The sequence below is a fragment of the Stegostoma tigrinum genome, chromosome 20 (assembly GCF_030684315.1).
Source record: "Stegostoma tigrinum isolate sSteTig4 chromosome 20, sSteTig4.hap1, whole genome shotgun sequence".
NCBI lineage: Eukaryota > Metazoa > Chordata > Chondrichthyes > Orectolobiformes > Stegostomatidae > Stegostoma > Stegostoma tigrinum.
The window spans coordinates 44586514-44730692 of record NC_081373.1 but is presented as its reverse complement, the minus strand read 5'-3'; the positions used below and the strand labels follow the sequence as shown (position 1 = coordinate 44730692).

At 42.7% G+C, this 144179-nt stretch overlaps 1 protein-coding gene and 1 long non-coding RNA gene across 2 annotated transcripts; one reads left to right on the top strand and one right to left on the bottom strand.

The window, feature by feature from the left end:
• Positions 1–24888: 24888 nt before the first annotated feature.
• LOC125461874 (uncharacterized) lies at positions 24889–51544 on the bottom strand. Its single transcript, XR_007249564.2, has 3 exons — positions 51405–51544; positions 29965–30284; positions 24889–28061 (listed from the first exon to the last, which is right to left on the bottom strand). It is a non-coding gene; the product is annotated as an uncharacterized LOC125461874 (long non-coding RNA).
• Positions 50414–98744, top strand: LOC125461873 (5-hydroxytryptamine receptor 7). The gene is made up of 2 exons (XM_048551170.2): positions 50414–51517; positions 97397–98744. Exons 1-2 carry the CDS (start codon positions 50991–50993, stop codon positions 98148–98150), a joined length of 1281 nt encoding a protein of 426 aa, XP_048407127.1. The 5' UTR covers positions 50414–50990; the 3' UTR covers positions 98151–98744.
• Positions 98745–144179: the final 45435 nt, after the last annotated feature.

The window sequence follows — 144179 nt, the reverse complement described above, 5'->3', positions numbered from 1 at the left end:
ATAAATAGGAGTCAACTTGGTTTGAACCAGACCAGTGTTTAAACTCTAGTCCAGGGGCATAAGCACATTATGTAGACAGGCATTGCATGAAATAAGGGAGCGGTGCACCGTCAGATCAGAGGGGAACCTAAGATCCTGCCTCCCTGCTAAATGTAAAACATTCTGTGACATTTTTTTGAAAAAAAAGGGTGGGAGTTCCTCAGGTGTGCTGACAACATTTATCTCTCAACTAACTTCCTAAAAGTCATTTTGCTCTTTATGGAACTTAGCTTCACATCCATTTATGTTACCAAGTCAGAAGTCACATGACACCAGATTCTAGCCCAACCGGTTTATTTGAAATCACAAGCTTTCAGAGCGCAGGCCTTCATCAATTGAAGTGTCACTTCACCTAACAAAGGGGCTGCACTCCAAAAGCTTGTGATTTCAAATAAGCCTGTTGGACTAAACTTGTGTCATGTGGCTTCTGACTTTGACCACCCAAGTCTAACAGCAGCACCTCCACATATGTTTATGTTACGACAGTGAATGCATTTCAGATAAATAGTTCATTTGCTGACTTGTTTTTAGGGGTGCTCTCATGCCATGAAACTGAATTCTTTCTTTTCCTTTAATTTGATTAAAACCCATAGGACCAGGAATGGGTTTGTGATATCCTCTGAGTGTATTAGATCCTCAGACTGCCTGAACTCACTGACATGGAGAGAGACAGAATGCAAACTTTGTGTTGCCTCTTTATTTAATCAATTGGAGAGTGCAACCTAGCATAATTTATATTGTTGGCTCAATGGGTGCTTGAGGGGCTAAGAGCGTGTGAGGCTTGCACATGTTCCTACTAGTCTCCAGCTCTTAAAGGCTGTCTATCCCTCTTGGAGGGAGGCCTTCCTAGATATCAGAGGGCTGCAGTTCATTCTCAGTATGTCAGCATCCCTGTTTCAACATTGCCATTCCACCAGCGCTGTTGCCTCTGTCCATGTCAAGACAGTGCAATTCAAAATCATGCCTGCAAGGTATAGAGCTACTAAAAGGTGTTCTGTAACGCCAGCTGCAGCCATCCCAAACATCCAGTGGCCACAGGACAGCATGTCTCATTCAGGAAAAGGCACTGGTAAGACAGACACTGAGATGGTTTCTGTTGTTGAAAGTAGTTGTGTCTTCGATAAAGATGTTAATGAGAGAGGTTTTGCACATCACCTTTATCGTTGCTATGATGGGCCATCTTAAATGGCTGTGACTGTAAGGGATGGTGAGTCCCTGCTGGTCTAGGTGAGTAATTACAATAGAAATAAAGACTGATAATGCGCTTTCTGCACTGTCCATCCCTGTCTCTTCCCACTGTCTAAATATTAGCGCCTGCTCAACTAAATCGCAGCGTCATTTAAGCTAGGGACTGCAACATCCACGCCACAACAGAAACCTAAAACTGCTGTACTTATCTGCCTTCTCCAATCCACAAACTGACTTAGCTCAACCTGGAAACAGCATAGACAACAAAACCAATTCCATAAGAAATTGACACTGTAAGCCAAGAATGTCCAACCAAAAGACCCTTCCCAGTCAGTGTCTCATTGTCACCCTCTCAGACTCTGGTCACTGGGAGCTACAGGGTGCTGTAGTTCCTGGTCGACCTTGAAGCCCAGACTAATAAGAATCTGAAAAGAGGTCCTTGGTCTCTCTGTAGGAAACATTGTGACTAGTTTCACAGAAATAACAAAACAATATAGACCTAACTGAACTTCAGCACAAAGCTTTCACAGACCAGAAACCTCACTGCTATCCTACAAGGTAGTAGTATGACATAAATACCCACAATGACAAAAATAAACAATGACAAGTAGGAGCGCAAGAGATAAACAATTCTGATACCAGCAACCTATTCAGTTTCTTCCATGGTGTCAAGATTACCTTTGGTCCAAACACTCATGACTCCATTCCTTGAGAGCCAAGCATGGACAGTAGATCATAAAGAATAGAAAGCCAGCCAGTTTCCACTCTAGAGAGTATTTTGATGAGTTCCTCAAACAGGACTCTATCCTTGATTTGAATATCCTCAACTCTTTCCTCCATATCTTGTTCAATTGCATCCTGGCATCACCTTGGACCAGAGCAAATTTAAAAAAACCAATGGACAGGTGAAAAACAGCATGACCCCAGAAGGGTCCCGACCCAAAACGTCCAGCTTTCCTGCTCCTCTGATGCTGCTTGGCCCGCTGTGTTCATCCAACTTCACATCATGTTATCTCCACGGTAATAATTCTGGAAGCATGGTGGAGGTATACCTTCACATCCCTCATTTGGGAAAGGAGTGCATTCCAGTGGATCCCAAGGGCATTGTGATCAGGTTATATTCAAGAAGGCAGCCAAAACTGATTGTGGTAATGGCAGAGGGGTCTCTTGTGCTAAAGCGTAGGGAAGATCATCAAACGGGTCCTCTTCAGCCACTCCCCCTGGTGGTGGAGCAACACCTTCAGAGTAAAGAGCACAGTTTTTACCCATTGAGAAGTACCACAGACAGGATAGTTACCACAAGGCATGGTCAAAAAAGCGAACAGAACAGCTTCAACTGCTTTGCAATGTCCTTTTGTGCTTACGAAAGGTTTTGATTCGATCAATCACAAATGCCTATGGAGTATCTTCCGCAAATTTGTCTGTGTTTACAAATTTGTTGCTATCCCCGAGCTACTCCACAATGAAATGCAAGCGATGAACCTCACAAAAAGAATCATAGTAGAACCTACTGCAATGGGTATGGGCTCAAACATAGAGCCCATATTGAGCCCAACTCTTGTCTCCATTATGTCCCCTGCAATACGGTGCCTCAGCTCCAGGAAATTACCTAAGACAAGGAGACAATCTATGGAATAGAAAGGAAACTGGTCAATCTAGGTTACTTTCAATTCAAAATCAAAATTGCCACATGTAGGGCTTCAGTACACAGATGTGCGATCCAAATATATTCACTCAGAATCTGAACTCCAGGACATTATCAACTCCTTGTCAGAAGCATGAGAAGATGAACGTTAAGATTCCGTGATCAAAGCTCCTCTTCCAACCATCTCCCACAGCACAACACTTAGCCCTCACCATTGCCCCCTCCCCCCAACCTTGATTAAGTTCGATGGTGAGATCTTGGATACTGTACACTATTCACCATAGCCTGGAAGTTTCAATCTGGCTAGCGCAGATACAGTCAATGACATTCATTATTGCCTCTGATGTGCCAACACAGCCTTTAGCTGAAAAAGATACTTGAGGACCAGGATCTCAAAACTCAGGTCATGATATAGCAGGTGATAATGATCCCCGCACTCCAACACATTTTGGAGACTTGAATAACCTCCAGAAGATACCTCGAGGCACTGAGGATATACGACTAACAAACCTTCTAAATTCAGTGGCAGCAAAGATGGTCCACCAACAGCTTCCTTAAGAGTCAACATACCCAGCACCAAAGCTTTATTTATGCAAAGCAACTTTGTTGACAGGGGCCTGTTGTCAAGATTACTTTCATTGTTTGGACTGCAGACTTAAAAACGAGAAACGATGCTGCGTTAAACCAAGGGAATCCAGCTGAAGATATGGCAATTTATTGAAAAAGAAAGACTGACTGGAATTCAATATGTGTAGCATTTGTAAAGGTCCTTTATTCAAACAGTGAAGGGAGAAGGCAAGGTACCTTAGCTCTATGGGGTTATGTGAAGGGATAGTTTTGCTCAGTAACAGAGTTTTGATTCATTTTTTTACCCAGTGCCCAGCTGTGTGTGCTCAGGAGTATCCAGAGTAGAATCAACTTCTCGATTTGCTCCTGGGCAAGTGTCTATGGCCTTGTGTGTGGATAATACAGCAGAAATTTCCAATCCATGAAGGAAAATGTGCCTCTCTCTCTCTCTTATGTTAGCTGAGAGGTAAAAGGAAATCCCAAACCGCTGGCTGTCCTGAGTCTCGCAAGTTCCTTTTTTGAAAGGAAAATGGGTAAAAAATACCTTCAGGGACACTGAAAGGGTAAATAATGAACTGGTGAATGAGAGAGAGATCAGAATGCCCCTAGTCTTATGTCTTCATCAAATAGTCAAAAGGAACCAGAACAGAACTGAAAGAAAATTTCTTATCAACACCTGGAATTCACCTGGCACCAGAGCTGTGCTTCACTGACTTATTTTTGTTCACTCACTAGCTGTAATATTTCTGCCTTTTCTTGTCTCTATGTGCCTGTTTCTATGTGTATGGGAGTTTTATTTTATTCGGGGACAGCATGTAAGTTACAGAGAGTTCTATTCTGCCATCAATTAATAATAATGAGTTTTCTTGTTAAGTACAAAAACTCGGTGAACATTTTATTCTAATCTGGATTGAGCAGTCAGGTAGATTGGAGACTTTGAATAGTTTCATTAAATATGTTCACATTTGTGACAATCCCAGCAATATTAGAGTTTGATGTCCAGTGCACTATTGCAGTGAGTTATGACAACGTCCAATGCAGCTTTTCCACCTTTTAAAATTGCACAGAAGATGTTGGTGTAGCTGGCTGGACCAACATTTATTGTCCATCCCGAGTTGCCCTTGAGAAGGTGGGAGTGAGCTGTCTTCGTTAACAACGGAAGTTCATGTGCCCTTACAAGAGGAATTCCTTGATTTTTGATCCAGAAAGAGTGAAGGAACAGCAGTATGTTTCCACGTCAGGATGGTGAGTGGCTTGAAGCGGAGCTTGCAGGTGGTGGTGTGTCCATGTATCTGCTGCCTTTGTCCTTCTAGGTGAACATAGCTGTGCGTATGGAAGGAGCCTTGGTGAATTTCTGCAATGCAGCTTTTAAATGGTACATACTGCTGCTACAACAGGTAATTAAGAAGGCAAATGGAATTTTGTGCTTCGTTGCTAGAGGAATTGAGTTTAAAAGCAGGGAGGTTATGTTGCACCTATATAAGGTGTTAGTGAGGCCACACCTGGAATACTGCATGCAGTTTTGTTCTCTTTACTTTAGAAAGGATGTGCTGGCACTGGAGAGGTGTAGAGGAGATTCACGAGGTTGATTCCAGAGTTGACAGTGCTGGCTTATGAGGAGAAGCTGAATATACTGGGATTATATTCATTGGAATTCAGAAGAATCGGGGGGATCTTATGGGAACATATAAAATCAAGAAGTGAATAGACAAGATAGAAGCGGGGAGGTTGTTTCCATTGGCAGATGAAACTGAAACAAGAGGGCATTGCTCCAAAATTGGGGGGAGCAGGTGTAGGATTGAAATAAGGAGGAACTTCTTCACCCAAAAGTTTGTGAATCTGTGGAATTTGCTGCCCAGTGAAGTAGTTGAGGCTTCCTCATTGAGCGTTCTTAAAGCTAAGATAGATAACTTTTTGAGTAGTAAAGGAATTAAGGGCTAAGGTGAGGGGGGGCTAAATGGAACTGAGGCCATGAAAAAGTCAGCAATGATCTTATTGAATGTCGGAGCAGGCTCGAAGGACCAGGATGGCCTACTCCTGCTCCTGGTTCTTATGTTCTTATGTCCCGAGTGTCAGTGGAAGGAGGGGGTGGATGTTTGTGGATGTGGTGCCGATCAAGCAGGACGGTTTGTCCTGGGTGGTGTAAAGCCTCTTGAGTGTTGTTGGAGCTACACCTATCCAGGCAAGCGGGGAGTATTCTATCACATTCCTGACTTGTGCTTAATAGATGATGGATAATTTTTGGGGAGCCAGGAGGTGAGTTACTCATATGATTCCTAGCCTTAGACCTACTCTTGTAACCATTGTATTTATGTTTTTAGTCCAGTTCAATTTCTAGTCAATGGTAAACTCCAGAAATTTAGCAGTAGGGGTCTCAGCAGTGGCAATGCCATTGAATGTTAAAGGACAATGGTGTTATTCCTACAACCTCCCCTCACCTCCATCCAAGGCACCAAACAAACCTTCCACAACAGACAGAGATTCACCTGCACATCCGTCAATGTGGTCTATTGCATCCGCTGCTCCCAATGTGGCCTTCTTTACATTGGTGAGACCAAGCGGGGGCTCGGAGGCTGCTTTGTAGAGCCCTGCACACTGTTCACAACAAAAAACAACACCTTTCAGTCGCAAGCCATTTCAACTCTCCCTCCCACTCCCTGGGTGACATGTCCATCCTGGGCCTCCTCCAGTGTCACAACGATGCCACCCAGAAACTGGAAGACCAGCACTTCATTTTCTGCCTTGGCAGCCTACAGTCCAATGGCCTAAATGTGGACTTTACCAGTTTCAAAATCTCCCTACCCCTGGCCTCATCCCGTGTCCAACCCTTCCCCTCATTCCCGCCTCTTTGACCTGACACAACCTGTCCATCTTCTCTCCCACCTATCCGCTCCTCCCACCTCACTGACCAAACCCCACCACTGCCTACCTGCACTCACCCAGCAACATTCCAACTACCTTCCCCCACCCCAACCCTCGTCTCTCTATTTATTTCGGAGTACCCTTCACGCACTCCCATTTCTGAAGAAGCGTCCAGACCCGAAGCGTCAACTTGCCTGCTCCTCTGATGCTGCCTGACCTGCTATGTTCCTCCAGCTCCAGACTGTGTTATCTCTGACTCCAGCATCAGCAATTCTTGCTATCTCATGGTGTGATTCTCTCTTGTTAGATATGGTCACTGCCTGTCACTAGGTTGGCGGGAACATTACTCCCTACTCATCAGTACCAACTTTGATGTTGTCCAGGTCTCACAGCACTTGGACAGGGAATGCTCCAGTATCTGATCATTTGTAAATGCTACTGAACATTGTGCAACTTCCAGCAAACATTTCCATTTCTGACCTTAAGTCTTGTATCACTGAGATCAAACATTCTTGTTAATTCATGTCATTCCCAGCCTGGTCACCAACCAAAATAGAAACATTTTATGTACAAAGGCACCATACATATTGAAAGACTTTGTTGAGAGAATGCAGAGGTGACATTGGAGTGGAACAAGCAGACAAATCTACACCCCCTTCCCACACCACCTGACCTGCAAGTGACAGAGTCTAAAGATTGTGCATTGACCCTCCCAGCCATCTCAAACTCCATTGTACCAGCTTGGGTGCAAGTCATCCTCAATCCTGAGAAATAGCCTAAAGGAACGAGCTAGAGGTACATCCCAACGCGTGGAGAGTCTCTGACAGGTGTGACACACTCTCCAATGTCCCTGTGAAACCAAACTTCACATCCATGTTTCCAGCTCTGGATTTCTTCATAAGAATTACAAATTGTATGTATTCTTGTTGTTTAACAAAATGCATGAGATCAAGAAAATAATTCTATGCCTGCACATCATCAACAACAGTTCCTCAGACTTATTTTAACATTCTCGAAGAAAAGGCATTTTCCCTGTAAAACATAAGTAATTTCTTATCTTTAATTTTTTCTCAGGATTCTCAATCTCCATAGAATTCACCTGTCTTCATGCTGCTGCCAACTTCCTCCCTTTGTTGTCTTTCACATTGGTTCAATTGATCTGAAATTCACAATGTTTGTTGCTCGTTCTAACTTTGGTTCCAATTTTATTGTTGTGGAGTAAAGGGTTAACAATATCTCTACAGCTACTCTACTAATAGCTGCTGAGTTGTATACAAGGGGCTATTTCATGGACACATTGAATCAAGACCTGAGAATGTATGGTTTCAGAAATGTTCTCACTTATCCACCCTTGTATTCAATTATACTTTATCATCACTGAATCCCTACAGCGTGGGAGCAGGCCATTTGGCTCATTAAGTCCACGCCGACCCTCTGAAGAGCAGCCCACACAGACCCACCCAATTCCTGTAACCCTTCATTTCCCACGGCTAATCCACCTAGACTGCACATCCCTGGACACTATGGGAAATTTAGCATGGCCAATCTACTAACCTGCACATTTTTGGACTGTGGGAGGAAGCCAGAGCACCCAGAGGAAACCCACCCAGACATGGACAAATGTGCAAACTCCACATAGACAGAACCTGTGTTCCCGGCGATGTGAAGACAACAGTGTTAACCACTGAACCACCATGCTAATTAAAAGTTTTTGACTTTCTTTAACCAGAACATGGCCTACCTTCTGTCCAAACCTCAGATATGACCTCACTGCGACTGCTATTGATCCCATCTGCCTTGAGACTTTTATTGGGCCAACTACCTCTTTCAGATAAAACCTCTTTCAGATCCATTATCTGAAAACATCTTAATGCCATTTTCTCAGTTAGAATGCGAAACTGGGATGTTCAGGAAGACGTATAGCACTTCTCTCCAGCGCTTGTGCTCTAAAACTTTCTATTAGAACATGCTACTTCTATCTGGTTCCTATTGTTATGCAGCGTTTTTCAGGCTTATTTTCCCAATATCTGGCTGTTAATTTTGGCTTAGATGTGGAGATGCCAGTGTTGGACTGGGTGGACAAAGTCAGATGTCAGACAAAAACAGGTTGTAATCCAACAGAGTTATTTGAAGTCACAGCTTTCAGAGCATTGCACCTTTGTCAGGGGAAGTGACTTTATAAGGCTGCAATGTTCTTAAAGCTTGTGATTTCAAATTTTAGCTAAGATTACAGCATGTGGGATCAGTCTGAGTATGAATTAGTTAACATTGTTTGGACCAGTTGCACAAGCCAGTTGAAGATGACAGAGGAAAATGCCAATCCTGAGCTGAGGATGCAAACAACATCCCATTAGTGGGTCTCTTGAGCTCTTCACGACCAATCTGTGCACTTTAGTTCACGTTAGTCTTTTAGTTTAGAAATATTGTTAAATAGACAGAGTATTATCTTTCAAGTCACTTTTTTTGTAAATAATTAGAATTGCACCTCACAAACTTACAAATTGAAATGCTGCGAAATCTTTGGAATAAATGAAGTCATGCATACATCCTGTCCATGTGAAGGAGCCACAAGTAAATAAGTGCAGAGATGGTAATTAGAGAAGTTATAAAACAAAAGAGAAGCAGAAAGAGACAAGGAATTTTTTTAAAATGATACGTTGGCCAAGCAAACAGACATTTATGCAAAGAGAGTTTTAAAAAATGTTGTAGTTTGGAAACATCGCTAGAAATTAATGTTCATGAAATGAATGAAAACAGATTTTACCTTAATATCTAGGTGTTATAGTTTCTTCAAGCAACACATAAAAATAACAATTTAGCTAACTGGGGCTACAATTATAATGCAAGTAATAATCTCAAATTGGTACAAAAAATCAGGTTGGTACTTGTTTTCAGTATGTTGACTGGCGTTATGCAGCTGATTCCACCATGTTGCAATGGGTAGTATTTTATCCCAATGGTTAGCATTGCTGCTTCACAGCACCAGGGACCTAGATTCAATACTAGCCTGGTGTGGCTGGCTGTGTGGATCCCTGTGTCTGTGTGAGTTTCCTCAAGACCCTGGGGTTTCTTGCCACAGTCCAAGGATGAGCAGGTTAGGTGGATTGGCCATGCTAAATTGCCCTAGTGTCCAGGGTGTGAAGGTTGTCTTGATCAGGCCTCACAAGCCTTACTGAATTCTTTGAGGATGTGACAAAACACATCAATGGAGGTAGAGCAGTGGATGTGGTGTATGTGGATTTTAGCAAGGCATTCAACAAGGTTTCACATGGTAGGCTCATTCAGAAAGTAAGGAGGCATAGGGTTCAGGGAAATTTGGCTGTCTGGATACAAAACTGGCTGTCTAGTCGAAGACAGAGGGTGGTAGTAGATGGAAAGTATTCAGCCTGGAGCACAGTGACCTGTGGTGTTCCACAGGGGTCTGTTGTGGGACCTCTGCTCTTTGTGATCTTTATAAATGACTTGGATGAGGAAGTGGAGGGGTGGATTATTCAGTTTGTCAATGACACAAAGGTTGGTGGAGTTGTGGACAGCATGGAGAGCTGTTGCGGGTTGCAATGGGACACGGATAGGGTGCAGAGCTGGGCAAAGAAGTGGCAGACGGACTTCAACCCAGAAAAGTGTGAAGAGATTCATTTTGGAAGGTTGAATTTGAATGCAGAATACAGGATTGATGGCAGGATTCTCAGCAGTGTGGAGGAAAAGAGGGATCTTGAGGTCCACGTCCATAGATCCCTCAAAGTTGCTACCCAAGTTGATAGGGTTATAATGAAGGCATAAGGAGTGTTGGCTTTCATTGGTGCAGGAATTGAGTTTAAAAGCCGTGAGGTTATGCTGCAACTCTATAAAACTCTGGTTAGACCGCACTTGGAATATTGTGTTCAGTTCTGGTTGCCTCATTATAGGAAGGATTTGGAAGCTTTCGAGAGGGTGTAGAGGAGATTTACCAGGATGCTGCCTGGACTGAAGAGCAGATCTTATGAGGAAAGATTTTGGGAGCTTAGGCTATTTTCATTGGAGTGAAGAAAGATGAGAGGTGACTTGATAGAAATTTCCAAGATGATGAGGCATAGATAGAGTGGATAGTGGGAGGCTTTTTCCCAGGACGGAAATGACTATTATGTGGGGACATAATTTTAAGGTGACTGGAGGAAGGTGGAGGGGAGATGTCAGAGGTAGGTTCTTCGCACAGAGAGTGGTGGGTGTGTGCAATGCACTGCTGGCAGTGGTAGTGGAGTCAGATACTTTAAAGATATTTAAGCCACACTTGGATAGGCACATGGAGGATAGTAGAATGTAGGTTATGCAGGGTAGATTGATCTTAGTAGGCTAATAGGTCAGCACAACATTGTGGGCCGAAGGGCCTTACTGTGCTGTACTGCTCTATGTTCTATTAGTCCTAGGAAATGTTGGGTTAGAGGGGTACATCTGGGTGTGATGCTCTCCAGAGGATTGGTGTTGAGTTCATGAGCCAAATGACCTGCTTCCAGACTGTAGAGCTTCTATGATTTATCATGCGGAGTGTGAGGGCACTGAGTTCAGGAATGTGCAGCCTAGGTAAATGCAGGGTTATGGTGGTAGGGTAACAAGCTGGGGCTGGAACTGGGTGGGATGCTCTGCAGACAGTCAAATAGCTTCTTTCCATATTGTAGGAATTCTGTATTGTACTTAAGCTCATTGCTCAAAAGCACAGTCGATGGACATTCTTCCTGAACCATAAGAAAACCAGGTGAAAGCATTTGCTTTCTCTCAACTCTTAATCCTATCCATAACATCCTGGTATGGAAGGGCCTCTTCTTAGGTGCCTGCAGTTAGACTGATAATGTAATGTTGAGACAGCCACTCCAGGGAACCTTGGCATGATTTGAATTTAATAAACTTGAAAATCACATCTTGAACCAAGTCACTGCTCTGTCTGAGTGCACTTTTGCATGATGTCTGATTTATGGATCAAAAGTGATACTGTATGAATAGCAGGCTGAGTGGCATGGTGGTAGTCATATCATATTTATATTTCATGTTTAGACATATTTAGTGGCTGCCAGATGTGTGAACATATTCCCTATAGAGGAACCACTTATCCATTTTAATACAAAGCCTTACTCCTTTACAATTTATTTTTTTCTAAATCCTTGGTCATCCTACACAACAAGCTGTTTTCCTGCTTTTGTAAAGAATGACCTATTCACCTGCCGTCAGGATTTGAGGATAGTTTTGCTTGGAGCAGTGTTTGTTCGCTGCTTCTCGGTGGGGAATATGTTTGTGCACTTGGCAGTCGTATCAAGTGTCTCCCATCATGGAAATCCAAATTGCGAAGCTGTACAGAAGTTTAATGATATTGGTTAACCTTTTGCAAATCTACATAAGTTTTCCTAATTTTCTTCTTTCCTTGTGATGATTTAGCAGTAACAAATCTCTGTTATGGGTTTTCTTGCAAAATGTTACCATTAACTTTAATTTGAAGATGTGCTACTATCAAGAATCTGTGCAATGGCGGTCATCTCCGTGTTACAGCTTCATAAGTCAGCCCTTGATAGTAATCAAAATGCAGACATTTGTCTTAATTATATGTTTATACTGTGCATAGAAAACCACCTAGTAATCAAGCCATGGACGGGAATCCCCTTGGATCTTTCCTTCCATCTACACCATTATTACTTCATCAGATGTTCATGCAGATAAACAAGTTACTCTGCACATCTGGTGATGTGAAACAGACAGAGAGAGAACAGCTCCAAGGAATCGCCACTCTTTAAATCAAAGAAGATGATAGCATGGGAGGGTGAAGGTTGTGTCTGTTCCAGAGAAATTCATGCCTAATCTCCCTACCATGCTGCTTTCCAATAGCCTATGTATTCCTCAACTTCAAATGGTTATCTATTCATTCCTTGGAAGCTGCAATAATCTCATCCTAATGAGATAGATCATATTTGTGTTTTTGCACTCATAATCTGCAACAAGTGGAATTGCCACTTACCCAGCAAAGTACCATGTTGTTAGGATTTAACTTATCAGTTTTAAATAGAACATATTTCAGATACATTGAAATTGATATAATTTCTACTGTTTAACAATGCCTTAAAGATCTGTGCTTGCCTTTCGCAACTAGTTGTAGAAGGTCTGTCTTAAAAAAGTGTGAATTTGTTAAGGCCATCTAAATGTCAGGTTCTTAAGTTCTGCATTTTCCTTAAATTGATTTCTAATTCTTACTTCAAAGGGTTAACGTCCTCCTGCAATTGATCTCTGTTATTAATATGGCCTTGCTGTTTCATCAAAATCTTCTGCGCACTTAAACAAAGATTTTTGTTTTCTGTCTCATGAAGTTTTATTTTTCAAATGTAAGATTTGACGTAGCAAAATGTTTTCGTCAGCTTCTGCATATTTCAGTAAAAGGGAAACACTTTACAACAGCAACATGTCTCTTGCTGTATCAATTGCATAAGCAAATTGGCTGTCTGCAGAGGAGTTGTGGAGACAATTTTGTAATATTTCCTTTCTCAGTTTCTGAACCTTTTGCTAGTGTAGTGTAATTAAAACTAACGGGGTGGAGTTTTTCAGGCAGTTAGACTACTCCAAATTTTGTTTAGTTTTAATATGTTTAAGCTCCTTTTGATGTTCAACTTAAAGCTTCTCCAAGGTATTCCTTGTCTCTAGTTACTTTATAATTTGAACTTCTATTTATTAACTAAAAAGGCCCTTCAGAATTTGCTTGGCTTGCTGATGGAACATCATTACAGACTTTTTTTACACAAAATTAATAATTTCTTGGCATTAAATATTGACATGATCCAATTTGGATTTAAGTATATCATTTTCCTGTAACAGCTTGTTATTAGTTGCTCATAGTTAATTGACTACCAAATGATAGGTTGTTTCCAAGCTTTGAACATTTTCTCTGAATATGTCAAATGCTCGTTGATTCTCCTTGCACACGGTGGTGAAGATATGTCACATACAGCTGATTGCTGCTCTTGCAGTAGAGTACCATCTACTCTGCTCGAAGCTTTACTTTCCACAAACCTATTTCAAAGTTCTAAGACATCTTCCATGCATAATTGAAGATCCCTTTCTCATCTGAGATTTCTCAGATGAAATGGTCACTTTGCTGCTTGTGGAAAGTTTAGAAGCTTCATTTGTGTCCATTCGTGATTGAACAAATAGAAATTCTTCTCAGTTGCCAGACCTTTAAGTGCTCTGGCATCGACTATTTGCTCCTGTACATTGAACTTATCCTGTAACACTAGCAGCTCTTTGAACTGCAGGCCTGCAATATTTCCAAGGCTTTGAACATGTCTGCTGGGTGTGGAGGTACAGCTGACACAAGCTGAAAGACTGAATATGAAGTGACATTGGCATGACCTTATTTGCATTGAGAAAAGAAACGAGAGATCTGTGATTTTGATGTTAGTTCTCATCCCCATCACATAAACCCAAAACATCTCACACACCACGTTGCTATTAGGGTGTCCTTTTCAATTTCTGTTAGTGACCTTGTAGTGTAATGCATTGGTGTTCTTTTGCTGGATCCATAGTAGTCCTGTACCTAATGCTGTGAATGATGAATCTGCTGCTATCATTGTGAATAACTGTGGACTGTAAAGTGATAATAACTCCAAAGGAATTAATACCTTCTTAAATTTTTCAGAAGAATTACTTTGATCTGTACCTCTGTATCTTATCTCGAGCCAAAACGATCATGTTGGGATGGCAATGCAAACATTTTATCCAATACTCCAGGATGAGGTCTAACAAAAGATTTATATAAACTTATCATTATGGTCTTATTTCGTACTGAATAGTCTCAGTTAATGCTCTGCCTCTGAATTATTTGCTTTCATGTTTATAACTGGACACTCACTTATCTAGAAAATCACTGTCTAATCTGGCGTTCACATCTCTAATCTCATCCCTTTGCAATCTAGATCTAATCCTGACACTCCCATACATTTCATTATTATCTATGGGTCAAAGTTACTGTATTGCCTCAGCCCCCAGTGATGTCCATGACACTGTGTGGTGGTGTCTTGGTATGCAACAATAATATGAGAAGTAAAACGTTGAATTTGAAGTACTGGTGATATAGTGACCAAAACATACATGGCATTTTGTCATGTCAGAGCTTCTCAAAATATGTCATATACAATGGTTAATGACTTTAGATTTCCAGAAAAAACACAGTAACCGTTATGTTTTAGCAATATCCTAGATACACCACTAAATACAGTTAACTCTGAATTGTATCAGAGATAATGGGAACTGCAGATGCTGGAGAATCCAAGATAACAAAGTGTGAAGCTGGATGAACACAGCAGGCCAAGCAGCATCTCAGGAGCACAAAAGCTGATGTTTCGGGCCCAGACCCTTCATCAGAGAGCTCTCTGATGAAGGGTCTAGGCTCGAAACGTCAGCTTTTGTGCTCCTGAGATGCTGTTTGGCCTGCTGTGTTCATCCAGCCTCACATTTTATTATCTTAACTCTGAATTGTATTGGTTTTATACTTCAGCATTTTATTGGCCTTGTTGAGCACTGTTCTGCTTTGATTAGATCCATGAAATCTGCTAGTTCTCTTTTTGGAGGCTGCAATGTTTTCAGAACCATTCATGGTGTATGATTGTACTTTTACTTGTATTTATGCTTGTCTCACCATTGTGGTATTTTAATTTTCTGTTTCTGCTGCTGAAATACTTCTTTTTGAGAGGACATAAGTGAGCTTGCACAATTTGAGGACAGGAGAGATGGAGTGTTGCATTTCTAAACAATAACAGTAGATGGCGCATTTTCCCCTTTTTTTTCTCTCTCTGGCTCAGTTTCTGAAGAGTGGGTTCAGAAATTTAAAATGCACAGATGTAATTTCAGGAGCCTTGCACTCTCAGTGGAAAAGCCTCGCTTGAAAATACTTTAGACCAGAAGTAGATGGCAACACTGTCATTTGAATTGTCTAACACAGCAGGTGTCTGAGCATGTTTCTCTACAGAAAGCATTGAAATATCTCTACACTGATGTACTTTGAATCATTCAAAATCTTTCTAGGTCAAAAGTAACAACTGATACTTAAATTTCTATTTATGCCTTTGATGTAATGAAATATCCCAAAGCGCTTCACTGGAGTATTATAAAACAAATTAAGACTGAAGCCACGTAAGGCAATATCAGCCAACAACTTGATCATAGTGGGAAAGTAAGCAGGGGAGATGGAGAGGTGTAGGGAGGGAGTTCCAGTGGAGCCTAAGTGACTGGGTGGGGGGGGGGGGGGGGAACCAACAGTGGTGAGATTTAGGTGAGAGATGCTCAACAGGCCAGAATTGGACAAGCACAGGTATCCTGAAGCACAGAGCATTACGAAATAGAAGAGATTCAATAGGGAGGGGTGAAACCACAGTACGTTTTGACAACAAGGATGAGAACTTTAAGATCATGATGTTGCTTGGTGAGAGCCAAAGCAGGTCTAGGAAGACACTGCTGATAGGAGAATGGGACTTGGTGCAAGGTCAGAAACAGCAGCAAGGTTTTGAAGCTTGTGGAGAGTAGGATATGTTAGGTCAAACAGGAGTGCATTAGATACATCAACAAATTAAAAAAGGCATGAATGAGGGTTTCAGCAGCCGATGAGATGAGGTGTTGGGTGTCGGAATGCAGTGTGGATGGGTGGAGTGTGGTGTTAGTGAATGAAGTGTAATGTGGGTGGGTGGGGTGTGGTGTGGATGGGCAAGTTAGGAAATGTAGCTGATATTGTGAAGTTAGGTGGTCTTAATAGCAGCATGACTCTGAGTTTGGAAGCCCATCCCAGGCTCAAATTTGACACCAGTGTATGAATAGCTAAATCTCAGCCCTTTACTAGGAAACATAATGGTGTCAGTAGCTAGGAATAGAGTTTGGAACTCAAATCAAAAATTATGGCTTCTAGTCTCCCAAACACTGATTAAAATATATAATTTGAATTTAATGGAACAGATATTTGAATAATTTATTTGATTATACATTTTATGGTACTTTATATGTGCTCAGCTATAGTGTATCATTATCACCCTACTGGTGATATACAGACATTTCAGGGCTGTCCATAGAAAGCCTGACATTTACACAACTGATGTAGGATAAGATTCTGTTTCCGAGTTTAAAGATTTTAGTTTGCAGCTTCTAATACTTCCTTTGCTTCAGCATCAATTTTTGCCAAGTTTCATTCCTGCAGAGTGCTTTGGGGCGTTCTCCCATATTGATGGTGCTATATAATGCAATTTGTTACAATATGCTTCAATGCTGCTATCTCATACATTTCCCTGAGATTTTCTTCAATCAGACTGTTCCAAGTGTGCTGTTAATAAGTATTTTCCTTCTCTGGAAGTAAGTGAGCATTCACCATGAAACATTGCGGGAACGGACCATTTAGCTCTTTGAGTCTGTTCTGTCATTCAACACGATCAAGGCTGATCCGATTCTGGTCTCAGAAGCACTCTCCTGCCTGCAGTACACCATCTTGAGTCACTTGCCAATCAAAGGTTTGCTTAACTCAGCCTTGAATAATTTCCATGTGCCAGCCTCCACATTGTGGCGAAGAGAGTTCTACAAACATTCCAGGAGGAAACAATTTCTCCTCATTTCTGTCTTAAAAGAGAAGCTGAAATGGAGGGAATACATGGAAGAGGAAACTTTAGCATAAAGGTAGCTCTTATGAGCTGTTTTCAAGCTTCAGTTAAATACTTTTTTAAAGCAGCTGGTCATGACCGTAGGAGAGGAGCATTTTTACAGGATGCCAACTGGGTGAACGTATACACAGGAAGGCAGACACTACCTGCATGCACCTAAATCGTCCCGACCTGTGGTGCAGGCAATTGCAGGCAGACGGGAAGCTTACAGTCAACTTACTTTGAGTGAAGTGAACCAGGCTCCTTTATTGGCTTCATCATGCGGGCGTGTATTCCTGCCAGCCCCAAACCTGCCTCCTGGGAACGGGTTAGGCAAACTGGCACACTTAACTAACTCAGGTACTTTCAAGGCCAGTCTGCTATCTTTATCAGGGGCCAAATCTCCAACCCAAACTGCTCAGGAAATCAGAAACCTAAAGAATGCAAGTTTGAAATGAAATCATAAACTGGGAATTCAAGCAACAAAAACCTTCAGACCAATGTACATTAGTGTAAATTACAAGGAAATTGTTGTAACAATAAAAACTAATCCAAGAAACAATTAGTGATAATGGGAACTGCAGATGCTGGAGAATCTGAGATTACTAAGTGTGGAGCTGGATGAACACAGCAGGCCAAGCAGCATCTCAGGAGCACAAAAGCTGACATTTCGGGCTGATGAAGGGTCTAGGCCCGAAACGCCAGCTTTTGCGCTCCTGAGATGCTGCTTGGCCTGCTGTGTTCATCCAGCTCCACACTTTGTTATCCAAGAAACAATTAGTTGTTTAATGATTTTTGAGAGAGGATTCAGTGCGGCAGAGATCAAACATACTGGATGTAAGTGTTGGACCCAAAAGCCAAATTTGTTCTTAAAATATCCCTTGTATTTAGGGCAATATCTTCGCACTGATAGGTTCTAATGATGGGGCAATCAGTTACAAACCCAGAGAATTTAGTTGAAGGAGTGCCAGGCAATGGTAGGCTGTTGTAAATCAAAGTTACATGCATCCCCTGGAGATCCAAGAATGATATATTAGTAATTTCAGGAATCTTTTAAAGTTAGCCTGAACAGACAAGTCAACTGAATTATCAACTCATTAAAATCTGATTTGCATTTAACTGCCAGTGAGGTAAGCTCTGTTCATGTGCGTAAGCATATGTGTGCTGAGCTGTTTTCCCAGATACAATACAATGCAGGGATCAATGGTCCAATTCATGTCTGCCTCAGACCAGGGGAGGGGACATCTTGCTGTACAGCACACCAAGAAATCAATCTAACACCCACCACCAACGCCAACATCGCTCTGCCCACAGCCTCCACAGCCAGCAGCTGCAGAGGAGACAGCAACACTGAGCCCTGCCGAGTCTTCACAGTCCCCCCAGACTTCCCCCTTACTGAGGATGAACGGTCAGTCCTCAGCAAGGGGCTCACCTTTGTCCCCCTTCACCCACACATCAACGAATACCAGTCACGTTTGGACATCGAGCAGTTTTTCCGCCACGTCCGCCTCCACACTTACTTCTTAAACTGTAAGCCTAACCCTCTACCTACTGACACCTTCTCCCACCTCCAACGGACCCCCTCCTCCTGGGCACCGCCCCAAGGCCTCCTACCCTCCCTCAACCTCTTCATCTCCAACTGCTGCCGAGACATTAACCGCCTCAACCTCTCCACACCTCTCATTCACTCCAACCTCTCCCCCGCAGAACGGGCAGCCCTCCGCTCCAATCCCAACCTCACCATCAAACCCGCGGACAAGGGAGGCGCAGTTGTAGTATGGCGCACTGACCTCTACGTCGCTAAGGCCAGACGCCAACTCTCCGACACCTCCTCCTACCACCTCCTTGATCATGACTGCAGCCCCGAGCACCAAACCATCATCTCCCAAACCATTCACAACCTCATCACTTCAGGTGACCTCCCACCCACAGCCTCCAACCTCATCGTTCCCCAACCCCGCACGGCTCGTTTCTATCTCCTTCCCAAAATCCACAAACCTGCCTGCCCTGGTCGACCCATCGTCTCAGCCTGCTGCTGCCCCATCGAACTCATCTCCACCTATCTGGACTCCATTTTCTCCCCTTTGGTCCAGGAACTCCCTACTTACATCCGTGATACCACCCACGCCCTCCACTTCCTCCAGAACTTCCAATTCCCTGGCCCCCAACACCTCATTTTCACCATGGACGTCCAGTCCCTATACACCTGTATTCCCCATGCAGATGGCCTCAAGGCCCTCCGCTTCTTCATGTCCCGCAGGCCCGACCAGTCCCCCTCCACCGACACCGTCATCTGCCTAGCTGAACTCATCCTCACCCTCAACAACTTCTCTTTCAATTCCTCCCACTTCCTACAGACAAAGGGGGTGGCCATGGGTACCCGCATGGGCCCAAGCTCTGCCTGCCTCTTTGTAGGTTACGTGGAACAGTCCCTCTTCCGCACCTACACAGGCCCCAAACCCCACCTCTTCCTCCGTTACATTGATGACTGTATCGGCGTTGCCTCATGCTCCCACAAGGAGCTCGAACAGTTCATCCACTTCACCAACACCTTCCACCCAAACCTCATGTTCACCTGGACTATCTCTAATACCTCCCTCACCTTCTTGGACCTCTCTACCTCCATCTCAGGCAACCACCTAGAAACCGATATCAATTTCAAGCCTACCGCCTCTCACGGCTACCGAGAATACATCTCCTCCCATCCACCCTCCTGCAAAAATGCCATCCCCTATTCCCAATTCCTTCACCTCCGCTGCATCTGCTCCCAGGATGGGGCATTCCACTCCCGTACATCTTAGATGTTCTCATTTTTCAAGCACCGCAACATCCCCCCCGCAGTGATCGAGAACGCCTGCATTTCCTGCATCTCATCCATCACATCCCATCCCCTTAATAACAAAAAAAATCCCCCTCCTCCTCACGCAACACCCCACCAACCTCCGGATCCAATGCATCATCCTCCAACACTTCCGCCATCTGCAATCCGACCCTACCACCAAAGACATTTTTCCCTCCCCACCTTTGTCTGCTTTCCAGAGGGACCACTATCTCCGTGACTCCCTTGTCCGCTCCACTCTCCCCTCCAACCCCACCACACCCGGCACCTTCCCCTGCAACCGCAGAAAATGCTACACTTGCCCCCGCACCTCCTCCCTCACCCCCATCCCAGGCCCCAGAAGACTTTCCACATCAAGCAGATGTTCACCTGCACATCTGCCAATGTAGTACACTACATCCATTGTACCCGGTGTGGCTTCCTCTACACTGGGGAAACCAAGCGGAGGCTTGGGGACCGCTTTGCAGAACACCTATGCTCAGTTCGCAATAAGCAGCTCCACCTCCCAGCCGCGAACCATTTTAACTTCCCCTCCCATTCTTCAGACGACATGTCCATCCTGGGCCTCCTGCAGTGCCATAATGATGCCACCTGCAGGTTGCAGGAACAGCAACTCATATTCCGCTTGGGAACCCTGCCCCCCAATAGTATCAACATGGATTTCACAAGCTTCAACATCTCCCCTCCCCCCACCGCATCCCAAAATCCAGCCCAGCTCATCCCCACCTCCCTAACCTGTTCTTCCTCTCACCTATCCCCTCCTCCCACCTCAAGCTGCATCTCCATTTCCTAACTACTAACCTCATCCCGCCCCCTTGAACTGTCTGTCCTCCCCGGACTGACCTATCTCCTCCCTACCTCCCCACCTACACCCACCTTTACTGGGTCCATCCCCACCTCTTTAACTTGTTGGTCAACTCTCCACCTATCTTCTCCTCTATCCATCTTCGATCTGCCTCCCCCTCTCTCCCTATTTATTTCAGAACCCTCTTCCCCTCCCCCATTTCTGAAGAAGCGTCTAGTCTCGAAAGGTCAGCTTTCCTGCTCTTAGATGCTGCTTGGCCTGCTGTGTTCATCCAGCTCCACACCTTGTTGCCCACAGCATGCGTCAGCTACCCATGTGGCAGGAACACTGCATGTTCAGCCAGATGGCAATGTCTGAAAGTAGTCCTCTGTCCAATTGGGGTGGAGCTGGGGGCACCACCAGTCAGGGTCAGAACCCACACACAGTCCAGGGGCTCAGCCATGGTAATGGAACACTCACAGTCAGGAGATCTGTCTCCGTACAGACCGTGCAAGGGGCAGTTCTCTAGGGCCAGCAGCAGCACTTGGGAAATTGTGTATCGTCGGTCAGGGAGCTGAAAGCTCAGTGGGCAGAGGTTTGGTCAGGCATGTCTAGGGGCTGTTTGTCGCAGCTGGTCCAAGGTCTGGGGTGAATTCTGTCATGGGATTCCATTCATTGTTTATTAAAAAGGTACACGGGTACTGAGGGGCTGTAGTGGGAGTCATTGGCAAACGGGTTGGGGGCAGTCAAGGCTGGGGGAAAGCAGAGTCATTTATAGAATTGGGATAGGGATGGTGATGGGCGGTGGGTGGTCTTAAGTTGAATCTTGGTAGTGGGAACAGCATCGGAGAGCATGGTAGGCTACTGGAGGGAGGTTATTGGCAGTGACCATCACTGTGGCCTCCACAGGGGTTTCATAGAGGAGCAGGGTGGACATCATTAAGTGTTGGAGCAATGGAGAAAGTTGGAGGCAAAGTTCAACAGGATGTGTCTCCACTGGGGGGTGTACAGACGGAAATGGGTGATGAGGGTAGTTCACAGTAGGAGGGGTTTGGAGGCTCTGGGGGGATCCCTGGTGACAAGGTGGGGCCTGTTGCTTATGGTGTCTACCGTGAGCTGTGTGTTCCCTGCCATCACTTGTTGGACTCGAGATACAAAATTCAACAGAAAAATAGCTCCAATAATGCTGTGAGTGAGTGGAATCAATGTCAGTTTCATGCATGAAAGTGTGGGATCATGTTTGCTGGATGTTAGGATGTTGAAAAGGCAAATATATGAAGACCTGACTGGCCACCAGCACCCTCCCCCGCCCCCACTCCAGTAGATGAGAGCTGGGTGCAACGGACCATCATGGACTGTCAAATAGTTATTGGTAAAGACACCAACATTTGGTTTGCATTGTGGGGACAAATTGCAAGCTCTGCTCATTTTGTTTGTGTTTACATTTGGTATCTACCAATAAAAACACATGTTTGGGCTTGTGACAAGATGCGGATTGTTCACTGGGCACTGGGGAAGGGGCAGCGGGGACTTAGAGAGGGCGCTTAGGTAACCAATGTTAATAAGTTGTGTGGGGCAGTGGTTAAATAGGGCGAGAGAATGAGGTTATGTGTGACAGGGAATGCCAACATTCCCCACAATGTGCCATGAGCCATGTGGCTTTGTGACTGGTCTATCATGACATTGCCAGTGACAGCCAATGCTGGATTATCAATGCTGGTACAGGTGCACAGTGGTTTTTTAAAGACGGCAAAAATCCCTCCACAAAAATTCAACGCAACTCGAACTTAATCAAAAAGATGTACGATTCAGACCATGGTCTCTGGCCAAACTATCTTTGATGGTGTTTGCTAGCACTGTCAGTAATTCACTGAGTTCATATCAAATGCAATTTTGAGGTGCAGCTTCAGAAACAAAGCATGAAAAAGACACAGAAAGATGTCATAAGACAGTCAAAAATCAATTGCTAGAAAAATGCTCGGGTATTAAAGGTAGTGAATCACAGCTTGACAGGTTTTAGATTCCAACATTAGTCAGTTGAATTAATACACTGAACACTCATTCATTGCTGAGTGATACTGTGACTGCATCAGGCAACACAAGCTGCTGGTGGTCTACCTTTGTTTCAAGAAAATGCAAGGCCTTTTGGTCTGATTTTTGGTCAGTTCTTTTCACATTCTTGCAGTGTTGTTGAAGTTATTTTGTGACCCTGCTAGCTGCCTCAAGCCCAATGAATTTTCTTTGCTTTCTGTCCCTCACTGTCTTTTAAGTCAGATCATCTTGGTTTTCTGTTGCATCAATTACAGGGGCTATGAGTCATAATGCAGGAAAAACACATTTTCTCTTGCGATGCAAGTTTAATGATCATGCCAAGCACAGCTCAAAAGCTTTGTGCTATCGCAACAAGAGCCTTAATTCCTATCCTCCCTCTAAGAAAAAAGAATGATAGCTCCTTCCATCAGATTGATGAGCTGAATGTGCATTACCATTGCAGATGACAGTCTAAAGCCATCCTATGAATATTAAAACTGCTCCTAGCCTACAAGCCTTGGAGACAAAATGAGCTTTTCAAAAGTCAAAAATGTCATTGAAACATCAGATGGTAAGAATTGTCATAATTAAAATGTAATTAATGAAATATACGTTTATTTTGAAATATTTATCTTGTCACCAGACATTTTGCTAAATTTTGCATGACATGTGCAGTATTGAGAGGCATTGTGTCGTGGTAGCATCAGTAGACTAGTCATCCAGAAATTTACTAATGTTCTGGAGACATGGGTTAAAATCTCACCAATGGCAGACGGTGGATTTTACATTGGATTAATATATTCTGGAACTGAAAGCTGCTCTTAGTGGTGACGGACATAAGATTATTATTTGTCATCATTAAAACAAAAATCTGGTCTATTAATATCCTCTGGAGAAGGAAATTTGCTGTCCTTATTTGGTCTGGTCAACATGTGACTCCAGACCCACCGATTGACTCTTACCTGCTCTCTGAAATCGCAATCCATTCAATTCAGAGGCCATTAGGAAGGCAACAAATGCTAGCCTAGCTAGCAACATTCACATCTCATGAAAGGATAAACTAAAACAGTTACTCATGTCGGTGACAAGGTAGCCTTCACTCGAAAATGTCCTTTCCTTTCTTGCTAGATATAGCAAACAAATCAATGTAAAAGTAACAGGTGTATGTAACTTTTCTTTCATTCACTGAATGTGGGCATCATTGATAAGATCAGTACTCTTCCCTCTCACTTGCTGATAGCTCCTGGCAGTTCCAGAATTTTGACCTATCAACTAAGATGGAGTAACTATATAGCTCTAAGTCAGAAATGTTTGTGACTGAGACAGGATCATCCAGGTGGCACTGTTTCCATTCCTCATCCTCTCCCCACATCCTGCTAAGCATGCGGGTTTGGAAGACACAGTCTAAGGAACCTTGGCAAGTTGCTACAGTGCCTCTTTAGAGGTACAAACTGCTAACACAGTATCAGCAGTGGAGGTAATGGTGTTTAAAGTAATGGATGGGGTCTTTATCAAATGGGCTGCAATGTCTTAGGCATCTTGATCATTATTGAAACTGCACTCGTCCAGTCAACTGGAGAGTATTGCATCACAATCTTGATTTGTGACTCTTCATTTGTGGACAGGGTTTATAGGATGGCAATCACTGCTGAATTCCAAGTTTTGACCTAGTTGTGAAGCCATAGTGTTTATCTGTAAATTGGAGCAAGAAAAGTTCTATTGGAATCAACAAGAAGGGGATGGTTTTGGATATGATTGAGGCAAAGTTACAAACCACAGGATGATAGAATGCAAATTAGAGTCAAAGAGGTCTGCAGCACAGTAAAAGGCTGTTCAGCCTATCAAGTCTGCCTTGGTCAAACATAGGCACCAAAGTGTTCTAGTCCCATTTTCCAACACTAAGCACATAGCCTTGTATGCCTAGATATTTGCAAGTACACACCTAAAGACTTATTAAATGTCATGATTCCAAATGCTTTCAGTTACTTTTCTTTATACTGATAAAACCTTTAGTTTTCTCAGGACCATGACGCGAAAGGAATTCAGGTATTTACTCGTACATATTAATCAATTAAAACCTTCTAAATGATTAAAGATTTAACAGCATCTTAGGGTTTGTTTAATACATCCTCATCAGTGGTACGACCCTTTGATCTTTTATTTATAAATTCTGTGTCTGATACCACCTTATTAATACCTGAAGAAGGAGCGAGGCTCCAAAAGCTTGTGTTTTCAAGTAAACCTGTTGGACTATAACCTGGTGTCGTGTGATTTCTCACCTTAGTTTCCGGTCTTAGCTGTGTCACAAATGGGAAGTATAAATTGGCAGGCGATACTTCCTTGGTCAGGCATTCTCAACCAATTTAAAGTAAAAGATGGTGGGCAATTTTGAGATTTCTCATGGCTCAAGGATAGTGTTGACCTGAAAATGGTCCAATACGATTAAGGGGAACTTTGCCCAGGCAACAGACGGTCAGTTTGCAAGGCTCGTGAGGATTAAATTGTTTAAAAGTAACATCATCCTGGTATCACCCAGCTGAGTTCTGAGCATAGTTGGGAAACCACTTTGGATTTGTGTGTAACAAACTAAGGTTCTTTAAAAGCCAATCAAGTCATACTTTAATGACACATTCTGGTAGAAATTGAACTGTTAGCAACTGTTGGAAGGCAATCACGGATATCAGCAAACCAGCAGTTAGCCACAGTGAGAGGTGAACACTACAAGCAGTAATTCTCTCAAATTCAATTCACCACTTTCTTTGGATATCGTAATTCTGTCCATGTTAACAAGCCCTGCATGGATCCATAAAAAAAGAAAACTAAATTTACCATAGATCGCAAAGAAAGAAATTACCAAACAAGATAATACTTCTTGTAAGTTTTACATTAACATGGGTCAGAATAAGTGTGAATTAAACATAACTTAACAGGCCAACCACCATCAGTACAAATTATAAATTACACATGGATCAGCTTATACTACTTCTTCCTCAGGTGGTTCAGGAAATTTGGCATGTCCGTAAGGTCCCTCACCAACTTCTATGGACATACCATTGAAAGCAAACTGTCCGGGTACATAATGGCCTGTAATGGCAACTGCTCTGCCCAGGACAGTAAGAAACTACAGAAATGGTGCGCACAGCCCAGATCATCACAGAACCTAACCTTCTATCCATGGACTCCATTTACATGGCTCGCTGCTGTGGAAAGGCTGTCAACAACATCAAAGCACCCCGATAATTATCTCCTACAACCTCTTCCAGCAGGCAAAAGATATGGAAACCTGAACACATGAACAAGCAGGTTCAGGAACAGCTTCTTTCCAGTTATTATCAGACTGTTGAATGGGCTCTAGCCTCAAATCATATCACTTGCAATGTAACCCATATGCCTTTAAGTCTTTTTGAGCTGCCTGTACCACTTGTAAACAAAGCTTTTCAGTGCAGGTGACAACAAAATAGTTAATGAATCTTCATTAAAGTTTACCAGGTCACACGGACAGTACATAAAATTACATCCAAATAAAATGGCCTGCTTCCACAAGTTTACAAATTGTTAAAAGTCCTTTTCAAACATTTTTGAAAACAATTACAAATCATTCAACATTTTCAAGCAATTACAAATTTTCCCTACTTCTGCTTCTAAGTCAAATGACAATATGTCAGTAATTTACAGGGACCCTGAAGTATAAACCTTCACTTTTTGTCTGTAGAGTCAATGACAGTGGGCTCGTAACCCAGAACCCCAATCGATTGTCATACAGCATGACCAGTTCTCTCGCATCCTTTAGGGAGTGAGACTGCCAACCTTATCTAGTCTGGCCTATACGTAACTCCAGACCTGCAGCAATGTGGTTGACCCTTAAATGCTGCCCTGCTGCACCCATATCCTATGAATGAGTAATAAAAAAGAAATCCCCGTAACATGGGTGTTATCTCTGTTTCAGTAGTTTGAACTTTGCAGGAGAAGCAGCAGCTTGCATCAGCCCAACAGCCAGAGTGAAAGGGGCAACTAATCTAACTGCAGTTTCTGTCTCTCCTACAGACACATGGGCCCAATACAGGGGGTAGGCCCAGGCTGGTAACTCAAAGGAGGTTCAGGCTTTAAAGGCAAAGAGTCATCTTCCTTGCAATGTCCTAACATTAGGCTCTCGGAGCAAATAATCAGAGATTTTTGGAAGCAGATGGCCAACCTCGCAGAACAGATAGCCATCCATAACCCACGGTTGTCAAGGTGACCAGAAACTCCATTTCTTTCCTTCCAAGGATCTGCAGGTGTCATCTGCAAAATTTCACAATCTACTGCCCACATAGGCAATACCCATGCCACCAATGTCCACAGCCATCCCAAGGTGGAATGTGGGGCTTCAGGCAAATCACACTGTACACAACACCATCACCATCTCCAATTCTAGCTTATGACTCTCCTGTTTGTGAATGAAAATCTCTGAGTTCACCATCCTAGCATCAGTAATCATGATTGCGATTTTACGAGGCTTTCCTTGTGTTAATGACATCTTGCCATCTACAAACTAAACTGGAAGCAAAAGGAAAAATCACACAGTATCATCCTCACCTATTCAAAGATATTGCCTCCCTGGTTTCTAGTTTCTCCCAGTTCCCTAAAGAGACCACCAGGCCCTTCCACACCCCACAATGCACCAGGCCTGGAGTGATCACCATAATTTGTACTTCCCTAGGGATAGCTCTGCTTATATCTTGTTTACAAAGGTCACAAACTAGATCAACTTTGATACTGACGAAGCAAATGAAACCTAGAGGAATGGATGGTTCAGATCACATACAGAATTTGACAGATCCATGGACTGATTGATTGTACTCATCTGATAATTGAGGCACCACCAGATCAGTCAGCAAACTCAGTTCTATTGATGTGCTACTGTCCTGTGACAACTGGACGAACATTATGCAACTCCATGCCAGGTATCATGGAAGCAGGCTTAGCTCCTTCATCATCAGTGTCTTCTGCACTTAACAGTCACAGTGTTTGGTTCCTGGATGATAAAGATACCCAATGATGAATTGACCATTGATTTTGATGAGAAACCCTACCACTCAGGACCTGGAGTGGCATAATGGGAACCATGTTAGCATCAAGCTATTAGTTTGCTGATGGTGATTTCCAGTGCTTTGCAAATCCTTGCTCCTACATGGGCCTCCAAGATCGCTGTGGTCCGCTGGATCCTACACATTGTAGTGCCTCAGAGAGGACAGGAGCTGATACCAAGGGAATGTATAGAGTTGTTGACCTCCTCCTCTCTCAGTCTGCAAGTGGTTATTGTAGCCACATAACTGACTGCTAGGGAATCGCATGAAGGACTATTCCAGGTATAATTCACTCGAAAAGCATGCTTACAGTAAGCTGTGTTTCCTATTCAGAGTCCGAACCCCATCTTCAACATGCATCTTTCCGACAGTCACCCAGACATCCATCATGGTCATATCCTGTTGTACTCATCATTCACTGGAAAGAAAGAAACGAAGGTAATAGTGATGAAATTTTATTACATACGTTTGACATTGTGTTTTTTTTTAAGTAACGAGTAATAAATAAAAATGAAGAATTCACATCAACTCATGTTTTCGTCGAAATAAGGAGTATTAATGAAACATAAAAATGCGAATGAATCCCTTTGTATAACTAATACCTTTCCTCCTCTGTTTCCCATTACTTTTACTTTGTGCTACACACTTGGATTCAGCTGACCTGGAGTTAGGTGGCTTATTTCCCTGCTCTGAGCCATGGGTTCTCCACAGTGGAAATCACTGAGTTTTGGAGCCCATAAAGACTCCATCAAAGTCTATCCAATACATGCTGTGCTAGGGCAGACTAGATATTTGGGAGGAAAGAAACTATGTGAAGCTTGGCACAGCGGGGTGTGGGGTCAAGTGCTGAAAAGTGGGAGTCCCTGGCGCTCCCTCCTCCTGCACTCAGGAGAGAGAGAGAGACATGAGTGCGACAAATATAATTAATAGTGAGGATGGATAGACAACATCTAGGGACAGTAATGGTGAGGAATGGGTGTGAGAGGGTAATGGGGCAAGGGTGGGTTTTAATGTTGTCTGGTGGTTCGAGGTGACGACTGCAGAGAAAGGATTGAATGTGACCAAGGTGCAAAAATCAGAGGAGTACCATGCAAGCGATTGTGAGGGAGGCATGAGGACAGTGTCTACTAGCCAACAGTTGAAACCTCTTGTTTTGTGAGACCTCATGAGGTGTTCAAACCTCTGTGTGATTGGATCCAGGTCCTAGGCACCTGTTTGTTCAGCTTCCCCATCCTGACAAAAGATTGTTTCTCCTGTCCCCTGACTACATTTATCAAGACCTCCAGACTGAATCTGAGAACCAGGGGAGCAGCCAATCCATAACCAGCTCACATCCTGTTGCTTGCTCCTTCTTGTTGTTTCCATTGTGAGCCCTGCTCCAGTTCATTTCTTTTTTTCCTCATTGCTTGTTTAGTCATCGTGTTCACCCATCTTGACAGGTTTGATCAACATACGTACATGAGTCAAATGGCCTCCCAAAGCCAAAAACAATTCTGTCCTTTCATCAGGGAATAAACCCGAAAAAACCCCCAAACCTTTCTATCCCATATAACCAGCGATTTCTTTGTAATAATATATCATTGGACAACCAGGAGGCCTGTTTATTGCTAAATGTTCAAAATGGGGTGGGGGGTGCAATTAATTTGTGAATTGGCGTTATTGTAGGACAAAACTCTACACATGCTACTTTTGTTTTTCCAGCAGCAATGAATTCCCCACCTTGCAGAATCAGTACAAAGATGGTGCGATACCAATGTTGCAGTTAAGATGAAGATTTACCAAAATTGACTCCTGGAGAGGCTACCAGCAAAAGTGAACATCAGGAAGTTAGCACACTCTCCCCACCATTTTCCAAATTCACACTGCCAGCAACATTTCCACCAGCACTACTTATTTAGGAAAAACAACCCCGTTAAATTTATAGCTTGTCTGTCACTCTTCAACCTTCATTAGATATTTACTTCCAGTTCTGCACCATTGAATGTAATTATTTTTCCTTACCAGTATAATTTCATAAATAAAACCAGACTGAAATTGCTTTGCACTAACAGTAAATGTGGGAATAGGTAATTTACAAAAGTTCACTTGATCTGTGAATCTTTGATGGGATTTCTACATCCCATAGTGTAAATTCCATTCTAAAGCAGTCATTCTTTGGTATGTTTCAGCTTGATAATTATGGTCAAACATCTTTGTTTTTCACCTGTGGGTATCAGTAGTCATGTTAAAAAGGAAAAATAAAGTTCAACTGAGACATGTAGAATTCAAGGGTTCCACTTGCAAAGGAAAAGACTTCTAATGTTTGATATGTAAGGCCATACCTCATAATAGGAAAGTTTTATGTATCTGGACTTCATCCCCTTCTTCTCTGTATGTGCATGTTAGTTGACCAGTTCTTAATGCTTTTCTCTGAGCTCTTCCTGCTCTTAGATTCTATCTTTGTCAGGGGTCCAGCAAGCGAACCATTTGTGCAGGATTTTGAAGTTTCTATTAAAGTTATACCGAAGGAGTGGGAGAATTCACCCCCTCTTCCACAAAATACTTCTTTCTCCATTTCAATTTGAAGTTCAATTCCTGAAATGAGATTCCTTCCTTCCAATATTCACCACCCGGAGCAGAAACATTGATATAATTGTCAAATCTGAAACAGAAGGAAGGTGAGGAGAATTATGTTTCATTGTACACGAGGAGTTATTATGGTCTGGAACACAATAGTTACTGGAAGCAGGTTCAACTGTCACATTGAAAGGAAATTTGAAATATACCAAAGAAGGAAACACATGGAGGGATATGGAGGCAAGATTTCAATGAGAGTGAATGGTGCAAAATCACAAAGGAGTTTCTTCCTGTTTCTAAACATACCAGATTATCCCTCTTCATCTTCCTTACTATCTTCAAAGCCTTCAGTGCTGTTACTATATAAACTCCTCAATTGCTTCTCATTGACTGCCTCAAACTAGAGACCAAGTTTCATCCTTAGTTATCCAAACAGTGCAATAATGTCTCACCTTAAATTTGTTACCCATCTTCATGTTTATCCTTCTGTCAACTCTTTTGAGTTTACACAGAATTCATCCTTAACTTCTCCTCCATTTGAAATCTAATTGTGAATGGTCAGTGAGTAAAACAGGATAGTAGTAAGTGATAATGATTAGGGAATGAGAGACAGAGGTTGGTCAGTGAGTGACACGGGAAAGCTACCTTATAACAAGGAGTGGTCAGCGTGTGACAATTGATGGCCAGTGAAAGACACTGAATGATCAGTGAGTGACACAGGATGGTCAGTGAGTGACACAGGATGGGCAGTGAGTGACACAGGATGGTCAGTGAGTGACACAGGATGGTCAGTGAGTGACACAGGATGGGCAGTGAGTGACACAGGATGGGCAGTGAGTGATTTGATGTCAGATCATCAGTAAATAGTATATTGAATGGTTACCGAGGTGACACTGGATATTCAGTTTCTGATATCAGATGGTAATTGAATGTTTCAGATGATCAGTAGATTATAGTGGTGCTATATAAATGGCAATGAATAGTTAGTGAGTGAGATACCCAATCAGCAACTTGATGGCTTGAATGGGCAGTAATAACCCTGTGACTCAGTAACAGTTTTTTATTGCTCCTTAATGTCTGGTGCAGAATTTGCTGTGATGTCCCTGAAATGTGAGTCAGGATATTCATGGGGAGACAAGGAGGGAGGCTGTAAACAGCTGAAGAATATAGTAAGATGAGCAACACAAAGAGGCTGCTGAATTTGAAGGCAGGACATTATGTATCTCTCTCACCTCCATCCTACCTATGTCACTCTGGCTCACCATAGGGTCAGAAAACAATTGACAGTATACCACATCCTCACACCTGCCAATGGTCTTCAGTAATGGGGAGAGGGCTGCTCAATGTTTGCAACTTGGAGAGGTGGGGAGGGAGACTATTGAGGTTGGAGTGTGAGTGGTTGGTGTTTTGGCAGATTGGGACATGATAAAGAGAGAGTTAGAAGATAGTGATACAAATATGGAAGAGAGAAAAAACTTCTATTGCTTGACAGGGGTTTCCCTGCAAGGCTGGTGAAATATTTCTGCTCCTCTGAACCAGAGATATTTCTGCAAAATATGTTTACTTCATCAAACAGGCAGCCCCACTGCTGTTACAGTATTGGATTGTCTGCACCCTGAGAAATCTGTGCACCATTAGTGAGGTTTAAATCAGTTTCCCAATAGCACTGTGGTGTTCAGGTATAAATAGACATTTACAACACAGAAGAAAGCTATTAACCCATAATGCCCATGTCCGTCAACAAAGATCTGACTACACTAATCTTGTTTTCCAGATTTTGATCCTTAGCTATGGCAGTGAAAATCTAATTACTGCCTAAATTTTATAGGCATCTCTGACTCAACCACTCTTTCGTGAGTGCCAGACTCCTATCACCGTCTGGGTAAAAATATTTCTCCTGAATCTCCACCTTAAATCCATGCCCCAGTTATTTACCCCTCTATGAATGGAAAAGTGACTTCCTATCTACCCTATCTATGCTTCTTTTAAGCTTTGCATATCTAGTGGGCCCCTCTCAATCTTTTCTGGTCAAGGAATACAAACCCTGTCTCTTCGACCTTTCCTTATACCTCAGAATCTCCTGCCTAAGCAACATTTTGGTAAATCTCCTACGTGTTTTTTGAGAATAATTGCGTCATTCATAAAATGTGGCAACCAGAGCTGCATGCAGTACTCTAACGGTGGTCTAGCCTGCGTTTTATATACTTTCAGCATAATCTCCTTGCTGTTGAATTTTGATCAGATGATTTCGGGAGTTATCCAGGGATGTTGATGAATGCAATGTATTTGATGCAGTCCACGTGGGGTATTAGAAAGATTTTTGATAAAGTCCCTCATGACAGACTGGTCAAGAAAGTAAAAGCTCATGGGACAGAAGGCAAAATAGAATATTTGATATAAAATTGGCTGAGTGGCCGGAAGCAGAGGGTGATGCTACAGGGATATAGCTGGGACTGGAAGTGTTTACAGTGAGATTCCATAAGGCATACTCCTGGAGCTCTTGGTGTCTGTGGTGTACGTTAATGTACAAGAAACTTAAATGTAGGGGCTATGATCAAGAAATTCATGAATGACACAACAATTGATAGGGTGTAAATATTGAGCTGTATACTATAAACTGGAGAAGGTTATTATGCCTTGCCTGGTAAATGCAAGTATCCTAAATGCTTTCTTTGCCAACTTATCCACCTGCCCTACAACCTTCAGGAGTCTGTGGATATTCATATTAAGGTCTGTCTGCAGTACCTTTTGGGATCCTATTAATCATGGTGCACTCCTTTGTTTTGTTAGCCCTCTCCAAATGTATAAACCCACACGCATTCAGGTTGAATTTCATTTACCACTGCTTTGCTCACCTGACCAATCAGTTGGTATCCTTGATAATAAAGTGTGAAGCTGGATGAACACAGCAGGCCAAGCAGCATCTCAGGAGCACAAAAGCTGACGTTTCGGGCCTAGACCCTTCATCAGAGAGGGGGATGGGGGGAGGGAACTGGAATAAATAGGGAGAGAGGGGGAGGCGGACCGAAGATGGAGAGTAAAGAAGATAGGTGGAGAGGGTGTAGGTGGGGAGGTAGGGAGGGGATAGGTCAGTCCAGGGAAGACGGACAGGTCAAGGAGGTGGGATGAGGTTAGTAGGTAGCTGGGGGTGCGGCTTGGGGTGGGAGGAAGGGATGGGTGAGAGGAAGAACCGGTTAGGGAGGCAGAGACAGGTTGGACTGGTTTTGGGATGCAGTGGGTGGGGGGGAAGAGCTGTTCCCCCCCACCCACTGCATCCCAAAACCAGTCCAACCTGTCTCTGCCTCCCTAACCGGTTCTTCCTCTCACCCATCCCTTCCTCCCACCCCAAGCCGCACCCCCAGCTACCTACTAACCTCATCCCACCTCCTTGACCTGTCCGTCTTCCCTGGACTGACCTATCCCCTCCCTACCTCCCCACCTACACCCTCTCCACCTATCTTCTTTACTCTCCATCTTCGGTCCGCCTCCCCCTCTCTCCCTATTTATTCCAGTTCCCTCCCCCCATCCCCCTCTCTGATGAAGGGTCTAGGCCCGAAACGTCAGCTTTTGTGCTCCTGAGATGCTGCTTGGCCTGCTGTGTTCATCCAGCTTCACACTTTATTATCTTGGATTCTCCAGCATCTGCAGTTCCCATTATCTCAGTTGGTATCCTTCTCCAGTTTACAGTTATACGCTTCAATATTTACACACTATCAATTTTTGTGTCATTCATGAATTTCTTGACCATAGCCCCTACATTTAAGTTTCTTGAACATTAATGTACACCACAGACAGCAAGAGCTCCGGGACTGTGCCTTATGGCATCCCACTGTAAAGAGACTTCCAGTCCCAGCTACATCCCTCTGGCATCACCCTCTGCTTCCTGCCACTCAGCCAACTTTATATCAAATATTCTATTTTGCCTTCTATCCCACGAGCTTTTACTTTCTTGACCAGTCTGTCATGAGGGACTTTATCAAAAGTCTTTCTAATACCCCACGTGGACTGCATCAAATGCATTGCATTCATCAACATCCCTGGATAACTCCCGAAATCATCAAAATTCTCAAAAATGACACCCCCTTAGCAAATCCATGCTGTCTATTCTCAATTAGTCCATATCTGTTCAAGTGCACAGACCTTCTGTCAATCAGAATTCTTTCCAATAACTTCCCCTAATGCTTCCTCCCTTTTTTAAGTATGGGACAAGACTGGCAGTCGTCAAGTCCCCTGGCACTTCATCTGTGGCCAGACAGGATTTGAAAATTACAGCCAGGGCCGCTGATATCTCCACCATTGTCTCCTACAACAATTTACTCTCTCTGTGTTAATCTCTTCTAATATTTCACTGTCCTCCGTTCTGATTTCTGTACTGGCATTTAGGTTGTGAAGACTTATGTCAAATATTCATTGTCTTCTGAATTCACACACAGATTACGTTTATGGCTGCTTCTGGGTCCTACTCCTTCCCTCATTATTCTCTTACTCATGATATATTTTAAAAACCCTTTTGGCTGTTTCTCTATTCTATCCACCAGTGCTTTCCCATGCACTGTTGTTGCTTCCTTTTTAAATTTCCTCTTTCACTTTATATGTTCCTCGAGGGAATCCATGGTATTGACTGCTTAATATCTGACATAAGCTTTGCCTTTTTTCGAGCAGCTGATCGTGCTCCATCTTTTCGTGAACTCTCAGTGATAGCTCTGGTATCCATACTCCCACAGGCTTATTAGTCTCAGCTCATCGATCATAAGCCTTGGGCTCTTTGCTTTAAGATTTGTTCCATGTAGCCTTGATAAGCTCACTTCTTTCCTAACCAGCTTATGTTTCCTCTGTCTTCCAGACTCATTTCAGCTTTTCTCCCCTCTAAACAGTGTCAGGATCCCATCTCCTGCTAATATTATAATGAATATAGGAGCAAAGAACAAGAGTAGGCCACTCAGCCCTTCGAGTCTGCTCTACCATTCAATACGAACATTGCTGATTTGATTTTAACATTAACTCTATATTCCTGCATATTCTCAATAATCTTTCATCACCTTGATAATGAAGAATCCATCTATTTCTGTCTTAAAAATATCTAAAGATTCTGCATCCACTGCCTTTTGAGGAAGGGAATTCCAAAGACTTGTAGCCCTCTGAGAAAAAAAAACGTTTTCTTCATCTCTGGTTTAAATGTGTGCCCTTTATTTTTAAAATATGATCCCTTGATCTAGATTTTCCCACAAGTGGAAACTTCCTTAAACATCCACCCCATCAAATCCCCTCAGGATCTTATATGTTTCAATTAAGTCACCTCTGACTCTTCTAAACTCCCGTATTCAATTCCCCTCGCGAACTATCCATAACATGCTATTTCCTTTCCCGACTACTTATGAACCTGCATACTAACCATCTTCAATTCACGCAGTACCCAGAACTCTCTGTATCTCAAAGCTCTGCAACCTCTCACCATTTAGATACTATGCTTCCTTTTTAGCCTTACTGCCAAAATGGCAAGTTCACGTTTCCACATTGTACTCCACTTGTCAGATCCTTGTCCAACTCATTTAACCTATCGATATCCCTTTGTGAGCTGTTTATGTCCTCTTCACAGCTCACTTTCCTAACTAGAGATAAAAAAAACTGCAGACACTGGAATCCAAGGTGGACAAACAGGAGGCTGGAAGAAGACAGCAGACCAGGTAGCATCTGGAGGAAAGGAGAAATCAACGTTATGCATATTACCCTTCTTTAGGATTGAAGAAGACTTTCCTAACTATCTTTGTGTCATCAGCAAAGTAAACCACTATACCTTTCGTTCCTTCATCAAAATCTTTACAAAATTGCAGAGTTGAGGCCCATGCACAAAACCCTGCTGCTCTCCACTCGTAACGTCCTGCACCCTGAAAAAAGATCTCTTTATTCCTACTCTCTGCTTCCTTTTATCCGGCTAACTTTCTCTCCTTGAAGTGTCCTACCTCTCTGCAGTGGGTACTTGATTGCCATAAAACTTGCTTCCAGAAGCAATTACAAGTTGAGATTGTGATTCCAATTGTTTTTTTTTGTTTTTATTTCCCATACCCATTCTGTTCTTTGCAATGAAGTTAATGCCAAGGCATTTAGGTAGTGCTATATTTGACATAATTGATATAATAATAACCATTCTTTGTGAGCTATTAAAGTAAGATGGAGCTTGGCAATTGTCTGAGAAATAAATTTAGAGAGAGCTAGGGTGAGGATTTAGAAATGTTTAAATACCAGATTTAATATGGTAAACTGTAATGGATCTATTTTCAAATAAAAAAGGTCTAAAGGATTAATGATAACAAGGTGTAGAGCTGGATGAACACAGCAGGCCAAGCAGCATCACAGGAGCAGGAAGGCTGACGGTTCGGGCCTAGACCCTTCATCAGAAAATAATTTTCTGAAGAAGGGTCTAGACCCGAAACATCAGCCTTCCTGCTCCAATGGTGCTGCTTGGCCTGCTGTGTTCATCCAGCTCTGCACCTTGTTATATTGGATTCTCCAGCATCTGCAGTTCCTATTATCACTAAGGGATTAATATCCAATTTTGGTCAATCTTGCATGTAATAGATTTCAGGGAAAGTTGGCCATGAAGGACCCTCCTTCTCAACCTTACTCCTAGCTGAGACACAGTGTCCCTTGGGTTAAATCCATCACCAGTCATCCCTCTCCAATGCGAGAGCATTGGTCTGGCCTTCTGGGATTACAATGACTTTACTTTACCTTTAGAGCTAGTTGAAGACCAGGCATAACTTTCAATGGGTAGGATCCTTGGATAGATTGGATAACAAAGTCTAAAGCAATCAGCTAACCTGTTCCCACTAGCTTGAATCAAGGAAAATTATACGCAGTACTTTCATGATTTGGGTCTCAGTATACAATACATTCCCACTGACTCCAGTTGCAGGGTTAATGTACCTTGGAAATTCTACTGAGGTTGATTTTTGCCAATAGCAAACAAGATGTACTCCACATGCACAGTGCATCTTTCTACTCTGAGAAGTAGGGTTTAAATTAAGTTTTTATCTTTCTAAAGCCATGGATATAGCTTGCAGTGAGCAGAAAGCAATAGAGTAACTTCAGCCCAGATGTGCAAACTTGTGAAAGGTAGACACACAAATGGTAGAACTTGACTGGATTGGGAATCTCTCTCTAATTCTAATTATCTTAGTCTCTGGTTTGTTGGCATACAGCCACTTTGTACTGTGACTCAACCCTGTTTTTGACATTATTCTGGCTAGTTTCATTCCAATGATCTTACTTTTTCTTGCTGTGTTCAATTATTTCTTTTACATTTCTATCTCATTTCCATATCCTTTTCCCCTCTTCGTCATTTGTTTTCTCTACATCACTTTAACTAGTGATATTTGTCACCTCTCTTCCACTTATACCATACCACGCAACATCTGTAACCTCTGTTGCAAATTCAGAAAGGATGTCTTCCTCACAAAAACCAAGAAAGCATCATGTTCACAATAGTGGATATTAGTTTTCACTTTGTCAAATTTAAGGTTAAGACAAGTCCGTCATGATTAAATATCTCACTATTGTCAAAGAAGCTCCCTCAACAGGAAATAATTAGGCATTAGTGTCCTAAAGATATTACAAATTACCCTCAACATTTCAATCCTATAGACTTAAAAGGACAGGCCAATTTATATGTAGGGCCTTTTCTACAGCAATGTAATACATTATATACTTAAAAGGACATGCCAATTCACAGGGAGGCATTCATTATTTCGTGGTGAACAACCAATTTTTAATTCAGTACATAAGTTAATAGACTTTCATAGGGTTCAAAGACTTTCTAAATATTTTTACGTACACTTCATGCAGAAAGCAATTTTGTAAGGTTCTCAAAGCTTTCCCTGAACTGCAATGCGGTCTTAGCGTGAGTTAATGGCAAACATTTCTAAAATCTACGTGTTTGGATATATTGTGACACATCTCCATGGCCATGAGAGACGAGGTGAGACTTGAACCTAGACCTTCTTACCCACATGTAGGGATAATACAACTCCACTGCAAAACTCTAATAGGAGTTATGTACTAAGTGAAATTTAAACCCACTTCTGAGACATAAATAATTAAGTTTGTACTTTCATTATAATGGCTAATGATGGAAATCTGTGAAGGATAGGGTTATGCAGGACACCTATATTGAGTCAATTAAAGAGATTAACTGACTTTTGACCATAGAAAGAACGTGCTTGAGCATATTTGACAAAGCATAAAGGTAAAGCATAAAACATTAAGGGGTAGTTGTTAACTACATGTAAACAGTAAAATAAGGGATTTAATCTCAACTTTGTAAATAGTCACCTTATATCAGTAATCACATAACAGATCATAAAGCAGTAGCCTCTGAAGAGCGATTTTTCTTTGCAGACCTTCATTTTAGGCTTAATGGTGTGGTTAGAAGAAATAAAATGTTCTCTTACCAACAGCCTATGTTCAGCAATCTCTCTTGACCTTTAGCCAGGATAATAACCACTTCCAAGATCCATCGCCAACATAACAAATAAACTGGATCAACTGCTGACTTAGAAAATGAAAGCAACTATGGAACTGTTTAGATGGATAAGGGTTATCCAAATTCAGTTTCATATACAGGGCACGAAAATTCCAGACCTCTCCAACTGACTGGCAAATGACACCTCTGTAACATTGCCTTCTCCTGTATCCACCACCACATAGAAGAATAAAATCAGCAATGTTGTCAGAGCACCATTGGCTTCAGGTCTCATACCACCACTCTTTCATCAATACAGTGGCAGTTTTCTGGAATTCTGGGCTTGACAGGGTAAATACAGAGAGGTTGTTTCATCTTGTGGGAGAATCTAGGACTGGAGAGCATTATCTCAGAGTATAGAGTTGTCATTAAAGACAGAGATGAGGAGGAATTTTTTCTCTCGGAGAAAGGTCAATCTGCAGAATTCTTTACCCCAGACAGCTGTCAAAGCTGGATCGCGAAATATATTCAAGGCTGAGATAGACAAAAATTTAGTCAGTAAGAGAATCGAGGAGTTGGGGAAAAGGCAAGAAAGAGTTGAAAATTATTAGATCTGTGATGATCACATTGGGTGACAGAGCAGGCTCAATGGGCTGAATGGCCAAATTCTGCCCCCATATCTTATGGTCCTACAGTCTTATGGAATTTCTCATCTTGGACTCTTCTGGAAGCATCAAAAATTCAAGGAATGAAGATACATAGAGAAAGTCAAACTTCTCAAGGTGATAAGGGATGGACAATAAATGCAGCCTTACCTGCATCATCCAAGTTCCAGGAACAAATTAAGGAAAAGATCTCAAAGCATAAATTTTAATTCGGGTTTATTAAGAAGGAAAATTAAACTGAGGAAAGGCATCCAAACATTCATTAATTTGCAGTAAAGGATATTTGATTCCTCTTTACTCTTTTAGACACAGTTTTTCGCTTTCAAATTAGGTACTTGCAGAAGATTTCTGTTTCCTAAGTTTCCTCAATTGGCTGCTAAAGTGAATTTTTTTTAATGAAGCCCTAAATTATACACTTCTGGCTTCAAATTCTAAATGGGAACAAATGAAAACAAAAAAAAACTTTCGCAGTTGTTCTTAATGAATACATGGGTTAGGATGCAAAAAACCACCTACCTTGAAGCATTTTGACCATTGATCAGCAGTAGCATACTTACCTCTGAGACAGAAAGTTAGTGATACAAGCCCCAGTCCAGACATCCGAGTTCATAACAAAGGAACTCTGACGCATTTGTCTGATGCATACACAACAACCTTGGCACAACGAAATTAGTTTTTGACATTGGTGATGGAATTCAGAAAGATATATCTTATTTGATGCAAAGTTTTAAAAAAGACCCCGATAAGACCAACTGACTGCGCATGGTAAGATCCATTCGTTTTTAATGCATCTGGGAGTACATTGCTAAAAACATTTCCGATTGGGGCAGAGCTCAGTTACTTCGCGGCAACATAAAAGGTACAAGCACGCATGCCTGGCTGTCTCATTAACTTACTTGTGCTCGGTGCATTTGTAATTGCTTCTCGAATAATGCATAGTTAACATGCATGTATCTACAGCAGCTTGTTAACTGATTTCTAAAGAGAACTACGTAACTATAAGCTGTTTACCTGAAAGCAATATGCTCAATCAGAATTGAACAAGGAGTCAAATACAGAGTGGACCTGGAGGAACACCGCAGATTAAGACTCCTGATCAAGGGTGTAAACCCGAAGCGTAGACTTTCTTGCTCCTCTGATGCTGCCTGACGTGCTGCGTTCCCCCGGCTCCGCACTGTATTGATTCTGACTCAAGCATCTGCATTCTTGCTGTCTCAGATTGAACAAGGAGAGTTGGTTGCTTTGCAAACTCATTATCTCTTCTTGTCATTTGATATACCGGAATCGGCTGGAGCAAGTTTCTGAGGCTTTGTTTGCAATAGTTTGCCAAGTTACTTCTAAAGAAAACTGCATAATTACAAGCTACTTACTTGAAAACAATCTGTTAAATTACAAAGAGATGCCAAAATTGAACAAGGTGAGCTGCTTGCTATGCAAACAGTTCATTTTATCTTTTCCTGTCATTTAAAATACTAGAAGATTGCTGGAGTGAGCATCAGTGGGCTTTTTCAACTGTGAAGTGAGATATTGTATAATAACTTGTTTGATAATACATTGTTCTGGGAATTACAGGTAGTGGAATTCAAAGTGCTCTTAGAATTATCTATTGTGGCACTGTCAATTCATGTATATTGTTTGTATGATAGCATTGTTGAGTCTAATCTCTCCATCTTCTTTGAATTTTTGAGCCAAATCCAAATATTTCTGTCTTCCAGAATTTTGATGTTTGTTATAATAAATGTGGTGTGCAATATTTTTGTCAATGGTATTGAAGCAAATTCATGAAATTTATGAATTTTACATGATGCCGTATTGTATTACTATATTACAATTAACATCATATAATCTATGGTATAGTAATACCAAAACTAGTTTTTAGCATCAGTTTTGTTTCAGATCTTTAATATGTTTAGGCCAAGTGGCTCTTTCTCCTATCTGGGAAATTCTGTGCACCATCTTGAGAATGGCATTACGAGGAGACAATGTTAAAAATCATTACTGATGGCCATTCTAACAAACTATGATTAATTTTTAATAATTTAACATAGCATTGTATTAAAAATCCACACATTTGAGATATTGCAATATAGTAATATAACGTGTCAGACATCCAAAGCTGGTAATCGATGAGTTTATATTAGCAAGGCAAATGATTCGCAGAAATTAAAATTTGCACTAGCCTCATGATGAATTATTCGCTTAGCATCGATGAAAGCACTGAGTAAAAATTGTTCCAGAGAATAGTACACAGATGAAAAACTGTTAAATATCACAACAGCTATATAGAAGTTGGAACCTACCCTCATAAGGATAATAAAAAAAATCAGTTTCAATAACAGCTTCAAATAACATTATTTCAATATTCAAGGCAATATTCCTCAGGAATATTTAATGCTTTTCCCCATTTATTCATTCAGATGAGAGTGTTGTTGGGTAGACAGCATTTATTGCCCATCCCTAAAATTTAGAGTCAACCACATCGCTATGTGTCTGGAGTCACATGTAGACCAGGCAAGATAAGGAAAGCAGAGATGATGGGAACTGCAGACGCTGGAGAATCCGAGATAACAAAGTGTGGAGCTGGATGAACACAGCAGGCCCAGCAGCATCTCAGGAGCACAAAAACTGATGTTTCGGGCCTAGACCCTTCATCAGAGAGGGGGATGGAGAGAGAGTTCAGAAATAAATAGGGAGAGAGGGGGAGGCGGACTGAAGATGGATAGAGGAGAAGATAGGTAGAGAGGAGAGTATAGGCGGGGAGATAGGGAGGGGATAGGCCAGTCCGGGGAGGACAGACAGGTCAAGGAGGCCGGATGAGGTTAGTAGGTGGGAAATGGAGGTGCGGCTTGAGATGGGAGGAGGGGATCGGTGAGAGGAAGAACAGGTTAGGGAGGCGGGGACAAGCTGGGCTGGTTTTGGGATGCAGTGGGGGGAGGGGATGAGCTGGGCTGGTTTTGGGATGCAGTGGGGGGAGGGGAGATTTTGAAGCTTGTGAAGTCCACATTGATACCATTGGGCTGCAGGGTTCCCAAGCGGAATATGAGTTGCTACAACTTTTGGGTGGCATCATGGTGGCACTGCAGGAGGCCCAGGATGGACATGTCGTCTAAGGAATGGGAGGGGCAGTTAAAATGGTTCACGACTGGGAGGTGCGGTTGTTTATTGTGAACCGAGTGGAGTTGTGCAAAGCGGTCCGCAAGCCTCCGCTTGGTTTCCCCAATGTAGAGCACCCGGCACTCTCCCCTGCAACCACAGGAAGTGCGACACTTGCCCCCACACCTCCTCCCTCACCCCCATCCCAGGCCCCAAGATGACTTTCCATATTAAGCGGATGTTCACCTGCACATCTGCCAATGTAGTATACTGCATCCACTGTACCCGTTGTGGCTTCCTCTACATTGGAGAAACCAAGTGGAGGCTTGGGGACCGCTTTGCAGAACACCTCCGCTTGGTTCGCAACAAACAACTGCACCTCCCAGTCGCGAACCATTTTAACTCCCCCTCCCATTCCTTAGAAGACATGTCTATCCTGGGCCTCCTGCAGTGCCACAATGATGCCACCCGAAGGTTGCAGGAACAGCAACTCATATTCCACTTGGGAACCCTGCAGCCCAATGGTATCAATGTGGACTTCACAAGCTTCAAAACCTCCCCTCCCTCCACTGCATTCCAAAACCAGCCCAGCTCATCCCCGCCTCCCTAGCCTGTTCTTCCTCTCATCTATCCCCTCCTCCCACCTCAAGCTGCACCTCCATTTCCTACCTACTAACCTCATCCCACCCCCTTGACCTATCCATCCTCCCCGAACTGACCTATCCCCTCCCTACCTGCCCACCTATACTCTCCTCTCCACCTATCTTCTCCTCTAACCATCTTCGGTCCGCCTTCCCCTCTCTCCCTATTTATTTCAGAACCCTCTCCCCATCCCCCTCTCTGATGAAGGGTCTAGGCCCGAAACATCAGCTTTTGTGCTCCTGAGATGCTGCTGGGCCTGCTGTGTTCATCCAGCTCCACACTTTGTTATCAAGGTAAGGAAAGCAGTTTCCTTCCCTAAAGGACATTAGCGGACTAGATGGGTTTTTCCAACAATTGACAACGGATTTGTGGTCATCTTTAGACTCTCAATTTGATATATTTATTGAATTCAAATTCCATCTACCATAGTGGGATTTGAGCTTCAAGTCCCCAGAACATTATTTGGCTCTCTAGGTTAACATCCAGCAATAATACCACCAGGCTATTGCCTCCCCTCAACTCCAGCATTGCGCTTCCTTTTATTAAGCTACATGTGTATAGGGCAGATGCTCTTTCAGGAAGCGTCAGCAGATGACAGGAATTGAATGGAACCACTTACAATTATTTAAACATTGTACTGCTTAGTCTTATCTGCAAGCCATAACATTGCAGTAATATGCAACACCTACGATCTTCTCAATTTTAGTACTTTTTTTTGCATTAACTAAATAAGTTGTAGAGATGGTGAGAGCACTATTTATTACAATTTTTGTTATTGTGTGAGATCACAATAATCCTTCAGTTTTTAATGGGGATAAAATGAATGCCACTAATGCAGATGGTGATATGAAGCTGTGAACAACAGATTCATCAAGATTACAGGAGATTTCCTTCGGTTTCTGCAGAGATGGATCAAAATCATTTGCTTAAATGGACCATAATAAACTTTAAATAAATTACTTTAAATACAACCTTTTTAATTCAGGCTATAGGTTTCATTTAGGCATAGACACATTCTTTATAATGTTTCAGTATTTTCAAACTTCACAACCTACTGCTTGAAGAAATTTGGTACTCAAAAGCTAGTTGGGTCTTAGGCACGCCTAAGATGGGTAAACACCTGTCAGCGTACTTAAAAGTATTCCATACTGATAAGGATTTCAACATATATGGTTTTAATGTATTTGACTTGGAGTGTGCTTTTCCTTCCTGAAAGGACTCAAGCCAAATATCTAAGCCCAGAGAACATACAGACAGGACAGCAAGTGCCACAGCTCAGGGATTCCCAACTAAAACCACTTTGCTTACCAACATAGATAACTGCTAGTCTTACAGCTTGTCAGGTCATGGGCACTGCTACCCATGTGGGTACCTACTTGAAGGATATTCTATATCTGAGAAACGAGAGTTTCAGTCCCAAGTGTCCAATAACCAGATGCCATTCTTAAGCCCAACTAAAAGTAAATGATGTTAATACCCCAGGTTATTGTCCAATAGGTGAATAAGCAGCGCTCCAAAACCTTTTCAAATAAATCTGTTAGACTATAACTTGGTGTCATGTGACTTCTGACCTTGTCCACCCAGTTCAACACTGGCACTTCCACATCATTGATATCCCAGGTTATTGCACGACAAAATCTACTATACACTATTGAACTAGTTCAGTACTCCTATTATGAACCAGCTTATCATCTTGAAGTCATCTGCCCCTAAACAATACAATCAATTTCATTGCCAAACAAAATTGTGTTTAGTCATTATAGAATGCACTTTGAAGTACATATAACCAAAAACCTTTGTTCCTATATGGCTGCCAATAATGTATAAACTATTTAATGGTGTTTCAGAGAAGAATTATAAGACAAAAAAATGATGGAGCCTCATATAGCATGACAGTATAGCTAATATTAACAGATAGGTAACGACAATGTCATGAAGGGTTTTGAAAACAAGGATGAAATTTTAAAACTGATGCATTGTTTGACCAGAAGCCAGGAAGATAAAGAATAAGTTCCCAAATGTGAGTTTATACTCCACTCTATGTAGGAGTATGATGTACAATTCAATGTATTACATTGGGTACATCTTGTTGGAAGCCTAATGACCGATATGAAAATCAATAATGTTCATATGCCAAGAAATAACAGTACCCCAGTGAAACATAACTCTCTGCTGCATAATTTTATAACATGACATGGCATATGCATAATGTAAAAAAAACAGCTGGGTGATGAAAATAGACAATCAGAATAATCCATTAAGCGGTGTTGAAGGTGTTGAATAGGCACAAGACAGAAGTGTATTTGTGAGGACAGTTCTCTACTTTGCGACATTTATATGTTGGTGATGAAATGCTGCTTGTGATGTGATCTAGACTGATGAGGGAGTCTTTTTCCTTTCCTAATGACAAGAAGGCTCATTGAAAGTAGCAGTAAATTGAAAACATCAGTGAATGATGAGACAGCACTCAAAAGGATAAATAAATTTTGAGTTTTCATTGCCGGAGCATTAAAGGCTGAGTTCTAGGGCACACAAACAAGCTTACTGCAGCCCCACTGGGAGTGCTGTGTACAATTCTGGACATTACATGGGTAAACCTGACTCCAGAGACAGTGCAGAGAAAGATGATTATATTTATATGCAGGGTTAGACTTGTGAATTATGAAGCAACACCATGGAAGCTGAGGAATGTCTACACTAGGAAAAGGGAGTTCTGGGGAAACCGATTAATGGATTTAAAGTTCTAATTTTTAAACTAAACTCTACAAATGTTGACATAAGTACAAAGAGGTTTTATTTATTTATTCTTGTCCATGTTCTCATGATGTACCAAAACATTTTACAGTCATTAATTATTTTTGAAGTCTTGTTACATTGGCAAATACAACAGCCAAATTGGGCACACTGAGGTCCTATAAACAGTAATGACAATTACTTAATCTATGCTAGGGTGGTACTGATCAAAGGATAAATGTTGGACATGACTTCAGCAGAATTCCCATCCTCTTTCTCAGATGACATCATAGGATCTTCTACAATGGTCTGAATAGGCAGGTAGGGCTTGAGATTAACATCTCATCCAAGTATTAGACCATAAGACATAGGAGTGGAAGTAAGGCCATTCGGCCCATCGAGTCCACTCCACCATTTAAATCATGGCTGATGGGCATTTCAACTCCACTTCCCTGCACGCTCCACATAGCCCTTGATTCCTTCTGAGATCAAGAATTTATCAATCTCTGCCTTGAAGGCATTTAATGTCCCGACCTCCACTGCACTCCGTGGCAATGAATTCCACAAGCCCACCACTCTCTGGCTGAAGAAATGTCTCATTTCAGTTTTAAATTTACCCCCCTCTAATTCTAAGGCTGTGCCCACGGGCCCTAGTCTTCCCGCCTAATGGAAACAATTTCCTAGCGTCCACCCTTTCTAAGCCATACATTATCTTGTAAGTTTCTATTAGATCTCCCCTGAATCTTCTAAACTCTAATGAGTACAATCCCAGGATCCTCAGCCGTTCAATAGTACGTTTAACCTACCATTCCAGGGATCATCCGTGTGAATCTCCACTGGACACGCTGCAGCGCCAGGATGTCCTTCCTGAGGTGTGGGGCCCAAAATTGGACACAGTATTCGAAATGGGGCCTAACTAGAGCTTTATAAAGCCTCAGAAGCACATCGCTGCTTTTATATTCCAACCCTCTTGAGATAAACGACTACATTACATTCGCTTTCTTAATCACGCACTATCTCTGCAAGTTAACCTTTAGAGAATCCTGGACCAACACTCCCAGATCCCTTTGTACTTCCGCTTTATGAATTTTCTCACCATTTAGAAAATAGTCCGTGCCTGTATTCTTTTTTTCCGAAGTGCAAAAAGTCACATTTACTCACATTGAATTTCATCAGCCATTTCCTGAACCACTCTCCTAAACTGTCTCAATCTTTCTGCAGCTTCCCCACCTCCTCAGTACTACCTGCCTGTCCACCTATCTTCGTATCATCGGCAAACTTCGCCAGAATGCCCCCAGTCCCTTCATCCGGATCATTTATATATAAGGTGAGCAGCTGCAGCCCCAACACTGAACCATGTGGGACATCACTTGTCACCGGTTGCCATTCCAAAAAAGAGCCTTTTATCCCAACTCTCTGCCTTCTATCAGACAGCCAATCCTCAATCCAAGCCAGCAGCTCACCTCGAACACCATGGGCCCTCACCTTGCTCAGCAGCCTCCTGTGAGGCACCATATCAAAGGCCTTTTGGAAGTCTAGATAGATAACATCCACTGGGTTTCCCTGGTCTAACCTACTTGTTACCTCTTCAAAGAATTCTAACAGGTTTGTCAGGCACGACCTCCCCTTACTAAATCCATGCTAACTTGTTCTAACCTGACCCTGCACTTCCAAGAATTTAGAAATCTCATCCTTAACAATGGATTCTAGAATTTTACCAGCAACTGAGGTTAGGCTAATCAGCTTAAAATTTTCATTCTTTTGTCTTGATCCTTTCTTAAACAAGGGGGTTACAACAGCAATTTTCCAATCATCTGGGACTTTCCCAGACTCCGGTGACTTTTGAAAGATCACAACCAAAGCCTCCGCTATTTCCTCAGCTACCTCCCTCAGAACTCTTGGATGTAGCCCATCAGGGCCAGGAGATTTATCAATTTTTAGACCTTTTAGCTTTTCTAGCACTTTCTCTTTTGTAATGCCTACCATACTCAACTCTGCCCCCGACTCTCCCTAATTGTTGGGTTACTGCTCATGTCTTCCACTGTGAAGACTGACACAAAGTACTTATTCAGTTAGAACATAGAACATAGAACAGTACAGCAAAGAACAGGCCCTTCAGCCCACAATGTCGTGCCGACCATTGATCCTCATGTATGCACCCTCAAATTTCTGTGACCATATGCATGTCCAGCAGTCTCTTAAATGTCCCCAATGACCTTGCTTCCACAACTGCTGCTGGCAATGCATTCCATGCTCTCACAACTCTCTGTGTAAAGAACCCGCCTCTGACATCCCCTCTATACTTTCCTCCAACCAGCTTAAAACTATGACCCCTCGTGCTAGCCATTTCTGCCCTGGGAAATAGTCTCTGGCTATCAACTCTATCTATGCCTCTCATTATCTTGTATACTTCAATTAAGTCCCCTCTCCTCCTCCTTTTCTCCAATGAAAAGAGACCGAGCTCAGTCAACCTCTCTTCATAAGATAAGCCCTCCAGTCCAGGCAGCATCCTGGCAAACCTCCTCTGAACCCTCTCCAAAGCATCCACATCTTTCCTACAATAGGGCGACCAGAACCGGACGCAGTATTCCAAGTGCGGTCTAACCAAAGTTTTATAGAGCTGCAACAAGTTCATCAGCTATTTCCTTATCTCCCATCACTAGCCTTCCAGCATCAGTTTGGAGCGGCCCAATGTCTACTTTTGCCTCTCGTTTGTTTCTTATGTATTGAAAGAAACTTTTACTATCATTTCTAATATTACTAGCTAGCCTACCTTCATATTTGATCCCCTACTTCCTTATTTCTCTCTTTGTTATCCTCTGTTTGCTTTTGGAGCCTTCCCCATCTTCTGATTTCCCAGTTTACTTGGCCACTTTATAGGCTGTCTCGTTTTCTTTGATACATTTCCTGACTTCCTTTGTCAGCCATGGCTGTCTAATCCCACCCCAGATAATCTTTCTTTTCTTTGGTACGAACCTCTGTTCTGTGTCCTCAATTACACCCGGGAACTCCTGCCATTGTTGCTCTACTGTCTTCCCCGCTAGGATCTGCTTCCAGTCGATTTTCATCAATTCCTCTCTCATGCCCCTGTAATTACCTTTATTTAACTGTAACACCATTACATCCGATTTTGCCTTCTCTCTTTCAAACTGCAGACTGAACTCTACCATATTATGATCACTGCCTCCTAAGTGTTCCCTTACTTTCAGATCTTTTATTAAGTCGGGCTCATTACATAGCACTAAGCACATATTGGCAACTTAAACAATATAGCCCAAAGAAATCAAGGTGATGCTTAAGTGGAGTTTGAATTTATGACCAACACATTCTGCAAACATGGCCCACCACCTAAAAACAGGATCCTGGAAATGGATGTCTTATGTCTGGTTACCAGCCAGATGTATTTTGTCATTCACCAATCCTCCTTTCTAGACATTTTCTAAACAACCAGTTCAGGGGGATGTTATTACACACACCTCTGGAACAGATAGGACTCAGGTCTCCTGGCTCAGAGACAGGAACATTACCGTTCTGTGCTGAGCCTAAGGGTCTGTCTGATTATCAGTGGTAGAAGGTAGACTATTAAAGTTTTTTTTAACAAAAAAGGCACCAACTTTCTATAATGAGGTATATTTTATCGCATGGTAGCAACAGATACAGTTAACATTAGTTTGTTAGACATAATTACAACGATCAGGAACCAGGTACCAGGTTTGCCACATCTATCTCCGACTGGCTCACATGCAAGATGGATCACGGCTCCACCCAGAGACTGTGCTACATAATCAGATTGACCGGAATGCACTGCAATACAATATTAACGCCTTCAGAAACAATATCTCATACATTACAATGGTGGACAGTGGAGGCCCGTTTGAAAGGGAGGTGCTTCCTTTTATGAAGGTCGTTTTGACGGTTACCAGACTATTGTGGATGAAAGACTCGGCTCCTTGATGGTGATCCATTGCTCACTCTGTTTCAGCAAACTCGGCCATGATTCAGGAATAACACTTTTGTCTCGGAGTAATTATTGGCCAAGTCTAGTTGACACTCTACAGCAGGACCAGTAGGAACCATCTTTTGGGTGAAACGTGACTAGGAGGCTGACCTTCCCACCTGATGGATTTAAGGTCACTAAAACAGACCAAATGCTCCTTACTCTATTGTGGGATCTTGCCGTGCGCAGTGTGATTCCTACAACACAACAATGACCTAAATGGCACACTGGGACCTTTCAAGCTCATAGAAGCCGCTAAACGCAAGAGGCTTCCTCACGAACTTTCCCGCCAACCTGTGAGCACAGAAAAAGTTTTCTGCTCTTAGACAAGAAAAAGACAATCCCAGAATGAAACGGCTGCATCAAATCAATCAACGCAAATTGAATTAACCTTCAAAAACGATGCACTAAATAATGTTGAAAATGTTCTGTCTGATCTGTGTGTTGCCTGTGTGTCTCTTGAGAATCGCCCTAGGCCCAAATATGGCATGAAGCGGCAATGGGGAATGTAGCCTGAGAAATCAATGAGCTGCTGTTTAACCTGCAGAGACACCGCCGAACGACAGCCCCTTGTTCCCTGCCTACGTCAGGCTGTCGCTACCGACTCTGTTTCACACTCGCGTATAAAAAGGCCCCGAGGTGTGAGAGCGAGCTGAGAGCTGTGATCTCCAACTAGATATTACAACAACAAGAGGAAAGTTGCGGGATGATTTCAGGAATTCCGGTGGGAATGCCCGTGCTGCTGACACCAGAGCGGTAGTGAGGAAGGGTTTCAGGCAGACCGGAGGATCAGATGGGAAGGTGGGCTCTGTGTTTTGGATGGACTGTGGATCTCTCCCCGGAAGGGTTAAGCGGCGAGATTGGGATCTGACCGTGCTGCCCCGTTCCTGTATCTATTTGCCCGGCTCCGGGAGGGGAATATGTTGATGTCTGTGGGACCGCGCTGCCTGAGCTCGGAGCCTCGCTTGTTTGCTCAGCGGCCAGACAGCCCTCACCTTTGGAGAGAATTTGCAGCGAACCAGGCAGCTGGGGGGCTCGACCTCTTGGACAGCCCCAGCTAGAGGGGCCGGAAGCTCTCGGACAGCCGGCTCTGCAGGACCCTCCAGAGCAAAAGGAGGACGATTCAGAGGGAGAAGCGAGAGGGGAAGTGTTGGTCTGATTCAGGAGGAGCTGGGAACCCGGTTCTGGAGCTGATCAGCCCGGATGCTGTGGGCACTGTCCGAGCTGATGACGGACGTTAACGGCAGCTTGCTGAGTAATCTCCGCCGCCCAGGGAACCTGGGCAAGCCGCTGATGAGAGGCAGCTCCGTGGACCCCCACCCACTACAGGTGAGCCCCTGCCCCAGCCCGGCTGCCCCCTCCAGCTTGGGGAGCCTGGCTAACGGCACTGACTGCGGCCAGCAGATCCTGCCGCCGTACGGGGACACTGAGAAGGTGATCATCGGGGCCATTCTGTCCATCATCACCCTGCTGACCGTGTCCGGGAACTGCCTGGTCATGATCTCCGTCTGCTTCGTTAAGAAGCTCCGGCAGCCTTCCAACTACCTGATCGTGTCCCTGGCCCTGGCTGACTTGTCGGTGGCGGTAGCCGTCATGCCGTTTGTGATCGTTACCGACCTGATCGGCGGCCAGTGGATCTTCGGGCAGCTCTTCTGCAATGTCTTCATCGCCATGGACGTGATATGCTGTACCGCTTCCATCATGACCCTGTGTGTCATCAGCATCGACAGGTGAGCTCCCACAGGCCAGCACCTACCTGCCTCTCCGTCCCCACCCTCCCTCACTCCTCCCTCACTAGCCTCCCTCACCCACTATCCTCCCTCTCCCTCCTACCCTTCTCTCTCTCTCCCGCCCTCCCTCCATACCTCCTCTACCCTCCCTCCTCCCCATCTCTCACCTCCCTCACTACCCTCTCTCACCTCCTTCACCATCCTCCCTCACTTCCCCACCCTCTCTCTTCTCCCCATCCCTCACTACCCTCCCTCCTCCCTCCCCCTCCCTCATTACCCTCCCTCCCTCACTACCCTCCCCCTCTCTACCTCTCGCTCCCTTCCTTCTCTCCATCCCTCCTTCCCTGCAGTGGTCTCTCCCTCTTCCGCCGTCTCTCACTACCTATCCCTCTCCTTCCTCACTACCTTCCCATCTCTCTCCCATTCCCTCTGTCTCTCACTAACCCCCCTCCCTCACTGCCCTTCCTCCTCCCACCCTTTCCCTCCCTCCCTTCCTCCCTCACTACCCTCCCTCCTCTCTCCTTGTCCTCCCTCTTTAAGGAGGACACCTTCCTGGGAATGAAAGCCCGGCTCCAGACCCGATAACCCGAGCGGGTTCGATGATTAAGAATTGGTTGAAGTATCTATGTCAGAGAGAAATGCACAGTGTGACCATTTATCTTTGGCCGAGCCCCTCCGAACGGTAGCTCTCAGGTAGTTTGCGGTGAGCCCGGGGACAAAACTCGCTGATGGTCAAGACTGCGTTAGACCTTCGCTTCCTCCCGCTGTGGAGAGGGGGATAGCAGTATTCTGTTAGTAATAAGGTCGGCTAAACATTCCGCTTCAAATTCTCGCGTCAGGTATAGCCATGTGAAAGTATCATTTGGCTTGATCTGTGAGTACTGCAGTGAGCGCTTCCTTAGCGACGCTGCCGGCTGGTTTCCCCGCTGTTATTTATAAAATACCAGCGCTAATGGTCAGCGTCCAGGGCTTTCGCTTCACTGATTGAACAAGTGAGAGGCGCGCACTCTATTTTTATTTGGAGGTTTCTCGAACAGCTCCAGAAGAAGCGGTCAGGGTATTTTTTCTTAAATTCAGCTTCACACTTGCACAGAACTCACTAATAATCCGGTTACAAACTGCGAATTCACAACAGGTCAGATAGAAACAGTTAACTTTTCAGGTCAGCGGCTGCTTGCACATTTCTGTACCAACAGGGCCACGCGGGGTACCGTGACTATATGGTACAAACTGAGCGCAGTATTTTCCGGCCCCCTCCAGCCAGCATGCTGATGGTATGCTGGGTTCCTTTTAATTATCGCGCCGTTAAATTCAGATAAAAGCCCTTAATCGAAGACGTAAGTTTTCTTAATACTCTGAAACAACAAAGCGCCAGTTTTTGACGCGAAATCGTGGACATTCAATGTATTTTAATGCAGTAAGGAAAGCCTCCTGCAAGGAAAGGATACCACGACAGCTCCTTAAGACAAAATATGTCTGATCTGTATTATATTATTTAGGCAGACTTGTTCATTTTCCCTTTTGCAATTTACAAAAAAAACAAAGTTTGGCAGTTTTACTTAAACCATCTATTGTATAGTCCCACTGTAAACTTCCTTATATTCCAGACTCATTGTTTAGAAAAGTTGATTTTTATTTCCTGGCAAGCACGAATGGAGAATGTGTCACTTTAAAGGTCATTCCACACCATTGGACACGGCGAATTCCTCCAGTGCACTTTGTAAATGGTGCCCATTCGTTTCTGCTGTCTTGGACGAGCTGCTACTCAAATGGATTCCTTTGTCCTCGATGGTGCAGAGCATCTTGAAGCTGCACCCATCCAAGCACCAGGAGCGTATTCCATCACACTCCTGACTTGTGCCTTGCAGATAGTGGACAGACACTAGAAGATGAGTTATTCACCACAAAATTTACAGCTTTCATTGTGACAGTGTTTAGATGACTGATCCAACTTTATTTCTGGTCAATTATGCCTCCAAGATATTGTTGGTGGGAGAATTCAGCAATGGTCTTGGAATTTAATACCAATGATGGTTAGATTCTCTCTTCCAGAAAATGGTTTACTTTACATTTGCATGGCATATATGCTGCTTGTCACTTACCATCCCTGGCCGGCTAGCTGTACTCTGTTTACTTCTTCACTATGCTATACTATCTCCACTGTTTAGTTGCAATTTAAATAGCAATGCTTAGCTACTGAGCATTAGGGTCAAATGTCTTGATTTTGAAATAGTGTTTGAAGAGAATGATCCAAGGAAACAACTGCAGAAATTCGAGAAGAACCTATATTTGGATGAGTCCAAATACTGAAGAGTCTATTTAATAATCGTGGTGCCTGCAAATATAACACACATACATTAACTGAAAAAACACAGTTTAAATGTTAATGTACTCAATGGAAATATAGTTCCACTTCAATATGAGATGTGGCTTTGAGTAGAACCTACAGGTGGTGATTTCCCTATGTATCTGCTGCTTTTGTCCTTCTTGATGACAGAGGATGTGGCTTTAGGAAGTGCTGTTGAAACGAGGTCGATAAGTTGCTGCAGTGCATCTTGTAGATGGTACAAACTGTGCCACTGCACATTGGTGGTGGAAGGTGTGACTGTTTATGGTGATAGATGATGTCCCGATCAAGCAAACTGCTTTGTCCTGGATGGTGTCAAGCTTCTTGAGAAGTTTTGGATCTGCACTCATTCGGGAAAGTGTGAAGCACTCCTTCACACTTCTGACTTGTACCTTATAGATTTCCAGTAAGAGGGCGATGGAATAGGTTTTCTGAGCCCAAGGCTTGTCTGGTCTGTCTGCTTTTCATTTCTTTTTATATATTCTTTTTTATCTCTTCTATTTTATCTTACTTACCTCTTGATCGTGGTGATGGCATCGCTGGTGGCAGGTGGACCTGGCACGGACTCCAGTGGGCCAAGCAGCGCAGGCTCACACTAGCAACGTCAAAGGTGAGTTTGGGTTCCTGGCAGCTTCTGCATCGACGAGGCAGGCCTTGTGCCAACTCATGGCGGCTGCTGCGGAGGCAAGTTTGAGTTCCCAGCAGCATCTGCTTCCAGTGTAGATTCATCATTGCAGCAGTAGAAGCAAGTTTGGGCCCACTTTTGAGACCTAGTGGCATCAGCAGCGGCTGCATTGCTGAGGCGGGCCCGAAGCAGAGTCATGGCAGTTGAGGACTCGAGTTTTGATTGGTTGGGGACCTGGCAGCATCCATGGCATTGGCAAGTGCAATGAGGACTTAGAGTGGTGAAGGCGTTGGTGGAGGCAAAATGGGACCAAAGAATGGTGACATTCATTCCAGTGGTGGCAGTACAGCAAAGGGGACCCATGTCTGGCCACCAGACCCACAGCCCCTGATGGAGCGCTTAACAAGGAGGACTGTAAAGCTGGACACGCGTTATTTCTTCATTTTTCTGCCTTTATATATTAAGTTTTGATTTATTTTTCTGTGCTTTAAGATGGCGCTGGAAAGTGGCAACACTATACAACTCTTTTCACTGTATTTTGTAACAAGGTACACATGACAATAAATAAATCAAATCAAATTATACAAAGGCACTGGGGAGATGGAAGGAGAGTTACTTGTTGTGGAAGACCTAGCATCTAACCTACTCTTGTACCTGTTGCTCATTCAAAAATATTTCTATGAGATGGAAACTCCAAGTGTGTTGATACTGGGAATTCTGCAAATGTCATGAGGTTGAATACCAATAAATGTCTAAGGGAGATGATTAGAAGTTCTCATGCTGGAGATATCCATCACTTGTGTGACATGAATATTCCTTCCCACTAAACCTAGATTTTGTCCAGATCTTGCTACATTTGGACATGTATTTCTCCAATTTCTGAGTGGTTGTGAACAGCATTGAATACTAGATAATCATCAACAAATATTACAAGTTGCTTCAGCTGCTTGGCATGCAAGCATTTCTGAGCCTACTTAATATTCCAGGCATTGTATAATGGAGACTTCACCAACTGGTTTTTGCTGATATGAAACTCCTTTTATCATAAAAGCAGACCGTCTCTATTAAATAGTAGAAACTCCCTGATAATAAGACAAGTAAACACAAAAACAATGTTAAATAGCAATATCTATTTAAATAGAAGACTTATAATTTTGCTTCTTAAAATGTAAAAAGTCTGTCTGCAGAGTAATAAGAATCAATTTTTGAGTTACACAAATAGTAGGCTTAGTAAGTTATCAGAGAACATTGCAAACATATACCAGCAAGGTTTTGGCAATGTGTTAGAGGATGAACAGCATCCCTGATACTCCAATCTAGGAAGATACCAAGTGAGATTTTGGAACTATCTGCAGTTTTGGAATTATGCTCTAGGCTGGTAGAAGCTGAGATATCAGAGACTCTCCCATATTCTTGTAATATCAGGTGGCGTATCAGAGAATGAAGATTATCTTTGTTACAATGTTGCTACAAGGTACCATATACCTTTGGAAACACTTGGAACCATTGAAAGCTAATGAAATGTTCAGAGAATTGTTGTGGGATAAGAGAAAATGTGGACAGAATAGTTTTTAAACAGGCAAAGGTAGGATTCTCCATAAAGTGTGATGTGCTCCTTAAGATTTGAGGAAGTGACATTAGTTTCCTTCAAAGAGTGTGTTATTAAGGACCTTCAAAAATCATGGGCATTTGGGGCAGTTTCTGTGTGGTGGTTCTGTAATGGACTAGTCATGGAGCTATGTGATTGAATTCCAGTATGGCATATGGTGAAATACGAATTTAATAAGTATTTGGAATTAAAAGTTAGTACAATAAAAACATAGATAAAATCCCATCTGGTTCACTAATTCCTTTCAGGAAGAAAATCCGCTATCCTTACCTGATCTGGCCTACATGTCGCTCCAGATGCGCAGCAATAAAGTTGACACTTAACTGCACTTTGAAATGACCAGAAAGCCAGGTTGTTCAAGGGCAACTAGAGATGAGCAGCAAAGAGAAAAAAAATCCTTTCTTGTCATCTCAATGATTGTTGGACCATATGCATTCTCGTACTTAAACATTTGACATAGTTAGGTATCCTTACAAAACAATGCATGATCTTCTTCAGAACAAAATAACAAGTTTGACAATAATTCACAATGTATTTCATGAGCACAACGTATGAATTCAGTACTTCAACAACATAATTGTAAAATTAACAAATGAAACCTTTAAACTTTGAGCATCATTTTTTAGTTAATCCCTATTTTTGAAAGTTGGCATAAGTCAAAGGAAGTCAAGTAAGTTATAGAAGAATATTGAAAACCCCATTTTGTATGTTTAAGAATTTATGAATACATTTTCTGGAATAAATATACCATGTCTTGTAAACATCTCTATAATGAACACAGAAATGATCATTGCCAGCTCACATCCCCTGTTTGCTTACATTTAATCTCCCTGTTGTTCTTGACTGTGTTTATGTTCAGCAGTAAAGTCGGGTATGTCAACATTAGGTCAACATAAAACTTCTATTTTTTAACAGCCAGTAACCAAATTTGAGTTAATGCTAGAGATTTGTATCTATTTGTTTATTTTCTCGATGATGTTGACTTGAATTAATTTGTCATCATGAATTATTATACATGCGCCGTAGAACATAGCAAAATGGCTCAGACTTCTTGCACCACAATTAATAACCTCATTGCCCAGCATATCCCTCACTCTGTCACAACCATTACTAAGCCAAGGGATCGATTCTGATTTAACGAATAGTGCTGGAGGGCATTTTAGGACCAACACTAGGCATATCTAAAAATGCAGTTCCAACCTAATGAATCTACAACACAGGACTACTTCCATTCCAAATGGCTGATGCAACCTGCAATAGTCATTGATGATTGTCTAGTGTTCAATGCTATTCACAACTTCTCAGATATTGGAGCAATACATGTCCATATGCAGCAAGACAAAATCTAGGCTTAGGCTGATAAGTGGGAAGGAATATTCATATCGCACAAGTGTCAGGCAACAGACATTTCCAGCATGAAAGATTCTAATCATCTCCCTTTGATATTCAATGATATTCAAATTCATTAACTTTGCAAAATTCCCAGTTTCAACACCATTGGAGTTACCACCAACTAGAAATTTGAATGGATGAGCCATAGAAATGTTATAGGGACAATAATAGGTCAGATGCTAGGAATTCCGCAACAAGTAACTCTCCTCCTATTTGTGCAGTGCCTGAAATAAGGTACAAGTCAGAAATGTCAGCAGAAATGCTACACACATGCCTGAATGAGTATAGATCCAAAATGCTCGAGAAGCTTGACACCATCCAGGACAAAACACTTTGCTTGATTGGCACATCATCTACCACCTTAAACATTCACATGTTCCACCACCAATGCACAGTGGCAAAGTTTTTACCATCTCAAAGGTGCACCACAGCAACTTGCCAACCTCCTTTCAACAGTTTTTTCTAAACTCACATCCACTTATCACCAAGAAGGCCAAAGGTAGCAGATACATAGGGAAATCACCACCCTTAAGTTTTCCTCAAAGCCACATACCATCCTGAATTGGAACTACATTACCATTCTTTCACTGTTGCTGAGTCAAAATCTTTGAATCCCTTAACAGCATCGTGGGTGTATTTACACCATATGGACTGCAGGGGTTGAAGAGACTCAATGAGGAACGGGCAAGAAATGTTGACCTAGCCATCGATATCTATGAATGAATAAAGAAAAGTTTCCTAAAGTATAAAACTGGAGTTAGCTAAATATAAATCAATTGGTTGATTTATTGTGTGCTTTTTAATATAATGCTCAGACAAGCATTATGCACATATTTGGTAATGATTAGAGAAGTGATAAGCTCAAATTGGACAATGTTTCTCTAGGAATGATGCAAACTTTAATTAATCTTCAAAAACATCATAAGTAGCTCAAAACCTGGCATCCATGAGGTCCTAAGGGCCATCAGCAGCAGTAGGATCACGTTCAAGTCCCTCTCCAAACCACTCATGATTTGACTTGGAATTCAATAACTGTTCGTTCAGTATCACTGGGCCAAAATTCAAGGATTTCCACCCAAATGACATTGTGGGTCCACCTGCACTAATCCAACTGCAGCTGTTCAAGAAGGTAGCTCACCACCATCTTTTCAAGGGCTACTAGGGATGGGCAATAAAAACTCACCCTGCCACCTACATCCTATGAATGAATTAAAAAAAAACTCTACAACCTGTAATCTTGACACCCAACATATTGGGCACTGTTTGGTCACCGTTAAACCAGGTTCCCTACCGTGGTTCAATGAGAAATATAGGGCAGCGTGCCATGAGTAGCACCAAACACACCAAAAATTAGGCTCCAATCACTGAAGTTACAAAATAGGATGACTTGCCTGTTGAACACCACAGGCTGTTGGGCAGAACAGTGACTCAGTGCTTAGAATTGCTGCCTCACAGTGCTAGGGTCCAGGATTCAGTTCCATCCTCGAGTGACTGTCTGTGCTGGGTTTGTGCATTCTCACTATGTCTGTGTGGGTTTGTTCTAGTTTCCTCCCACAGTCCAAAGGTGTGCAGATAAGGTGGACTGGCCACGCTATGGTGTCCAGGGATGTGCAGGCTAAGTGGGTTAGTTGTAGGATATGTGGGGTTGCAGGGATAAAGTAGGGGGGTGAGTCTGAATGAAATACTCTTCAACAGGTTGGTGTGTACTCAATGAGCCAAATGACTTGCTTCTACACTGTAGGGATTCTATGAAGTTATAGACAAAGCTAAGCCACCTCACAATCAATGGCGTTGATAAAACCTCTGCAGTTCTTTCATCTCCAGTTGTGAATGATGGTGGGCAATCCAATAACGTATTTGTAGAGAAAGCTCCTCAGATAGCTTCGTCTTTGGGGGAACCAGCATATCAGTGCAAACGTTGGGGACAGAAATGCCAAGTGGAAGTTCTCCTGAGGTCCAAACAAGAAAAATTCTAGTCTTTAGCCAAGTCTATTCAATCCATGTGACATCAAGGAACATCTGAAGTCAGGAATACTGCTTAGCCTGTAGATGCTCTCAATATCGTAGTTGTAGCATATATGACTTGTGCCCCAGAACCAGCACACCCATACCCAAGCTGTTCCAGTATAGCTACAACACATAGATTATTGGCCTCTCCCATGTGTGTTCTGTCCACAAAAGAAATGATAAAGGCAATCCAACTTCGCACCATGCTTTATCTCATGCTTTAAGCCAAAATTGCCGCCTCCACATTGTGATATCAAACTGGCATATCTTGAGCTGTGGGTGCTTGCACATGTATTTTCTGAGGTTGTTTGTGTTCCTTATTTATAAGTAAGGTTCTTTAACTCCTTATATATGGAAACACTCCTTTATTTACATCTGTAAATGGCAGGTTGTAAAACGCAGTTCTTTTATGTCGTGGAAGACTGGGCTCTAAGTAAGGCTCTTTACTCCTTATGTACTCACATTTAATTTGCAAATGATAATTGTAAAGCATAGTTCTCTTATGTAGTGTCTAAGACCTGTCTCTTAACATGTTTATTCCTCACTGCCGCCTTCTCTGCTACTAATGTTGGAGTTGTGTCAATAATTACATTATGAAGAATTACATGAATCTCATTATAACACATACTGCCCCATGAGTCATTCTTAATCAGTAGCCAAGTAATTGAAGGTGTTGACAATAGTGCTATAAGGCAGATCATACTCAACAAGAACCTATTCACTGATAGTCAGTTTAGGTTCACCAGGACAACACAACTCCAAACTTCTTCCCCAAGATGACTTTCCATATTAAGCAGATGTTCACCTGCACATCTGCCAATGTGGTATACTGTATCCATTGTACCCGGTGTGGCTACCTCTACATTGGGGAAACCAAGCGGAGGCTTGGGGACCGCTTTGCAGAACACCTCTGCTTGGTTCGCAACAAACAACTGCACCTCCCAGCCGCGAACCATTTTAACTCCCCCTCTCATTCCTCAGACGACATGTCCATCATGGGCCTCCTGCAGTGCCACAATGATGCCACCTGAAGGTTGCAGGAACAGCAACTCATATTCCGCTTGGGAACCCTGCAGCCCAATGGTATCAATGTGGACTTCACCAGCTTCAAAATCTCCCCTTCCCCCACCGCATCCCAAAACCAGCCCAGTTCGTCCCCTCCCCCCACTGCATCCCAAAACCAGCCCAGCCTGTCTCTGCCTCCCTAACCTGTTCTTCCTCTCACCCATCCCTTCCTCCCACCCCAAGCCGCACCTCCATTTCCTACCTACTAACCTCATACCACCTCCTTGACCTGTCCGTCTTCCCTGGACTGACCTATCCCCTCCCTACCTCCCCACCTATACTCTCCTCTCCACCTATCTTCTTTACTCTCCATCTTCGGTCTGCCTCCCCCACTCTCCCTATTTATTCCAGAACCCTCACCCCATCCCCCTCTCTGATGAAGGGTCTAGGCCCGAAACGTCAGCTTTTGTGCTCCTGAGATGCTGCTGGGCATGCTGTGTTCATCCAGCCTCACATTTTATTATCTTCTTCCCAGCCTTGTTCAAATCACAAATTATGTTTGATTCTGCCTCCTAGCTCATTGACCTGGAATTGCTCTGAACTTTAGTGAGGATCCAAACTGAGATATATCCACATAAACAAATATTGACAAGTGTGTGTGTGTGTGTGTGTGTGTGTGTGTGTGTGTGTGTGTGTGTGTGTGTCTGTGTGTGTGTGTGTGTGTGTGTGTGTGTCTGTGTGTGTGTGTGTGTGTGTGTGTGTGTGTGTGTGTTTGTACACAACAGGCTCATGTGAGCACAACCGAAGAGATACTGGCTTTTCTGGTGTGGTTGATTGACGTTTGAGCCCTTATGAAATTTTAGGATTTTATAGAGTTGTCTTCCCTTTCAATAATCCAACAGCACTTCCTGTGAGCAAATGTTGTTCTTACAATCCAGAAACAACTTTTTTTTTTATTTTAAGAATTGACAATTGCAGCATGAACAGCAATTGATTTAGGTGATTGCAATGTCTTGTGCTACCATGCTCTGCAAAACACTCTTACTTAGTGATGAAAAATTATTACAATACTACGGATTAAAAGACCAGGCATTTATAGATTTAAACATTAAGTAAATTTATTTGCAATTAAGTAGTAACATGAAGCACAAGAATGAGCAAATATGTGTAATAAACATCCTGAAAACGTTTATAATGCATCAACTACCTTTAGTAAATACGATTCGTACAATTGATAAGTCTCTGTTTGTTTGATAAAATTCCACTGCTTTGCACAACCAATTCAATTTGCTTTCGTTCCTCATGGAGCCTTTTGTATTGAAATATTGTGGTTTGTTTAGGGAAGTCAAAACAGGATCGAAATATTATGGATTGTGGAAATCTGAAATAAAAACAGAAAATGCTGGGAATATACAGAAGTTTTGGCAATATCTGTGGAGAGAGCAGCAGAGTTCAGGTCAATGACCTTTCATCAGAACTGGAAACATTTAGAGATGGAATAGTATTGAATCAAGTACAGATGCAGGGAAAATGGGAAAAGAGTCAAGAACAAAAGTGATAGGGTGGAGAACAAAATAGTTAAATGACAAAAGAGCCGATAAGCGACAAAGACGTACTGGGACAAAATAAGGAAACAGAGGATGGGCCTAGTGGTGTTGTAAGAATCATTCTCAACAGCTGCCAGCCAGAACAAAACAAAATACAAAAAGCAGAAAAGACACAGAGGTGGAAAGCTGAATTTTTTGAACTCAATGTACGTTGAAGACTGTAAAAGCTTAGTCAAAAGGTGAGGCTCTGTTTCTCAACCTTACATTGGGCTTCACTGGAAAGATGTAAGATACCAAAGCTGGAGAGGTCCTGCCCAAAGATGTGCAGGCTTAGGTGGATTGGCCATGCTAAATTGCCTCATAGTGTCCAGTGTTGTGTAGGTTAGGTGGGTTATCCATGGGAACTTCAGAGTTACAGGGATAAGGTAGGAGGGTGGGTTTGGGTGGAATGTTCTTTGAAGGGTCCATGTGGACCCAATGGGCTGAATAGCCTGCTTCCACACTGTAGGGATTCTATAATTCTATGAGTCAGGTCAGAGTGACTGTGGGGAATTAAAATGACAGGGGCAATAAGCCTTTTAGTAAATAAGATGACAGATTCAGAAGTACATCTGGCCTGTTTCAAACTCTAGCCTTGACTCAGCAAAGCACAGGTAGGAAATAAATACTTTAATCTTCTAAATAAACAGGTCTAGTAATTTAACCTTCATCACACTCATAAAACAGTCTATGGGTTACAAATCCAAACTACACAAAATCAGCAACTGCATAAGGGATTACTCTGTAATTACAGAAAGAATAATTATCAGTCAAGAATAAAATATTCCAGATGTTCTAAGTCCACAGCAAAAAGACAAAATGATGTGAAGTCTCCAGGTCAGTCAGCATCTGTAGCAATTAATCGAGTTAACATTTTAGGTTGATGACCTTTCATGAGAACAGGAATATGTTAGAGATGAACAGCTTTTGAGCTATTACAGAGCCAGCGAGGAGGACACAGAGAAAAAAAACTGTAGAAAAATAGAGGGGAAAGCATGTATGGAAATTCTGAAAAAGCAAAGAAGGCTTCCAAACCTCAGCAAAGTGAAGGAAGAAAGAGATGCAGATCCCAGTGGATCAGATCATTCCACTGGAATGTATTGATAAGGGCTTACAAAATCATGCACCAGCCCACATCTCCTTCACTCAAAGTGGTCCTGTAATTACCGTTTGCCATTAATTACCGTCCAAGAGAAAATGGAAGTGGTGATTAAACTAAAAAACTGTTTAGCTCAGAAGGCTGCATTTTGTTTTAATGGAGAAATATTTACACATTTCACATTTTTAAAAGGAACACACAATGCATAGAAAGCTGATCAATTTCCAACATTCATACCACTGTAATTGATGAGTGTTTGCCCACAAAAAAATGAAATGGAAATGCACAATTTACCTTTGGTGTCAGTGGCTAGAGATTGTGGGCCCCAGTTATTGAGCGTGGGAGTTGAGATTCACAATATGGGCAATAAGCAAATATTTTGGAACTGAATGATAGTATGTTTGGTCTGAGTCTCACACCTTTCTGTCCATACCCAGGCATTGCCAGTGGCCCCTGTTCTTAACAAGATGGCCTGACAGTGTTATTTATGGACCACATGGTACAGCCAAGCTGCTGTTTCTGAAGGTTTGCTATGTGTGAAAGTGAAACTGCATGGAAAGTTTTCTGCAATGAAAATTATTGTAAGGTGAATATGAAGGTAGCAAGGGAGAGGGATCCATAGTCCATAGTGATGGACAACAGGAGAAGAGATGTCATGGATCCATGATAGGGGTTGAACTGATGGAAGGAGAGTGTGAAGAGACTGTCAAGGACCTTCCTCAGGAGAGACTGGGAGTAAATGGCCATGAACGTCAACTCCCAGAGCCCGGACTTGAGAACCTGATGGCAGTTCCACAAGAAGCCTCAAGCAAGAACTCAAACAAGTGGTCAACATCAGTGGATATTTATGTGAATACACATGACATCTCCTATCCGCCAGAACATCAGCCTCTCATGCTGCACAATGCACCACTGTCTGAATTCTCACTCAGCAGCACTTCATGGCACTCTATTTTCATGGTTAACATCCACATATTGCAGCCCATCCTTACACAGCTACTTAGCTTCCCAGTCTCACAGCCAACTCTTTTCTTCTCCAGGTACCTCAAACTAGCAGCTAAGGCGTGGACATCACTGAAACACAGAGAAACATAACCATTAACTCTCTGTGCTTTTGATTACAGAAGATGATGGTAGACAATAGAAGGGAGCAGAACGGAACCAATGAGAAACAAGGACAACTATATCTCCTGCATCCTTTCAGAGAAGAAGCCTCTCCACATCTTAGGCCAATAATGAGAGAACACTGGAGAACACTGAGGATAACAATTTATTCCTGCCTTATCTCTCTTCTCATCACCATGTCATCTACATCCTGTTGGTGATCATTATAGAATCCCAACAGTGCGGAAGCAGGACATCCAGCCCAAGTAGTCCACACTGACCCTGAAAAAAGCATCTCACCCAAACCCACCCTCTCCCTGTGTTTCCAAATGGCTAATCCACCTAGCCAGCAATATGCCTGGACACTATGTTCAAATCAACATGGCCAACTTAGCATGGTGCTGAGCAATGCTGATAGTGTGATCATTGAACTCTTGCTCTCCATCCATGTCCTACATGCCAGATTTCCCCAGCTGAGTTCCTGCTTTTGGACACCAAAAAACCACCATGTGTCCAGTTATAAGAATGCCAGGAAGAGGAAAAACAATAGCAGTATGGGACTGACAAAGAGGCCTCATCCCTTGAAGTGGCATTCATAGCCACCATCTCAGATACTGGTGCTAAACATACCTTGGAGGCTGGTATAAAAATGGCATCGACGTACTGTGAAATGACTAGCAGCCAGGGCAGGGCTAAGGAATGGTTCATTTGCCAGTTCACTCAAAGAAGGTAACAGATGAGTACTGCTGTCGAGGACACATAGAAAATGCTGTTGAAGATGCAAGCCACAGTGCCAGCTGCACTGAGAGTATGGAGGAATCCTGCTCCGACTTGGCCGGGAATCACATGGACCTTGTCCTTTTCACAGAATCCAATCAACGACTCATTGAACTGTCGCAGCTTTCGTGAAAACAATATTTTCCCGCAGCTGTCTTCCACCCACCATCTCCAAACATGAGAAGGCTGCGGCAAATCCGGGAGCTCTCCAAAAATACTGCAGAATATTTGAAAAATTGAATCCCAACAATCAATGCATCTGGTTCTTTGAATAAAGATGCTGCTGGATCTAAGATGTAGCTCGAGGTTATTTTCTCTTGAGTATCTAACATGGACGCTACCTGGACACTTGTCGCAAGCAAGGTATACTCCCTCAAAGCAGAAAGTTCAAACCAACAAATCAAAGCCCCCAGGAGACAAAGGAAAAAGAACTTAAGTTAAACAAGAGAATATGTGCTTATCGTAAGTCCCGGACATTAAACACACTTGAGCTCTAAGTTGAAAACAAAGTGTCAGAAGGGAGTGACAAAACAAATGCAAAAAGAGAAAGTAGATTTTGACAAGCCACTTGAAAATGATGATGGAGAAGTCGTACTGGGGAACAAGGAAGTGACGAAGGAACAGAACAAGCACTTGCATCAGTCTTCATGGTGGAAGACAGGAGTAACATCCCAAAAATTCAAAAGATTTTGGGGGTGTGGGGGGAACAGAGGTAAGCATGGTGGCCATCACCAACAAGAAGGCGCGACACAAACTGAAAGGCTTGAAGGCGCACAAATCACCCAAACCAGATGGAGTACACCCCAGAGTTCTGAAGAAGATAATTAAAGAGATGATGGAGGCATTAGTGGTGCTCTTTCAGGAGAGTCCCACAGAACTGGAAAATCACCAATTTAGCCCTTCTGTTTAAGAAGGGAGTAAGGCAAAAGATGGAAAATTACAGGCCAATTAGCCTGACCTCAGTCATTGGTAATATTATGTCCATTGTGAAGGATGTGATTTCTGAATACTTGAAAGGGCATGGCAAAATAGGGCAAAGTCAGCATGGTTTCGTCAAGGGGAGGCCATGCCTGACAAATCTGTTAGAATTCTTTGAGGAAGTAACAAGCAGGTTAGATGAACAAGAGTCAATAAATGTTATCTACTTCGACTTTTAGAAGGCCTTGGACAAGGTGCCATGCAGGAGGCTGCCAAGAAAGATAATGTTAGAGGCAAGGTACTAGCATGGATAGAAGATTGGTTGTCCGGCAGAAAGCAGAAAGAGGGGATAAATAGGGTCTTTCTCAGGATGGCAGCCAGTGACTAGTGGTGTTCTTCAAGGGTCAACATTGGGTCCACAACTTTTCACTTCATACATTAATGACCCAGATGAGGGAAATGAGGGCATTCTGACTAAGTTTGCAGATGATACAATGATAAATAGAGGGACAGGTAGTATTGAGGATGGGGGAAGGCTGCAGAAGGATTTAGACAGATTAGGAGAGTAAGCAAATGGTGTACAACATAGGAAAGTGTGAGGTCATGCACTTTGGTAGCAAGAATTGAGGCTTGGACTATTTTCTAAATGAGGAGAAAATTCAGAAATCTAAAGTGCAAAGAGACTTGAGAGTCCTGGTACAGAATTCACTTAAGGTTAACTTGCAGGTTGGGTTGGTAATTACGAAAGCAAATACAATAATGGCATTTATTTCAAGAACACTAGAATATCAAAGCAAGGATGTATTTCTGAAGCTTTATAATGTTCTGGTCAGATCACATTTAGAATTTTGTGAGCAATTTTGGGCCCCTTATCTCAGGAAAGATGTACTGACCCTAAAGTGGATGCAGAAGAGGTTCATGAGAATGATCCCAGGAATGAAAGGCTTAACATATGAGGAATGTTTGAGGAATCTGGGTCCATAGTGGATGGAGTTTAGAAGGATGAGGGGAATCTAATTGAAACTTGCAGAATACTGAAAGGTCTGGACAGAGTGGATGTTGGGAATATGTTTCCATTAGCAGGAGAGACTAGGACCCGAGGGCACAGCCTTAGAGTAAAGGGAAGACCCTTTAGAACAGAGACGAGGAGAAACTTTTTCAGCCAGAGAGTGGTGAATCTGCGGAATTCATTGCTATAGAAGGCTGTGTAGACTTTATTTAAGACAGAGATAGATAGGTCTTAATTATTAAGGGGATCAAAGATTATGAGGAGAAGGGTGGGGAATGGTGTTGAGAGACTTATCAGCCATGAATAAATGGCAGTGCACACTCGATGGGCTGAATGGCCTCATTTCTGCTCCTAAATCTTATGGTCTGAAAGACTGGCAGCTAAGATAAAAGGCAATCCCAAAGTCTTCATTAAAAACATCAATAGTAAAACAGTGGTAAAAGGAGGCACCAAAAAGGGATTAGAGTCCGAAAGGAGAATTTGCATGTGAGGGGAAGAGGTATGGCTGAGGTGTTAGATAAATACTTTGCACCTGTCTTCACTTAACAAGGCAGTTGTTGCCCAGGCTACATTGACAAAGCAGGAATCTCAATCATTAGCAAAATAAGCAGGAGGTATTGGAAAAGCTGTCATTACTTAAGTTTGATAAGGCACTGGGACCAGAGGAGACGACCCAAGGGTATTAAAGGAGGTCAGATTGGAAATTGCCTTGTCACTAGCAATTGCCTGGATGGGGAGGGGGAGGAGTGGTGCTGCTGGAAGATTGGAGGATTGCAACATTGTGCCGTTGATTAAAAAACATTGTAACGGCCAGGCCAATAATTACAGATCCGTCAGTTTATCTCGGTGGTGGAGAAAAGTCAAGAAACAGTGATTCAGGATTGATGCATGGTAAAGTATGGATTTATTCAGAAGAATCAAGGTCACTATGTTAAGGGCAAATCATGACCAAATAACTTCTTAATTGTTTTTTAAGCGAGTCCTTGTCCAACAGGTATGAGGTCTTACTCCCAGTTTGGCAAGAATGCAGACTGAGGGAGGATGAACAAACCTCAAAAGGGAAGAGGAAGGAGAAAGGGAAATGTAGTAGTCAAAGGGAATAGCATTGTTAGGGGAATGGATACTGTTCTCTGCATCAAAGAGAGGGAGTCCCAAAAGATATGTAACCTACCGGGTAACAAGGTTAAGGACAGAGATAGTCGGAACTGCAGATGCTGGAGAATCTGAGACAACAAGGTGCAGAGCTGAGCGAACACAGCAAGCCAAGCAGCATCAGAGGAGCAGGAAGGCTGACGTTTTGGGCATAGACTTCAGAAGGGCCTAGGCCCAATACGTCAGCCTTCCTGCTCCTCTGATGCTGCTTGGCTTGCTGTGTTCATCCAGCTCTGCACAAGGTTAAGGACATACTATCTGGGCTGGAGAGGAACTGGGAGTCGGAGGGGAAGTGCCCAATTGTTGTAGGATGTCAGTAAGACAAGGAAAGAGGGATTACGAACAACTCAGGGCTAACTTAAAAAGCTGAACCGCAAAGGTAATGATCTCAGGATTACTTCCTGAGCCACATACAAGTTGAAATAGGATGAATAAAATTAGAGATATAAAAATGGTTACAGGAAAAGATTGTTGTGGGAAAAATGTGCTCTGATTGATGGAGCACTGATACCATTACTGCGAAAAGAGTGAGCTATTTCAGTGCAATGGACATAATTTAAACCAGTGGTATTCTAGTGATTAAGAAAGGCAGTTTCTTATCAGATGAGAGTTAATAAAGGAGAGTATCTAATTAAAAACCAAGGCATATAAAGCAGCAAAAACTAATGGTAGGCCAGAGGAATATGAATTTTTTTAGGGACCTGATGACCAAAACATTAATAAAGAGGGATAAAATTGATTATGAAAGTAAATTGGCAAGAAATGTAAAAAAAAAATGAGCAGCAAGAGTTTCAATGAGTATATAAATGAAGTAAAGTAGATATAGTGACTTTGGGACACACAGGGAACGTGACTAGGGAATTGATAATGGGGAACAGGAAAATGGCAGAACTTAAAACAAAATTTTGCTCTTCACAGTAGGTGCCACTGTAAACATTGTCCGGACAGGTAACAGATAAGCTCATGGGAGGAAAACGCTTGTTACAGTCTCTGTCATGACGGGTAATATATTTGACGAATGAATATGACTGAAGCCAAACAAACTGCTTGGTCCTGATAACCTGCATCCAAGAGTTCTAAAGGAAGTGGCTGCAGAAATAGTGGAGGCATTGGTCAATAGCTCCAGAACTTATTAGATTCCAGAAGGGTCCAGCAGATTAACAAACTGCTGATGTGATGTCCCTGTTCTGAAAGGGAGGGCAACAGAAAACAGGAAACTATAGCCTAAAAGCTGTCATTGGGAAAATGTTGGAATCCATTATTATGGAAGAAATAGGGGGGCATTTAGATAAACTCAGCACAATCCAATAGAACCAATATGGTATTATTTGACAAATTTTACTGGATAAAGGGGAGCTGTATATGTAGTTTATTTAGTTTTCTAATATGCTTTCGATAAGGTGCCACCGAAAAGATTACTGGACAAGATAGCAGCTCATGGCATTGGGTATAATATATTGGAATGGATTGATGATTGGTAAATATATAGAAGACAGAGAGTCAGGATTAATGGATATTTTCCAAACGGAAAGACATAACTAGTGGAGTGCCACAAAGATCAAACCAATTATTTATCATCTGTAATAATTACTTGGAGGGGCAGAGTGTAATGTATCCAAATTTCCTGACAACATTAAAATAGGTGGGAGGGCATGTTGTGATGAGGACATAAGGAATGTGCAAAGGAATATAGATTGGTTGAGTGAGTGAACAAAATCTTGGCAGGTGAAGTTTAATGGAGAAAAGCCATGCATTTTGGCAGGGAGTGTCAAAAGTTGACTACTATTTAAATAGAGAAAGACTCCAAGCCATTGCAGTACAGAGGGATATGGGTATTCTTGTACATGAAACACAAAACATTAGCATGTAGGCTCAGCAAGTAATTATGAAGTCATGGAATTTTGGCTTTTATTGTTAAGGAGTTGGAGTTGAAAATTTGATGAGTATTGTTATAACTGTACATGATGTTGATGATACTATAACTGCTACTCTGAACAGTTTTGGCCCCTGTATTTGAGAAAGCATTGGAGGCAGATCCAAAGAGATTCATTAGGCTGATTTTTCTGGGATGAAGGGGTTGACTCATCAAGAACGGCTAAGCAGGTTGGGTCTTTATTCATTAGAGTTTAGAAGAATCAAGGATGCCCTTATTGAAACAGTCAAGATTTTGATGGAACTTGACAGGGTAGATGTTAAGATGTTTCCATTAGTGGGAGAATCTCAAGCTGGGATCGTAGTTACAGAAAAAAAGGGACATTCATTTAAAACTGAGACCCAAAGGAATTTCTTTTCTCAGAGGATAATGAATGTCTGGGATTCTCTATCCCAGAACGTTGTGGAGGCTTGATCACTGAAAGAATATAGCGGTGGAATAGATAGAGCTTTGAAATATGAGAAGCTGACAAGAAAGAAGGAATTGAGGTCAAGGCAGACCAGCTATGAACTTCTAGGATGGCAGGCAGGTTTAAGATGCTGGAAGACCTTCTCTTGCTCCTGTTTCTTCTGCTGTCATCTTCGAGGGAATGAGAGGATTGATGAGAGTAGGTTGTCATAAGTGGTTCATGTTCACATCGATTTGTTGCTAATTGAAGGCTCATGACCAGCTTATGAAAATGTTTCATGTAACAATGGTGGTGGGTTCATGAAGAGAAGGGAAACACCCATTTCCTTTTCTCATTCAGAGGCTCACTAACTTTCACTTAGGGCTTTTGTCCCTATTATTTCTCAATATTTAAAAAAAACGTTCTTTTTGCTCCTACTTCTTGAAAGATTTATTGCCTCTTTCACTTGCTTTCCTTTTCCAAAATGCTATTCATTTGGTTATAGAACATTTCTTTCAGGGTATCCTAGTACTTCTCTGTTTGGGATAATTCAGAATATTACAGAACAATACTGTTGTGCTGCAGGGATGGTGTCCCTGCCTCACCTGTGTTCAGGCTCCACTTGTTCCAGAGGTTTGTCATAATACATCTGATTAAACTATTGTAACTCTGCTGTTGGGTGCAGAGTAGTGTCCCTAGGTCTGGCCCAGAAGGTCCAGTTTTAAGGCTCTCCTGTCCTGGACGTATGTCATAACTGGCATTCCCTCTAATTTTCTGACTGGCTGTGCTGGTCTCCGAGGCTTACATGAGGCAGTGATGTCTGGAACCAGAAATCAATGCCACAGTTGGCACACTGATGCCAATTGCCATGTGCAGAACATCAGAGTGGCGGCACGTGCACAGCTGTGCAATAGTGAGGAATGTTGGTCGTAACATGTCTGAACAGACTGATCAAAATAACTGAAATCATACTGTTCACTTTGCTGGCCCAACAAAGGGCTTAAATGACTTGGGTCACCTGTTTTAAAGTTATTTAGCTGGAGTTTGATTCACACCTGTCCCTCGACCTCCAAACTCCTCAAACTGCCAACATCCCTTCACCGATAATAAAATGTGAGGCTGGATGAACACAGCAGGCCAAGCAGCATCTCAGGAGCACAAAAGCTGACGTTTCGGGCCTAGACCCTAGGCCCGAAACGTCAGCTTTTGTGCTCCTGAGATGCTGCTTGGCCTGCTGTGTTCATCCAGCCTCACATTTTATTATCTTGGAATCTCCAGCATCTGCAGTTCCCATTATCTCCGAACATCCCTTCACCTCCATGATTTCTATATTTTTCCCATTCTGGTCTCATATGTACCCCAATCATTTTTATTTCATTATTGTCAGTCATACCTTCAGCTGCCGAGGCCCTAATTTCTAAAATTCTCTCAATGCATGTCTTTGTCTCTCTGACCTTCTCACCTCCTTTATACCACTTTTCAAAATCTCCTTAAGCAATCGCTTGCGTGATCTTTCCTACTATCTCCTGATGAGGCTCAATGTCCAGTTCAGTTTTGATAAGTCGCCTGGGAGGCACCTTGGGACATTTTGCCATGTTAAGGGTGCTACATAAGTACAAGTTGTTGTTGTTATTGCCACTTAAATCCTTTGATTGCCTGCAGTTGCCTATTCTCAAATCATCTATGGCTAACCAACTCAAAATGTGCATCTATTCTTACAAATTAATTCTTTTGAGGAGGTGCTTTAGTTTTTGTGGATTTTGTTTAATATGCTTATGAGATGTGATTGTCACTGGCTGGACCAACATTTATTGCCTTTGAGGAAGATGATGTTGAGCTGTCTTCTTGAATTACCACAGTTCAAATGCTATGGGCACATTCAGTCAGATAGGGAGTTCCGTGATTTTGGTGCAGTTTTGTTGAAAAGGTGACAATATGTTTGCTTGTGAGGGAGGTAGGCAATGTGGAGATGGTACCTTTCGCATTCATCTTCTATTGTCGTTTTTTTGGGTGGTGTAAGTCATGCATGTAGAGTTATGACCGAGTAATCCTGGCAAGTTGATGCAATGTATCTTTTACAGTGTATGGTACACACTCCTGCTATGATGAGCAAGTGCTGGAAACAGTGAATTATTGGAGTGGATAGGATGACAATCAAGTTGACAACTTGATCCTGGGTGGTGTTGAGTCTCTTGACTGTCATCCATGTAAAGAAATGGAGAGTATTTCATCACTCTCCTGATTTATTTCTCTTTTTGATTGTTAGTGTAACTGGATTGCAGGATAGGCAATTCATTGCTGCTAAAGTTTCTAAAAGACTGCAGCGACTCATATGAATTACATTATTAAGCCTCAGATGATGCAATTATTGTAAATTGTATCAGTGATAAATTTTGGTTATATGACTGTGGAAAGGACATATAAAATAATAAACCTTTAAAAAAGGAAGACAGGTTTAATGTTTCAGAAATGGCAAATGCTCAGATGGAATTAGATTGATAAAGCTGTTTTTAAAAAAATAGGATTTGGGCTTCTAGATTATCATAGTGCACAAAAGCAAACAGATAATTATGAATTTGCACAAATCAGAACCTCAGCTGCAGTTAGAACATTCTGCCAGATAATACAAGTCATACTTTAGAAAAGGTACTATGGCTGGGAAAGATGTGAGTTTGCCTTCAACAAGATGTTTCACTTGAAGTGGCAATGCTGATGGCAACTACTGTGAAAAAAAGAAAATGAGTGTGGATGTTGTGGTATTGAAGAAACTAATGGGTATTTATTACAATTAACTAATATGTACAAACATTATATACCTCAGGCACATAGATGGCTGGAGTAATGTTAAACTGTTATCTTATAACATAGCAACATGAATCCTGTAGAGCGTCATGCTTCGAGTATTCCAAGGTAAGATTAGATATGAGATACTTATACCCTCAGCTCACATGCTTGAACCAGTGATGATACAATGAGCATGGACAGTGTCTTATGGCAGCCTGAATGACATAGACTATAAGGACAGTTGCACAAGAAGTCTGGCAAGATGTTGGGGACAACTTGCTGCATCTTTTAACTAAGTTCTGAGTGTCAAGCAAGATCTCCCTGAGGCAATGATGAGTTGCGGATTGGAGGTATTATTTCATGTTAATGACCCTATTACCTGCACATCTAACCTCATTAATATGAAGCTTCTCATCCTCTCATCCACCGCAAACAGATTAAATACCGGGGGGTCCCTGAAATATGAACATGGACTAACGAACACGAATCCTTTCAAACATGATCCTGGACATTTCCTGTTGTTTTACATTGCCCTGCACTGCACTCCAACTTCTGTTAAAATCGGCTTATAAGCCAACTCCAGAAGGTAGCTCGTCCACAGCCTGGGTGTGCCTGTATCGAGAATTCTTGTCACGGAGGTGTCAGTGGGTACCTGGTGACTTAAGTTCATCATTGGCTGTGGGGAGCCTCCACACTGGCTCATCAGGTGGCAGCATCTCAGGACATGATTACCAGGTACCAGCTGCATGCGCGCTTCATCACTTATCCATCTCTCAGGATCCACGTGGCATCTCTTGGATCCACTCGCATGGCACTTAGGAAGTTGAATCCTGTATTTCAGGGCACATTGAGAAACAATGCTTTGGTGCAGGGACAGGCATCCAGTTCTCAGACTGGACTTGGCTCTATCTCCAAGCTGTTCACTATCTCGTTTAGTGCTCGTTCACTTAGTGCATATTTGCAGAATCCATGCCTAGCCTTGCCATGTCATGCCGTGCCTGTTAGCACATTGACACTGCAGCCAGAGTCAAAGGCCCTCAATATTGCTGTATTTACCTGTGCTTTTGTACAGACAGGCTGCTCATCATTAGGGATCTTTCTGGGGAATACTTTTCTTTACTCTTCTCTTTACTCAGAGTGGTAGGGGCATGGAATGCTGGAGAGGGTAATGGAGTTGGCCTCATTAGGGGTATTTAAGCAGCTATTAGATAGGCATATGGATAATAGTATCATGTTGGGTTGGAGGTTAGATAGGTCTTAGGTTTAGGGTAAAACTTTGGCAAAGCATTGTGGACCGAAGAGCCTGTACTGTTCTATGTTCTAATATGTCTTGCTGGATGGCACACTGAGATTTCAAGCTTACACCTATAGCATGTGCCATCCTTATGCACAGCAAGCACACTGCAAGGGCAGGTCACTGGCAGTCAGGAGGTCCTGCAACTGTTGGTCAAGGGCACAGTCTGCACACAGTTCAGGGGTTTAAGCATCATCAGTCATCCATTCAGGGTCAGGGGTCAGTCTGACTGCAATCCAGGGAGTGGGCAGCACCAGCAGTCAGGGCAATCGTTGTTTGTCGGTCAGGGAGTAGCAAATGCAGCGGTCGGGGGTCTCATCAGTCATGTCCAGGGGCTGCTCATTGGAAGATGAGGAAGATGCAAAAGTGGGTGGTGTAGGGGGCAAAGGGAGGCTCATTGCTAAAAAGAGATGGGGCAGTTGTGGTGGGTTTGGGAAGCTGAGGTGGGGACAAGGATAATGATGAAAGGTGGTGATTCTCAAGTATAAGGCTTTCATGTAAAACACCATCAGAGGATAGGCTAGAGGACTGAATGCCATTGGCAATAACCATCACATAGGGACTATAGAGGACATCAGTTAGGTGGAACGTCAGAGCTGAAGAGGCAAGGAGGAGAAGCTGGAGCCAGTTCCAAGCTGCGGTGTGAGGGTGGGAATGGGCTGCTGGGGCAGTGCTAGCTAAATGGGCTTTGGGGTTTTGGGAGAGGAGTTAGTGACCAAGTGGAGCCCGATGCTAATGGTATTGACCATGATGCCATCACTTGCTGTTCAATAGACATCAACTCCAACTGGGAAACAGCTGGACCAGGCTGGTGGAGTCAGTGTCGGTTTGATGGGCAGAAGTGCAGAATCCACATCCATATTGAAGGGGTAAATATAAGGAAAGAACACTGGCAAACTGCAGCAACATTTGATCATTTCATCATCCCCATTTACAATGCTTGTGGAGTGAATGAGCTTGAGGGTCAAAGGTAATTTGTAGCATGCCAATGGTCACTGCAAATTGAACAGTGGCATCGCAAAGATGCAGCAGTTTGCAGCAATGACTTAAGAAGAAGTGAATGCTGGCCAAAATCACCCTGTAACTTGTGAAACGTGCAAGGAGGTGGAAATGATCGCTTCACCATCTGTCATTGTAAGTATTACAGTGGTCTGAGCCAGATGTAGTGAGGGGATTCAGAGTTGTGTGGGTCTGGGATGGGACAGTGGCGCTGGGGAGGACAGCAGCCAGACTCTTATTGGTGTTGGACACTCAGCTGATGTGGCCTTTTCACCAAGTTGGTGCACAAACTGAGGCTGGAGCTGAATGACCGATGGAGACACAGCTTCCGGAATTGGGGGGCGGTGGGGGGTGTATATCTGTCTGGAGAGAGGTGTGCACCCTCTTCTGTAGGGGATGGTGCTAAGAACTCATCTGAGGCCAGAAAACCTCTTTCAGTCCTTGTGCCCCCAACGTGGCTCATTTCCACTGAGGGCTGTGCCCAGCTGCTGCTGGGATGCTGATCACTGTCGCCGCCTGCCTGAGAAGGTGAAGTGGGTTCAGGAGGAGCAAGGCCGATGGTAAACCCAGGAACAGGAGCAGGAGCATGGCCCTGCAGAGGATACGGAGACACCAGCTCAGCTGCGGGGCCCCTCAGGATGGGTGTGATACACAAGAGACCCAGAGTTTTCCATCCTGGGGATAAGTGAGGCACTGTGCCAATGCAGACTCCTAAGACACTGTGATGGTCCGGAGAGGGACCTGAGAGCTACAGGAGTGGAGCGGGGGAACCCTCTCCCAGTGACTGTAAAGGTGAGTTTCTATCTGACTGGCGAGGGAGGTTGCTGCTTGTGGGGTGCTCTGTCATCCCTCTCAAGTACATCAGGGCAGTGATCGGTACCATTTGGGCAGGATCACACCAGCTCATTTGATTTCTAGAGGATGGGGTCAGTACTGCAGCCTGGGCAGGAGGATACAGGAACATAGCTGTCTCCTGCCAGGTGCAGGTTGTCATCGACTGTACCGCCCCCCCCCCCCATGGCACTGAGAGGGTAGTGTCACAACACAATGGGTATCCATCATTCGTGATCACTGCTCCCACTTCCTGGAGGCGTGTGCCCACTGCCCTGGCAGCTGCCACCTCTCCTACATCCTGGAGCACTTTCATGTACCCAGTGTGTTTGAGAGAGTCCAGCAACCTTATGTAGCAGGTTACTGGGGGCAAGAGATACTCACAGCGACCATGGCTCGCGACATCATTGAGTAGCCCCCAGACTGATGCAGACATAGATACCATGCAGCCTGTGCCTCGACCAGGGCCGTGTGGAGCAGATGTTGGAGCTGCTGAAGGTTCTGAAGGCCTTGCATGAGAGGGATAAGGCAGGTAGTAAATGAGCATGTTTGGTAAAACGCAGTGAGAGATCTCACTAGGCTTTACAGAGAGAAACCCTCCACAAAACTCAATGAAACTGATGCTGGGTGAAAGAAAATAAGGTTCACCACATGACTTTTTAAGGTAACTGACATACTGACCAGGTGACATAACACAACATGCCCCTCTTTTCACAGATAAAATCTTCTCCAAAACAGATAAATGCAGTTGAACATCAGTGAGTGTTATCAAGTCAATGTTTGTTTGATGAAGCCCAAACATAGTGTAAAAGGTGAAGTCTGACCAGTATGGGGGCGGGGTTACAGTTTGGACAGAGTGTGCTGCATCATCCTCATGTGCAGTGCTTTACACAATTGGAGCAGGTGACATGGCAATGTGCTGGATGCTGGGAAACTTGGGGGATAAGACACGTGTCCTGAGGATGAGGACTTTCTGCAAGAAGAAACTCTCCTTTTGATTGACAGGGCTCAGTTGCATCAGGTGCTACAAGCCAGACATGACCTGACTGACCCCTGGATCGCGTAGAGGGGAACTGGGTGCAGCAGACTGTTGTGGATTGGAAAACAGTCACTGAGCATCATGCCAGCATTTGGTTTGTGTTATTTTGGTGAACTCTACTTCTAATAATTTTGTTTGTATTCACTTTCGATGACTAAATAAATACTAATCTTTGGAATTGTCTAATTGCTCGCCAGTATGTCATGTACCCGTACTGGACAATGACAAGATGCAAGTCTACAGTGGGCATTAGGGGCAGAGTAGCGGTGACTTAGAGACAGTGTTTAGATGGGACATAGCTTAGTACATGTAAAGCATGTGGCTCAATGGTTAAATAATGAGTAAGGTGAGTGTCTGCAAGAATTGGTGTCAGCAATACCATTGCCCTGTGCTTGCTGTGCCATGACATTGCCAGAGAGGGGCCATGCCATATTGGCAACACTTGTTCATGTGCACTGCGACCTTTCAAAGATGATGCAGATGAAGGTGAGTGATGTATTCTAACAGGAATGTTCAGTGGTGAGATGGGCCTAGAATTGCAGGAGAGGGATACATTAGGGATAGTGCATGCGCAAGTTTGGCAAAATGCAGCAAGCGACCACACTCGGTCTTGCAGAGAGAAACCCTCCATGAAACTTAATGAAATTGATACGAGGCCAAAGAAAATAAGGTTCACCACATGACTTTTCAAGTAACTGACATACTGACTGTGTGACATAACACACCAGCCTCTTTTTTGTCTAATGATAAAATGGCATGGCACGATGGCTTTTATTTTAAAATTCGCTCAGAATGTTGGCATCACTGGCTGGCTAAATATTTCAAACTTTAACCTCCTTTTGGAGGTTTGCCAAATTGTCCTAACTGCTGACCAACTCCCTCGCAGGATAGAGACACATTCTTCTCAGTTGCATTTGTTTGACAATTATGTTTTCGTGATTCTGGCTACTGTGACTCAAGACAATCATCATTATCAAAGTGTTCTTCCTCATTCTTTTTGTGCCTGATTGATGCACTGCACTTTGGCCTGAGCTGGCTCTTGTTCCTTTCCAATGTAGTGTTATGATTAATAATGACTTCTATGATCTGGGCTGTTTGCAAATTTAGAAACCTTTGCTGGCATCCAAATATTCAAATTTGTATTTCCAACTCAAAATCTCTGTCCTGTGCACAATTTTGATAGTTCACATCCTGTTTGCTCACTGTTTATTATTTTGATTCTTCTCTATCTTTGAAGAAGGAAGTCTTGTGCCTGGGAACAGTTTGATACTTATTTGCTGAGAGAGGTCATCCATACTTGTTTTCTGAGCTTAAGTTGTGCTGGGAATAGTATTCTGTTTCCACTGGTATTTCTTGAAAAAGTAGCAATGCAATGGAAAAATCTTGCTTTGTTGCTCAACAGTTGATGACCATTGATTTGATAACCCATACCATAGGTTGTGCTAAATTGTGTAATCCTGGACAGTGGAGTGAACAAGTGATATGGGTCATTCTTGTACCCATGTCTTTAAGTGGTTTTCCAGTGTAGTGCAATCCACTGAAAGATACTCTCTGATCCTGTATACCAAATAAACTGAATCTAGTGCTCATCCTGTCAGCAGCAGGCATGTTCTTGTGTTCCTAAGTTGTTGAACAATGGGAAATTCAGAGAAGGAATCTGACACAAGAATGAGATTTTCTCGGTGCATTGTGAATAGATCTGCTGCTACTTTCACCCAAGGAGTGAATGACACATCATGTGGATGTCGAGATTCTCTCCAATACTGGGGTTGGCTTGTTTGGTATGTCTCACATGCATCCACAAGTTGTCGAATATCTTGACCCATTCCTGGCCAGTAGTCAGATTCACATTCTAGTCATCTTATGCATTCAATACTCAGGTTTCCTCCATGCAACATGATGCCTTGACAAAATGCATTTGGTGTTAGAAATTGTGTGACCTTAAAAATAATAGATCAAGATATACCAAGTTAATTTCTGCGTGAGCAGAATGAACTAATGTTCTCGGTTTGCAACTAATTTTACTCAACTTCAGCAGTTGCCAATTGCAACTGTTCACACTGACTCTGGCAAAGTGTGACAGATCAACCTTTGTGAAATTAAACCTGGAATTCAAGAGCATCAACATGTAAATCAAGAGGAATAACTTGGGCTTTATATGTGTAAAATAATCTGCTCAGTGGCTGAGATAGAATCAAACTGTTGTTTGGCTTCTTCTCACCTTACAGTAATACATATTTTCCGATCAGCCTGTTCAGAGATGTCTTTAACACTGAAGTAGGTGGGACATGAATCCAGGTCCCCTAGCTCAAAGACAGGGATGCTACCATTGCATTACAGCCGTCCTTCTCTCCTTATAGCCATAATCCTTGGAGATTGTTGGCTCTTTTGATTGTGTTATGTACAGTTTGCACCGTCACAGTGAGTGAGGTTCAAATTTCATAAATTGTGACTGTATCGAGATCATGCACCGAGATTGTTGCATACTAGTGGTCCTTGCAGTGCTGGATTGTTGGTACTTACTAGGTAGATGATTTTGTAAGATTTATGAATTGGCACTGTAGTATGAATCTGCCAAGGTATGGAATTGGTGTTTGATTATAAGGATTTCTAGTCAACCTGTTCAGTCATGTTAAGACACACCTCCAGGATTGGAAGGACTTGAACTTGGAACTTCTGACCAAGAGGCATGACACTACCACAGCACTGCAAGAGCCCTTAGTGAGCCCTTATATAGAGTGAGACAGTCTGTCTGGCTGTGCCACGGAACCTTACTTGCTGGGATGTGTGTCCATCAAGATGTGGTATTATTTAGCACTAATTCCCATGTTGATTTTTGCTTTTAGTGTGTGTGCTGAGCAGCCTTTTCAGCACAATTGATTGTAAAAACTTCCAAACATCTTGTATCATCAACGTGGTGTAAACAGCATGGAAAGCTTGGTCATCTTCTGAAATTTGTCTTCCACCACCTGGTTGACTTTCAACTTCACTGATGTATGTGTCCTTGTGCATCTTCTTAACACACTTGATGCCAGTTTTATGGCATTGTGCTGTCTTATTGGTCATCTTTGTTTTGTTTTGGATGTGGCTTTGGAACCAGATGTCCCACACACGTATACCCAATGTCATTTGGTGCCACATACCTTACAGATATCAACAAACCACATCTATTGCAGATGTTGCTGATGCGGTATGCTTTGCTAACTGTAGCAATAATGTTGGCTGCACCTAAAGCATGTTATTGTCGTAGTTCAGCCAATATGGCTTCATACATGAATTCAACCTCAAGTAATGTGTGATATTATGGCCTCTTTCTGTTGTTCAAAAATCCTCCCTAAAGGCATGAATTAGGGTAGAGGTGATGACTAACTCAATGAATGTCTCTGACAGTTCCTCTTTGGTAAAGTCACATTCATGGTGCTTTCCATCAAACTGATCATTAGAAGCATGGAAAGTAAGAGCAGGAATAAATCATTCAGCCCTTCAAGCCTGCTCTGCCATTCAATATGATGATGGCTCATCATCCAACACAGTACCCTCTTCTCATTTTTTCCCCATAACTTTTGATCTCTTTAGCCTTTGAGGACTATATCTGACTCTTCCTTGAAAACATTCAACGTTTTGGTCTCGACAGGTATCTGTGGCAGAGAATTCCTCAGACTTAGCACTTTCAGGGTGAGAATATTCCTCCTCATCTCAGTCTAAAATTGCCATATAAACTCCCTGTGTTTATCCTATCTACTTCTTTTAGAATTTTATAGATTTCTATGAAATCCCACCTCTCATTCTTCTAAACCCTAGTGAATATAGTCCTGATTGAATCAATCTCTTTTCATACATCAGTCCTGCCATCCCAGAAATCTTTAAATTAATCTTGAAGTTACTTCTTTATCTAAGCAAATCTTTGCGAACCTTCCAGATCTTTTCCTGAGCTTTCTCATCATGCATGGATATATCTGATGTATTCAACCCATGAAATCCCTCATTTGCAATGGTGAGCAAGAATTTTAGACCTATTTTCTTGAATCCTCTCTTGCTTGATCTGTACAACAAAACTGCATAGGTTATTTGAACAGTTGTAATTTAGTAAGGGTGCAACTGGATGGCCAATCCGTAATGAGGTTTTTGCTAGCTATAATAAATATACTGCAGTGAATCAATCAATGTACCAAGTCACGCATCCTTGACTTTGGGTGAGTATAAGTTAAACTTGCTCCTTCTTTAATAACAAAGATTTTTCAGCTGTTGAAATAAGACATTGTTACTTGTTTACCAACAGTCAGGAATACAAGGATCCTGGATTTATGAGTGTTCAATTTAAGAATGTTCATACTTACAAATGAGATCCCATATTACTATTAATTTTAAAGATCTGACATGCAAATGTCCACTCATACTTAAGAATCATTTTTTACACTGTACCGCATTTTATTCCAACTCATATACAAATTAACTCACAAAATCATCCATGGCCTGGGGACTCCCTAGGGTGGCCTAACCTTCCAACTTTCTGGATGAGAATGCACTGGCTTTGTATCGCAGCTCAAGTAAGTACTTAAGCCATTTTTTTTAAAAAATGCAATCTTATAAATTTATTTCATCCTGAAAGAAGTTATATTCTACTCAAAAATAACAGCTTATTTTTGGTGTTCACTGCTGGGTTTACATATCTGTACAACTGTCTGCACCCAGATAAACTAATTCTGCTTAAGGGTGTGGAAACCTCCCTTTCTCTGACTTCTCTGTTGTCCAGTTGGTCTTTGATTAGTTTTCTAAGTATGTGCCACCAAGATCTTTGGTATCTTTTATAAATGGCCATCACACTGCTATAATACAGTGAGGTTGACTTCAAAAAGTTGTTTTATACAGCACAGCAACGCTTATGTTATCTCCCATAACAAAACAATCCTTTTATGGATATTGCAGCATTGAAAAATTGAATAAACATTTATTACAACTAACTATTATGCACAAACATTACATTCCTCAGGGACATAAGTGCCTGAGCTAACATTGAGCTATTATGTCACAACAGAGGAGCATGTTTCCAATAGGGTGTCGTGCTTCAACTGATCCGAGGTAAGATGGAAATTTGAGAGGCTTACACTTTCAGGAGATATGCTACAACTCAGCAATGATGCCATGAGCATTTTTCTGAAAAGTATTCTGCCGTTCTGACAGTGAGATACAACACAGCATGAAGATGGATGGTTTTTACTGATCACAGAATCATCACAGAATTCTGCTTTCCTTTCTCATGGAATAGATCATTTTGTAAGTGGCAAGAAACACAAATGATAAAAATAAAAATTACCCTCATAGTGAGTGGAAGCAGAATCTGGAATAGACTTAGAAAGATAAGTGGATAAATATTTCAAAAATGACATGTTATGGGATACAGCGAAGGGATAAATGATGGATAGTTCTCGGGGGAAAACTCTGTCAAAGAGCCAGCTCAGAGATGAGGGAAAGTGACTCCCAAAGTGCTATAAAATCCTATTCACGCAAACCGCACTGAATTGTTCCCAGAGGTGGTTCTTAGTAGTAATGATGGTACTTTCATTGAAAAGAGTTCCTTAGGCATTACTGGCTATTGCAGACTTTTTGGTGCAGCATTTTCAAGATTGGTGCATTGATGCATTACAAGTAGAAACTGACAAACAAAACACCTGACTACAGAATGAGGATTAGAATACATAAATGTCTCCAAGTGACAGAATTAAGATAAATGCATTTAAGGGGGATTACATTTAGTTAAGAAAATGCAGGACATAGATAAATTTGCCAGAGTCCTACTATACTATAGGGCTGCTCTCTCATTGAAAGAGAGAGAGAGAGGGATGACTGGTGGTGGTTTAACCTGAGGATCACTGTGCCTCAGGCAATGGGTGAGGTAGAGAAAGAAAGTGCTTCAGGGTAACCTCATCGGCGGTGGGAATCAAACCTTTGCCATTAGCATCATTCAACAGCCATCCAAGCAAACTGAACCCCACCCCCAGTAAGAGGATATCGTGAATAAGAATGGATGAAACAGGGTGAGAGGAAGCCATGCGGAATCTTACAATTGACAGAGACCAGTTAGGTCTGAGGGCCTGTTTCAGTGCTGTACATTCCAGGTAATTCTGTGGGGATTAAGGTTATGTTTTGTTTGGCTAAGTCTGCGTTACATTGTGTTCTGGAGGGTTTCTTGCCTTAAGACCTAACAGGTTTCCACACCATGTGTTACCAAACTCAACCTCATTAGTTACCTGTGGTGTCTCTCGCATCCACTCTCAATCCCATTTTACCAGGCAGCTTTCCCAAACATCGCCACTCAGTGGATATTCACCAAGACCTCAGCATTCCTTGCTCCACAGCTATCTTTAAAATCCCATTCTGATGAGGCCCTACTTGGTGAAAGATAGAGTCTGAAAATGTCAGACAAGGTAAAGATGGCATCGTGATTCTCCTGGAGGTCCTGGTGGGCAGAGTGGTCTATAAGAGTGCCATTTTCTTCCAGAGGATTGGCAAAGGAGGCCATACCATCAGACCATGCCATAAGGGGAGGCGATGGCCTAGTGGTATTATTGCTGGACTGCTAATCCAGAAACCCAGATAATGTTCTGGGGACCCAGGTTCAAATCCCCCAGGGCAGATAATAGAATTTGAATTCAATAAATATCTGGAATTAAGAGTCTAATGATGGCCATGAATCCATTGTTGATTGTTGGTAAAACCCATCTGGTTCACTAATGTCCTTTAGGGAAGGAAGCTACCATCCTTACCTGGTCTGGCCTACATGTGACTCCAGACCCACAGCAATGTGGTTAACTCTTAACTGCCCTCTGGGCAATTATGGATGGGCAATAAATGCTGCCTGGCCAGTGATGCCCTCATCATGTGAATGAATAAAAGATCCGCATCTCAGGCCACCACCCAGATCATTGCCATCTCCAGGTTGTGGAGGAATGGCCAGTAATGTAAAGAGAAAGTCAATGACAAATCCTCACCACCACAGTAAGTGCCACACTTTTCTCTCCGCCACCTCACATTCACTCCATCTCTGCAGTGCACCCAATCCCCACCATCTCTGTCACTCATACTCTTACATGCAGCCACTTCTCTTATTCACTGTAGATATGTCCCCACTCAACCTCCCACACTATTACTCCCATACGCCTCTGTGCTGTCTACTCACTCCCTCTGAACACCTCACCGTCTTTCCCTCACATGCATCAACACCAACAACCGTTCCACCTACTCTTATGTCACTCCTCCCCCCACCCCTTTCCTCATTCCAAGGGAGGAACGCCCATAACGGGACAGAAAGAGTCTGTATGGGTGAAGGAGGGCCCAAAATCCATGTCCTCATCCCCTAAAGGGGAGAATCCTGATCTTCACAGGAGAAGATCAAGACCACTCCTTTAGGAATACCAAATAAATAAGTACCACTCTTCAACCACTGCAGCTCCTACAGTAATCCTGCTGTCACTCTCATCACAACACTTCCAACCAGTGGGCATGACAACCTCTTTCTCTCTTCTGTCTATCAGGTTCCTCTAATTTTCCCCGGAAATCTGTAGAAAAACTGCCGTCCTCTCAGAGGATGAGAGTACAGAGGCCTCAGAGGAGACATCATCAGCAGGGCTGCCCCTGCACCCCCCACTAGCTCAGTCACCAGCAACTCAGGGAGACCCATAGACACAGTGTGAGGGTACACTAGCTGGTGATCACCTGACAGTGACAGCTCTGCAGCTGGCCAAGGGAGAAATGATCCAGGTCACTGGCCCTTGGAGGGCAGTCAGAGACCAGGCCCAGGCAGGAGGGGTGTAGTGCTGTCAGCGATCCTCATGCACATGGAGGGTCATGGAAGCAGGCAGCTATGTGGAGGCAATGGCTCTCATTACCCAGAACCTGCAGCAGTGCAGCAAGATTGGCAGTTACCATGGATACCAGGTCTAGCACCTTCAGGGACTGCACACACACACATACACACACACACCATTGCCCCTGCCTGTGGTCCTCAGGGCTGAAGGCATGGTGACAGGGCATGGGGAACGTTGAGCCCCATCCTTGTGCCATCCCTCCTCACAAAGAGGCAGGGGGCGATGCCAGGAGGCAGCCATTTGGAGATGGATGCACAAACAGGCCTCTTGGCAGTTTCCGCACAGGACACTCCAGAGGAGGCTGGGCCCTTTACCTCCACCCTGCCTGCTCCTTTCTGACTCGTGGAAGTTCAAGCTGAGGAGGGTCAGCTTTCCTCTGGCAAGAACACCCTGTGCATATCTGGCCCATCCATGTACACATGCCCTCTGGGCTTACCTTACCTTAACCTTTCAAGGGCAACTGGCTCCACTGCCAAGCAGGCTCCCTCCACCCCAGCTATGAAACTAGAGACTGCATTGAGACGTAGCATGAGGAAGAAAAAGAAGAAAACTTAACACGGGCACTTTGTTGGCACGGTTGAAAAAGACTCTCAGTTTATGTTTAATGTTCCTGTTGTTAACTTTCACATGGTAAAGAGTGTCTCTGTGGAGGTGATAAACACATCTTCAAACCATACTACAGCACTTCATGGTGACATGGATGGAGCTCTGTGTTGTGATGATACTGTACCAGCAGGGGGCATATTGGATACACATGGGCATTGGGTCATTTGTCTCTCCTTGTTCAACATCCTTCATGTTTGTCTCCCTCTGTGTGCAAAGTTGTAGATGTCAAAGAGTATCCAGCAGTGGCCATGAATGAAGTGTAACATACAGAGAGGATCAATGCTGGAGAATGGCCAGGGAGTAGGACGACTGTGTAGTGTACACTGCATTGGCCTGAGGCCAACGATCTTTCTGTTTTAAAGCCCTATAATCAGTGGTAACTCGAGTCTCTTACCCTGCCCACTCTGAGGCCATTTTCTTCCCCATTGCGCACTTTCTGGTCCAGCACGATGGAAGGTGACAGTGAGTGTCCCTCGGACGGTGGCTTCCAGCCTTAGCTTGAACGTGCCAATGAGCCCCAAACATCAACATCTCAAAAGGCTTCATGCTACCCCCAAGTTCCCACTTAACCTGTTGACTGCCCCTCCACCAGCCCCCGGATTATGAGGAGACCATGCTAAGTTTGGTCCTTCGCTGCCCCCTCTTGAGACCAGGGTGCTCCTCCCTGTGGATGATTCCTTTTTCCATTGTACCCTGCCCAGCCTCACTTTACTGTAGCTGGCACTTGTCGATCCAGCTGCCCCATTTCACAATGGTACTTTACCCTTGCCCAGAGCCTGTAGCCCCCAGTCCTGAAAACTTACCTGATGAGGCTCAGTTCCATGGTGACAGCATCCCACACAGTACCCTCCCCCTCCAACCTCCCCTCATTTTCTGTGGATGTATGTGATGGACCGACTATAGCCCACCCACTCAATCGAAAAGACCAGACAGCAGGATCTGCCCAAACCCCTACCCATGCCTATATCTCCGTTGTGTTAGCCTGATCTTCTGGGCTGACTACTGTGAGCCAATGAACTAACTGTGACCAAATCCCAGGACTGCAGAGGTAGAGACCTATTGATTGAGAACACCCATACTAGACACCTCACTGTGGCCAATTCCCTTGACCTGTATTAGAGGTTGCCTTCATCTTACCATAGGCAGGACACCCTGAGTGACTGGTACTACCATGGATTTCAGTGAGGACAACTTGACAAAGTGTTTGAGACATGGCTGCCCACTCATTATGCAAGTAGTTTATTTTCTATATAGGCTACTGGGCGCATAGAATGAGAGATTAATATAAGCACACTGCTGTACAGCAAGATGTATAGCCCCCTAGACTGAGGGCTGCAAGGTAACTGCCCATTTTTGTGACTGTGCTAATTGGCACATCAAAGCAGGGCAGTGATGCTATCAGCAAACATGTGAGTGCTGAGTGAGTGAGTGTTAACAGAGCACATGAGCAGGCCTGTGTTACAGCATGGTCCAGTCTGTGAGTTGGATGCCTGTCTGTATGCACTAAACATCCTCACTGCGGCTTTTCAGTACTAGTTACTGGTGTTTCACTGCAAGCCTGTGCTTCCAGAGTGCATTGCTGGGGAATAATAGGAGTGTCAGGATGGCTGTGATGAGTTGGAAGATGCTGAATGCCAATGTCTGGGGAAGAGGGGCTGCATGCACCAGGTGCGCATTGATCATACACTGGCCAATGGTTTGGTTGGAGGCAACATGAATGTTGTTCCAAGGCAAGTGGCAAACTGAATCTGCCGGGGAAAAGCTCCTGTTTCCTTGTCAAGGTTCCCTGGTATTGAGCTTATTTGGTGAGTTTAGTAAGATAGAAGTCAGGATATTGGTGAGGTGAGTGGAGGCATTAAAAAATGAGTTGAGCAATCAATAATGACGGGCATTTGGCGTCTCGCTGCTACCTAGTGAGAATTTCACCACGCCACTTATGAAAAGCTTGTGAAAGAGCGCCACAGTTTTGACATCATGCTGGGCCTTAGTTCTTGTCTGACTTTGCAACAGCCCACATCACTCAGAACCCAGAGGATTCTGCCCAATGTATGCTGCATTTGTGGCCGTGACCACCACTAGGCAGAGGAGTGTATGCCAGTGTGCAATACTAGAGTGTTTCTTTTGAACCCAATCCTTGTGGACTGTGACAAGTTTGCTGCACTGTGAGAGGCCAATACTCAGTGACACAGTCCATTAATCAGGTTAATGGAGAATGGATAGGGTTGAAACATCAAACATAAGAAGCATTCAGCACTGCCTGGTATAGTTGAATATAGCCTAAACTTTATCACAACTCTTTTGGCTAAATAGGCTACCCTTTGGCTGCTCTTACTTCAATTTTCTTCTCTTTGATTCGGTAGAGATAAAACAATTAAATGGTTGTTCTATTTTTGGACTATTTGAGAGATTTAATCCCCAACCAATCAGAACTAGGTAGAATGTACAGTAGGAGTTGTGTTTCATTCGTTTCATGAAGTGCTGGTGTCTGTAACTGCGCATGTATCAATGGCCATTTTTAATGATGGCACTCTATCTCCTGCATTGGAGACAACACCATTCCTGCCTGTCCCCTCACAATCGGTTCATTATTAATCCTGCAATGTCTCAATATCACCTTCCAAACTCTATTTTCTCACTGAGTCTCCGTAGGCAGATATTTTTCTGTATAGTTCACCCCCACAGCCCAGCTACTACGCAGGAACAGCAGGAAAGTTCTCGATAATAAATGCTGAATTATTCAATTTAGTACTGCCGAAATGTAAGCACGGTGCGTGACTAACACTGTGTTTTGGATTTGCTTCTGTACTTTGCATCATTCATTCTAAGTTTAGATTTCTCTGGTATCACAGCACTTGGTGGTTTCCTTTGTGAGTTTATACACATCCCATGCTATGAAACAGCTCTTAATTTAAAGGCGTATTTTGGATTTTGAAGTACGTGGATTTGCTAATAAATAGGTCCCATGTCTCAAGTCTTCAGCTCTCAAGCAATGCTTTCAACTGAGTCAAATATGTACAGAACAACAGTCAAAAGGTTGTGTGTTCATGTTACAACACCCCTAACTTGGTGGGAAATGCTGGCAGATTTTTGCTTTTAATTTGCACATGACTGCAACATTTAAAGGAGCAGGATCTATGGCTGATATTCCTGCCTCTGGAGACATCACCAATGATTCCTTGAATTTTTCATTGTTGCATGTAGCTTATTTGTTACACTATACAGTCACTTTAGAAATAGTTTAAATAGGTGCAACTTAGATCAAACAACACAAGTCATGCACTCCACCACCAGTGCAGCATGGTTGTAGCACATACCAGCTGTAAGCTATTCCACAACAAATCAACAAGGTCAAATTGACAACAGCTACCTCCCTTTAGCCCCTATCACTGAGAAAAAGAAATTCAGCAGTGCTTCACAAACACACACTCCCCATTGCCCTTCAAGTCACACACCATCCTGACTGAGACATATATTGCCTCCATTTCTTCATCATTTCTGGAACTCCCTACCAACCAGCATTGTGAGAGCACCATTGCCTCAGGGAAGGCAGAAGCTGAAACCAGGAATGGACAATAAATACGACCATGATGGAAATAGTGACAGCACAAAAACTAAAAATGCAATGCACCGTAATTTGTGGCCAGTTTGGAAGTACAACGGCTTCAGTCAAAACCAAGTCATGCCCCACTTACGTGGTTAGCAGAATCTGGAGTGGTATGTTTTCACTGTTAGTCAACTTGAATGGGCACAACCATCTAATTGAGAGCAGCGACCAGACCTCAAAAGCAGTGGGCCCAGTCAGATGGCTTGCCATTCAGCAGTACCTGTTCAAAGTGGCTATTGCTGAAGCTTTACGTGCACATGGACACCCTGGGAGAGAGCTCTGCATTGGTGGAGTAATCTCAAAGCCTAATGGGTCAAATTGTGGGAAGCAAGTGCTTAGAAATTAGGTCCCAATGGTCAAGGGGTGGTAGGGGAAAGAACTCTGATGTGGTAGTCAATCAGCACCAGCAGCATTGTTGATGTGAAGCCATCTGTTACAAAAGGATCATTCCATGGGCCAAGGGACATCCATAACAGAGAGCCTCCCTGGTTTCACCTGACAGGATGTCCACACAGTGACAGGTCTATCCACCATGGGCAAGATATCTTCACTAGCAGGGAGTGACCCTTAACTTGGCAAATCATGTTACAGACAAGATAACACGGTGATGAGAAGACATCAGGATCTTGTCTTGACATCGCCACCTGCTATTTTTCTAGATCTAAAAACCCTCAGCCCATCACCAATGGGCCAGGAAAATACAGCCTTTTGTTGTAGGTACCAATATGCTGGAGTTGGACACTTCAAAAACTTGCCGTGGAACTTTGAACAAGGCTTTAGTAGGAGCTGCTACCTATTCTCTAGTTTCACGTCAATCTGGTTCAAACCTGTGTTCAGACATTACTGACCTATTGTATGTAGAAAGGTTCTTCAGGTAGTTTCAAAGGTGTTTTTGCATAGTCTGTTCTTCAATATAAAAAACAATATAGCCTCCCAATCAGGGGAGGCAACGGCCTAGTGGTATTGTCGCTGGATTGTTAATCCTTGGAGCCAGATAATGTTCTAGGGATCTGGGTTCAAATCCCACCACAGCAGGTGATGGAATTTGAATTCAATAAATATCTGGAATTAACAGTCTAATGATGACTGTGAATCCATTGCCAATTGTTGGGGGAAAAACTCATCAGGTTCACTAATGTCCTTTAGAGAAGGAAACTGCCATCCTTACCTGGCCTGGCCTACATGTAACTCCAGACCCACAGCAATGTGGTTGACCCTTAGCTGCCCTCTGGGCAATAAATGCTGCCTAACCAGTGATGCCCTCATTCCCATGAATGAATTTTTTAAAAAAAATCAGTGATGCCTTACTTACTGTGCATAAAACACCCATGACCATTAGAATGCACTAAGTGTCTTTACACATGCATTATCCTTCAGAAAACACCAACTCTATCCAGCAGTGCAGATTTCCAATCAGCTTTTATGACCAAAGAGTTGCCAGCTGGAATCTGAAATTACCCATTGTGACATTTTACACATAGGGTGATGAAACAATTATAAAGATTTCTGTAATGCTGAGAGTAACATGCAACTTGATTTTCAAACAATTATTTGTCACAGAGCATTTTCTGGCTCTAGACTTATTCAGTCACTAGCAACAACCTAGATTTCTCAGAGACCAATTATGTACAGAAAAGAAAAAGCTTTGCCACAATTCACATCAATATTTAATTGAGAAGAATGATCAATTGTAATGAAGAGTTGTTGGATGGATTTACTAATCTGCTTCACTGAAATTTCAAGGTTTTATGTCTGAAAAAGGAATAAGATTTCTAGAAATGCATTGTTTTTTAAAGCCAGTTAGTAAAATGTGGTGTTGGTTCCTGATAAAGAGCGCTTAGTCGAGTAGATTGTCGTGGTATTCAATCACAACCATTCCTTCTTCATTGAATCAACATTCTAAAAGTCACTTGATACTCACATTGATCGTGCTTATGTCTAGAGTATTTGATAGACTGGTTGCTTTTGATCACATTTGATTACATTCATCCATTACCTTTCTATTATGCTTTAAACTGGCTCAGGATTCAATATTTAACCTTCACTGCAATTTTAAATATCATTTTCAAAGACAATCTACCTGAATTCACGGTCTAAATTTGATTCATTTGTGGTATTATTATTGGAAATGTAGACTGGCTCTTGCTCTCTATCTCAATTCATTTAGAGCTATTTCCTATGAGGTGACTGTTTTCCTATCTTCTGTCAATTTCTTTCTTTATATAGATTTCCTTCCACATATTCACAGTCAACTCCTGTGCCTTGCCATTGCATATGGTTTCACTACTCCCTCATATCTGTCACAGATAAGTGCATCTCTGATCACTTGCTTGTATCCCTCCACACACACACATCCCCTCCCCCCAGACAAAACATGCTTCAGGCTGACCAGCTTTTGAACTTTCATAAATTATGGCATTTTTATATCTCTAGACCTGCTCAATTACACCCTCATGTCTATTTTTAATGCTCCAGTCTCTATTAAACCATTAGTTTCTCTCACACCTTAGCTGGCATCAGGGTACAGCCACTGACTCTGATTCCTTAAGCTGAAGGTACACAGACTTGGATGGACATGACCAACAATTATTTCAGTTATTCGTTGCTGAATCTGGCTGGATCACAGAAACCACAAATAGTTCCTCCTTGACTCTGCCAAAATGCTCACTATTTCCAGACTCTATTCGAATTCAAGATATACCCTACTAGAAACTCTCTTTTTAAGCCTTCCCCACCCATCCTATCCCAGCCACGCTCACTTCCAAAAAGCTAAACAAGTTACTAAGCATCCTTTACTGCTTCACTGAACTCCCCTCCCTTCTTCCACTGGCCGCCGCCCCCACTTCTCCTCTGGCTCCCCAGTGACTACGCTCTCCTCCCCGACACACACTCTTTCCCCGCCCCCCCAATGAACCAACCCTTCCCCTCCCCCACTGAACCAACCCTTCCCCTCCCCCACTGAAAACCCCCTTCCCCTCTTCCACAGAACCAACTCCTCCCTTCCCCCACTGAAAGCCCCCTTCCCTTCGCCAACTGAACCGACTCTTCCCTTCCCCCACTGAAAGCCCCCTTCCCTTCTCCCACAGAACCAACTCTTCCCTTCCCCCACTGAAAGCCCCCTTCCCTTCTCCCACAGAACCGACTCTTCCCTTCCCCCACTGAAAACCCCCTTCCCTTCTCCCACAGAACCAACTCTTCCCTTCCCCCACTGAAAACCCCCTTCCCTTCTCCCACAGAACCAACTCTTCCCTTCCCCCACTGAAAGCCCCCTTCCTCCCCCCCCACAAAACCAACCCTTCCCTTCCCCCACTGAACCCCTCTCCCCCAATCCTAATAAATTGCCTATCATTCTCTCCGGACCCTTCATGATTTTTATAACTCCTTTCAAGTCTCTCTGTTTAGCCTTCCTCTCTCCAAAGAAAATCATCTGGACTTCTGCAGGTTTTATTTAACGTAGTGTCTCATTCCGGGAGGCATTGCTGTAAATCTCTCCTGCACTCTTTTCATTGTGTTCACATCCTGCTGACAGTGCTCACAACTGTACACAGTGCTCTTGCTGTGGTCAAACCTCTGTTGCTAAAGCAGCACAACCACCATGGCACTCTGACTGAGTTATACCAGCTGCACTCCTGCTCTAACAGGTCACAGTCCCTCCACTCCTCTCCACTCCACTCTCATAGCCCCTTCCTTCTACACTCACAGCCCCTCCCCTCAACTCTCATAGCCCCTCCCCTCCACTCTCATAGCCCCTCCCCTCCACCCTGAGAGCCCCTCCCCTCCACCCTCAGAGCCCCTCCCCTCCATTCCACTCTCACTGTCACAGCTCCTTTTCTCCATTCTCACAGCCCCTCCCCTCCAATGTCACAGCCCCTCCCCTCCAATGTCACAGCCCCGCCCCTCCAATGTCACAGCCCCTCCCCTCCAATGTCACAGCCCCTCCCCTCCAATGTCACAGCCCCTCCCCTCCAATGTCACAGCCCCTCCCCTCCAATGTCGCAGTCCCTCTACCCAACTCTCTCTGTTCCCACTGAGGCTTCATGACAATCTTCAATCTTCAATGTGAAGTACTACTAGGTAATGGTTTGGAAAATACTGCATAAAACTGCTGCTCACTCAACCTCTCTTTCCAGTCCTTACATTCACTGATTTTGTTGATGATCATAAAAAGAGAAAAAACTGAAAGTACTCAGCAGGTCTGGTAGCAGCTGTAGAGTTAATGTTTCTGTTCAGTGATCTTTTATCAGAACAATTAATGGCTTCCTCCGCAGGTACTGTCTCCTGCTCCTTCGAATCTGCCAGCATCATTGCTTTCCTCAAAATTGCACCTTTGATTCCCTTGTCCTTGCAAGTTGCCATCTAACCTCCCTTCTCTCTCCAAGGACCTTGAGTGTGCTGTCATCTCTCACATTGAGGCACAAATTCCCTGTAATTCCCTGTGTGAATGTTTCCGGTCAAGTTTCAGCCCCTGTCACAATACCACACTGCTTTTGTTAACATTGCAAAAGGCATACAATTTGACTGGACCAGTGATAAACTATTCATTCTCATCCTTCTAGGTCTATATGCCTTACATGGCCTTGTCATGCTTCCCTATTGTCCAGGTTCATATCTATATCTGTACCCATATCTATCTTGTCTTTGCCAGAAGAGCTCCCCTGCAGTGGTTTCATTCCTGCCCCGTTAACTCTAGGATCCATCCCTGGCTTCCTCCTCTTTCTCATCTCCAAGTTGCCTTATAACAGCATCACCTGAAAACCCAACATTTTGTTCACTGATGACATTCAGCTGTACATCACCACCACCTCTTTCGATCCCCCATCTGTCTCCACCAAACTGCTTCTCTGACATTCAATATCCAGTGAACAGAAATTTCCTCTAGCTAAATATTGGAGCTTCCATCTTCACTGCAAATTCTTTTCTCTAGGTATCAACTGTATCTCTCTTACTGACAGGCCTCTGAGGCTAAAGCAAATAATTCACAATCTTGGTGTTATATTTGACTGCAAGGTGGGCTTCCAAACATATATTCATCTTGCACTTTCAAAACATTGCCCAGCACCACTCCTGCCTTGGCTCATTTACTGCTGAATGTTTCATCCATGTCTTTGTTATCTATAGATTAGAGTATTCCAAAGTTCTCCGGGTTGACTCCCCATTTTCTCCCTGACATTAGTTTGAGCTTATCCATTAGTTTTTTACCCACATTCTGACATGCATCAAGTACTGTTAATCACCATGACTGGCTTTGGTCCCAGGTCTGGAAAAGTTTTGATTTTATGTGTGTAGTGGCAATATCCCTAGACGAGTAATTATGAACCTCAGACTAATGTTTTAGGGACCCTCTTGTGGGACAGTGGTAGTGGCCCTACTCCTGGACCCAGAGGCCTGAGCTCATGTCCCAACTGCTCCAGAGGTGTGTAATAACATCTCTGAATAGGTCAATTAGAAAAATAGATTGAATAATCATAGAATCCCTACCATATGGAAGCAGGCCATTTGGCCTATTGAGTCCACACTGATCTTCTGAACAGCATCCCACCCAGACACAGCCTCCTTACCCTATCCCCGTAACACTGCACCTAGCCTGTGCATCCCTGAACGTTGTCGGCTATTTAGCATGGCCAATCCACCTAACTTGCACACCTTTGGACTGTGGGAGGAAACTGGAGCACCCGGAGGAAACTTATGCAGACACGAGGAGAATGTGCAAACTCCACACAGACGGTTGCCTGGAGGTGGAATCGAACCTGGATCCCTGGTGCTGTGAGGCTGCAGTGCTAACCACTGAGCCACCAAAAAAAATCACATCCTTATTTCCAAATCCCTGCATGGTTTCACCCATTCCCTTTCTCTTTCATCTCCTTCAACTCCACTACCCTCCGATACTTCTGTAATTTTCTAATTCTCAGCTCTTAAAAATTTCCAGTTGTAATTATCCATAATTGCAATAGTGTTAGAATTAATGCTAGGCTTAAGGTCTGCAACTTCCTCCTTAAAGCCCCCACCTAATCAGGTTTCTTTCCACTTTCTTTCAAACCTACCTCTTTACCCTTATGAAAGGCAAAATCTGCTCAGAGGCATGTTTCTTCCTTTACTTTCCAATCAACCCATTCAAAGATGTTATTACACACATTTGGAGCAGGTGGAACTTGAACCCTGGCCTCCTGGTACAGAGGTAGGACATTACTACTGTGACAGTTTCTAACCGATCTGTTCACAAATGTTAATACACATCTCTTGAACTGGTGAGGCTTGAACCTGGGTCTCCTGGCTGAGAGGTAGGGGCACCACCACTGTGCCACAACAGCCCTCAGTGGCAGACTTTATTTATTTTTCTTTTATGAAATGATACATTTGCATTTAATTTTAATCCTATATGCACCGTATGGATTTTATCCCAGTGAGTGTTTGCCATCCAGCCTCTTGGCATTCACGTGAGCCTGGTATTTATTTGCAACTGGTAGAATTATCAAGAAAGTTATCAACAGAGCATGGTGGTGGAGGCTTGCTTTTCAGACTGGAGGCCTGTGACCAGTAGTGTGCCACAAGGATCTGTGCTGGGTCCACCGCTTTTCATCACTTAGACAAATGACTTGGATATGAACGTATGAGGTACAGTTAATAAGTTTGCAGATGACACTAAAATTGGAGGTATGGTGGACAGCGAAGATGGTTACCACAGAGCACAATGGGATCTTGATCAGATGGGGCCATGGGCTGACGAGTGTCAGATAGAGTTTAATTTAGGAAAATGTGAGGTGCTGCATTTTGGAAGGCAATTCAGGGCAGGACTTATACACTTAATGGTAAGGTCCTGGGGAATGTTGCTGAACAAAGAGACCTTGGAGTGCAGGTTCATAGTTCCTCGAAAGTGGAGTTTCAGGTGAGGAAGGTGTTTGTCATGCTTTCCTTTATCACTTAGTGCATTGAGTATAGGTGGGAGGTCATGTTGTGGCTGTACAGCACGTTGGTTCGGCCACTTTTGAAATACTGTGTGCAATTCTGGTCTCCCTGCTATCGGAAGGATGTTGTGAAATGTGAATGAGTTCAGAAAAGATTGACAAGGATATTGAATAAGCTGGGGCTATTCTCTCTGGACCGTTGGAGGCTGAGGGGTGACATTACAGAGGTTTCTAAAATCATGAGGGGCATGGATAGGGTAAGTAGACAAGGTCTTTTCCCCGGGGTTGGGGAGTCCAAAAGTAGAGGGGCATAGGTTTAAGGTGAGAGGGGTAAGATTTAAAAGAGAGCTAAGGGGCAACTTCTTCATGCAGAGGGTGGTGCATGTTCCTCTGCCAGAGGAAGTGATGGAGGCTGGTACAATTACAACTTTTAAAAGACATCTGGATGGGTATGTGAATAAGAAGGGTTCAGAGGGAAATGGGCCAAATGCTGGCAAATAGGACTGGATTTGTCTAGGATATCTGGATGACATGGATGAGTTGGACTGTTCCCATGCTGTGCATCTCTATGATTCTATGACTGTAATTGTATAGTAAATGGTAAACGATGCCATAAGTAACTATAAGTAGGAAATGGCCTGTGCCTCTCCAGCAAATCTCTCAACAACTTGTTCAGAGATATTATTACACAGCACTGGAACAGGTGGAACTGAACCCAGGCCTCCTGACTCAGAGGTAGAGATGCTACAGATGTGCCACAAGAGCGCCCCCAGTGGCAGATTTGACAGAATGTGAAACATCTTAGAGCCTTTTACTACACTCAAGGCACTATATCAATGCAAGTTGTTGTAGACTCAATTGTGTACATGGAATTAAGAGGAGCCTGCAAAGATCCTTTTGTTTTGTGGTGGCACTCCTACTGATAGACATTTTTCTTAACTCTCAGTGGAATAGCAAGTGATTGCATTGAACAATCACCAATTACCATATCTTTTCTGTTGCAGGTACTTGGGAATAACCAGACCATTGACATATCCAGTCAGACAGAATGGGAAAGGCATGGCTAAAATGATCCTGTGTGTGTGGCTTCTGGCTGCATCCATCACACTGCCACCTCTGTTTGGCTGGGCCAAGAATATCAATGATGGCAAGGTCTGCCTGATCAGCCAAGACTTTGGTTATACCATTTACTCCACAGCAGTGGCATTCTATATCCCAATGTCAGTCATGCTGCTTATGTACCATCAGATCTTCAAGACTGCCAAGAAGAGTGCTGCTAAACATACATTTGCAGGATTCCCTCGGCCAGGTGACAAACGCATGAGTGAGGCCGCAAAAATAGGAGGGAAACCACGCAAAGAATCCGAGGAGTGTGCCCACTTTGCTCGACTTCTGAAAAACGACAGGAAGAACATGTCAATCTTCAAAAGGGAGCAGAAAGCTGCAACGACCCTTGGCATTGTGGTCGGGGCATTCACTGTGTGCTGGCTACCGTTTTTCATACTGTCCACTGCAAGGCCTTTCATCTGTGGCACCGAGTGCAGCTGTATACCCCTTTGGTTGGAGAGAACGATCATGTGGTTCGGATACACAAATTCTCTGCTGAACCCATTCATTTATGCATTATTCAACAGAGACTTGCGGACAACTTATCACAATCTGTTGAGGTGCAGGTACAGGAATATCAATCGTAAACTTTCAGCTGCGGGCATGCACGAAGCTCTAAAGCTGGCAGAGAGGCCAGAACTGGTACTGTAAGAAGGACAAGGTACTTTGAAACAGAAATACCTCAGGGAGAGAAAAATTCTCTTTAAGTCTGTGAACTGTTGTTGCTGGGTCTTGGCTCATTAGAAACTGCTTCATTCATCAGGTGTCTTTCATGCAGCAAAGTGAATCCCTGAGATGGGCTGGTTCTAAAGATATCATAAGGTGGGAGTACAATAGGCTCAGCCTTTTTAGTGGGCATCATGTGATGAAGTACTCAGTTTCCCACTGGACTCTTCATTAGCCCAATCAACCTGGGATCTTATGAGATCACTAGACCCAGGCTGCAATGGTGAAGTACCAATGGGTGGGATAAGTTCTGCCACTATTCAAAGTAGAATGGCCTAACCAGTGTTTTAACTGCATAATGCTCCCCCTGAGAGCATGCACCCACTTCTCCCTGATGGATGAGTGTCTGCCCCTCCCTTCTACTTGCCACCCATTGCAACCAGGTATGGTCTGCAGACCACTCTCTCCGTGACTCCCTTGTTCGCTCCACACTGCCCTCCAACCCCACCATACCCGGCACCTTCCCCTGCAACCGCAGGAAATGCTACACTTGTCCCCACACCTCCTCCCTCACCCCCATCCCAGGCCCCAAGATGACATTCCACATTAAGCAGAGGTTCACCTGCACATCTGCCAATGTGGTATACTGCATCCACTGTACCCGGTGCGGCTTCCTCTACATTGGGGAAACCAAGCGGAGGCTTGGGGACCGCTTTGCAGAACACCTCCGCTCAGTTCGTAACAAACAACTGCACCTCCCAGTCGCAAACCATTTCCACTCCCCCTCCCATTCTCTTGATGACATGTCCATCATGGGCCTCCTGCACTGCCACAATGATGCCACCCGAAGGTTGCAGGAACAGCAACTCATATTCCGCCTGGGAACCCTGCAGCCATATGGTATCAATGTGGACTTCACCAGTTTCAAAATCTCCCCTTCCCCCACTGCATCCCTAAACCAGCCCAGTTCATCCCCTCCCCCCACTGCACCACACAACCAGCCCAGCTCTTCCCCCCCACCCACTGCATCCCAAAACCAGTCCAACCTGTCTCTGCCTCCCTAACCGGTTCTTCCTCTCACCCATCCCTTCCTCCCACCCCAAGCCGCACCCCCAGCTACCTACTAACCTCATCCCACCTCCTTGACCTGTCCGTCTTCCCTGGACTGACCTATCCCCTCCCTACCTCCCCACCTACACCCTCTCCACCTATCTTCTTTACTCTCCATCTTCGGTCCGCCTCCCCCTCTCTCCCTATTTATTCCAGTTCCCTCCCCCCATCCCCCTCTCTGATGAAGGGTCTAGGCCCGAAACGTCAGCTTTTGTGCTCCTGAGATGCTGCTTGGCCTGCTGTGTTCATCCAGCCTCACATTTTATTATCATGGTCTGCAGACCAGTTGTCATGCTTTATTTTCTTCTCAATCAGCGAGCATCTCCAAACACCAAAACAAGTTGGTTCGTGCCTCTGATCTCTCCCATTGCTGTCCCACCCAAAGAAGCCAGTCCCTTCAAAATCAATGTCACAGTGAGGTGAGTAAGCCGTCAAAATTAGCCCCACCTTTTCAGGACTGTTACTTCTGTATCACAGCTCTCTTCCCCTCGCCCCACCCCCCGCCCCAACATATTTTGGAGAATAGCCTGTGTCGAGCATTGCAACTTCCCAACTTCTGGAGTCATTATTAACAACTTTGATTGTATATTAGAAGAGGTAATGATTAAAAGAAGAACCAGCATTTATGTAGTGCCTGTCACAACCTCAGGACTTCCCAATGTGCTTTATAGCAAATTAAGTACATTTTAAAAGTGTATCCATTGTTAAATTGATGAAATTGCAGCAGCTAATTTATACACAGCAAACTCTCATCATAATAATAACTGGAGAATGTGTTTTAGGTGCTGGTTGAGGAGTAAATACTTAACAAGGAAAGAATCCTCTGAGCTTCTTCATAATGGTGACATGGATCTTTTATGTTTACCTGGGAAGGCAGATGGGCTGTTAGTTTTACATTTCTGTTTGAAAAGTGGAATTCACCAACAGTGCAGCGCACATTCAGTAAAACCATGAGTTTATTAGAACCAGGAGCATGAGTAGGCCAGTTAGTCCAACAAACCTGTTCCCTCATTCAGCAAAATCATGGCAGATTGTAAGTAACTTTACCTTCCTACCTGTACCGCCATCCCATAATCCCTGATTCACTTAAAGAACAAAGATGTAACTCAGCATTGGCTCTACTCAAGCAATGACCCAACAAGAATTTCAAAAGGTTAACTATCGCCTACGTGAAGGTATTCCTCCTCATCTTCATCCTAAATGCAAACCCTTTGTTTGTAAACTGTACTCCCCAATTCTAGATTCCCCATGACAGCAGAGATCTCTTCATTTACTAGGTCAGAATCCCACCCCCTACACCCTCTCCCAACCAAGATCTTAAGTGTTTAAATTGGATCACCCTTCATTATTCTAAACTTCAAAAAATGTGGGCTCAATTTTTCCTTATCAAAACAGCATCTTTAACCCAAGAATCTTCTTAGTCAACTCCTCCAAACTCCTTCCAATGGACATATAAACTATACTTAAGCTTCTGTGCTTGAGTTTCTAGAACAGCACTTGAACACATGGAACAGGGGTGCAAGTACTATCACCGAGCCACAGCTGACAAGTATAACATTCATTCTCTTTATATGTTTCGAACATTTTCGGTTGGTTCTTTTTTCAGTATCTGGATGCTTGAATGAAAATACAGGATAAAACATGAGCCAATGTTAACTTGGAAGCATTCCCCAGCGCTGCGTCCAAACTGTGAAAAAATGGGGAGAAGCCAATGAAACATCTAGCCATGAGGTTAAGCGTTGATGGTGTTCTGGTAGTGTTACTGGTTTAGTAATCCAGAAAGCCTGCTAATGTTTAGTTGGGTCTTGTGATGCATTGGTAATGTCTCTAACTCTGGACTAAATGGCCTGGCTTCACGACCCAACTGCCCCAGAGATATGTCAAAACATGCCTGAACAGGTTGGTTGATGTAGTGTTTTAGAAGGGGCTCTGGTGACACAGTGATATTGTCCCTACCTTTGGGTTAGAAGGCTTAAGTTCAAGTCCTGCCTGTCCAAAGTATACATCGTAACATCTTTGTAGTGATTGGAAGCAGCTGGATCTTGTTGACCACAATATTCTTGATTGGGGTTGTTAACCTGACACAATCAGGAAACCCTGGCTGACCAATATAAACAGGAAATTTAAAATCTCCTCAGTCCTGGAGACTGACTAAGCTGGCTGGTCACAGCCAGTGTACTGTGCTCAAGTAAATAAAAGGTGACTTGGCGATGGGATACCAGCCTCTGTGCAGTTATTTCATTCTTTGAACATGTTGATTAAAAAAAAATCTAGGGTATCAGGATTAAGTGGGAATGCAGAGGTGAGATAGACTGTAATCTTATTAAAAGGTGGAGTAGACTCAAAAGGCAAAGGGCCTACTCCTGCTCCTGATTCGTACATTCATCCTGCACTGCAGGCGATCAGAATGTGAGTGAAAATTGCAACAAGAATTTTAGGCACAGCATTTGAAAGTCATTATTCCATCTCAGTGTTTTCAACTGGGTTCTTTATTACAAGAGACCCTAAAATAATTTCAGCTAAGGTGGGTGTGTCTTATTTTAGTTTATTGTAAAGCCTGCATTAAAAAATTTGATTGGCTTGTTGTGGGGAATTGTAAATAGTTTACATCAGATTTGAATACCTTCTTTGCAGGCAGAAGGACAATAAAGAAACACAGGGATGAGGTACATAAATTCCTTAAAACTGTGAGGGCAGATAAATTCAACAGAAGACCAATAACATCCATATGCCTTTTATTTGGTTCCTCGTTCCATGACATCGCAGTTCTTACAATTTTGTCCTTGCCTTTAATTCTATCCTTGGTGTCACTCTCAGGAATTTCTGATTATGTCTCCACAGAGACAATTGTGTATAATTTGTACTAAGCAATTCCGTTCAATGAAACAGAACTTTAACTCTTGACAAATGAAGAAAAAGTGACTGAACAACCAAGAATAGGGAGATGTGAATTAAAACTAATTGCACAGTGGTCCTTCATACAACCACTTCAGGTAAAGTGAATAAAAACCATTTAAACATTGCTGTGTAACATCTAACCTAATTTTGAAAACGTTGTCCATTAATTTTAGAGTTGCAGGAGGTAGGCTTTAGATCCTTTAGGAAGTATAGAAATGGAGGCAAGAGAGGAGGGGGAATGACATTTTTGATTAAGAAAACCATGACGTACAGTAATTAGAGAGGTTATTTCTGAGGAATCATCAAGTGAAAATTATATAGACTCTCAGATGCATGTAAGAATAATAAGGTTGTAAAAGTAGGGGATTTTAACTTTCCAAACATTGACTGGGACTGCCATAGTGTTAAACGTTTGGATGGTGAGGAATTTAAATGTATTCAAGAAAATTTTCTTTGTCAATATATAGATGTTCCTACTAGAGAAGGAGCAAAACTTGACCGTTCCTTGGGAAGTAAGACAGGGCAAGTGACTGAAGTGTTAATAGGGGAATATTTTGGACCTAGTGATCATAATTCTATTAGTTCTAAAATAGTTAAGGAAAAGGATAAGCCTTCCATAAAAGTTAAAATTCTTTATTGGCGTAAGGCAAATTTTGATAGTATGAAACAAGAACTTTCTAAAGTTGACTGGAATAGACTGTTCGTGGCTTAAGGTTTTGACTGACAAATGGGAGGCTTTCAAAAGTGTGACAACAGGAGGTCAGAGACTTTACATTCCTGTTAGAGTGAAAGTTAAGGCTAATAAGATCAGGGAACAATGGATGAATAAAGTTAGTTCTAGTCAAGAATAAAAAAGAAGCATGTATTAGATATAGACAACAAAGATCAAATGAATCTCTTAAAGAATATAGAGTGTAGCAGCATTCTTAAGAGGGAGATTGGTAAAGCAAAGAGGGAATATGAAATAGCCTTCGCAAATAAGTTTAAGGATAATCCAAAGAGATTCTACGAGTACATCAAGAGCAAAACAGGAAAAGGAGAGAAAATAGGGCCCCTTAAAGATGAAAGAGGCCATTTTTGCATAGAACCACAGGAGATGGGAGAGATATTAAATGAATATTTCATGTCAGTTTTTACTGTGGAGAAAGAAGTGGAGTCTAGAGAACTCAGGCAAATAAATATTAATGTTTTGAAAACAGTTCACATTACAGAAGAGAAAGTGCTGGAGGTCTAGAAAACATAAAAATGGATACATTTCCAAGACCTGATCAAGTATATCCCAGGACGCTGTAGGAATTTAGGAAGGAAATTGCAGGGTCCCAAGAAGAGATATTTGTGTCACCAATAACCACAAATGAGGTGCTAGAGGACTGGAGGGTGGCTAATATTTGTCTTTATTTAAGAAAAGATGAAAGCAGAAGCTTGGGAACTGTAGACCTGTGAGTCTAATATTGCTGATGGGTAAGAGGTTGGAGGTGATTTGGAAAGATAGGATTTACCTGCATTTGGAAAGGCAAGAAATGATTAGGGATAGTTAGTATGGCGTTGTGCAAGGGAAATTGTGTCTCACAAACTTAATTGATTTTTTTGAGGAAGTAACCAAAAAGATTGATGAAGGTTGAGTAGTAGATGTTGTTTACTGGACTTTAGTAAAGTTCATGAAAAGGTTCAGCATGGCTGGCTAATTAACAAAGTTAGATCACATGGAATTCAGAGTGAGCTTACCAGTTGGATGCAAAATTGGCTTTACAGCGGGAGGCAGAGGGCACTGATGGATGGTTGTTTCTCAGACTGGAGGCCTGTGACTAGCGATGTTCCACAGTGATCTGTACAAGGTCCAATTTTGTTTGTCATTTATATCAATGATTTGGATGAGAATAAGGGAGGCATAGTTAGTAAGTGAGTGAATGACACCATGATTGGTGGTATAGTGCGCAGGGAAGAAAGTTATCTAAGATTACAAAGAGATCTTGATCAATTGGGTCAATGGGCTGAGGAGTGGCTGATGGAATTTAATTGGGCAAACGTGAGGTATTGCATTTTGGTAAAACAAACAAGGCAGGACTTATACAATTAATGGTAGAGCCCTGAGTAGTGTTGTAGAGCAGAGAGAGACCTAGGTCTTCAGGTACATAATTCTTTGAAATTGCACCACAGGTAGGCCAGGTAGTTAAGAAGGCATTTGGCATGCTTGCCTTAATTGCTCAGAACTTTGAGTATCGCTGATGGAAAGTCATGTTGAGGTTGTACAGGATGTTGGTGAGGCCAGTTCTGCAGTACTATGTGCAGTTCTGGTCACCATGTTATAGGAAGAATGTTACTAAATTGGATTGGTTTCAGAAAAGATTTACCAGGATGTTACTGGGAATGGAGAGTTTGAGTTATAAAAATAGGCTGGATAGGCTGGGACTTTTTCCACTGGATCATTGGAGGTTAAAGGGGTGGCCTTATTGAAGCTTATAAAATTATGAAGGACATAGATAAGGTGAATAGCAAAGGTCCTTTCCCTCAGGTGGGGAAGTACAAAACTAGGGGGCGTATCTTTAAGGTGAGAGGAGAGAGGTTTAAATAGGACACGAGGGGCACCAGCTTTTACACAGAGTGCTTACTGTGTGGAATGAACTGCCAGAAGAAGTGGTGGATGCAGGCGCAGTTACATTGTGTAAAAGATATTTGGATATGTACATGAATAGGAATGGGTCAGAGGGCAATAGGCCAAATACAGGCAGGTGGGACCAGGTTAGTCTGGGACCATGTTTGCTGTGGACTAGTTGGACCAATGGGTCTGTTTCAATGCTGAATGACTCCATAACTATGACTCTAATTTTCCAATTTTAATTAAGTCCTATCAAGTGTTTTCATTTGATTCATCAATATTACAGAGAAATTTTGATGCCTAGAGTCTCACAAAGCTTTTTGACTTGACTGCCTGAACATTCATTGAATCCAAAAATACCATCCCTTACAATGAGCAAACTGTAAAGAATTTGATGGAATCGTTGGGCAGCAAGTGGTTGGCATGGCATGATATTCATTCATTGCTGCCACCCATCTGAAAAAGAAACTAAGAGCCCAACAAAAATATTATTCATTCCACCAGTTTACTGTCTGCTCCTAGACATTACTTCATCAGGATTCAATTGAAAAGCAGCTCCATGGAATACTATCATACACATATCAAACACCATTGTTGCCAGGATAATGCCCAGACAATGATTTTGGTAAATTGGATTGATTACAACGTTTGAATTTACCTCGTTCAGGCCTCCCTGTTCCCTGCCACTGTTTAGATCTCTTTGCTGTGTGGTGGATTCTGGAATGAAAATAGATCATGATCTTTGTAGGGTCTTTTTCATTCAATAACTGACAGCCATCCTTCCAAATCTATGATCATATCACCTCTGATTCCTGTATTGTGTTGGTTAGGATTATTATTGTCAGTGCATTTTAATTCTGTGCCAAAACAAACAAGTGTTTTTGTGCTGATGTTTGAACTTTACACAGAGAGGGAGAAGGACATCCCATAATCGTGCGATCCCATGATAATGTGACAGAAATTTTGCAGGTTTTCTCAAGTATCCTCAGAACTCCTTAGAAATAATCGAAGGTTTGCAAGCTACTGCATTATAAGATGGATGCCTCTCATTGGAAGAATGGAAACCCTTCAAGTTAGCTGATGTCAGCAATGTAGAAGACTATTACATACACTTCACATGTTAACTATTCCATTAGTTAAGCTATTTTGTATCTGGCTTTGTGCCTCCCATCTTGTAATGTAAGTTGTACGAAATGTGAAAATCAAAATGTGAATCGCAGAATATATGTTCAGTCGGATTTTGTCATCGCTGATCAATGTTTAATTTATATCATGTTTCTGCAATGCAATTTATAGTTGGACAAATTCTTCTAGGTTCAGGATTGTGTAACCATCAAGAACAAATTGTATTTGAGTGGATTTGCGCACACAAGAAAAAAAAAACACTCCTTGTTTTGGATATGGTTTGTGGATGTGATAGGTAGGCAAAAAAAAGACTACTTGCCAACACTCCCTCCAAGCTGCTCAAAAGTGCATGGATATGGTACGGTCATGGAAACAGGCTGCTCGCAAGCTATCTCCCCTAAGGTGCTGTGTGTGCAGCTGCACAATAAGTACAAAGTTGCCATGCAGTAAAATGAACGGGCTGTGCATAACAAGGAAAATTTAGAGGGACCATTGCTGATCATTGGTCATTGTCATGTGACCGCAGATCGTGAAAAAAACATGTTTCTATACTTTTTGACAGTTTCATCCAATTAGGCTTTGTTACAGCAAACCTGTTGTTCATGACTGTATTTGCTATTTATTGTATTTACACAGGAATAATTGTTGCTTGAAATTGCAGTTCATGTGAAGTATCTTTCCCAAGAATAATCCATTAAACAAACTATTGCAAGCACAGTTTCTTCTTATTAAACTGCCAATGATTAATCCACATACCATTCTGCATTGAGGCTTAGCTAATCATTTGGCTTCAGAACACTTGCTCCTCGGGATATTCAGGTGATTGAACATTATATCCAGATGTGAATCGTAACAAAATCACTGTTTGCCGACCTTGTAACTTTTTTTTTTGTAAGTACATGGAATACTTAGAATCCTGGATTTAGAAAAGATTAGAAAACAAATGACATAATTTAACCCAAATGACACATGGTCTGGTGATATCTATTGCAGTGAAAAGACTGACTCCATTATGAGTCTGCAAGCATTAGGAATGCAGCTGAAACATTGAAGACAATGTCCACAAGTTTTGTGTTCTGACTTATATGGCTTATCTTGTTTTAAATGCTCCTTTTTGGGAGGATGTTAAATCAAAGGTGGGAGGGGTGAATTGGTTTGAAGCCAGAAACTGCAGAAGGACAAGATTCTCAAAAGTTCTGCTGAATTTAAAAATAGTTTTTGTCCTGGTTTCCTTGTTGTGACTAGCAAGACTGAGATGTTTCAAGAGGATACAGCTTATGCTGCCAGATTACAGCCTTTTGAGAGAAAATGAGGGAGGATGGGATCTGTGAGGCCAGGTGGTTGGGGTTCCAAGGAATATTACCCAGAGTTGGGTAAAATCACAGAGCTGGGAATGTTCAGGGTACACAGCCAGGGATCAGTGGGGAGACCAGCATTGGACTGGGCAAACTGGTAGCCAGGGGAAGATCAGAAGCTAGGGTCAGGAGAAATTAGAAGGATCAGGGTGAGAGATTGGAAACTGCACGGAGGGATTTGTAAAAATTGAGGTGGGAGATCACAATGCTCAAGAAAGGTGAATCAGCATTGACAGCCTCCTGAAGCACATTGGTAAAGTGGCTGTAGGGCCTTGGTGAAGTTGATATATCAGCAGGTAAAGTGGAAAGACCCTTATCTCCTGGATCCAGGAGCTGTCAGTTCCTTTCACCTGAGAAAACACCACCGATTAGAGTTACAGTTAAAACGATTGCTGAATAGAACAAGCAGCTACATTATAGCCATTTAAGCTGCCATCCTTTTCCAGGTTTCAAGGCTCTGAACTACCTGTTGCCTGCACTTTCATGCACCACCCTGCTCCCTGGCCAACATCCCTGTCCCTGGCTTGCTGCTGTGTTCCAGTGAAATCCAACGCAAGCTGGAGGAACAACACATCATTTTCTGCCTTGGGATTCTACAGCCCTCTGGACTCAATATTGGGTTCAATAATTTTAGGACCTAAACTCTGCCATGTCCCAGTCCCCCATCCCACACACCAGGCCTTGTTACCACATAGCCTGCCATTACACATCCTGTGTTGTTGGTCACTAACAGTCCCCATTAACAACTATTCCCCCTCCCAGCCTGATCATTAGCAACTCCTTTGTCTGTCCAACTGTCTTTCTCTCTCTTTGGGCTCTAATCTATCATTTACTCCCTACCCCACCCACATCCCTATTTTCTGCATATAAACCGATGTTTTCCCAGCCACCATCAGTTCTGAGGAAGTGTCACCGGACCCGAAACGTTAACTCTGTTTTCTCCTTCACAGATGCTGCCAGACCTGCTGAGCTTTTCCTGCAACTTTGTTTTTGTTCCTGATTTGCAGCATCCTCCGTTCTTTTGGTTTTTATCCTTTTCCAGTAGGTTGATTGCTGACGCTATACCCAAAAAACTGGAGTGGGCAAGTTGGAGGCAGTTTGGTTTGAGATTCAGAGTTTTAATATTCTAGCATCCAACTGAACCCAAACACAAACTTTTTGGAGTTCTCCCCTCTGATTTTGCCTTGGGTAACCATCTCATAGAAAGAGGTACAACATAAAATCATTAAAGAGACTAAAGGGATTATTAAACTTAAACAATTAGCAAAGCAGTGTCAAATCTATTATGGATGAGTGATAATGGGAACTGCAGATGCTGGAGGGTCTAGGCCCGAAACGTCAGCTTTTATGCTCCTGAGATGCTGCTCGGCCTGCTGTGTTCAACCAGCCTCACATTTTATTATCTTCAAATCTATTATACCCACCCGGATAATAGATTTTAAATGTGAATTAATGCTTGTATATATTTATAATTTTATAATAATAACATATTTTTAAAGTTTCATTATCCTATCTTGATACTTCAGACACTGCCATTTCATTGATATATGCCAATGGTGGTTTTATTCTGTTTTTGCATGATTATTTATATTTTTGGAGCTTTTTAAAATTGTATTTGTATGTGCTTCCATTTGTCTGAATGTTACATTGTTGGTCTCTTATTGTATTTATTGCCCTTTGTATTCAAACTTTGAACAGACAACAGAGTAGAGGTATGATAGATGGTCACATCGATTAAGTGCAATACAGGTACAATGCCCTGCTCCTGAGGTCACACATATTGCACTTGGATTAATAAAGAAACTTTGTAAAAGGTTTTATATCAGTGAATGTCCCGTGCTGGGAAGAGGGGATACACAAATCGTATTATATCTTTGCTGCAATATCAACCACTAAAAGCACAGAGAAGACTAAAAACAGATTTCTGCTTCAATTCTTAGGAATTTAATGAGAGTAAACTTTTTTGTGTTAGAAATTAGTGACACTTAAAAGTTACAGTGTATTTTTTAAAATGCAGATCTGAGAAACTGGACGATCAAAGTTTGAATCGAAGGCAGAAATGCGAAAAGAGGCTAATACACTTCATCATTGCAGATTTTTTTTAACACTTAACCATTCATATCTAAAGATGAATCTAAGGAATGTTTTGGGGCACTGAAAATTACAGGGTTCAATCTAGAGATAGACTCGTTCAAACTAGAATGGCCATCTCAGTACAATGTCTACCCGATATGTGGCAGGATGAAATTTCTGTCCATCCAATGCTGCCTACTATCTACCCCTCACCATCCTGAACCACCTTGGAAATTTCCAGGTAAATTTTATTTGATTCCCTTGAACAAGTTCCCAGTAAATACCTAGTTCTCCTAAATCCACACCACTAGCATCTGGAAGGGTAGGGGCAGTGGATACATGGAAAAGCCATGACCTGCAAGTTCCCCCCCAAACCACTCAGCATCCTTACTTGGAGATATATCACTGTTCCTTCACTGTGGCTGGTCAAAATCCTGGAACTAACATGGTCAGGGGAGATCCTATACCAAAAGGGTTACAGTGGATCATGAAGGCAGCTCAGAACCACCTTCTCAAGGGCTACCAAAGACCAGCAGTAAATGCTAGCCCAACCAGCAGCATCCACATGCCATGAGTAAATGAATTTTAAAAACAAAACTGCTGAGGCCTGCTTTCCAGTCAATCCATCACTATTCTGAGCTAGCATCACGGCAGGAATGCGTTGCATGAAGTTGCAGTCTCTGAGGATAGCAGCAAGTACATGCCAATCTCCATCCTCATCTTGAGATGCTTGCAAATCAACAAGATCTGTTACCATTCAGGTGACTTCTAGAGAAAGCAGTTGATCAAGGTTAATAGGCAACACATTATATATTTGGGCCATGGAGAAATATTATGGAAAGTATTATCTGTTGCCTTCTGAGCAATAAGATCTGCATGCACATGTTGAAGAGGTTAAGAATGCCTTTAAATAGAACATGAGTAGATGCAGATAGAGACTTGTTGAGTGGTGACAGTATGTTTTGTGGTGGAACAGAGGTGATGGGCGTAAGCAAGATAATTCCAGCAATAGGTATGTCATGGATATCACATTGTCTTCTTGCAGTTACCGGAAATGGCAACTTCTTCAAACTGTGGTTTTCTGGCTGATGCATGTCCTTGGGTCCTTCATTTTCTAATGGAATTTCTGAACTGACCTTGTCAAAAGGCAAGTTTATACAGAAAGCTGCACACTACCAAGTGACCCTATTTGGGCCATGTCACAAACTGATCCAACTGTTTGCTGCATGATGATTTGTTATTTGTTTTATGGGATGTAGATGTCACTGGCAAGGCATGCATTTGTTGCTTATCCAGAGATGCCCTTGAATGATTTGCTAGTCTATTTCAGAGGGCAGTTAGGAGCCAATGCAATTGCTGTGAACCTGGAGTCACATATAGCCCGGATTGGCTTAGAATGACAGATTTCTGTCCCTGAGGAACATCAGTGAAGTTGATAAGTTTTTACAATGATCAATAATGGTTTCATGACCATTATTACTGAGACTGGCTTTCAAGTCCAGATTTATGAATTAAGTTGAAATTCCACTGCCTGGTGACAGAATAGGCCTCACTTTCATGGTAGCAACCAGTTCTTGTCGAAGATGTACAGGTGTCATCAGCCATAGTAACAAGGATAGATAATCTTTCAGGATGCTCAAGAAATTTGTTTCCCTATGTCAACAGGATACATTGTCAATTGCCTTAATTTGGTCCTCGAAGTGGTTTGGTGTTCCTGACACAGAGGAAGAGGATATTAAAGTATATAAATTTTCCCGATGATGGTGAACTAGATCCACCAATAATCTTCTGTCACCTGGGGGCAGGTTATGGTTGCTGTCACTCAGTAAGGTCTCAGTCTCCTGCAGTATCACTACTGATTATCCAGATGGATAGTGAATTAACTAACACACTACAGAAAGCAATGGATCTGATGTTATGCTTTTGTGTTTATCTGATCGGCTCATGTTTCTCATATCTTAGTGGCATCCTGGACCAACCTTGTTTGATGAAGTTTCCATAGGCTTTTATTCCCACTTTTCCTCATACATCCAGTTTACTCTGGATAGCATTAAGCCAAGAAGGCTCTACCAACAGAATATACCCAATGTCCTTTATTAAAGCAAAATACACTACAAAAATACTGCTAGAAATCTTATCTATGCAATGCTTACAATCACATTTGAACTCTTTTATGTGGACTTCTCTGAAGATGATCAGCCTGCTCTGTCCCAACTTCTAACTATTGATCAAATCACCTCTACCCCTAGCCGGCTAACTGTGTTGTGATGTATGGTTTTATTCATACTGTTTCCATACAAGGAGGCTGTGCTTTGACTCTGTCAAGTCTCCAGTAAATGATAGATTGAAAATTGGTAAACATCACAAATGTGTCATGTTTTCCATGTCACTTTGATCAATTAACTCATTAGGACTTGCTTGTGTCTCCTTGGAAACATCTCTTGTTTTTAAAGGACTTTGACATAAAACTTCTGCTTGCAATCACTTTCCCCCACTTTTATGTCAGCCAGTGAAATGTATGATATTGATACAGTACAATTCTATGACAGTCACAAATTCACCTGATAAGTAGACCACATCATCACATTTGATTCACTGTCTATGTTTACACAGAAGTTTCACTTTTTGGTGACAGTTCGGTCTATTAGTGCTGACTTACAATACTCAGTCTTAGCACATACATATTCCTTCAACAAAATACAAAAACACTTTTAAAACCAATGACCTTTCTAATCATTAGGTCATCCTCTGGCTTCATCTGATCCCTCTTTATTTCATTTAACTTCATTTTAATTAACCCTGCAGATGTTAGGTTAATATCTATTTTCAGACTAGCTAAGATCTTCACAATTACTAAACAAAAACCGAAAGAACTGCAGATGCTGTAAATCAGGAGCAGAAACAAAGTTGCTGGTAAAGCCCAGCAGGTCTGACAGCATCTGTGAAGGAAAAGACAGAGTTAACATTTCGGGGTCCAGTGACGCTTCCTCAGAACCTTCCTCAGTTCTGAGGAAGGGTCACTGGACCCGAAATGTTAACTGCCTCTTCCTTCATTGGTGCTGCCAGACCTGCTGGGCTTTTCCAGTAACTTTGTTTCTGTTTCTTCAGAAATACTGTTGGGTTTGTATCCCTGGTGTAACCAGACTGCGCACTGAGTTGTAGGACGTGGTATTACTTACAGGTGGGACACTATGCAGCCGTTACAAGAACTGCATGTGACTGCCTTAGCCTGTGTATCCCGGAATGAAGGCACTAAGTGATGGCTGCTGTATACGTACTGGCTGGCCTGTCATCTCTCTGTTAGTCTTCCCTCTCTTGTTAAGCAGCACAATACAATGAAATGTTCAATAGAAAAACTGATTGTGGCTACTTTAGAATGGGGTTTGGAAGAAGAGCAGAAAGCTCTGTTGCAAAAGGCACACTGATACGTGGGGAAGCAACGTCAAAATTGAAAAATCAAAGTCAAATACCAAACACAGTTTTAATAAATCCTTTCACACAGTTTCTTGACTCTTTATTAAAGGTTTCAAATTGCGTGCAGTGCTAAAGGTGGGAGTGGAAGGGGTGAGAGGATCTGAACAAGAATGTCTGCTATTGCCTGGAGATTTTGTCAACACACTAGGCATGCAGGAACATTAGATTTGTTCTCCATTATCAAACCCTTCTCTCCAAAGTGTTCTTCCAAAAGTCAGACAATATAGGTAGGGAAATCCATATTGTTGGCACCACATCTCTAAGATGGTTGGCACGGTGGCTCAGTGGTTAGAACTGCAGCCTCACAGCACCAAGAACCAGGTTCAATTCCAGCCTCAGGCAACTGTCTGTGTGGAGTTTGCACATTTGCCCCATGTCTGTGTGGGTTTCCTCCCACAGTCCAAAGATGTGCAGGTTAGGTGGACTGACCATGTTAAATTGTCCTGTAGTTTCCTGGGATGTGTTGGCTAGGTGAATTAACCATGGAAAATATAAGGATGGGGTGGGTTTGAGTGGGATCAAAAGGTCAGTGTGAATATGATGTGCTAAATAGCCTGCTTACATGCTGAATGGATTTGATGAATGAACATTTCAAGTATTCATCAGGAGTAATGTCTTCAGTTGCCCCAGTACTCATCAAGAATGTAACAAAAGACCTTTCCTTTGTTAAGATTTAAATCATGTTTGGCTATCTACAATCATTTCACAGATATGAAGTGGCCTCTGAAAAAGATCCGAAATACTGAAAAGCAGCCAGTAAAACAGATTGACTACCTCAGAATTTTAACAATTGAAATTTTAAAAAGGGAAGAGTTATAACATAGATAGTAGGAACTGCCGAAGCTGGAGAATCTGAGATAACAAGGTGTGGAGCTGGATGAACACAGCAGACCAAGCACCATCAGAGGAGCAGGAAGGCTGACGTTTCGGGTCAAAACCCTTCTACTTTTTCTGAAGAAGGCCCTCAATCTGAAATGTCAGCTTTCCTGCTCTTCTGATGCTGCTTGGCCTGCTTTGTTCATCCAGCTCTACGCCTTGTTATCTCAGAGATAGAACCTGCTCAGTTAAATTCAGACATGGATTTAACCTGATAGAATCAGAAAAAGGGAGGAAATGTCAATTCTTGTCAATTTAACAGATAAACTAGAGATCCTAGCCTGCAGGGACAGAAGTGAAGTGCAACGAAAGAAACATCCATTTTGACCTGATGGCTAATTCATTTATGAAACATTGTACAGTGTGGGCCTTTATCCACTGAGATTAGGAGAATGAGAGGTAATCTTATTGAAACTTATAACATCCTGAGGAAACTTGACAGAGTGGATACTGAATGTATCCCCCTATCCCCCACTTCCCCCTGCCCCCACTGTGGGCAAATCCAGATCTAAGGGGCACAGTTTCTAAGATAGTTGTCTCCCATTTAAAACGGAGATGAGAACTTTTCTTTCAGAGGGTCATTAGTCTGTGGAATTTTCTCTCCCAGTGATCTATGAAGGCAGGCCGATTAAGTATGTAATTAGAGCTCAGTTAGATAGAGTCAAGGAGTCAAGCAGTATATGGGATAGACAGGAAAATAGATCAGCCATTATCTCATCCAATAGTGAAGCAGATCTGCGGGCTGATGGACAGCTGCCACAAGTTCACATTTGTAGTTAAAAATTTGGAACAAAGATGTTGTAATGCATGGGTTTAAATTGAAAACATACTCTTATGTTATGTTGCGCTGCTGTGCACACTGAAGAAGGAGTGCTAAACATTGCGTAGTCCCAGAATGTATAAGCTGAGTTGGTAAAGATTATGTTATACTGAACATAGCTCAAGCTGTGATAATAATATTCGTTGTCTATAGGTCTGGAAGGGTTAATGCTTGACTGAGTGCAGTAGGCACCACCCACTGTGATGATGTCACAGGGGTTTGGTCAGAATAAAGAATGAGTTTGTAGGAGCAATACCTGGGTGCAGTGTGTCCCTAACAGTTTCAGTAGTAATGTAGGCCATATTCATATAATCTGTAAATAATTGCAATAAACTTCGCATTGTTTACACAAAAAGTCTCTCCTAGTTTGACCTCCCTGGCCCTAATTCATACAAAATCGCTTTGGGCTTGAAGGAACCCATGCGTAGTAGAGTTAAGGTAGTGATTGAACCAAATTAAATTGAAACTCATTAGAGCAGTTAGTGAATCTGAAGCCATGATACTGTACACACTCAGAACAAAAATACTAAAAGAACATTGAAGAATTGTGCTGTTGCTGACTGATTACCTAAGAGTTAAATAGTTTGCAACCAAAGTCCTGTGACACTATGTTTGTTGATTGATTATCTTTTTTAATTCATGTTATTTAGGATGATTTGATTTTGGGCAAAGTGGAAATTTGAAATCTGGTATCATTTTTCAAATCAGAGATATTCAACAGCGAATCTTGCTGTGTTGGCTATGTTGCATGATGACATTGTAATATCCAATCAATTATTCTTAAATTAATGGATGCCTCACACCAGAAACTGGGTTTGTGTCTTAACCAAGCTCCAGTTAAAACACTTCACTGATACAGCCCTAGAATCATAGATAATAGAAGTTCACTTGACCCATCTGTCTGTGCCAGTTCTTTAAAACAGCTATCCAATTAAATTCTACACTCCACTTTCTCAGCTTTTTTGCTTCAGCCTAGCTCTTTGCCTACTCAAACTCCCATGTTATTGCGATTCTACCGCACATTCAGCCAGTACATTCCAGATCTTAATAAGCTCCTCTATGAAGAATTTTCTCCTCTAGTTCTTTTGCCAATCGTTTTAAATCGATTTTTGTTGACTAACCCATTTCCCAGAAGAAATGGCTTCTCTCTACTTGTTCTATCAACCACTATAATTTTGAACGTCACTATTAGGGTGGCACGGTGGCTCAGTGGTTAGCACTGCTACCTCACAGCACCAGGGACCCAGTTTGATTCCACTTTTGGGTGTCTGCCTGTGTGGAGTTAGTGCATTATTCCCGTGTCTGTGTGGATGTCTGCTGGGTGTTCTGGTTTCCTGCCCACAGACTAAAGATATGCAGCTTAGGTGGATTGGTCATTCTAAATTCTCTGTAGTCTCCAGGAATGTGCCAGCTAGCGGGGTTAACCATGGGAAGTGTAGGGTTACAGGGATAGGGTTTGGGATGCTCTTTGGAGGGTTGGTGTGGACTCAATGGGCCAAATGGCCTGCTTTCACACAGTACAAATTCTATGAATGTTTAATCTACTTAAAGATCAACCTCTCCTCATTCTCACTTTAAAAGTTTGCTCCCTCATTTTTGATAACATCTTGGTAAACTTCCCTTGTGCCCTCAACAGATTGACAGACCTCCTGATGTGTGGTATCCAGAACTGTACACAATACTCCAGTCGAAGCCTAAACAGGTTTGTAAATGTTGAACATAATTCCTTGTTTCCCTATCAATCTTCTACCCGAAATTTCACAATTGCATCCGTCACATTTCTACTCATTTCGCCACTCTGTCCATTTACTCATGAATCGTCCTGATTGTTATCATTATGTTGTCACGAAAACAAGAAAAACTGATGCCTGGGGAAATCAGAAAAAGATCTGTTCACCAACACTCCTCACTCTATTCCGTATCCCTTAGCCACTTCAGTATCCAAGTTAATACCATCCCTTTATTATTTGGTGCTTCTGTATTCCCATGTGCACAAATCAAATTTCATTAGAATGACCTTATGTATACATCTAATAACCTACCTTCACCAATCTTCTCTGTCAACAAATAACTCTGTCAGGTTTTTCAGAAATAATTGGTCTTTATGAAAGACATGCTTGTCATTTCTAATTAACCCTCGCTTCTTCAATTGCTAACTTTGATGTTGCATTTTAGCATTATGGGCCCCTTCCACAGGTTGGATAACTGACAGGAACACTACATGACTCTGGTGGAAGAGACCCAAAGCAATTAAGTGTCCATCGGGCAGTTCATTGGGCAGTGTCAGGCCGCTATGAGATTAAGGTCCCAGAGACTGCCTGACCCCTAAGAGGGGCAGCCCAATCAGATACTGGTAGTTCTACATTGTCGGCAGAGCCACCAGGAATAAACCTAATGAGCACCGATTCTGTGCCAATGTATTCAAGCTTTTTGAGCAATATGCCAAGAAGCCATCTAGGTATTGGCCACTTTAGATTTTTAGCTATTAAATATTTAGCTACTTCATACAATGAGAAATGGCTAATTAATAATCATTCTGTAAAGAATCTTTACAGAGTAGTGACCATGATATGATAGCATTTTCTACTGAGTCTGAAAAATGTGTGGTTCCCTGAAATCAGGGCCTTAAATCTAAACTAGGGTAATAACGAAGGCATGACAGAATCCCTACGGTGTGGAAACAGTCTTCTGCCCAAACCACCCCTCAGAGCACCCCATCCAGACTCATCCCTCATAACCCACCCTGAACACTAGGGGTGATTTAACATGGCCAATCCACCTAACCCACACATCTTTGGACTGTGGGAGAAAACCCACACTGACATTGGGAGAATGCAAACTCCACACAGACAGTCACCCCAGGTGGAATCAAACCCAGGTCCCGTGAGGTAGTAGTGCTAACCACTGAGCTACTGTGCCACTCATGATGACATAGCTGGCTGTAGTGATTTAGATATGTATGTGAAAAGGTTTATTGGTACATAAGCAAGGGCTAATATTTAAAGGATTAATGCTTGATTTTCATTCAACAGGCATTTTTATGAGGCAAAGATATATAACAGGAATAGCAAGAGAGCCATGGTTAACAAGGGAAGTTAAAGATAGGATTAAATCACAGGTGGAGGATACTAAAGTTGCCCCAAAAAGAAGTAAGCCCGAGCATTGGGAAATGTTTAGAATTCAACAAAGAAGGTCAAAGAAATTGATTGAAAACAGCAAGAAACATAAAACTGTAAAAGCTTCTCTCGATACATGAAAAGAAAAGATTAGCAAAGACAAATGTGGGCCTGATATCAAGTCATCAGGACAGTTTACAGTAGGAAATAGAGAAATAGAAGAGAAACTAAATAAGCACTTTGTGTCTGTCTTCACAGCAGTAGGTACAAAGGACTAAAGTTTCCCAAGCTTTGATTGTCATGGGCTATGGTGGGAAATTTGGTGGAATCATGTGAAAGGGTAAATAAGGCCTTTCTCATTGGCGAGAGCAACAAGCTGCATTTTCCAACTAAGTGCTAGACATCAAGATAAAATTCTCACTACTGAATGGCAAGAGGTCTTTAATGCTCATTATTACTGAATCTCACTTCATTAATATGTCCTATCCTGCTACCTGTCAGACAGAAACTAAATGTTGAGAGTTTCCCATCAGGAAGGTCACAGCAGGTTCGTGAGCGCCTTTAGCTTGCCTTTTGGTTATCCAAAGTTCCTTCAATGGTATCAAGCACCAACATCTCAGAGCAGGAATGTCAGCATCTGACGCCTGCCAGTCTCTCTACATCATTACAGTTTATCACTAACCCACCTACGGTAAACTTGCACATTAAGCACACCAGCTACTGTCATTTGAAAGCTGCTGCAAGGACAGTTTGAGTGCAGGAACAGATACCAAGATCATGGATTGGACTTGGCTGCAACTTAGGGCTCACTGCTTTCTTAGAGCTCACAGCATCTCTTGCCTTTCCCCCTCAGTCAGGCCTTAAAGCCTCTGAATACTTCTATTTTAATTTGCCTTTTAGTGCAGACAGGAAGCTAGTCCTGGTTGCTATTAGAGATCAATCAAAAGGGTGGACAGATTGTTGTAGGGTACCATGTTGTGCCAATCACCCACTGACACCAAGTGCCAGCAGATTATGTGGCAAACACAGTGCATGGGCTTCAACCAAATGGTCATGTCTCAAAGTCTAAGGGGATTAGACCAGAGTATGTCAAGGATATTCAGGCAGGGGCCCCTAGCGCAGTAACCCAAGGGCAGCCTGTGAGATCAATCCAGGGACTTGGGCACAATCATTCAGCCAGTCAGGCTGGTCAGGATCCTTTCCTCATCATGGATGAGGACCAAATGTCAGACACCCATCTGAGCACCTTCAGCCCGATCCAGGGCCATCCTCTCCTGGAAGCAAGGAAAGGGAGGAAATAATTGAGAAGAAACTGGATGGTGAAACTAGCGCACATGGGAGAAAGGTGCTGAAGTATCCCAAATGAATGGGTAGGTGACACCAAGGACATGCAGGATTAGGCATTGAGTGGGTGAGAGTGATTGAGGGAAGATTTTGCAGGCAATAATGAGAGCTGTAGGCTGTGGTGGGAGGTGTGTAGTAGAGACAGAGTGAATGTGATGAAGCAGTGAGAAAATGGTGAGCTTTAACCTGGCAGATTGAAGGAGCTCTTTCTACAAAGCTGGATGATTCACCTGATTACATTGGGTGGCGTGGTATCTCAGACCAGTCTGGCAGGTTTTGGTATCTTGGCCTCCTCTATCCGTCCTCCAGGAGGAGGAGTTCCTAACCACACCTCTGACTACCTGACCACCCCTTACTATTCCGACCCAACCCATCCCTACCTGATTAATCCACACCAACCACCCAACAATGGAATGTCCCATCTCCCCTCCAATTATATTCCTTTCCAACAGAGTTGCATAGTGCACGCAGCAGTTCTCTCAGAAGGTGGTGAAGGGAATTTACAAATGCAATGACAATCCCACAATCATTGCTATGCTTTGAGGACTTAAACCATTGTTGCTCTGTACCTGACTGTAGTAAAACAGTGAATGTGGCACTCTGGGGTGTATGTTCTTATAACCAGTGAGCTACTTTCAAGGAGGAGATGATTCAGGTATTATCAAGGGATATTCCCTGAAAACGGGAAGGTAGGACAAAGAAATACAGAATTCCCAGGACGACACAGCAGGTACAAATTGGCTGAGTGATAGGAAACAGATAGCAATGGCAAATGGATATATTTCGAGCTGGTGGAATGTTTCCAGAGGTTAGTATTGGGTCTTATTAGGGCTGCCTATGACCGAACAACACAAAATGGCCAATGGCTGCCCATGGCTAATGCAGCAGAACATGGCGGACAGTAGTTGGAGACCTTGGGAAAATATTTGCTTAATGTAGTCTTCACAAGTAGAACAATAGTTGGTCTCTAGAATCAAGGGAACAGAACTGAGATAGAATATACAGCTGCAGGTATTTACACATAAGATTTAGACAAAAGCATTTCATGCCACATTTTGTTAGTGAATCTCTCTTGAATTGTTTCAATATTAATAGTAGGTTTTAGTTAAGATCCTTCAAATATTCATCGATAGAGATTCTGAAGTAGTTATGCATACAAAAATAAACATTAAAAGCATTAGAGGAAAAGATTCAAATAAAATTATGAGAGCAAACCAGCCTCAGACGGTAAAAGCAGTCTCCATATCATTACAGGTAGAAATGAATTTAAAAGGTCCTTAAGTGATAGGCAAGTATCCAAATAATTGGCATTTAACACTGTTCAGCTGGCAAATGCTTGAGAAGGAGTAAAGTTGAATGCAGTGCCCATTGTGGAAAGCCCGAAGAAGGGAGATAAGAGAGTTTGGGAAACATCATGGAACCATGAAGGACTGGGGGTTTGTCCACAACCTGTCCATCTGTAGCCATGCAGTGATTGTGATTAGCTTAATAGTAAATGAATGTGGTTGGTTTGTAAATGTTAAAGGTGGTGATAGGGAACACATTAAAATTGTTGAATACGGCAGTATTTACTTCGGGTTAAGGATGAAAGGTTATTATCAACAGATTAACTGTGTACGGACAAAACGGTCCAATCAGGACAGGATAGCAAGTAAATTGCTGAGGCAAATTGCTGACCCAAAATGCTGTACCAAAGATTCAATCAGAGTTGGATGACTCAGCCCTGCTGACCAATAGCATGTGGGAAGTGTTGCGGGGGGTGTGCAGGGATTGGGGGGAGGTTGCGATATGAGCTCGAGCTGCATAAACAAAGCTACTTAGAAACTTCTTGCGTGTTTTTTTGCTATAAAGATCTGAAGCTGTAACTGATGTGTGTGTCACAATAACGGTTGCCTGAACCGACCACTGGTTTCAGACTCGCATTGAAAACGAGAGGATCTAACAGGGCTTTTGCTTTTCGTGACGCATATTTATGATCTGGACCTTGGAGTGCAGAGAATACAAAGTCAGAGAGTCATACAATCATACAGCATGGAAACAGACCCTTCAATCCAACTCATCCATGTGGACCAAGTTCTCCAAAATAAACTATTCCCACTTGCCTGTGTTTGGCCCATATCCCTCTAAACCTTTCTTATTCATGTACCTGTCCTAATGTCTTTTAAATGTTGTAATTGTACCAGTCTCTACCACTTCCTCTGGCAGCTCATTCCATATACAAGCCACATTCTGTATAAAAAAAGTTGCCCCCACGCCTCGATTAAATATTTCTCCTCTCATCTTAAAAATATGCCTCCTAGTTTTGAACTCCCTGACCCTTTGCTATTCACCTTATGTATGTCCCTCATGATTTCATAAACCTCTACATCACCCCACAACCTCCTGTGCTCCAGTGGAAAATAGTCCCAGCCTATCCTCATAACTCAAACCCTCCAACCCCGCTAACATTCTGGTAAGTCTTTTCTGAACTGTCTCTAATTTAATGATATCCTTTCTATAGCACAGCAACCAGATCTGTACACACCAAATCGAGCCTCGCCAGCATCCTGTACAACCTCAACATGACGTCCCTAGTCCTATACCCAAAGGTCTGAGCAACGAAGACAAGCATACTTCCTGCCTTCTTAATCACCCTGACTACTTATGAGGCACATTTCAAAGAATTATGTAGCTGAATCTTTGGGTTTCTCTATTTGACAACACTACCCAGGGCCCTGCTTTTTCAGTCCTCTGATGTTGCCTGGCCTGCTGTGTTCCTCCAGCTCCACACTGTGTTACATCTAAATCCTGTCTTTGTTTGTTTTACTAAAATGCAATACTTCACATTTATCCAAACTAAATTCCATCTGCCACTCCTCAGTTCATTGGCCCAATTGATCAAGGTCCCTTTGTAACCTTAGATAACTTTCTTCACTGTCAATATATACCATCAATCCTCTGCCAGCATCCTCTGTCTCCTACCATCAAAACAAATTTGTATACAATGAGCAAGCTCACCCTGTATCCCATTTGATTAACTTAATGAATTAGTCCACCATGCGGAATCTTGCCAAAGGCTTTACTGAAGTCCATGTAGACAATGTGTGTTGCTCTGCCCTCATCAATCTTTTTGACTATGTCCTCAAAAAACAGTCACATTTTGAAACACAATTTTCCACACACAAAGCCATGCTGACTATTCCAAATCATTCCTTGCTTCTCCATATGTGTGTAAATTCTATCTCTTGGAATCTTCTCCAGCAACTTACCAATCACCAATGTCAGACTCATTGGTCTATAGCCCCAGGCTTCTCCTTACAGCCTTTCTTTAAATAAACATTAGTCACCCTCCAGTCTTCCAGCACCTGACCCATGGCGGTAGATGATACTAATGTTTCTGCTCGGGCAATTTCTTCCCAAACTCCCCAGTATACCCTGGCGTATACTTGATCAAGTCTGGAGTTTTATCTGTCTTTATATTTTTTAAGGACCTCCAGCACCTCCTCTTCTGAATTGTGCATTGTTCTCAAGATATTAATATTTATTTCCCTGAGGTTCCTAACCTCCATTTCTTTCTCCACTGTAAAAACTGATGTGAAATATTTGTTTGGTATATCTCCCAACATCTGAGCTTCCACACCTAGACAACCTCATTGACCTTTAAGGAGCCCTATTTCTCCCTAGTTGGTCTTTTGCCCTTAATGGACAATTTCAAAGTTTGTGGCTAATATAAAACTTGCAAGATTGTGAACTGTGAGGAGAACAATGTGGACTACAAAAGGACATTGATGAGTTGGAGTGGACAGAGAGGCAGCAGATGAAATTTTATGCAGCGAAGTGTGAGGAGATGCATTTGGTAGGAAGAACATTGAAAGACAGGGGGTACAATTCTAGAGGCAGCACAGGAGCAGAGGGGCCCGTATGTATATGTGCACAGATTGTTGAAGGTGACAGGACAAGTGGAGGGAGCAGTTAATGAAGCATACAATGTCCTCAGCTTTATTAATCGGGCATGGAGTACAACAGCAATGAGTTGATACTGAACTTGTAGAAGAAGACAATTACTAGATCTCAGCTGCAGTATAGTGTACCATTCTGGGCTCCACACTATGGAAAGGATTTAAAGAATTGGAAAGAGTGCAGTAGATATTTGCAAGAATGGTTCCAGGAATGAGGAACTTTAGTTACAAGGATTGATTGGAGACGTTTGGGATTGTGCTCCTTGGAGAGAAGAAGGCTGGGATGAAATCTGACAGATTTTCAAAACCATGATGGGGCTACGGAGAATTGTAAAAGAATCAAGAACAAGGTTGCACAGATTTAAAATGATATGCGAAAGAAATTTGGGTCTGAAGTGCACTGCCAGGAAGTATGGTGGAGGCAGGTTCAATTGAGGTATTCAGAAAGGTATTGGGTGATTATTTGAATCGAAACAATGTGCAGGGCTACAGGGAAAAGACAGGTGAATGGCACTAAGCCGTGATGTTCATTTAAACAGTCAGTGCAGAACAATTAGTTTATAGGTCTTTAAGAATTGCATAAGAGCGAAATTTCCCATTGTTGTGTCCGCATTTGATACAATGATGATAAAATTAACCTCCAAGTCTCGCTTCCCCACTATTATATGCCCTGCTGCCCTCTTCACTGACAAACTATTGCCATGGATTGTTGGGTGACTGAGGTGATTCATTTGTAAGTATTTCCCTGTTATCAGTGTTGACTTTTCATGTCTTTCCTACAGATTACAGAATTGCAGAATTGACACCACTCACAATTGCAAACCCTTTCACTTCAACTGAAAACACCACGTGATGAACATCTATAATTTCACAGATACACAAAACATGCAATGAGTTGGACACAATGCATAAGAAATGATAATGCAAATGATAATGCCCACGAGCTGCTGGCATTTGGAAAACATTTGCACGACTGTAACGTAGTACTCGGGGGTAGTGAGTGCCAACTGTAACCATAGCAACGCACACCGAATAACGGCTTCCTGTGACATCAGTAGCCCAAAAAAGCACCCTTATGCTGCCAAGCGCACAACGTAGCAATCGAGCACCCGCATGGTATTGGCATCTGCGTGCAACCCACCTATCACCATGGCAACCCTTATACTATGATATATTATTCCGTACCATTGCAATAAACAGAGACCACAATTACCAGCACTAAAACCCAAAATTAATTGCACCGTTTGCTTTAATATTTAAACAAAGTAGCATTAAGTGTGGAACAGAAGTGTTGCTGGAAATTAGTAGATGTGATTTGTGAAGGAAAGCTGCTTTCTCTGCTTGTGACTCACTTATTTCAGAGGTATTTAATGTACAGCAGTTAAGTGCCCCATTCATTTACATTAATTCACATTCCTATTTATTACCACCAGCCTGATGCGGCAGGCATCAATATTTATGGATCATAGATTGCCTTGGATCACAGTTTCATTCATTTCTACCAGTAACCTCCATTGTTTGTGGGGAGTCGGATTCAGACTATTGCAAAGAGAGTGACCCTCAATTGAAAACTGGCTGGTCACTCACAGGAGAATTACACTGTCAGGTTACCAACATGTGTCACCCTGGTCAGGTCAGATAGGGGTTCACAGCAATTACTTTCCACACAGCAAGTCTCAGGTCATAGACCAATATTTGTAGAGTTGAGCCGTTGCCCCAGAGTGAGGAAAAGGCAATTGGGCACACGTTGAACATCTCCTAGAGAGATACATGGTAAGTAGTGAGAAGGAGAAGAATAAAAAGATTACTTTTAAAAATGTTAGTTTGTAATAGTGGGATGACTTCACACAGGAAGGTGGCAGAAAGAGCAGAGACTATTTGGATTCCTGTAGTATTGCAGGCAGCACCAGTGGATGCACTAACCCCTTCAAGGGTGTGTGGATCCTTCACCAGTGCACGCAGATCCCCCTCCAGTGGCTGAATAGATCCCCCTCCAGTGGGTGAGCATATCCCCCTCCAGTGGGTGAGCATGTCCCCCTTCAGTGGGTGGGCATATCCCCCTCCAGTGGGTGAGCATGTCCCCCTTCAGTGGGTGAGCATATCCCCCTTCAGTGGGTGAGCCGATCCCCATCCAGTGGGTGAACAGACCTCCTGTGTTTGAGCAGATTCTTCTCCAGTGGCTTAACAGATCTCTCTCCATTGGAGCACGGATTCAGCCCAGAACCAGCCCGGAATGTGAGGGGTAGCCTAAACCGATGACTGGTCAAGGTTAGTCAGTATACATTTACTCCTTTCTTTCACTTTACAATGTTGGAGTCCCTGGGTGGTCCCAGTAAGAAGTGCTGGAAAGGATACTCCAGTAAATCAGACCTACCAAAAAGTAACTGAGAAGAAGTTGAGGGACAGAGAGAGACAGAGATCCTAAAACTTAATGAGACGTGAGAGAGCACAAGGTTAAAACTGGGAAGAATGAATTTAAAGCTTCTGAAGTACTTCAGCCAAGCAGACTGACCACACACAGGGCAGTTTCAGGCCCAAGTTTGATAATGTCTACTAGCAGGAACAACACGCAGTCAGGGGTCACAATGCTGCCCAGAGAAACATGACTGACCTGGCAGAACAGAGGGTAGATCTGCAAATATTGATCAGGCTCCTGCACCGAGTAGCTAAAGAAAATAAAGCTCACTCTGCTGACTACCCAAAGTGACAGAGCGGGACTGACAGACTGAAATAATTACTGTTGCTGCACAAGGACAAAGTGTGCACCTTCGACACTGTGAGAGTCCCAGGGGAAGTACCCGCACCAGAGATTGAGAGGATGCAGATGAGGATGTGAATAGTTATGCTGCCCTGAGTATGGGGACCTCCCCCGACTTGCCTTTTCCATAAAACCTGAATCCCTGCAGCCTCAAATGGTCAGAACAGCAGCTCCAGCACCTAACTGCATTTGCCAGGAACCTGTGAACACTATTGTCAGGAGTCTTTGGTGGCATGGACAAAGCGAACTAAGAGCACCCCGAAGGGCCAACTGGACCTGAACCCTTGTTTCACATGACACCAAGGTGGCAAAGAAATTGTGTGAGAATTTCAACCAAGACAATGATGCCCACACTGAGGATCAGGTACTTGGAAGGATGAGCCATGCCTAGGAGAAAGAGATCCAGGAATTAGAGCACAGAACCCAGAAAGAGACCTGGCTTCGTAGACCGTATGGTTTATATTTAGCATGGTGGCCACTCACTGAAACATGAGCACAGTAGGCTGCGGAATTTCTTTAACAATGAAACATAAATTTATTACATGCACGGAAACACAAAAAGATAAAATAAATTCAACTGTTTTATTGATCTTAAAATGGACAGTGAAGCAAAGTTTTCATCTGTTCTCCATCCCCATCACTTTGCAGCATCACATTCAGAGCAATTGCACATCTATCTCAAATCATTAAGTTTGACCAGTTGATTCTTCCCAATCTTTTCCTGTGAACTGTAAGTCCTCTCATATCAACACTTGCAAAACTGAAAGTTCAGGTGTCCTAAGCGTTCAGTAATCTGCAGATTTCTAAGCAAGTTGATCTGAAGTTACTCAAACTAGCTTTCCACTAAGATAATTTATACTCTGAATTGTTCCATGCTCCTTTCTTTTCTGACATCAGTTATATCTCCTCTAAAAACTGCTTAACAGCTTCCAACTTCTGGATTTCTCAGGCTTACCTGATTATCCTAATTGCAAACAAGCTGATAGCACTCAGTGCTTGCACTCTCAGTCATAAGCCCGGCGCAGTGCAAACCATCTTCCAAAAATATTGTTTGGTTTTCCTGCTCTCTCACACAGAGAGGATTAGCTGATGGCTCTAGAAAGACTGTATCAGTGATAATGGGAACTGCAGATGCTGGAGAATCCAAGATAATAAAATGTGAGGCTGGATGAACACAGCAGGCCCAGCAGCATCTCAGGAGCACAATGAATGATGAAGGGTCTAGGCCCGAAACGTCAGCTTTTGTGCTCCTGAGATGCTGCTGGGCCTGCTGTGTTCATCCAGCCTCACATTTTATTATCTATGTTCTAGAAAGACTAACTGATTGACTTTTTTTTTAATCCAAGTGTCCACAAAAGTAACTTGTATGCCAACAGTTTGGAGTCTAAGCTCTATCAACTTTATAATCAAAAACCTTTCATTACAATATCCCCCAGCTGGAGTCATTTGCAACATCTTACAGTTTGTTGCATAATGAAATTCGCTGAGACTCTCAATTTAAATGAGAATTAACTACCTTTCATTGTCTGTTCACAGGCAACACAAGCATGCTGCTACTTTAGGATTATAGGACTTCCCATGACTTTGGATGCCACTGACCACACAGGCATTAGGTTATTGGCACCACATGTCAACTCTGCCCTCAAATTATGTCTGAAAGGGATTTCACTAAACCTGAACCAGCCTATGTAAATACTGGAACCCTCAGGAAGAGATCTATGGCACTTTGCAGAGCAGCATAGTGGCATACGACAATCTACATAATCGTAAGGAGACAGCTGGGAAGCAGCTGAAGAAGAGAAGCAGAAGGAAGGGAAAGAGTATGAGGGGGAGGAGGAGGAGACAAAAAGGAAGAGGAGCAAGTAAGAATGTAACCTTCCTTCCTGCACTTGCTGTCTATGAAGACCTAATTTGATTATGATACCAGTAACTGCAACCCTGATTCCACGTAAAACAACAGCTCACCAGCTTCCTTCCCTTGGCCACGGACAAACACATTTTGCTAACAATGAATAAAACAAAAGCAAACTACTGAACACCATTCCAATTTAATGTGATAAATTAAATCATTCCACATTGCATATCACCATAGACTACTCACTCTTCACATTTCCCATTGGTGCCCGTTTGTGCTGCCTATGCTAATGTTCCTGCAGAGTGGTGCCCCCAATGGCTGGTGGAAGGATGCCAGCTTGCATTGGAGGAAACGGTAGATGGTCTTAGAGCATGACTTATGCAGCACCAGGCCATGGAAAGCTGCAGGCCGCACCATCTCAGCATCAGTAGGGTCTAGGCCTGAAACATCAGCTTTCCTGCTCCTAAGATGCTGCTAGACCTGCAGTGTTCATCCAGCTCCAGACCTTGTTATCTAGCATCCACATGGCAATGTGGCAGGGTTTGGAAGCCTATTGGAGTTACTGAGTCAGGACAGCAGGTTCATACTCCTTAAAGCCATTGTCTCAGGGTGGCATCTCCTCAGTCCTGGTAACTGGAGGACAGAATGCTACGCTTCTTTGAGAGCCTGTAGGCCCCTTGAACTTATAAACCAGAGCCATGATGGTAGCAGTCTGAATATCTACTGCAGAGGCAAATACTGGATAGCTTGTGGAGTAGGCAGATATGATTAGTTTAGAATGGCATCATGGTCGATATAGACATGGTTGGCTGAAGGGCCTGTTCCTGTGCTGTGCTTTTCTATGTTCTATGTTAAGCTGTTGCTTGTACTGCAATGAAAGTTGGGACATTGGCCATTATGATTAGATCCATAAATATGCTAGTTCTATATTCAAAAAGACAGGCTTCCAGTTCTATGTAAAGACCTGTGGCAAGTAAATGACCACCCTTGACCAAAGGCTTTCTGGCAATGTCACAGTGCATACCCATCTCTCTATTTATGGTTACAGTGCTGCTGTTTGCATACCCTCAGCAATACCACTCTAGTAATGGCCTCCTACATGTTGGTTAGGATATGCAGATGCACCAAACTCCTCAGGTCAGTTTGTGTCACTAGACAGATGCTGCTGCCTCGACTTTTGCAGAATCTTATCCTGCAAGAGAGCAGGAGGTGTGTCAGGTGAGTTAGAGCAAAATGTTTCTTGAATATGATTATCTTGGTTGTCTAGCTGGCAATGTGCACAAGCTTTGAAATGTAGGTGTGAGATCGGTGATGGGGTTTGGAGAATGGAGTAGTGAATGAGACTAGTTAGTCAAAATATGGAATTTGAAGATCAATTCATTGACCTTGACCACTAGTGTGAGGTATTTGAACTTCATCATACAGTGTGTTCAGGTCCACTTGACTTCTGACACTGAGCTCCACAGTTATCTGCTTCTACTGCCTTCTCATTGCATGGCTAGAGGGTCTCCTGCATCCCCTGCACCCGACCCGAATAGATTCAGGATGCAAATTCCTTCTCTCGTCCAATCTCCAAAGCTATAGGAGCCTAGCTGCCCCCAAATGATGTTATGCTTCTATAGTTTCCAGTTCAGATTCATTTCCTACATGACTGCCACAATCTTAGCAACAATGCAATTTCCTTTTGGAGAGGTACAGACAAGCTTTTGGTGGCACTAGGAATTTCTAATTTTGGTCCCTTTGCTGAAACCTGAAGAGCTTAGCAAGATCTGAATGCATTGCCAGGATTTCAATTGTTTCAATTTGCCTGTGTAGGTTAAGCAGTTCCCACACCCAGTTTCTGGGATTTTCAGATTTTGTTCCCTGCATATTTATCCAGAAAACAGCCTAATGCTATGAGTTAAACCCCCATGACTGTAATAGGAATGATCTGTGTAAGTGCTGAGTTACCCAAAGTCTGCTGAAGTATCATGGCAGGGTGCTGGATTCAGAGTTAAGAAGGAAAGTAACAGTCTGATCTCTCACTCCCAATTGCTGTGGCATGCAGTAGCTGGATGGGGACAGGACTGGGGTTGAATAGCCAGAGGACATTTACTGAAAAATACACTCAGAAAATGCAAACATATGAGAATGACAGGCAGAAAGAGACCAGTTGGTCCATCAAGTCTGTGAGTCATTACCTTAAATAATGGAACCTTATGTCCCCCCAATAGTCTTTAATCTGTCAAACTGGTGGTATCTATCAAAAGATGTATTACCCAACCTTTTAATTATCTTATCATTAATTTCTAAACCTCTTTCAAATTACATTTTTGGCTATAATTTCTTATAAGAGAACAAAGAATTCAATTACAATCATATTAATTGCCTAATAAATTAAAACATTCAGCAAATGAAATAGCAGAAAAGCAATTAGTTTATTTTCAGTCTGGTGAATATAAATTGTTAAATGGTAATTATTATTCAGCAACATTACACAAGACATAAAAACAAGGCTGCTTTTACAATTGCTCAATCAAGCAGTATCATCCTCCACAGACTGCTGTCTGTCTGCAGCTTCATGGGATCACCTTCTGATCAGGGCCAGAGCATCTCGACCAACATGCTGATACTTGGCAACATCTAAAGGTCAAAGTTCAGGATTCCACTCCTGGATTGATGACACCCCTGCCATCTCCTACTTGATCTCTGTCCCTTTGTCATCAGATTGTTGCCTGGTTTTAAATGGGCTACCATTTCCTCGAGTTAACCTACAAAGAAAGCAACGCCAATTTCTTCAGCTGCTTTTGCCCCAACCACACCCCAGAAAATCTAAATTGACTCACCACAGATTAAAAACCTACCACCAGCTCCCCACACAACTGACACTCATTACCCCCAGTCACCATCTCAGGGTGAACCAGACTGATGGTAATCCCAGTCTCCTATTCATCCACAGAGGTGAGATTCTGACCTTACCTCCTCTTTTCACAAAAGAAACATTTACTCTTTCTTCTGTATTATGAGCCTTCCCTCCTATCTCAGCCAATCTGTCAACAAAATGCTTGTCCATTGTCCATTGCTTCATCATCTCCATACTCAATTGTACCAACACTGCTCCTGGCTCACCTTCTATCTTCCGTGCCCAGTAATTTTCAGATCTTCTGAAATTCGGTTATCCCATACCCTGTCTACACCCAATCCAATATGATTGTTACTCTTGATGAGCCAAATTAGATCCATAAGCAACTCAAGTTTTGGTACTCTCCATGGCATTTCTACTCCTGGCTTGTTAATTTTCTCTAGCAATATCACACTATCCCAAACTGCCTGGGCTCTGACCCTGACCTATGTGTTTGCGATCTTGTAAATGACCATTCTTCTAAATGGCCATAGTTTCAGCCCATGTTGGAAAATTCCTGCTGAAAACACTGTGTCAGTACATCTCTCTGTGCTCTTGTAAGATTCTCCTTAACATCTATGTCTTTTATCACAGTTTGATGAATTCCTAATGTTCTGTCGTATGCAATTTGTGCCGTAAGCCAGAATTCTGTTAAAATGACATCTTTCAAGGAAAAGAGAATTCGAAGGGTTTGCTACATTCAATTGTCCTAAAGTATTCATTATCTTCAATTCTATCTAGAAATGCTGATGTTACAAGGTTTTTAAATGGGTCACTCAGGACAGGTTGGTGGGGGCTGGTGTCACGGAAGGGGAGTTCAAAGGTGACAAGTGGTGAGATTGAAAGATAGTTTGTGGGGGAGAGAAAAGTCTACTCCATATTAGCTGTTAGCTGTGCTGCTAAAGTCAACTGAACAACTGGCACAAGTTCTGCAGTGAGGGCTCAGTGAACTCCTGGCCCTCTTAAGGACTAGAAAGAAGCCAAAGATAAGATAATAGTTCAGATAAGAGGGAGTCAGGGCTGAAAGCCCAAAAGCTGGATTTGCTTTGTACAACTGAGCCTGACTACTGTTAAAGAAACTAATTCAGGGCAGTATTATCTTGGAGAAACCTGCTATTTGTGCGTAGCAGGAGGTCTGATTATAAATAAGTGCTGGAGTTCAGGTTCCAAGAAGCCACACAAACATAGTTCCAGGAAAGGAGGGCTGACCACCAGAATGTGAGCAATTGCGGAAGCAGTCCATGATGGAACGGCTTTACTGAGAATTTCAAGACTAGGTTGTCAAAGGTAAAGAATTGTAATCCCGAATGAAGTTTTAATGAGATTTTGAGATTTGGTGACCCTCAGTATCACAAGCATCTGAGGGGCAGGAGAGTGCCGAGAAATCCACGGGAGCTGTTTGGTTGGATTGCTATTTGATGCGAGCTGCAAGTGCTTGACCATCACCTATCTGTTCTGTTAATTTGCATCATGTTAATTTTGTGATGTTAGAATATAAATCCTATCAATATGTGCACAGTATAAACCTATTTTTGTCAACAACCTTTGCGTGTTGTCTTAAGTAAGTTTTATTTGTAATAGACTCATTATTTTGCATTGGTGAAAGAAACCTGGCTGAATTGATCACAATGATACAATTCTTTGTTCTGATGAAGAGTCACTGGACTTGAAACATTAACTTTGATTTCTCCCCACAGATGTTGCCAGACCAGCTGAATTTCACCAGCAACTTATGTTTTTGAATTGTTTACAAAACGGAATCAGTCTGAGACCTATGATTTTGGGCATATAACCAACCTGGTTAAATGTGAAATTTGTAACAACAGTGAGAGAATGGAATTGGTGCGCTCCTCCAACACTGTCATAACAACAGGATGTTTGACTTGGCATTGATTTATTTTTTGCTTATGCTTCTATGAAGTACTCTGGGAAGTGTTTTTGCTGTTGTTATCACCATATTTCTGTCATATTGCAAATATACCCTGAATTCAAACTCAGGTGGATTCTGCGATAATATTTAGTTTATTAAAAATGTGGCTAGTTTAGCTCAAATAAAGAAAATGCAATGTTTGCAGGGATCTGAGCTACTGGGACAGATTGGAAAATCTGGTGCTTTTCTTCTTGGAGAAGGGAAAGTTGAGAAGAAATCTGATAGAAAGGTTGAAAACCATGAGGGCTCTGGACTGCATCGGCAGGGAGAAACAGTTGGCTAAGGGTCAAGAGTCAGGATACTGAGGGGAAATGGCAAAAGATACAAGGAGAACCTCTTTTCTGACACAATTAGCTACAATATGAAATGCACTGCCTGTGAGGGTGGTGGAGGCAGATTTTTCTCTGGTTTTCAAAACAGAGGTTGGATGTAAGGGGCAAAAACTGCACATTAAGAGGAAAAGGCCTGGAGTGAAACCAGCTGAATTGCTCTAGCAGATGGCCTCGTGATGAAACCGTTCTATGATTCCTGCTTGATTTGTGAATAAGAGCAGCAAAAGACTGAGGTAGAGGCTTAAACATTTCTTAACTTGCAGCCAACGCTGCATAGCTTGCCAAAGCTGCAGGCACAGTGTAGATCATTTTCACAAAGTGTCTCAACATTTTGTGGGGCTTAATTTTGTGCTTGCAAGTGATTCCTTTTGAAAAAAGACTTGTGGTTTTGTACATTCACAAAATATGTAGAAAGCTGTGAGCATGTTGCCTCTTACAGCATCCTTATCAATTTTTCACACACACACACACACACTAAAGTTAATTCAGACCAAGTTATGAAAACTGAATGGATTTATTTATATGTTATCATTACTGTGCAAAGGCAATTGCTTTAACTTGGGATGCTAAATCTCTATTCAAAAATGAAAACTAATCGATATTTTGTAGATCCATCAATGATGATAAAGGATAATAGAAAAGCTTCAGTTCATTCCATTCATTATCACAGATTTTCATTTTCTACTGATTTGGAGTTTCATGTTCAATAAATGTGTTTTGTTCTCATTTAGGAAACATACCTTACAGCTATAGCTTGTGTAACAGTTTAAAGCAAGTTTATGTAGTTGGGTCGGTTATAACTTTTGAATTAGAAATCATAGAATTTTAGAATGATTACAGCTCAGGAGAATACCATTCAGCCTGTCAAGTCCATGTCAGCTCTCTTCAAGAGCAGCTGCATTAGTTCCACTGCTTCCACTTCCCACAGCCCTGCAAATCTTCCCCCCAAATAATTAGCTAATTCTGTTTGAAAGCCTCACTTAAAGTTTTCTTGACCACAGTCTCAGTGCATTCCACATCCTAGTTACTGCTGCATAAGAAGACATTTCCTGCACCTTACTGTTGGTACTAAAGTCATCCATCTTAAATCTGATACTCAATCCACTTGCCAATGGCTTTTTGTCATCTACTCTACCCAGATCTTTCATGAATCTGAGCATTCTATCAAATCTCTTCTCAATATTTAGTCCACTCAGGAAAGTTGCCCAACTGCTTTCGTGGATGCTTGTAGTTTCATCCTTGTACGTTTTCTATACCTTGTCAAATGCTATCACATCCTTCCTTGACCATGGTGCCCATCATCAGATATAACGCTCCACTGTTTTATAGAGATTCACAAAACCTCCTTGCTTTCATATCCTATGCCACTATTTATAAAGCCCAGGATTTGAGATAACCTATTAACTACTTCCCTGCCTGGCCTTCCCACTTTCAACAATTTGTGCATGTACCCCTAGCTCTCTCAGCTCTGGCATGAAGCGGGAACATTATGCAGACATTGCCAGTACACAACACAATAACTTCTATTGTTTGAGTCGGACAAATGCAAAATAAATGGTTTAATTATTGTAATGCAGATGATCTTAACATCATATTTTTCTCTTGACATGTACGTTACAAAGGCTGATTTTTCTTACGGCAGACACCACAGTTGAGAAATGGGACACAGTGCCTACAATTCTCTCATCATTTCATTTTGACAGTCAGCGAAATATTAAAAGATAGGAAGTTTTCTACCAGTGGTGCACGCAAAAACATGGTTCCTGAAATATCTGGCTGCCAGGGCATCAACCTCCTTGGTCTGCAACATGAGTGAAGAAAACTATTTAAGTAAATTTTGTTTAGGTTTTAAGAACTGTTGCCAGTCATTTAACCCCAATCCTAGCAGGGGACCTACAGAATCAGGTGGAATGCTGTTTTTCTCCTTAATTACTCTCTGTCGATTTCACTGGGGTGTAGGACCAAGTCGAGTGTAAACCTAAACCCCTCAGTTTCTTGCTGATTCCTGTTGTTTAGTTAATTGTGATATTTTTCCTTGTCTGGTATTAGCCATAGGATTTCACTAGCCAGTACTGTGATTTTTATGTTGCTATGGAGGTTTATTTATACAAAAAATGAAATAACAAGATAATTGATAATTCTACTCATACTACACAACCAAACATTGAAAGCGCACAGTCTTAGGAAATCCCATTCTGTTTCTCTGTTTTGTTCTTGTTAATCATCAAGTCCGAAATTACATGAAATTAATGTCTTGGTATGTCAAACCTCCTATTGGGACTCTGAAAGACAGTGCTAGGAAAATATTCAGAAGATGGTAACTATGGAAATACAATTGAGAGGCAAAGGGATTAGAAAGAAGGAAAAAAGAATGCATTTATACATTGTCTTTCACAGCAACTGTTATGTAGGCAAATGCACTTGAGAGTTGCACACAGCAAATTGTCTCAAGCAGTGGTGAACTGAATGACAAGATCATCTGTTTCTAAGATAACAAAGTGTGGAGCTGGATGAACACAGCAAGCCAAGCAGCATCTTAGGAGCACAAAAGCTGACGTTTCGGGCCGAGACCCTTCATCAGAAAAGGAGAATGGAGAGACAATTCTGAAATAAATAGGGAGAGAGGGGGAGGTGGACCAAAGATGGACAGAGGAGAAGATAGGTGGAGAGGAGAGTATAGGTGGGGAGGTAGGGAGGGGATAGGTCAGTCCGGGAGGATGGACAGGTCAAGGGGGTGGGATGAGGTTAGTAGGTAGGAAATGGAGGTGCGGCTTGAGGTGGGAGGAGCGGATAGATGAGAGAAGAACAAGTTAGGGAGGCAGGGACAAGCTGGGCTGGTTTTGGGATGCAGTGGGGGGAGGGGAGATTTTGTAGCTTGTGAAATCCACGTTGATACCATTGGGCTGCAGGGTTCAAAAGTGGAATATGAGTTGCTGTTCCTACAACTTTCGGGTGACATCATTATGGCACTGCAGGAGGCCCAGGATGGACATGTCGTCTAAGGAATGGGACAGGGATTGGGGAATTGGGGAAACCAAGCAGAGGCTTGGGGACTGCTTTGCAGAACACTTACGCTCAGTTCACAATAAACAAATGCACCTCCCAGTCGCTAACCATTTTAACTCCCCCTCCCATTCCTTAGACATATCAGGCCACTTCATTCTAAAGTCCTGCTGCTGGTCAGGGTCTTCAAGCATGACCAATTAAAAATATACTTATTTATCAGTCTCTTTGTGGACCAGCTCCCACATTAAAACAGTGGGTCATTCCCACTGTTTGCCCACTCAATCATCAGCATCGCTTTCTGCCCCCTTCAAATCAAACTTCCGAAACAATCAACTCTACATGATGCACCCTGTCCCTTCCTGCCCCTCTGTAAGGACTTGCCTGAGGGTTGGGGTTGCCAGCTTGGACTGGGTGAATTTCTGGAGGTTTCATCATGTGAGCTGTTGCCTCCAAACTCCATCTTCCCAGCTCCTGCCACTCATCGCTGAACATTCTGTCTGGCATACTGCCTTCCTTGGGCAATTTGAACTTGCACAGACACATAGTTTGTTACCTAATGCAGTGATAGTAACAGGAAAGAGAACAATAATCTAATGTCCTGATGATTTCTCTCCTGGACTACTCAAAGCAGCGCCCTGGATGTTCAGCTAAGTCTCCAGTTTGACCTGGAGGATTGACAGTCTGATGGAGGGTTATTGCTGGTGCTATAGTGGTCTCACCAAGGACTCTGGGTAGCTAATGGGAGACAGCACACAGCTCACCAACTGAATGATGATTGGACCCAGTGCATCTCTGGCCTACCTATTCAGACATAGAGACATTTACAGTGTCCAGTTTGTGCCAGATAGCACTCAAGAATAATGTTCCTAAAGAATAGTATTCAGATGAGGTAGGTTTAAAGGTCTATGAAGAGGGAATGATGTTGTTACTTCAAGATATGCAGATATAATTCAATTGCCACTTGAAAGTCAGACATTCTGTCTTATTTTACTATTTCCATTATAAATTCCCATGTTAACAATTGCAATTAAAGCTGCTTATTGTTACCTTGTCAGACAGGAAGGTGTAATTATAGTGTGACTAGCTGACTTACACTAGACAAATTCCATTATAAATGAAGTCATAGGAATTTAAAGTCAAAAAGGTAGGCATGACATAAATAAATAATATCTTCAAAAGCAACAAATGGAAAATGCAAAATGGATAAGGTAAACATTATAAATCATCCAATTTTCTCTTTTGTATGGAATTTCTATTTCTCATGAAAACAAAATGCTTGGCAGATGATTTAAACAAAACCTTGACTCAGTTTACTTAAAACTATCTGGGACGGTTTCGCAGTGAGGTTTCTATTCAACATCAGGAAGTAAACTGGGTGGACATGAGAAAACACCTAGAGACCATAAGACCAGAAGGTATAGGAGTAGAATTAGGCCATTCAGCCCACTGAGTCTGCTCCACCATTTGATCAGGGCTGATATTCCTGTGTTCCCCTTCCCCTGTGTTCTCCTCATAACCCTTGATCGCCTTATGAATCAAAAATCTATCTATCTAGAGAGGAAGTCACCTGGCCTTAACCCTTCCATTTTAATTACAGGAGGGCAATCTGGGGTGGGAGTGGTATAGGGGATTTTCTTTATGGACAGCCGGGGGTCGCATGCATCGCTGGCTGAACCAGCATTTATTGCCTATCCCAGTTGTTTTTGATAAGATGTTGGTAAGCTGTGTTCTCAAACTGCTTCATTCCATTTAGTGCAAGTACATGGATAGCATTGTTGAGGTGGGAACTCCAGAATCTTGACTGAGTGCCGGTGAAGGAATGGCGATATATTGCCAACTTAGGATGGTGAGTGACATGAAAAGCCATATTGAAGTGGTGGCGTCCCCAAGCATCTGCTGTCCTAATCCTTCCAGTTAGTCATGTGCTTGCAAGGTGCTGCCTAAGGAGCATTGGTGAATTTATGTAGGGCATCTTGCAGTTAGTATACACCACTATTACTAAGGGGCCACTGGTGGAGGGAGTGGATAGCATGCCAGCCAAGCAGGCTGCTTTGCCCTGGATGATCTCACATTTCTTGAGCTGTTGGAGCCGCACACATCCAGGCACGTTTGGAGCATTCACTCACATTCCTGGCTTATGCCTTGTTGTCAGTGTCAGGCTTTGGGAAGTGGGATGGTGAATTATTCACTGCAGTATTGTAGTGTTGTAACCACTGTTGTAGTCGCTGTATTTATATAGTGAGTCCAGCTCATTTTCTGGACCACAGTAGGCCCCAGGATGTTGATAGGTGGATTTGCTCCAATCTCTTCCTTATCCCTTGATTTAAGACTAAGTAGAGAGCACAGTTTAAAGTGTCAATTTTTTTCATCCCCCTATTCACCCCACACCCCAACATGCACACAGCCCTCCTTGTTTCTCCCATGTCCTGAAATACCACCACAGGCAAGGAAGGCAAGGAAATCTTTTGGCTGGTCAACTACCTGGATATGACAGAAACTCAGAGCCTGATTCAACCTTTAGCCTCTCAACACTAAATCTGTCCATTGCTTTTTCCTGGGCACACTCCACAATACTTTACCTCTTGACAATTAGGTATGGGTTTTAAAATTAACAGTATGTGTTTTGACACGTTTATACCATTTCATAGGTCCATGGAATGCAAATATTGAATTAATAACATTACTTTGAAACAAAAAGGATCCAGGGAGATGAACCTATTTGTTCTTTTGGTAAGGGCTCCATTGGAAGTTTATAAAGACATTTTGAATACTTTTAGCAAGAGGCAGTCTGGAAACATTCAAGGTTTGACTGGGAAATCAAAGACTGAAGTATAAATGATACTGCAATCACTCAGTTTTGTGCATCTTTGAATGCACAAGGAAAAATCATACTTCTGTTTTTGCTGATATCGCAGCAAATAAATAACACCTACAGCTTTCTGTTGGGGTAACTGACTTTTACTGGTTATATGCTCTGCTAAATATAAATTATCTGTGTACTCAAGCTAATAACAAGTTCTGTAGTTTACTGTCCAGTTGCTGTCTCAAGGTTCCACCAGTTCTTGAGTCTTTCAGTACATGGACTATCAAACGGCAAGTAGGATGTAGCATTTGCAGAGAGGTGACTCTCAATTACACCCATTTTTAGCAAAGCGACAATAATCATCTGTGATTTTATTTTTCTGCGGAGGTAGAGTTTGCAACCAATATTTAAACATGCGCAATTAAACAAAACAGCAGAAATTTTGTTAAAATAAAGGAGGCCATCTGTTCCTTATTTGTATTCTTAAGATATGAAAAACAAAATAAGTTAGATTTCCTTCAGATGGCTGTAATCTATGTTCAATATCAATAATCTATGTTTACTCTTAAAAAATGTAACAGACTCAGTCTCCAACACTGCCTGTAGCATCATATCATTTGTGGTGTACATCTTATACATTATAATTTAAAGACAGTTTTGGAAGTTGAATTAGAATACAGTACCTTTCTCATATCTACTACCTTGACAAAGACTTGCAGTGTAACCAAAAGACTTTACTGTGTCATTTTTTAAAATAGGTGTCAATAATTACTGGTAATATATCCACAATACAAAGTCATCTCAAATTTAATTTCAAGAGCATTTTAGACATAGAAATGATATCCTAAGAGATTATTTGCTGGGATGGAGTTAAGAAGCAGAAATACAACTTTCCACAATCCAATTGAGATCAAAATATTTGCGGTCACTAATGATTTTATAACATGTTGTGGGAAATCAGGAATATAAGGGACTGAAAAATACAGGTGATCACAGATATTAGATCTCACAAAGCCTCTCAAACCCCTCTATTCATTGTTTCTGATTGTTTTGTTGAATTTGCAATCACCCGGGTAAAGAATGACTTTGTGAAATTTTCCATTTCCCCCAGGGCTCACCCTGACCTGCTTGTTTGTACTAGTCTTTACAAGTTATTAGCTGCGACTACTTTCTTTTAATGTAACAGGAGCATGAACATTCCAGAAAAAGATATCTGCCAAAAGTGAGTTCCGTCTCACAATCTTTAGCCATTAGCTGAAAGGACTTTGGGGGTAAATCCTCACCATTATATCCCTGTATGCAATTGGGAAGATAAACCATCCTTGTTGGAGTCATCACCCATACACTGTATAAGAAACCGAAAAGGTTTCTGAGCCCAAAAAGCTACATCAATTCCTGCCGTAAATTAGTCAAACTTATCTGAGCTGATAATAAGTTTATAATGAACGGAGTTACTTCAAACACGAGCTTTGCACACAGTGCTGCCAAAGCTATTAATGCCACAACAGAATTAAACAATCAACTTCAAGGGAGGAACAAAAATGATTGTAGAAACTAAAGAAGGTGCAGTTTTTCGATTATGATACTTCATGCTGGGCAACAATATGAAAATTGGCTGCCGGGGCCACCGAGTTTCTATTTTAATAAAGTGCTGCTGGTGTGGGCTGTCATTACTGATGTTAGCTTGGGAGTCAGGGTGAGCCCTGGGGGAAATGGAAAATTTCACAAAACGCCCAGCATGCCAAGGACATGGAAATCCTCTCAAGTTTAACCGTAAAACCTCATTAGCAGACTACAGTGTCATCTCCAGCAAGAAGTTGGTCAAATGGACTGTGAGGCTGGGTTGGGAGGGGACACACGCAGCCAAAGATCCTAGCCAGTGACTCGTGGATGGCCCCAACTCCAGGACGGAGGTTTTGGTCGGCATTAAGGAGGGATCGGGGACACCTGGGATTGGGAGTGCTAGGGTAGTCATAGAGTGATGGAGGTCTACAGCATGGAAACAGACCCTTCGGCCCAACTTGCCCATGCTGCCCAGCCCAGGGAAGGCCAGAGTTAGTGTTTGGAGTGTTGAAAGATTTACTTGTATTGGAAAACTTTGATTATAGTGACTCAATTGTCTGAAAGCACAAATCTCATACTTCTAACATCAACCTTGCTTTTTGTCAGTTGAGTTTGTAGATTCCACTATGTCAAGACAGCCTGGTCCAAGACTGCTGAATTCTATATTTTACAGAATCTCAGGAGACCACTCTATCCATCTTGACTGCAATGGTTCTCTGAGTGCATTATAACTTTGTGCTATTCTCCTGTCTTTTCCCTGTAATCCTGCATGAAATCACCCAATGCTTCCCCTTGAATGCCTTGATTGAACCTGCCTCCACCACTTACAGGCATAGCATTCCTATTCACTGTGAGAAAGTTTCTCTTACATTATATTCATTTCTTTTACAAATCACTTTAATTTATCTCCTCTCATTCTTAACCCTTTCACAATGCTGTTTCTCCTTAACTACCCCATTTGGATCTCCTCATGATTTCTTCTTAGCCCTGTCCTCTCCAAGGAAAACAGTCCCAATTTCTCCAGTCTTCCCTCATGGCTGGAGTTTCTTAATCTCGGAACCATTCTTGTAAACTTCTTCTGCACTCTCCAATGTGTGCTCATCTTTCTTGAAGAGTGGTGACCAGCTCCTATACACAATGCCTCAACTGGAGTCTAACCGATTCCTTTTACAAGTTCAGCATCACCTCCTTGCTCTGTATAAAAGTAAAATACTGTAGATGCTGGCACCCTGACAAAGTGCTGGAGAAATATGGAAGATCTGGCAGCATTTGTGGAGACAGAAACAAAGTTAAGTCCAACATGACAATTCTTTCAAGTCTTTACAAGAAAAGGCATGCTAGACTGGAAATGTTAATTTTGTTTCTCTCTCCACGGTTGCTGCCAGAGCTGTTGAATTTCTCCTGTACTTCCTGTTATTATTCTTTGCTCTTGTACTTAATGTCCCTATTATTAAAGCCTAGGATATTCATTTTTCATTAACTGCTCTCTTCCACCATCCTGCCATCTTTAATGATGTTTCTCTCTCTATAGAGTAGAACACTTTGTCTTATACTGTATCTCCATATTCTTTCAATGAAAATATATCACCTCACATTTTGCAGCATTGAATTTAATCTACCATCAGTCTGCCTACACTGCCAATTGCCCATGTCCTTTTGAGGTTCTGTACAGTCCTCCTTCTTTTACAATGCTTCCCAAGTTTTATATCATCTTCAAACTTTCAAATTATTTTCTTCACACCAAGGTCTAGTTGATTGGTATAACTGAAAAAGCAAAGGTCCCATTACCAAACTCTGGGGAAGTCCACTGTCAATCTTCTTCCAGCGTGTGATATATATACACACATTATTCTCTGCTTCCCATCTTTGTGCCCACACTGCTGCTGCTGCTTTTATTCCATGATCTATAATTTCCTGCCAGGTCTGACATGTTGCACTGTATGAAATGGCTTTTAGAAGTCCAAATGCAACATGTCAACAGCAGCACCTTCATTCATTCTCTGAATTATTGTATGTTCCAAAAATATACTTTATTCATCAATTATCTATAAATACAACATTCCAAAACAGTTCCATACAGACTTTGCAGAAAAGATATGATAGAATTTGACATTCCTAATTAGAGTTTCAAACCAACAAAAATAGGTACTTTCTAATCATGAAAGGAAACTAATTCACAGCATAGAATCCCTACAGTGTGGAAAGAGGCTATTTGGCCTAACAAGCCCACACAACTTTCCAAAGAGCTTCCCACCCAGACTTACACACCTCCCCTGTCCCTGAATTTCTCATATTAATCCACCTAACCTACACATCCCCAGACAATTTAGCATGGCCAATCCACCTAACCAGCCCATCTTTGGGCTGTGGGAGGAAACCAGAGCATATCCATGCAGACACAGGGAAAATGTGCAAACTCCACACAGTCACCCGAAGCTGGATTTGAACTCAGCTCCCTGGCACTGTGAGAGAGCAGGACTAACCTTTGAGCCACTGTGCTACCCCTTACCTCTGAGCCAGTGTGTTGCCCTATTTACATTCCCATGAAGGCATCAAAGGATCTTGAAATTTAACAGACGGTCATTATATTTTTGCAGAAAGACTTTGGAGCATTTTGCCCCACTGCGCCTTAGCAAGATCTACCCCAAGCTTTAGTGCATCCCTCAGCATGTAGTCTTGGAGCTTGGGCGTGCTACTGTGTGACACTCAGTCGAGGTCAACTGCTTGCTCTCATAAAGACCAACAGGTTTCAGGAAGACCAAAGAGTATCTTTGACTAAGTTGGTGGTTCTCCAAGCATAGTCAATATTTGTTTCAGTGTGAATTCTAGGAAACAGCCTGTACAGCATGGAGTCCTGCATCATGGAACTTCTTGGGATGAACCTCAACAAGAAACACTACATCTTTCTCCAGACTTCCTTTGCAAAGGCACATTTCAGCAGCAGATATGTGATAGTCTCACCCTCCCACTCCCCTCACAGCTGTTTTGTGGGCAGTGCACAGTGGTACAGACAATCCGGGCGTACATGTGAGATCTCGCACCCCCTCCCCCCCACCCCTCACCACCCGCCAAGCAACGTCTTGGTGCATGTTGAAAAGTTCTGGCAATGAGGCATTCTGCCAAATGACTTTGACAGTCTATTCAGGGAAATACGCAACGGGATCCACCCTATCCTTTTCCCTCAGGATCTCGAGGGCGTTACATGCTGACCACCTCCAGACAGACTTGTGGTCGAAGGTGATTTTCTTTGTAAATTTCTCCATGAAAGGCAGGTGGTATGGGACAATCCAACTACTTGGAGCGTTCTGTGGCAGTGAGGCCAGTCCCATCCTTCACAACACTGGGGACAGGTAGAACCTGAGTACTCAGTGACACTTGGTGTTTGCAGACTGGGGGCCGAAGCACAGCTTAATACAGCCACGCACAAAGATAGCCATCAGGATGAGGGCATGTTTGGGTACGTTCTTTCCCACTCCCCACCCCCTGGCTTGTCTAGAGCTTTGTTCACGGTGTCTCTGTTGACACCACCCATCTCAGACCTCCAGCTGAAGTGGAAGATGGCCCAGGTGACTGCAATGGTGCAGACTTGGGGAATGAGCCAGACCTGCATCACATACACAACACTGAGAGTACCTCATACTGGGTTTCAATCTGCACTGGAGAGGAAAGGTGTTCCCAAAAGCCCAGTTTCTGCCTAGGCTTGACAATACACTGCTCCCAAGATTTTGACCAGGCCCCAGCCCCTCCAAACCTTATTCCCAGACCCTCCAAACCTTATTCCCAGCACCTTCAGGTAACTTGTCCTGACAGAGAAGGAACTAAAAATTTGGTTGGCCCAGTTGCCAAAGAACATAGCCCCACTCCTGCCTCGATTCACCATGGCTCTCTGGCCAGCTCAAACTGGTCACAGATGTTCATGGGTCTATGTACTGACAGGGTATCTGAGCAGAAAATGGTGACTTCATCCATGTACAGAAAGACTTTGACCTGCAGGTCTCTGCTGCCTGGAATAGTCACCCCTCTCAGCTTTGTATCCTTCCTGATGGTCTCAGCAAAGGGCTCTATACAATACACAAACAAAGCAGAAGAGACTGGGCAGCCCTGCCTCACTCTGGAGCGGATCAGGAAGCTTTCAGATTGCTACCCAATGTTTGAGACTAT

Excerpts from the sequence above, each read along its gene's own strand:
- LOC125461873 (XM_048551170.2), top strand. The coding sequence starts at position 50,991 with ATGCTGTGGGCACTGTCCGAGCTGATGACGGACGTTAACGGCAGCTTG. Across the intron at positions 51,518-97,396 it reads TGTGTCATCAGCATCGACAG|GTACTTGGGAATAACCAGAC; the intron begins GTGAGCTCCCAC and ends TTTCTGTTGCAG.